Source organism: Drosophila pseudoobscura, chromosome X (genome assembly GCF_009870125.1).
Source record: "Drosophila pseudoobscura strain MV-25-SWS-2005 chromosome X, UCI_Dpse_MV25, whole genome shotgun sequence".
Classification (NCBI taxonomy): domain Eukaryota; kingdom Metazoa; phylum Arthropoda; class Insecta; order Diptera; family Drosophilidae; genus Drosophila; species Drosophila pseudoobscura.
The window spans coordinates 17,793,808-17,894,802 of record NC_046683.1 but is presented as its reverse complement, the minus strand read 5'-3'; the positions used below and the strand labels follow the sequence as shown (position 1 = coordinate 17,894,802).

General features: G+C 45.1%; 13 protein-coding genes across 23 annotated transcripts in view; 6 read left to right on the top strand and 7 right to left on the bottom strand.

Moving 5' to 3' along the window:
• csw (protein tyrosine phosphatase non-receptor type corkscrew) overlaps nt 1-20,885 on the top strand; it is a 25,371-nt gene extending 4,486 nt beyond the window's left edge. For 2 of the 4 annotated variants that reach the window (XM_015185953.2, XM_015185954.2), the window contains exons 4-11: nt 15,315-15,477; nt 16,325-16,504; nt 16,565-16,682; nt 16,749-17,668; nt 17,745-17,835; nt 17,906-18,095; nt 18,169-18,650; nt 18,734-20,885. In XM_015185953.2, coding sequence (XP_015041439.2) covers nt 15,315-15,477; nt 16,325-16,504; nt 16,565-16,682; nt 16,749-17,668; nt 17,745-17,835; nt 17,906-18,095; nt 18,169-18,650; nt 18,734-18,885 — 2,296 coding nt within the window. In that variant the 3' untranslated portion in view covers nt 18,886-20,885. Of the gene's footprint in view, nt 1-7,579; nt 9,231-15,061; nt 15,202-15,314; nt 15,478-16,324; nt 16,505-16,564; nt 16,683-16,748; nt 17,669-17,744; nt 17,836-17,905; nt 18,096-18,168; nt 18,651-18,733 lie in introns of those variants that run through there. The other 2 variants (XM_002133831.3, XM_015185951.2) reach the window with 2 other exon arrangements.
• A 5,340-nt stretch (nt 20,886-26,225) lies between these two features.
• On the top strand, nt 26,226-39,556 carry LOC26534114 (uncharacterized). 3 transcript variants are annotated; one of them, XM_033384408.1, is made up of 4 exons: nt 26,226-27,568; nt 38,726-38,861; nt 39,264-39,323; nt 39,377-39,556. In XM_033384408.1, exon 1 carries the CDS (start codon nt 26,412-26,414, stop codon nt 27,504-27,506), a length of 1,095 nt encoding a protein of 364 aa, XP_033240299.1. In that variant the 5' UTR covers nt 26,226-26,411; the 3' UTR covers nt 27,507-27,568; nt 38,726-38,861; nt 39,264-39,323; nt 39,377-39,556. The 3 variants fall into 3 exon arrangements, with proteins under 3 accessions (XP_033240299.1, XP_033240298.1, XP_033240300.1); XM_033384407.1 differs by having other exon boundaries at nt 39,260-39,323; XM_033384409.1 differs by lacking the exon at nt 38,726-38,861 and having other exon boundaries at nt 39,260-39,323.
• A 511-nt stretch (nt 39,557-40,067) lies between these two features.
• ATbp ((A+T)-stretch binding protein) lies at nt 40,068-41,972 on the bottom strand. The gene is made up of 2 exons (XM_002133835.3): nt 41,695-41,972; nt 40,068-41,627 (listed from the first exon to the last, which is right to left on the bottom strand). Exons 1-2 carry the CDS (start codon nt 41,872-41,874, stop codon nt 40,680-40,682), a joined length of 1,128 nt encoding a protein of 375 aa, XP_002133871.1. The 5' UTR covers nt 41,875-41,972; the 3' UTR covers nt 40,068-40,679.
• Nucleotides 41,973-43,518: 1,546 nt separating this feature from the next.
• On the top strand, nt 43,519-48,332 carry LOC6901171 (uncharacterized). Its single transcript, XM_002133836.3, has 2 exons — nt 43,519-44,966; nt 45,033-48,332. The coding sequence occupies exons 1-2, from the start codon at nt 44,544-44,546 to the stop codon at nt 47,586-47,588; spliced, it is 2,979 nt and encodes a 992-aa protein (XP_002133872.2). The 5' UTR covers nt 43,519-44,543; the 3' UTR covers nt 47,589-48,332.
• Nucleotides 48,333-48,371: 39 nt separating this feature from the next.
• Nucleotides 48,372-51,630, bottom strand: su(f) (cleavage stimulation factor subunit su(f)). Its single transcript, XM_002133837.3, has 9 exons — nt 51,356-51,630; nt 50,974-51,296; nt 50,644-50,919; nt 50,266-50,569; nt 49,783-49,974; nt 49,304-49,717; nt 49,140-49,247; nt 48,778-49,075; nt 48,372-48,712 (listed from the first exon to the last, which is right to left on the bottom strand). Exons 1-9 carry the CDS (start codon nt 51,458-51,460, stop codon nt 48,465-48,467), a joined length of 2,268 nt encoding a protein of 755 aa, XP_002133873.2. The 5' UTR covers nt 51,461-51,630; the 3' UTR covers nt 48,372-48,464.
• A 3,578-nt stretch (nt 51,631-55,208) lies between these two features.
• On the top strand, nt 55,209-57,541 carry LOC6901173 (uncharacterized). Its single transcript, XM_033384660.1, is given in 3 exon segments — nt 55,209-55,522; nt 56,241-57,255; nt 57,257-57,541. Coding segments are annotated over 3 exon segments (1,365 nt in total). The 3' UTR covers nt 57,293-57,541.
• On the top strand, nt 57,468-61,282 carry LOC6901174 (uncharacterized). The gene is made up of 3 exons (XM_033384410.1): nt 57,468-58,052; nt 58,443-58,645; nt 60,519-61,282. Exons 1-3 carry the CDS (start codon nt 57,506-57,508, stop codon nt 60,573-60,575), a joined length of 807 nt encoding a protein of 268 aa, XP_033240301.1. The 5' UTR covers nt 57,468-57,505; the 3' UTR covers nt 60,576-61,282.
• LOC6901175 (uncharacterized) lies at nt 60,058-61,618 on the bottom strand. Its single transcript, XM_002133840.3, has 2 exons — nt 61,337-61,618; nt 60,058-60,823 (listed from the first exon to the last, which is right to left on the bottom strand). The coding sequence occupies exons 1-2, from the start codon at nt 61,574-61,576 to the stop codon at nt 60,695-60,697; spliced, it is 369 nt and encodes a 122-aa protein (XP_002133876.2). The 5' UTR covers nt 61,577-61,618; the 3' UTR covers nt 60,058-60,694.
• Nucleotides 61,619-61,759: 141 nt separating this feature from the next.
• Nucleotides 61,760-63,451, bottom strand: LOC6901176 (smad nuclear-interacting protein 1). Its single transcript, XM_002133841.3, has 2 exons — nt 62,729-63,451; nt 61,760-62,668 (listed from the first exon to the last, which is right to left on the bottom strand). Exons 1-2 carry the CDS (start codon nt 63,322-63,324, stop codon nt 61,963-61,965), a joined length of 1,302 nt encoding a protein of 433 aa, XP_002133877.2. The 5' UTR covers nt 63,325-63,451; the 3' UTR covers nt 61,760-61,962.
• A 66-nt stretch (nt 63,452-63,517) lies between these two features.
• Nucleotides 63,518-65,404, top strand: LOC6901177 (uncharacterized). Its single transcript, XM_002133842.3, has 3 exons — nt 63,518-63,862; nt 63,969-64,055; nt 64,116-65,404. The coding sequence occupies exons 1-3, from the start codon at nt 63,803-63,805 to the stop codon at nt 64,398-64,400; spliced, it is 432 nt and encodes a 143-aa protein (XP_002133878.2). The 5' UTR covers nt 63,518-63,802; the 3' UTR covers nt 64,401-65,404.
• Nucleotides 65,405-65,489: 85 nt separating this feature from the next.
• LOC6901179 (sodium/potassium/calcium exchanger 3) lies at nt 65,490-75,790 on the bottom strand. Of its 3 annotated transcripts, none has more exons than XM_002133844.3 (7): nt 75,386-75,790; nt 68,517-68,654; nt 67,441-67,748; nt 67,125-67,356; nt 66,917-67,063; nt 66,507-66,845; nt 65,490-66,435 (listed from the first exon to the last, which is right to left on the bottom strand). In XM_002133844.3, exons 1-7 carry the CDS (start codon nt 75,462-75,464, stop codon nt 66,116-66,118), a joined length of 1,563 nt encoding a protein of 520 aa, XP_002133880.2. In that variant the 5' UTR covers nt 75,465-75,790; the 3' UTR covers nt 65,490-66,115. The 3 variants fall into 3 exon arrangements, with proteins under 3 accessions (XP_002133880.2, XP_015041443.1, XP_033240297.1); XM_015185957.2 differs by lacking the exon at nt 75,386-75,790 and adding an exon at nt 72,208-72,279 and having other exon boundaries at nt 66,116-66,435; XM_033384406.1 differs by lacking the exon at nt 75,386-75,790 and adding an exon at nt 71,678-71,729 and having other exon boundaries at nt 66,116-66,435.
• Nucleotides 75,791-84,559: 8,769 nt separating this feature from the next.
• Nucleotides 84,560-86,667, bottom strand: LOC6901180 (sodium/potassium/calcium exchanger 3). The gene is made up of 6 exons (XM_002133845.3): nt 86,487-86,667; nt 86,241-86,432; nt 85,853-86,040; nt 85,582-85,768; nt 85,127-85,498; nt 84,560-85,026 (listed from the first exon to the last, which is right to left on the bottom strand). The coding sequence occupies exons 1-6, from the start codon at nt 86,539-86,541 to the stop codon at nt 84,677-84,679; spliced, it is 1,344 nt and encodes a 447-aa protein (XP_002133881.2). The 5' UTR covers nt 86,542-86,667; the 3' UTR covers nt 84,560-84,676.
• A 1,094-nt stretch (nt 86,668-87,761) lies between these two features.
• zyd (sodium/potassium/calcium exchanger zydeco) lies at nt 87,762-99,266 on the bottom strand. 4 transcript variants are annotated; one of them, XM_002133846.3, is made up of 8 exons: nt 98,678-99,265; nt 91,241-91,414; nt 90,974-91,161; nt 90,726-90,912; nt 89,833-89,913; nt 89,236-89,724; nt 88,703-88,804; nt 87,762-88,631 (listed from the first exon to the last, which is right to left on the bottom strand). In XM_002133846.3, exons 1-8 carry the CDS (start codon nt 98,709-98,711, stop codon nt 88,294-88,296), a joined length of 1,593 nt encoding a protein of 530 aa, XP_002133882.2. In that variant the 5' UTR covers nt 98,712-99,265; the 3' UTR covers nt 87,762-88,293. The 4 variants fall into 4 exon arrangements, with proteins under 4 accessions (XP_002133882.2, XP_015041446.1, XP_033238443.1 ...); XM_015185960.2 differs by lacking the exon at nt 98,678-99,265 and adding an exon at nt 91,967-92,179; XM_033382552.1 differs by lacking the exon at nt 89,833-89,913 and having other exon boundaries at nt 98,678-99,266.
• Nucleotides 99,267-100,995: the final 1,729 nt, after the last annotated feature.

Sequence of the window (100,995 nt, the reverse complement as noted above, 5' to 3'; positions counted from 1 at the left end):
CAAAGTCAACGAGCAGGAAACTTCTTTTCAACGTTGCAAAGTCTTCCATCCTATACGCAGCGCCGATACTCAGGATGGGCTCAGGATACGATCGTCAAAGGTTACACCAAGAGAATGGAGTCAGACTTCAGACATGGAGCTCTGCGGGTTATTTCCGCACAGTCTCTACAGGGGCCATCATGATAGCCGCAAACCACCCGTCGAGCTCGCAACGATGGAAGCCAGTGAAAGCCACAAGGAGAGGAAAGTCGCCATCACACAGGCAGACGTTAGAACGGCTAGGGTCAGGGCGAGGAATAAATCTCTAAAAAACCCCTAAGTAGAGATGGGATAGTATGGTATCTGGCCGTTGGACCCACTAACTAATACCCAACATTGAAACATGCCAGCAATCCGGCGGCATGGGAACTTACGTTCGGATTTACGCAGGTTCTTAGCGGACATGAGTGCATCAAGGAGTAGCCACATTACTTTGGCCACGAGGAGGAAGCGCTATGCACCAACTGTGGAATAGCAGAGAACGGCCTGACCACATGCGTCAGATTCGTAGAAGCCCGCGGACGAGCAGAAGGCATCCTAGGTGTGCCCTTCACAGTGGAAGGCCCCGTACTTGCGACGGATATCGCGACGGAATTGTGGTGTCTGGGATGCATTCTTAAAGAGCGGCCGTAACAGGCTAGCCAGCCTCCTGGAAAACGAATAGAACGCTAAGCTGTGGCCCCGTTTTTATCGGCTAAAATAATTTCTACTAGAAAATAATATCACAAGAAAATAAATTGGTTTTCTTCCAAAATATGGGCCATTTGGATCACTGTGCTATGCATTGTTCATTTCCTTATTGCTGTTACCTGTCATTGCTATTGCTATTTTTATATTGGATCTCTATTTATTGTACATATTTTTGCCTGTTGTCCAACTCAATCTCCAGCTCCTTCTCCTTCTAAGTCCATCCATATTTTATACGTGTCTCTTAGTCCCCTCCCTCTCTAAGTGGATATCTTATTTTGACTGTCATCGTTTGTCTCGTTTCGTTTCAAACCCTTTAATTTCATTCAATCTCATTCCATTCCGTTTTTTTCGTGAGCTGCATTTCAAGCATACTAACGGTCAGCCACCTCGTTTGCTGATGTCCACGCCCGTTCACTCTGTACATTGCACATACATATGTACATGCATATGTCTACGGACCGCCTCCTCGGGCAGTCTATATTTGGTTGGGGCTCCTCTCCACCACCCTTCTCAGGCAGAACTCGAATTGCCTTGATCAAACCCGGCCACCGGGGAGTACCCGCTCCAAGCTATATGCATATATTACTATGACCAATTCGTGCATTTGCTAATGCTTTAAAATCTGTGTGGCTGCCGTTGGAGGCTATTTTCCTTCTCATTCAGAGTTATGAAATGCAACATTTAGGAAACGGTAGGAAATGATTTCTTATAGGACCATGCTAAGTTCTGGAAAAGAACACGAGAACAAGTTGAAAAGAATAAATTCTCGATTTTATTGGCTATAATAAAAGTATACATACAAAAGTATACATACATACATATATAGACTATATTTCGACTCGCTTAAAACATTGCGTACAAATGCTAGAGCTTCAGTTGGATCTGGAAATACGTTCGGAATCCCCGCAAGTTCGCAATATTATCATGCCAATTGTTTAGAATGAGATTCTCCATTTTGTATTGTTGGCTTTCTTTAAACCCCATACTTAAAAAGAAAGTGGATGGGTGTAACACCCAAAAGGAAGCGTTTCCGACCTCATAAATTATATACTTTTTAGATCAGCATCAATAGCCGAGCTGATATAGCCATGTCTGTCCGTCCGTCGTGAACTCCCAGATCTCAGAGTCAAGAACTAGAGCAGCCAAATTTTGTATCCAGACTCTTATGTAATATCACACTGTAATATCAAATGTTTCCGCCCCCACAAAGAACGAAAATCTGTGGCATGCAAAAGTTTGAAAATACGGGAAAACTAACAACTCAGAATCATAGCGATCGACCAGATCGGATTATTATTATAGCCACAAGGAACCGATGAAACTGCATTGGCTTCGCAACGCCTTCAAAGCGCTTACTCATTTTCTGTCTCTCTCTCACACACTCTTTATCGTGCAATGTGTGCCCTCTGGCGAAGGCATACTGAGGAGGAGGCTTAATAGCACAGATAGGGACTTCAGGAAAGAACTTTCAAAGATCTCCAGGATGAAACTTGGGATGCACCAAATAAAAACCTGTAAAGCTCTCAAACCACTTACTTTCCGCACAAAGTAAGTCAAGTCAATGAACGTGATAAATCTAGGTGTTTTTGAGGATACGACAAGTATAGATAAAACTCTACAAAAGTGATAGTGAAGGAGTTTCGTATCATTTCATTCCTTGAATTTCATTCTGTGCCCTCCCAAATACAAGACCCACAAACAGGTACTCATTTTTGCTCCCCGTCATGTACTGTTCATGACGTTAACAGTTCCATCAGCCAGCGCCCCACAAGCCCCTTTGTGACGTTTTCTGGGTCGGCCCGTCTGGCTTAGTTATTTTTAAGGCGCTGCGACCTGAGCTCGTTTATTTATAGCTGCAGAAGGTTTTGTCCAGTAATACTTAAGTCCGGAAATATATAATTTTGATTTGCTCTCTTAAAACGTCGATTGACGTCAAGGGAGGGAGGGTATTGGATGACATCGAATGAAATTCGATTGGGATGTTATTGCGAACATAATTGGTAGCCAACGTGGGTCGGAAGAACCACAACTAAAACTTGATAGTAAATTCTATGTAGTACATACATACATGTGGACATATTTACGGGTAGCATTCTTTATAAGGTGTAAGCGGGATCGGTATTTTGTTCGCACGATTATGTTTGAAGATAATCAATACAATATAATTGCCTTTTGATAAATAAATCAGTTGTAACCATGCTGGACGAACAAAAAATTAGAATGGCTTGCCTTGGACCGTTCTGAATGAAAGTGGATCCCCGACATGAGCCACTTTCTCGATGTGCGACCTTCTCTCTTTCAATTTCGCTGGGGCAATCCACAATCCACAATCCACAATCCAATCCAATCCCCATTCGCATTCATTCGCATTTAGGTGCCCCCAACAGGCATTGATCTTGACCTTTGGTCGAATTAGAATTCCGATTGGAAAGCGAATGGAAAATCATTCGATGAGATGCAGCTTCTAGCAGCTGCTGCTGCAGCTACTACAATTTCTGTTTATTTACTTGCTCATTTAATTGTGGCAATTAAAGATGATAATTGCTCGTTTGCTTTAGTTTCGCCGGCTTTCTTCGACTGCTTTGCCGACCCGAGCAGTTGCTCGGTCTGAGCTTCCTCGGAAAAACAAATCTGACGATCATCAATTATATTCTCAAGCTGTATTCTGGCGTTTTGAATAGTGCCTCACCTACTCCATCACTGCAACCCACAGCCCCCATTACCGCATCGCATCGCACCGCACCGCATCGCAGTTCCCATCTATCTATCCGATTTTGAAGTGCCTGAAATGTTAAATGATTTCAATTTTCACCATTAAGACAAGCCTACAAATGGCCGACAAATTATGCCGTGCACGTTGAGCTGTGGCTCTTAGACGTGTATCTCGATCTCAGCTCAACTTCCCCCTCGTTTTTTTTTTTTTGTATCTATGTATATTTATATCTAAGGCAGCAGCACGCCGAGAAGCAGCTACAGCTAAAATAAATACTCTATAGAAATATACATAAATAAAATTTATTGTGAAAATATATGTACATATATGTATACACTCCCACACACTGTCCGCTCTCGATTGGACAGACCCCTGAGGAATTCCATCAGCTACATACCTCCAACATAAGACGGAGAGGTCTCGTCTCCACGACATATCCCCGTGAGCTATGATCCGTCCGATCAAGCTGTCACCCTACGACTAGACACTGATTATACAGACGCCACTTGGGTAATTACTCAACCCGACTCGACTTAATGAAAACTGTACTTCGCCGTGCTTCCCCCGTACCAGAATCCCACTCCCAATCAAACTGAAGTGTTTTCGAAACGAAACTAAACTAAAACTATACTTATAAAACATACAATTCGCTGAGTGTGGATCGTGACGGGTAGTTACGCTGCGAAAATACAACGGGTATATTTTGTTGTACAATTTTAGTCCCATTGATTCGTTGACTTTGAATGACTTTAAAGTTTTTAATTGAACTACACTTAGAGAACAATTATTCCTGAAATGTTTAGTCTAATCCAACTGAAAAAATACACAAAAGGTATACATACGTATATGTATATCGTAGTCCCTTCCTATAAAAATAAACATTTAAAGGAATTTTTGCCATTTCGAAGAGAGTAAACCGAGTCTAGTGGATAAACTGAGCGAGTCTCTATTACATTAAAGGGATCGGGTGAACAGAAATCAGTGACACTTGAGTTGGGATTGGTATTTCGTAGTCTCGAATCGCTCACTGATCTTTGAGCTTTCATGGGTCTAGTCTGACATTTCTCCAATTATCTACAATCTTTCCTGAGGAATTTCTGCAGTTTTTATTCCTTCTTTTTTCGACTCGAACTGAACTTTGGACATACTGAATCTTCATAGTATGCACTCGTACGCATCCATAGGTCTGTACGTGTCATACGTATGTACATATGTATGCACATATGTACGTATGTACGTGGGTCTTAATGTTCAATCGTTATATTTAGTATCCTTAACTGCCCAGAGCATGACAATTTAAAGCTCGCATCACGAACGTCTGCGACTGGGCGGCAACCGCAAATGCGACTTTCAGGCAATTATTTATTCAGGTAAATCCCTCGCTTAAATAACCGTCAAAGAATAAGAAGCACAAAAAAGCCCCAAATGAGGGATCAGAGAAATGAAATACGGAATAACACAGGAAAGGCCGACAGTATTTTGCTGGGCAATAGCGAAATATAGAAATATTTTGGGAGGACTAGAAAATATGCAATAATAAACATTGAATTTTCTCCAGCAAGTATGGAATTATCCAATATATGCGGCTCTTTCTAGGTTCATCGTCCTCCTCCAGGGTCACACAATCCCACAGTAAATACATTTCCCTCTTACTTTCATAACTAGTTGGAATTTGTAACAGATCTAATTTGACTACAGATCTGATCTACTTGGCTTAAAGGCTAAAATAATAAAAATAGCCGTGAATCCCCGGCCGATTTATGGGCTGATCTGGTTTGGAAAGTGCTACGTGCAAGACACACGTATGCCCCAACAGATCACTGAGTATATGTGTATTTAAATACATATGTTACAGTTATCGTAAATCCCGAGGGATATGTGGTTAAACAGAATGTGAACAATTCGCGATGATGAATGGGCGTGTGAGACTGTATCGTAAATTTCGGAGTGCAAATATCGATAAAGTATCTAAATACCTGTTAAAGGTCGCCCCAGTTCATAGTCTGACGAATATATGTACAACTCGGTGCCACGAGAGAGCGATCGCGAACGCTATTCATGTTCTAATGATAATTCCTGCACTCCGATCGCTCCCCATTCCACCCAATCACCAATATTCTAGCTATTTCCGTCCGTTGAATATCTTTCTCTCTCCCTATCATGTATATTCTGAGTAGGAAACCCTTCTACCCTCTACACGAACTCGATTTACCCCTATTCTCTTCGAGTATCGGGTACTAGGTATGGTGTTAGGTACTCAAAATGATATTTTTCTAGATAGGTATGCCAGATAAATTTGATATTTTCATATCGGAAAACGATAACAAAAATGTGTTTATGAAATGTGTGATGATGAAGATGATCTTTGCTAGTTTGAAATAGGATGATGAACGTCGGAATATGACGATGAGCGAACGAGACTCTCTCGTCAGAAGAAAAACCCCCCGGAAGGGATCAATTAACGAATATTCGAGTGGCATAGTCAGAACAAAGCAAAAAATGGTTAAGAGCCACGTTAACTGCTTTACGCTAGATAAGAAATCAGTTCTAGTCAATGCTTAGAAGATAATTTACGAAGGCGCGGTCGCTTTGTTGACTGCATGAAAAATAGGGTGCAATAAAGCATAGATAAATATATAGGCATAGACATGAAGACATAGTATAAGTGGAATCCATCAGGAGGACACAGTGCAATGCATGGTTTTTTCATAGGGACTTGACACAACTTAAAGTGTAGTGCAATGCGAGCTGTTTTTCACTTAAATTTTAATTTCGTGCTAAGAAGGAAAGGAATGATTAAACACGTTTAAATCAACTATTTCCAATCAGATAATAATCAAGTATATATGGAAAGTAAACGTAACTGTGCGAATGTATAATAACCGTATTCCTTAGCCAAAAGTAGTATCGTTTCAGGGATTAAAAGTGACCGGATTCTCATAGCTGGTCCAATATCGATAAAAGATTTTTAAAAAAAGTGTCGATAGTCCCAATATTTTATTGGTAATGGAATCCATCATTTCGATGATCGAGTCCTTCTCTCATCGCGAGTAGTGCGAAGAGAGGGGGCAGCTGAGGAGCACGTGCTCGGCGTCTTCAAATTACCTCAGGTCTACCTTAAATTCTCCAGGTTTCATAATTTTCGTGTGTATTTCTGTTTCTGTTTCACTTCCAGCGAAAAACCGATGACGAAACGATGCAAAATGGTAAACAAAAAAATAGTTAAACTTCGTCATAAAAGCTCATTCCACCCGCAGGTAGATTGTGGGCAGAGGGGGGTTAGACGTGTGGAGGTGTATCTAAGATCGCACTTCGGATCGATGGGGCAGTCGCACGTCGTCCAATTTTGATGGTGAAAAAAATGCGTGGCACGTCCGCTCCTCTGACGTCTGTGCTGTAAGAGAGCTAGGCCAGCACTAGTGCCATCTCTTTCGCTCGCCACCTCAGCCCCTCCCCTGCTCCTTTCTTGCCTAAATGGCCGTCAGAATTGTGTTGTTCGGTTTCAATTTCATTTCCGCTGGCAGGCAATGTACTGTGCTTAAAGCTTCGTCTTACAAGCCAACACACATCAAGAAATTACCATTTTTAGATTCGAATTAATTCTCTGCTTGCCTTTCGAAGCATATATGTACATATACATACATACATATGTATGTATGTACATATATTCAGAATCTGATTCGGATTCTGATTGCGGGGAGGGTGATTCATCGGGAGTGTGTAACAAGACAGTTACAGTCATCACTCATAAGCATCGAGCACAAGGTGGCTGGACAGTTAAAGTGCAGGCCGTGCACTCACACTTTCTAGACAACTTTCCACAAGCAAGCAGTTTAGTTAGCCTTTCAAATAGCCTGACAAATGCTGCAGTGCACGCAAGCAGTGCGATAAGCAGGAACAAGCAGGTCTCCACACCCACACCCGCACTCACACCCACACCACAGCCAAACACTTTGACTTTTGGAACGTATTTTGTTTTGCACATTGAAAAAAAAAACCCAATAAACAACAACCCCTAACAACGACAGGGCAACGATCAGCGGCATGGGGCGGAGGAAGTGTGGATGAGGAAGGGTTAGCCCGCGCTGCGGTGATTTAAAACAAAAGCGCTGGACACAGCCAGGGAAGATTCATTCATACCCAAGCCCGAGTGCGAGTGCGAGCGGTTAGAACACTCACCAACTCAATTCAAGCGATCTCCAACAGCAGAGTGTGCGAGGAGAGACAAGAGCCAGATACAAAGAGCGACGCAGCGACGCAGCGACGCAGCGACGGAGAGCGAGGTGTCAGAGCAACGCAGCAGAGACAACGTCAAGAACGAGGCAAAAAGCTTTAGACCCAGCAGCTGGAGCTTCATTCTCGAGTTGCGGTTCAACGGTTTAGCACACGCACAACAAGCAAGAAGCCGACAGCATCGGCAGCAAGCGTAAAGTACTGTACAAATCGTGTTCGTTGTGTAAAGATCGGTCAAGCAGTCCAAGCAGTTTAGTGGAGCGGCTAAGTTTTGCAATCCCAGTAAAGTGTATTTCCTGCCGCGAATTATGCCTTCGGCCACATTTGTCCTCGAACATTTGATGGCGGCACAAACTCGTCTGGACGAGGCCCACAGAGCAACACCAGCGGCTCCCACATCCGCATCCACCTCCACAGCACTGGCCACTCAAGCAACGAGCAAAGTCGATTCGTATCAGAAGAAATTGTTATTGGCTTTGAAGAAAATTGTGCAATAAACAAAAGCAAACTCCATTCGAGTACATACATGCATTTTTCCCCTTTATCAAACTGACTAATATAAATAGTAAAAAAGCTAAACAAACCGAAAACAAATAAAAAACAAACATGAACAAGAACAAGAATTCTAGTTTTACATCGGTGTGCAACTAGTTACATAAAAAAAAGAAATAAAAATAGTCATTTAAAAAACCCCCAACAACAGCAGAAACAACAACAGTCGACGCGTTATTCCACAGTGGAAATTTTCAGTGCCTGTTCGAATATTACAATATCGTTTTTTTCCTGTGTACATTTTTTTAGTTTGTGTAGGGAAAGTGCTCAGGCGCCAAAGACACGGCAAGATGCTGTTCAACAAATGCCTGGAAAAGCTGTCCAGCTCACTGGGAAATGTTGTCAACCAAAAATTACAAGAGAAACAAGTCTACAGCCATAATAATAATAATAATAATAATAATAATAATAATAGTTTTAATAATAACTATATTAATAACAAAAACAACAACGTATACAATAAAAAACGAAACTTTGAGTACGAGCGGGCCATTCAGGCGCATTACGGAAGTGCCGGAGGATGCGGAGACGGAGATAGGCACAGGGAGAGGGTCAGAGACAGACCCAAGTCCAAATCGGGCAAATGCCGAATGTCTAAGGCAACCACACCACCTGCACCTGCACCTGCAACAGCAACAGCAACAGCAACAGCCACAGCACCAGCCACAACAGCAACAACCACAGCAAGCACTACAATGGGGAGTCGCGAGTGCATGAGCCACGATGAGCTGGCTCTGATCATCAGGGGCAATACCAACAACCACCACCAGCTAAACAGACGGCGTCCGGTCTCGGCCCAGGCGTCATCGGCGCCCTCCGCTTCCACATCCACCGAGTCCCTGCACCGACTGACCCCACCAAATTTGGTGGCCTCCTATCCCGCCACACCCACCTCCTGGTCGAGCGCACCTCCCCAGTTTCCAGCGGTCCTCGGCAGCGGCACCTGCTCCACCAGCACCTTAGTGCTGCTGGCCCACATGCGCGTCCAGCTTTATGGATACACGTAAGTGCGGAGAAATGGCCTGTGAAACGCGATTAACTTATTTGAGGCGCGTGCGAAAGTGAATTTTAATGATTCCCAAAGTGGGGGTGGGACGGAGCTGGGTGATACGAATTTTCAGATACCACTTACCACTTATGTGCTTATGTGGGTTAGTTTTGATATTAAGATACGCTCTTTGTCTATTCAAAGCAGTTCAAGCAGGTTCAAGGAATGAATGAGTGTAAGCCTAAGCAGTTCGCTGAGGGTCGAAATGTGTAAAAGCATTCGCAATGGTAATTGAGTTCAAGTAAAGGAGCAAAGCAGATAAAGGATACTAGGCGTTTAGGTCATTTACTGATAGAATCGAATGAAATGGAATTGTAGTAAAAGAGAGGTATAGCAGCTCATGAGAGAGTTGGGATAGAACCAGAGACGGCCGTCAAGATAATTTACACGAATAAGGCAAAGGAATGAATGAGTATGGCAGGCAAAGTTGGAGTATATTTAACTAAAGCATTAACGATCAAGAAAACAGAAACAGAAAAGCAAACGCGACATTCCCCCATCCCAATCATCTGTGGATGTGTGAGCGGAGTACCAAACGAGTCGAGACTCTTTGGGCAACCTCCCCTCATTAGCATTAGCCCTAATAAGGTGGCCTATCACATACAGTTGAAGCCACGCCAAAAAAACGAAAAACAACAACAAAAACCACATAAACATCACAACGCAAATTGTCATGTGCTGTGCTCAAAATTGCCACGCAAATTGAGTAAATATTTACGCACAGAATTCAACAACAAAAACAACATGGATCGTGGAGAGGAAAAAAGTCGTCAATTTGCAATTTAATAATTATGAACGAGTGCTCCCCGTGGAGAGGGAAGGGGAATAAGTGACAGAGTCAGAGATAGAGATAGAGATAGAGATAGAGACAGAGACAGAGCCATGTCTCTTCTTACATATATTGAATGTGACCACTTTTTGTGCTATCTGGACTCCCGCACTCACGTATTAAATTCCAAGTTATTTTATTTAGAGTTTCGCATTGGATTGTTTGGATAAATTGGGTCCAAAATGGAACCAGAGAGATTAGGGCTAATAGTATGGGGTACTGCCCTATTTCAGAGCGATCGAGGGTGCTCTGTTGGAGAGATTCTTCTCTTATCTGCAGCCGTCCAAATGTTTGGCCTGTGTCAGTCATCCGTCCCAGATTCCATTCCGCTTCTTAACTTTACTTTAGTCCCGGGCTCTGTCTCGGTCTCTGTTTTTGTGCGGGTTATCTAAGATTGGTAAAATCGCAAATTTCCCGGGAATTTACCCATATATGTCTGTGCAAATTTATATATACATATGCACCTTGTGTACCCGTAAATTCTCCTATTTTTCGGAGCTGAGTTTGGGTTTGGTTTATGACCAAATGAATTCAACTTTCTATATCGGCATACGATATTGATTGGGTTCTTAACTTGTTTTGTTTTTCCGGGGTTCTCTGGCAAACGATAATTATGCACAGTGTACCTTATTCCGAACTCCTTTCCCATCTCATCAAACTCTATCGTTACCCAGTTTCTATCCTATTATTCTATCTTGGCTTATATTGCTGTATTCTTCTGCCATCCATCATTTAATCGATAGCTATTCTTGATCCTCGTTCCGATAGTCGTAGTTAAGTTCATTCCCTTCGTATCACGTCTCCAACTCTCCATCATCCCATTCTCATCCTAACTCTTTCCGACTACGTATCGACTGGTTTGCTTTTGTCCTTTGTTTTCACGTTATTTCTCTGCTTTGCCTTCGAGATGATTTGTGAGGCATCTTGCCTTTTTCCATTGCACAATATATGCAGTTTAATTGTGCAAATTAATTCGAAGAGCTCGGTCAAAGAGCTTGGCTGACATGGAAATGGCCTGGACGAAGAGGGTTTACCGAGGTAAAAGCCCCAACTTCTCCGAGAAGCAGCTAAGCGAGAACAAGAAGTTCGCTGACTGCAACAGCAGCTATGTACAGCTATGTTTCCACTCCATGAACTGCTTGCGAGTTAGCGGTTGGGTTGGCTAGAGTGCAGGGGTAGTCATGGGCAAACATGGGCTAACTTCCAGCCTAAAGGCGCGCGCACACTAGTACGCTCGGAGCATTTAGAACAGTTTTCTATACAGTGTGCGCGCGCCCCTTTGAGTCAGTGTCACAGTCAGAGCTGATTAAATGAAGGCGAGCCGGCTTCGGCCCGACTTCACTCTTTTGTTCCCCTCCCAGCAACCCGTTTCTCTGACGCCTTTCGAGGTGCGTTGGCACACAAAAAAGAAACAAACCTGTGACAAAAGTCATGAAATTATATAATAAGCACAATATTCATACTAAGATTCACAATGTATGCATACATATGTTTTGCATATGTATTTATTTATTTATATGTATATATAAATACATGAAATCTGTTTGTTGACCTTAGGCGGCGCTTTCATGAATGGGCCGCAGCTTCCTTCGTTTGTAAATACTGTGGTCGTTACTTCTGTCACTGTAAGTGTAACTGTAAGTGAACCAAAAAGTTGTGAAATTCACTGACGTACTTGAAGATGCTCGTATATGCACATCATATGCATCTGGATATTTTTGTCGGCTGTCATTTACTCACTCGCCAATCAGTCGGTCCGATTTAAATCGAGTTGAGGGCCGTAAATATTTTTTGTGTGTGTTATCGTCACAATGCTAAAAGTAAAGATCTACAGAAATATGGGCGGAACGGATCAGATCAAATAAGAGCCCGCCGGGCCATTGATCGGAGGCGAGTCCTTTTCGAAAAGCTCCGACAAAAAACAAACACACGTCACGGGTGACAGCTTGGCCGAGAACTCTGAAAGCTTTTTTTGTCGGCAGAAATTTTATGGCGAAAAATGATTTGCAAAGTCATCAAAGAAAACTCTGCATCATTTCCTTGCGACAGCTTTTAAGCTCAGAGAAGAGACGGACATGGAGCTAACAGATCATTTCTCAACTCAGCTGGCAGTGTGCGCGCCCAGCCCAAAAAGCTGAGATCGAAAACTGAAAGCTTCCCTAGCTCAAGCGCGCTTTCGGCCCAAGAAATGTGCTAATCTAGAAGAATGCGCAGTTCATAAACAATCGCGATATGCGTTTGGCAAGAACGAAAATTTAAATACATTACCTTTGGCCCCATGGATGCTGTCCAATGAACTACTTTATAATCTTGAAGCAGGACATCATCTTGACCATTGACCAAGCAGACTGGCTTCTCTGATAGAAGCTTTCATAGGTAGTATTACCAAACAGCACTCGGTCGGATCAGTAGCGGTGCATGTTTCGACCATGCCAGAGTCGATTTTGCAAGCAGTGCATGGAAACTTCCGTTTTGCTAAAAATAAACGACTTTTCATTTGTATCATTCAAACTCGGCTCTCAAGATCCGACCGGATCGGAGCGGACCAGACCGGGCGTGTGTTTGCTGTTGGAGGCCACCTTGAATCTGTAACAGGCTGACAATACAGGGCGAGATGGGGAGGCGAGATAGAAAAGCAGCATTGAAATGCACGGCAGTGTATGATACGCTCTAATGTAATGTTAATTGTTTCTACATGAATTTCTATTAATAGTACAGAGAACAACACACACACTCACAGACACAAACTAACACTCACAGACACACACGGAAGATGAATTGATTTAGCAAGCAAAAGCATTTAATATAACTAGTGGGCTGGGGGAGGTACATATGTATGTATGTACATACTTATCGGCATATGTATGTATATCGGCAAAGCTGAGCCGAGCACTTCTATGCTGCCGCATACATAATACATGAGCAGTTGTCTCCCTTGCTCACTCGATGACATATTTTATTGTATCTCTGACCCCGAATCGGAACCGGCTTAAGGACAGTCGATGGATGTCTGTACATCCGTTAATATCTGTAGCTATCCGCCTCCCCCTCTGGTTGTTTGTTTGTTTTTTTGCACGACTGTGGCTTAGAGGCGACGAACTCGAGAGCCCAGCTAAGACAGCTAAGAGCGTAAGCATAGCACATGGTCGATTATGAAATTCAAAGCAAGTTTTTTGAGCCAGTGCTATTTATGTAAAGTGCTAAAAGGCAAAGCCAAAACAAAACCGCAACAATCAACTGGAGCAGCGGTGGGCACGTCCTTGCTGCCATCGCTCCTATTGCTCGGAGATTTATTCTTCGAAAACGCACAATGTAGTGATGCCCGAATGCATACAACGAGCGGGAACGTTTGTGAGCCGCGGCAAGGGCCGCAGCTCTCCTTTTATACACGGTACTCGTCAGTATATATGTATGTAACTTATACAGTAAGCTCCAGAATTGCTGTCGGAGCCGCATACTCTCTCTCTCTCTCCCTCTCTCTCTGTCTCTTGATATCGCTGCTGATATGAGACGAATTGCGTTATTCGTTAAGGCTGATCTCATCGCACTTGTCATGGGAGATGGGAAAAACATAGAGAGAATCATAAGTAAAGCATGTAGTTAACTCTCTGAAACAATATCCGAAATGAACGGGAAATCAATACAACAAACCATGCTACATCCCTGTTTCATTCATTAATAATCCTATAAATATTCTAATCTTCCCTCAAGCTTGGCCTCCCAATAGGGTACCATTGGTACCATTATTTCCAATAAACTGCGTCCACTGCTTGAACATGTAAAGCAGTTCAACGAACAGTTCTTTAGGCCCTCGACTTACACTGGGCAAAACAATAATTTTGAAACATAAAAACCTTTAATTACTTTTATTGCATCTAAAACATTATTAAGGCTATCGATAATTTTTTAAAAATATTTGTTCCATTCTCCGTCAGCTGTGAGCTTTTAAAGGTCGTATCGTATTTGTTGTAGTAAAATATCGGGGTGTAATCTTGTCATCTCAGTCAAGCAACTCCTGTTAGACTTTCGTGGACTGTAACTTTTAGAATTTACCTGGATTCAATTCAAATTCAAAAATATATCTTTAGTACATCAGACGTTATGGCTTTAATTCCGTTAGATTGGCTGTTTTGCTCAGTGGCAACTGTGGCATCATTCAGCTTTTGTTTTCTGTGTTACGTTCACAGCGAGAGCTCAATCACAAATTCACCCCATGCCATCGGACCCCCTCTGTCCATACCCATGTGGCTTTCTACGTCCATGTCTGTCTATAAGCACAAGCCAGACCAGGCCAGAGCGGGTCGACTTATATGTAAGTCCAAGACCCAACTAGAAACGATTCAACTTGCACTTTTCCAAATAGTGTATCCGTGTTACTGCCACTTTTAATGTGGTTATAATACCCTTGCAAAGGGTAGAATGTTTCTTTCTGCACGGATGCGTTCACCTCAAAGATGGAACCAAATGCCAAGAAAAACATACCCATTCTTGAGCATTCGAATCAATTTGCTTTAAAATAGACTTATCGGCCTGAAACCTTGGTCAGAACTGCAGACATTAGAAGTGTGGAACCGCAAAGATGGGATCGATCGCTAAGAATAGCCAGGGGATTGATCGATTTGGAAGGGTATCCACCACTTCAGTGCCCGAAGATTGCCTTTCTGGTATTGCTGCCTTGCATTTGACTGTTTTCTTCGGGCTGCTGCTGGCTTGTGCCAGTCGGTTTCGGTCAGTGTATGTTTGTGTCGGCATACGAGTAGACGTACCAATGTATCTATGTACATATAGGTATTGTATGTATTTGCTTATATTCGATTTGTATTTGCGCTGCCTGGTTCCTACTACGTACATAGCAATAGTTTCTGCTGTTATTGGAGGTGCTAGTATTTTCCGCTTTTGCACGCTTCTTATAAAGGCGAGAGTGTATAGTTTGTAAGTGCTATTCGAGCGCGCACGTAGTCGCTTGTCAGGCACTCAGGCACTCAGTCACGCAGTCAAGCAGTCAAGCAGTCAAACAGTCAGTCGCTCAGTCGTTTAGTCGCTCAGTCAGTTAGTGGTTCAATCGAGTCGGTGCAGCGGCGGATACGACATTACTAGGTAGAGCACGCGCATCTAACCCTGCAGCTCCTGTTCCACAAATGATACTGATTCTGATACTGATACCGATACCGATTATAATCCTTGAATTTGTTGCTTGTTTGTCGTTTCAGATGGTTTCATGGCAATCTTTCTGGCAAGGAAGCGGAAAAATTGATATTGGAGCGGGGCAAGAATGGTTCTTTTCTTGTCCGTGAATCTCAAAGCAAACCTGGTGATTTCGTTCTCTCCGTTCGAACGGACGACAAAGTAACGCATGTCATGATTCGATGGCAGGTATGTACATACATACATACATATGTATATTAAATATATTTCATATATCCTCAAGAAGAGTCCAACAATGTCGAATGCAAATCGATGGAAACACAAAACAAGCCAGAACGAGAGGTCATAAAGTTCCCCAACGACCTTGCGATTTGCATACGGCTGCATGTGGCCGTATGCACGAGGCTTATGACGTCATACACGAAAACACATTCCGCATCTCCAGATATACGGAGAGCGCTCTTTGCTGTTCTAGTTTCTAGCTGTCCATGGCTATGTTCTATGTCCATCGAGGGGCTGTCCGCCCAGAGATATTCCACTGTATACGTATGTGTGTCTGTCGGTGGGTTTCGCTCTGAGTATCGGCTGGTGTCAACCGATATCTATGGCCAAACATCGGTGTGTCATTTGTGGCCACCACAAAAGCTCTCAGCTTGTTCTACGCTGCAGCTTTTCTCGAACTTTTCAATGCTCGGGATTGCGGTTTGTGCGGTAGATGCGGTATATGGGGTATATGCGGTATATGCGGTATATGCGTGACCTGTCACCCAGTGCTGCAAAACTAAAGCCGAGGAAGCCGCAGTGGCTCCAACAGCACCTCGTGGCCGTGCGCAAGCAGTTCAAGCTGCCGTGTAAATCACCTAAACCCCAATTGCGGCTATTGTCTCGGTCTCTGTTTCGGTCTCTGTCTCTGTTGCAATTATGCCATTTACATGACAAACTGGCCGTTTCATATGTTCAGCAGTTTTTGCCATTCCTTCTATTCGACATTGCAGTCACGTTTGGGTTCATATTAGTTGTTAGTTAATAGTGTCATGACATTCCACTACATTCGCTGCTTCATACCCTTTTCCAGGACAAGAAGTACGACGTGGGCGGAGGGGAATCTTTTGCCACACTCTCGGAACTGATCGATCACTACAAGCGTAATCCAATGGTGGAGACGTGCGGAACAGTGGTGCACCTGCGGCAGCCCTTTAACGCCACCCGCATCACGGCAGCCGGGATCAATGCCCGCGTGGAGCAGCTGGTCAAGGTGAGTCCTGGTTTGCAGCTGAGGATAAGAGGTGAAATATAAATGTATCTCCACACGCAGGGCGGCTTCTGGGAGGAGTTTGAGTCGCTGCAGCAGGACAGTCGGGACACTTTCTCCCGGAACGAGGGCTACAAAACGGAGAACCGTCTGAAGAACCGCTACCGCAACATATTGCCATGTAAGTGGAGCATGCCCAAAGCCCCTCTGGGGAATAATTAAAAGCCCCTTTCTGCCCATCCCACAGATGATCACACGCGGGTGAAGCTACTGGACGTCGAGCACAGCGTGGCTGGGGCGGAGTACATCAATGCCAACTACATCCGACTACCCACTGACGGGGACCTGTACAACATGAGCAGCTCGTCGGAGAGCCTCAACAGCTCGGTCCCTTCGTGCCCGGCCTGCACTGCGGCGCAGACGCAGCGCAGCTGCCCCAACTGCCAGCTGCTGAACAAGACCTGCGTCCAGTGCGCGGTCAAGTCCGCCACGCTGCCGTACAGCAATTGCGCCACGTGCACCCGCAAGTCGGACTCCCTCAGCAAGCACAAGCGCAACGAGTCCTCGCCCCTCTCCGCCAACGGAATCGGGGGGAGCTGCGGCATGAACGGCAGTCCGGTTCCGGGGACCCCCACCAGCGTGACTGGTGCCAATGCCGGGTGCCTGGTTGGGTTGCTGAAACAGAAGCACGTCGGGGATACGACCTACGGGTCCATGACGATCGCGGAGCGGGAAAGGGAGAGGGAGCGCGAGCGGGAGATGTTCAAGACGTACATCGCCACACAGGGGTGCCTGCTGACGCAGCAGGTGAACACGGTGACGGACTTCTGGAACATGGTGTGGCAGGAGAACACGCGCGTCATTGTAATGACCACCAAGGAGTACGAGCGCGGCAAGGAAAAGTGCGCCCGCTATTGGCCGGACGAGGGCAAGTGCGAGCAGTTCGGCTCCGCGCGCATTCAGTGCGTCTCGGAGAACTCCACCAGCGACTACACGCTGCGCGAGTTCCTCGTCTCCTGGCGGGAGCAGCCACAGCGGCGCATCTACCACTACCACTTCCAGGTCTGGCCCGACCACGGTGTGCCCGCGGATCCCGGCTGTGTTCTCAACTTTCTGCAGGACGTCAATACGAAGCAGAGCAATCTGGCTCAGGCCGGAGAAAAGCCGGTAAGTCTAAGATACAACTATCTGGGAAGAGTCACTACCATATCTCTCTCTCTCTCTCTCTCTGTCCCTTCGGCAGGGTCCCATCTGTGTGCACTGCTCGGCGGGCATCGGACGCACGGGCACCTTCATCGTGATCGACATGATCCTGGACCAGATCGTGCGTAATGGTGAGCCATAGACATAGACTCCCCTTCAGCCGGCGTATAACTAATTCCGTTCCCATCCGTCTATGCACAGGACTGGACACAGAAATAGACATCCAGCGCACCATTCAAATGGTGCGGTCGCAGCGTTCGGGCCTGGTCCAGACGGAGGCCCAGTACAAGTTCGTCTACTACGCGGTCCAGCACTACATCCAGACGCTGATCGCACGCAAGCGGGCCGAGGAGCAGAGCCTGCAGGTCGGCCGAGAGTACACCAACATCAAGTGAGTGTCCATTGAAGGAGCCCAGGAGTCCAGGGACATTTACTAAAGCGAATCTTGCGGCTCGTTTATCCAGGTACACGGGCGAGATTGGCAACGATTCACAAAGATCTCCATTACCACCAGCAATTTCTACAATAAGCTTAGTGCCAAGCAAAGCACCAACGACGCCTGGAGTTGGAGGAGGAGCTGTTTTGATGGCGACAGGGGAGCCACTGGGCATGGCGATGGGGATGGGCGCGGCAATGGCCGGGAACAAACATGGCTCCAAGCAGCAGCCCCCGCTGCCGGGATCGGTCACCCACCACAACAACAACAACAACAGCAGCAGTGGCAGTGGCAGTGGCAGCGGCAGCGGCAGCAGTGGGAGCAGTGGGAACAGCAGCATCTGCAGCAGCGGCAACAGCAGCAATGGCAACTTGAACGGGCTGCTAAGTGGCATCGGCATGGGCCTGGGACTGGGGCACGGCAACATGCGTAAGTCGCACTTTTACAGCGACTCGCTGAAGCAGCAGCAACACCAGCGCGACGAGCAATCGGTGGCTCCAGCGGGATCAGGTAAGCAGTCGCAGCCGGTCCGACCCCGGCCCCGGCCCCGCCCCGGTATACTCAAGTTGCTCACCAGTCCCATCATCTTTCAGCAAAATACAAAAACATTCCCAAAGACATGATCGGCCTACGCCAGCCGAACCATGCGTCATCCTATACCGCTGCGTCTCAGTCTCATTCAGCGCCAGCGTCCGCGTCGCTGACCGGGCCGGCGCCACCGACGCCCCCGCCGCGAAAAACATGACAAATGAATTTCTGAATCCTCGTGCCCGGGACATCGTTAATTCTATCGCAATAGACAGCCGAGAACGTCGCCAATCGAAGACCCCTGATCGCGTCCGCGTCCGCGCTCCTCCCCCCGCACCAGTCCCCCAAGATGCGCACAGAAAGTCGCCCTGCCACCCCGGCCCCCGCCCCCTTCCCTTTTAATCGTGTTACTATTGTATGTGTGTGTGTGTGTGTTGATTTTTTTTTGTAATAGTTGTAGCTTTATAAATATATTTTTTAATTTGTGTGTAATTCTTAGTTGTATATGTATGTATGTACTTTTATTTAATTGTCTCGCTTTACATTTAAAATGGACTCCCCTCCCCCCACTCTAATTCAAAAGATTCCTTTCCTGCACACAACTGCAAAAAACTCCCCGCCCTGCGCAGGCATCTTTATGTACATATATGTAGTAGCTGTTTAAGAGGAACAAGAAGAGAAGTAACATGAGCGTAGCTGCAGCAGTTCCGATGTACGAAGAGAGGATCGCGAAGTATACCAACAAAGGAGAAGAGTAAGGAGACAGGGAATCAAGTTTTGGACTTGCAAGTAAATCAAAAGGAAACGAAAGAGATTAAGGATAGTTATATAGGAAAGCAGGAGAAACGAAAAGAAAACCGTTGATTGGGACTTCAGTAATGGCGAGGACAGACATCAACAGATGACTACAAATAAGAGAGCATGTTCGTCCCTACGTTTACTTTGCATAGCCTTTGCACAGCTTGATATCTCGATGTGCATATGTATGTACTTTATCCGCCCTATAATCGCCTTACAACCACATCTGTACACCCACCAGCTGCTGTCCTCCTGGCATATTCTACAATTGTTTCGCATAGATGCAGCTGGGCAGCACCTTAATGTGTAGGATGTACATATGCACACAAATATGTATGTACGTGCCGAAGATGTGTTTCAAACCGAATAACCAACCTTAGAGCGTATTCGAAATCAAAAGATGCCTCTTTAACGCATTTTACAGTTGATATCAGTTACCGATTATATGCAAAAGTGCAAAACATATATTATATAATAATATACTTTGCATAGAAACTTCCTAGAAGAAAATTTTGAATTCACTAACGTTTTAGCAAAAACCGGTACTGAGATCGTTTTTCAACCTCTTCAAAAATGCAGAACGAGAAGTAAACAGCAGCTTTTAGATACCAATTGTTTGACAATTTCGAAATTGCAGTCAGCCATGCATGCCCACAATGTTTTGTTAATGTTTTGCGTAAAGCGCTTGTTGAGTGTATGTATGTGTGAGCTGTAGGCCACTGCATATTTTTCTACGATATCTCTATATGTGTTGTATACGTATTCGATAATAATTTATAACGTTTAAGAATGGTGTTACATTTTAAATGGATCAATCGTGTTTGCCGACACTTCTGCAATTCAACTCTAGTTGTGTATTTGTCGCTGTCTCTCTACCTTTCCCCCCTATCTCTCTCTCTATCTCTCTCAAAAGCACTCTTTTTTTTGTCTCTCTATACATATCTCTCTCTCTGTTTCTGTTTTTTTTTTCTGCGTTCAAGTACTCAGTTCTATATGTAGGTCTTATTTCAAGAGAAAGTATAGAAGGTTGAAACAGAATCAAACTCAATATATGTACAACGTGTGTACCTTGAGAGCTGCCCCGTTTCTGAAACAGAAATCGAAGATCAAGAGAGATCAGAAACTGAAAATCAACGAGAATATAAAAGCCCCTATATATAGGAAAGATGAGCCCACACCCTTGAAAGCAGCCACAAATCGATTAGATATGGATAGTTGAGTAGGAACCTCAATATAAGTAAAATACAATAATTAACATATGTATGTATATTCTTTAGTTTACCTTATTTTACCTTATCTTATGCTTTTGTAAGTGCTTTAAATTGTTATTCATCTTGATCTTGCAAACAATACAACAACAAAAATAAATAAAAAATACAACAAACGAAACAAAACAGAAAAAAACGCAAAAAAAAAAACAACTAAAAAGAAACCAAAATTATATTTGTATTTATGCATACATACATAAAATAAAACATTTTATATGCGATAAACGAATATTATTTATTTATCTATCATTTCTGAAATTTGTACTTTTCAGTTCTTGATGCGCATGGTTAATTTTGCTTAATGTTTCCTATATAAGGAATGCCTATACCTCCACTCCACCCAATTTTTGTTTGCCCCCCTGTACCCTGGCCTGTGGCCGCAGTTCATGAAACTTTAGCAGTTCTGGACTATAAGTACACACCACGGAAGCCTTAAAATGAACATAACACCAATAAAACTCGTCAAACGTATCAAAAAAGAGGAACCACTCGAATCCAAACGAAACGTACCGAAGCAATAGACCAGCACTGTACATACGTACATACGTACGAGTATGTATGCACATTGGATCTCCCAAGCTTGCCTCACCCACGTGTCTAGACTAAGCCGTTAACGAGGAGCCAAAGCAATATTACAGGAGGAATCAGCCAGCACAGAAAGATCAAATACGATCTAACAATAAGCATTAACGTGTTCAGCCACCCAATGTTAACCTTATAATCTTAACTTTTCTAACCCCGGAACTGCCCCAGACCTTCACATCAGCCTAGGCCTACCTCCGTCACCCACTCACCGTCTTTTCTAGAGTACTAGAGTATAGTCTGGGAGCACGCCCAGGTCCAGCGGGTGCATGCGCACACTTGGGTGTGTGAGTGTGATCATTACATTGTATGTAGATACATATACTTAGTTAGCCTATACTACGATTATTCGAATTGGAGGAGTCGAAGCTTGGCTTCGGCTCTCGCGGCGACTTAGTGGCCCGTAAGAAGTTGGATCTGAATGCGAGTCATGGTTCAGGTATGATTTGATTCGACCCTGAGTTACCCAATTACCGAAACCCTACAGAAGCAACGCTTCAACCTCTGCCCAGCGAAACTTTTTCCGTTAAATTTGTACGCCGTAGTGATAGACAAGAATATGGAAATGGAGCCGGATCCGGATCCGGATCCAGTTCCGGCTGGTTGGACGGGAAGGGAAATGCCAAAGCACAAACAGAAGCACCAAAAGCCAATCAACATAAGCAACACCAAGATGCAACAAGAATAACAACGATATTTTACGATCGATAAGAGAAAACCAAAATCAAAATCAACAACAAGGAAGTGGTGGAGGAGCAATAAAACCAAGAGTTAAGAAACGCTTTAAAGTTAATCTACATTTAAATATATGTAGTTATGTATTTATAATATGTGTATGTATACAGTTATAATGTATTGCCCAAAAGCCGATGTTGAATGTCAATAATCAACATCGAAGCAAAACAAGACATCAAACTTTACTACCAATAGCAATCCAAGACACCAAAACTTGTAGTCGGTGACGAAGACGAATCGCTGTAGTGACTTATTAACTATACATACTTAAATATTAATTGTAACCAATATGGTGGGGTTGGACCCCCGACTTCCGACTTCCGCCACAGCCACAGCCCCCTCCTCTCTTCTTACGAAACAATGCATGCAAGAGGAACCCCACTTCGTGGCCTCAGAGGGCAGGGGAGCCCCATATACGGGGAATACCAAATCACAAATCACTGCACAAAGAAAAAGTTGAGGTTACGTTTTTGTTACAAATTTGCATAATACAAATGTTATAAGCTACCATATACAGAATGTAATATTAACATAAATATATAGTATATATGCCTGTGCCTATATATGTATGTATTTAGTATATGGCGGAATACTGCACAATTCCCTGTGAGACTCCATTGGATTGGAGGAACGAATAACCAAAAGAAATATTTATATGTAGCATGCATATATAGAAATTACTTTTCATAGCTCCATTGCATGCGAATATTAACCTATAAATACATATATACATACATATATATGTACATATGTATATATGTATATATTTTTGATGGTTGGACGAGGAAGAAAGCCCCGAATGAGAGGTAAGCAAGCCCACAAAAGACGTGAAGAAACCACAAGTTTATGTAGCTTTAAATCGTAAGAAGACAAAAGTTAAAACATCAAATAGAAACAGTAAAGGAAACCAAAACAAGAAAAAGAAGCATAGTTCAAAAAAATGAATTAAATATATGTAATTATGATTACAAATTCGTTGTAAACGTTGAAGCAAAATATATATAGTACATACATTAAAAAAAATATGCTTTAAAACGAAATCAAACACCAGACACCAAAGTAGCCCAGGAAACAATGTTGGACAATTTTAACTCATAAGAAGATCAAAGTAAAACATCAAAATATTACCACAAGGAAAAAGAAAACTATAAATAGGTCAAATGAACATATTGGAAAGTAAAGAGACAGAAATCAACACCAAACTACGAGTATGTAAGTATACAAAATATGAATAAAAATTCGTTGTAAACGTTGAAGCAAACACATATACAGCATATACTATATACATATGGGCATATTTAACCGAAACCCAAGCACAAAAATCTCAAAAGGAAGTCCTCACCAAGGAGTCCTTGCCATGCTTTGCTCTTCAAAGCAAAATACCGATAATAATCAGATTGGGATATATTCAACATTTTAATGTGTCTGCATATTTAAAAATAAACAAAATATTACTAAATAAACCATATTAAAAATAATCTTTAATGAAATACGCGTTTTATTTATTAGTCCTACAGTTATATTCCTGCCATTCATATGGCTATTCCATTACCGGCCCCGACTGGATGCTCTGGGATATTTCCGACATATGTACATATAAAGATATATTAATTAAATAAATATTATTGGAAGGACAAAACTTCAAAGTTGTTTTTCGTTCGATAAGGCAGTTTTAATGGTAAATTAAATAATATAGAGGTTAGGTTAGGCATTTTATAATATATACAAAAAAAATTGGTAGCCCTCAATCAATTAAAATAACGAATTACCAACGATCCAGCAATTTACGATTTCTAAGGCGTGGTTTAATGAAACAAGGCAGAGTAAAATTGAAACAAAAAACCTTTGGCAATATACTGGGCTACAAAGTATTGCATAGTACCTGTAAGTTGACAAATTCCAACGAAATTGGCCACTGAGCGGAGCGACTTTCTACAAGTCTGTTGAGTAGGCAGATTCGCTGACCGTCGCGGCACCTCGGTGCCAGCCTGCATTGCATCGGACACCAGACACGAGGCGCAATGTCAGCGTTTATGAGGAGCAGCGACGGGCCTGGCGAACGACCGGGGAGGGCTCGCGGTCGGGAAGTTTGAGTTTCATAAATTAGTTTTATATTGATCCGCCGAGTGGCAGCAACATATTCTCGTACTTGCCCTGCACTCTCTATAAGGTCATAAGAACAAATAAAGTGTTATTAATATTAATATATATTAATTATTAATTAATATTATTATTTATTATTAATACAAATTAAAGCAATTAATTCGTAAAGTAATTCGTAGTAAAATTCGGAGAAAAAAAAAGAATTTAAAAACAAATTTAAAAAGTATTGAGTGCAACGCCCTCTCAAGTAAAGCAAAAAAAAACAATTCGGTCAAGAAACAAATAAAAAAAAGGAATTGAGAGTCTTATAAACCCAAAGAACAAATATAAAAAAAAGTTCGGCAAACCAAACGAAAGTGAAGGCGAAAGTGATTGAGAGCATTAACGCCAATCACAAAGTGACTAAATAAATTGGGCCTCGCAGCAGATGCACAAATAGATCGGTGGGTCCATACCTCTAAAGACTCCACAAAATACAGTGGGAAGTGCGTGCAAAAGTTGCTCCAAAAAAATCGTAAGGCAGAAAGTAAAATACAAAATCAGTTTCACCAACGGAGAACAAAAATATGGGACGGCCAACTGGAGGAAAATCATTAGAAAATACGAAGATTAAATTGGGGAAATACCAAGTGGAGGAGGCCATTAAAAAAGAAGAACATGTAAGTGGAAATTTTGTTCAAACATCACCTACAAAGAATACGCAGATACAAAATATAAAAAATACGGAAAAAAGGAACTAGGGAAACGAATATAAAATTGTTACGTCCACGAAACTTTGTGATAAACGCAACTAAGAAACATCATACCCTGCTATACAATAACAAATCACAACATCACAAATATGTGCTTGGGGGAATTTGAATTTGACGCCAACGGCTACAAGCGGCTGCCACGGCTGGCCAGAAAAAAAATATCTACGACAAAGACAAAAGTATATAAAGGGGCGATCGGAAATAAGAATCCGCATATGACGATTTAGTAGAATTTTTCGATGAGCTTGGTTTAGATATTGAACGTGGCTCGGGAGAAAAAGTCGAATCAATGGACGCTGCACAGTTGAAAATTCCGGCAACCGAGACAAAGGCCTACGTGCCGGTCACCATGGATGAGGCGTCCGTGAGTGGTGTAGCTCTGGATGCGGTAAAACCACTACCAGATTTCCACGAGGTCTCCTGGGCTTCCCATGCGCTATACGAAAGGTACAATCAGAGATAGGATTAGGGGCCCTGCCGACTCGCTTTTAGCATCGTTTAACACAGTCTCGAACATTGAGGAAATTATCAACCGCCTCAACTTCACATATTCGGACTAATGTCCATTGCACTTACAAAACCCCAATGACTTACACACAGGGCGGACAGAATGGATCCGACCATTCTAAAAGACAGGGAGAAGCCCGTTTTATACGAACGATCAGGGCAATCACCGAGTCCAGGATAGGGTTGTAAAGATGAAAGACGGGCCTGGCGAACGACCAGGGAGGGAAGCTTGAGTATCATAAGTCAGTTTTATAATTATCCGCCGAGTGGCAAAAGGTTTATCTTATTACTTAATATAGATTAGGTAAATGTAACAAATAAACTAATTATTACTTTTATAGGGCAGGAAGTACTTAATAAAACCTAACCATAAAACGGCCGGCGAAAATCCTCTAGCTGAACCCTCCACGAGGGTGCCGGCTGGGCAATGGACACTCCATTATCCCGGACGAGGGTAATGCACTGCCGCTTGCTCTGTCCGAGGCAATGAAGTGTTTAGCTAAGGCAATGGTCCAGTGTTTTCCCAATCCAAAGTTGGGGGAACTGAACCAGAGCCATGGCTAGAGGTGCCTGGCGGGCAGGCATAAAACGCTAGGGGGTGGTCCCCCCGAAAAATATCAACCTGAATGGACCTTTGGGCCAATAATGGAGCAGACGGACGAGAAAACTCGGGTTGGGATGTCAACCCAAACGTCGGTGGGAAGCGTGACTGCTACCACCGGCGGGCACGGGGAAGAGCAATCCTCTCTGCGTGTCGCCAGCGGTCACACCTCGGACTTGGCGGGAGCAGGCCAGGTCAGTTGTAAAGCTACTGCCACAACAACAACAAAAACTCACTCCGCCTGCAAAGTGAGCCGCACAGATGCCGTAGTCGACACAGACACGGATCTAGAGAGCGTGCTCTCATTAAGCAGGACGGAGGAGAGAGCCTTCTCCGCTCGCCGGAACCAGGCACCAGCTCCCTGCGTAGGGAAGGGCCGAAGCGTTCCAAAGAGGGGATGAAGGCCAAAGCGCAATACAAAGCGGCCCTCAACATCAAAAGCCGGCTGCAGGGAAAGGCTGACATCTCTCAGGAGGAGAAAGTCAAGCTAGCCTGGGCCGAGCAGCGAGTAGAGGAGGGCCGGCTACACTACGCCCAAATGCCACAGATGAGGGCGTCGAACGGCGAATTTCCCAATATGGTGGAGGAGATGATGGCCACCAAGAGGCAACGCTCGACTGAGAGTGCCATCAAGGACACTCCAGCGAGCAAGCGTCAACGCGGCACCAAGAGTGCAGCCCCTCCGCCGAAAGCGGCCAAGAAGCCAACACCACAGCTCAAAGCGAAGGTCAGTGACGTGACCAAACGACATTTGATCGTGGCACTCATTGACCGCAGCGATGAGAACGGCAGGATGACAGCGGCACAGTGGAAACTGGTGCATGCGCGTCTTGTCAACGCACTGTTTGCGCGGATGGAGGAAGACCCCGCGGACCCAATGCCCACTTTCGATGGTGCTGGGTGGCTCAATGGGGTAAAAATACTGAAGTGCAAGGACGTCCCAACCCTAAGGTGGCTGACGCGCACGGTCTGCCAACTGGATGCGATGTGGGAGGGGGCCAAGCTGGAGGTCGTGGACAGGGAGCTAGTCCCGTCCAAACCGAAGGCGAAGGTACTCTTCCCAATCAAAATCCAAGGGGACCGTGCGCTGAAGCTCCTTCAGTGTCAAAACGCAGACGTGCCAACGGCGGACTGGAGGATCCTCTACATTTGTAGCCCACTACCCAGCGAGGGGGGCCAATGTGTGATCCTTCAGATCAACAAGGAGGCAGAGGATCTGCTGTACCCCAGGTTCGGGAAGATGGCGTGGGGTATGGGCAGTGTATACCTGCGCCTCAAAAAGCGCCACCCCAAAAATGCGCACTCCCTACTGGCAGGCGAGGTGGAGAAGGACCTGGGCCTCGAGTCCATCGTGGTGGCCACCCAGGGTCTTGGGCTCGAAGACTCCGAGGAAGAGGAGGAGGACGGTGACCTGACGCTCGATGTCAACCCGTCATGTGCAACTGAGCCAGCCACCTATGATGCTGAGTGTGCTGCAGCTCAACTTGCATAAAAGCAAGCAAGACGCCAATGCTGACCACAATGTGCGGGAAAGCCCCAACATAAATGCCAGTGGTAAGTTACTCTTAGACTTTATACTATCGACGTATTTAGGAATAGCAAACGTTGGGGAGGAGCACACTAGCGTACTTTGTAGGTCCCACCTCATCCAACGTGCTAGACCTAACACTTGCAACGGGAAATAGTACTCGGGTATCTGGCTGGAGATTCCTTAAAATACCATCCTTCTCAGATCATAAGAACATTCAGTTTAAGTGCGAATTCAATCACTCTTGGAAGACAACAGTCTATAGAAACCCCCGGAATACATACTGGGAAAAGTTTAAAAAGACAGTTACTTCGAAGCTCGCGAATTCGGGCTCAGTGAAATCCGCGGAGGATATAGAGAAGTCCCTAGAGACCCTATCCAATGCGTTATTGGACGCCTAGCATAAATAGTGCAAACCCTCGAGAACAAAGAAGAGGTCCAAGCCACTCTGGTGGAACCGGAATCTTTCTCTCCAAAGGAATGACCTCAAGGAATTTTTTAAGATCTGAGGGAATACATATTCATACTTAAGTCACTGATGCCAACTGGGGACTGATGTCAACTGTGATGGACCTATTTCGGTCTGAGGTAAGCTCAGTCACGTCCAGTGGTCAATCCACAAGAAATTTGTAGAAATTGATGGAACTTCGAGGGAGACGTCGGGGGTGGCTTATCGTAGAGTAGATGGATCGGGGCTTGGGCGGGCGTTGCTAGCGTTGTGTATCGAATGGTGTATGTGGACGTGGAGTGGGGTGGAGTCGGTGCCTCGGCTACGTTGAAATGACTTACGCGGTGGATATTATTGGGATAATTGGATACTTTATTATAAATACTTTTGGCACTTTCTTAAACTCTTAGATGAATACAACGTCGATGTTCTGGGCCGGGTTCTGCGTAAGTTTTCTTTTTGGTTTCGGTTGGCGTCTATTTATACGCCAATTCTGCTGTGTCAGCGGGTTCAAAAGTGCACTTCCGCGTCGGGGTGCACTTCGCCGTTTTGGCGATCGTGGGTTGACCTGGTTCTGTCTCTTCGCGTTTTTGGCGAGCTGGCGGGTTTGCCGTTGGGTGCTTGTCGTAGGCTTCCGCGGTGTCATCTTTTTGTAGTCGATGAACCCGGAAGACTGCGCCTGGCCGGTTGCTTGGTCTGGAGTGGGGGAAGTCCGCGTGACCTGGTGTGTTTGGTCAGCGTTATGAAGACGGCGCGTGTCAATCGGTGGTTATGTGTGGAGGGGGGTGTTCGTGTAGTAAATAATGCATGCCTTCAATTTACGTTGGGCGAGGTGCTGCAATTTATTAGCATGTTTTATGTTGTATTGTGCGTTGGGAGAGGCGTTGTAGCGAACCCTTTTGGGTTCGTTACACTCTTCTCCGCCGTCCGTGCTGTTTCCGGACGACGTTTCGCTCTCCGTGTCCGTGTAGACGTCGGACCTCTCCGAGTCGGTGTCCCCCGTGAGGGCGACGATTTCGTTCGTCCCGATGTGGTCTTCAGGTGCGGCGTTCATTGCGGTGGCTAGTTTTTTTTTCGTGGCCTTAGGATCGGAGGTGGCGCTATTTAACGAGGATTTAAGCTGATGGTGCGGAGATGGCTTTTGTCGCGTCGGCGGAGTTTTTAGTGGTGTATTTTGGGTGGGGATCTTCGTCAGCGGTTTCGTGGCGTAATTGGATCCTCGGGGCGTTTCGACGGCGCTCCCGGGTCCGTTTGCTGATGGGTGCGTTTTCTTTTCTTCTCTCTCTTCTTCGCCTCGGTTGGGTTCGTGTTTCGTGGTTTCATTGCTGGGGTCGTCTTCTGGGGGTTGGCGCCGGACAGTCTCTTAGACCTCGTTGATCGTTGTTCGCGGTCCGGCGGCGGTGTTCGCTGGTTGCTTCGCCGGAGGGGGGGATTGATATAGTCTGGCCCCTGGCTTGGCCGGCGTCGTCGTGTTGTCTGCGGGCGGCGTCATCGTGATTGGTTCCTCTTGGAATCGCCCAAGTGGGTGATGTACCAGCTGCCGTTCAGTGCGACTCGGCTGGAGTACGAGATGAGGTATGTCCCCTCGATGTCGTGGGTGGCCCCCGCGTCGTCGATGACGGTCACGATGGCGTCGTTTATGATGATCGTGCCGTGGTCGACTATTGTTATCGGGTCCAGATGTCCGGGTAGCGTGGCGCAGTGTGCAGTGGATCCCGCTACTAGTTGTTGCGCGCAGGTAGTTATTCGTCGCTCCTTGCAAAACGTTGCGGCGACGCTGGGTTCGCAGCTCCCGACGTTGAGTACTCGATTCTCGCATTCGGCCACCACTTCTCCGTCGCTGAAGTCCAAGATTTTGTTTTCTCGTTGGACCGGGAATATGAGCAATTTCTTGCAGATGAGTTTGGGCTGGGGGAACCTTATTAGGAACCGTAGTAGGTCGGCGTTCTGGAAGACGTTGACGTTGACGCCAATCTGCTTGCTGCGATCCCGATGGCCGATGACACCTGACGCTATTGGAGCTGTTGAGCTTCGTCGACCCAACGCTAGGAATCTCTTTGTTGCGGTTTCCAACGACTCCCCCAGGGCTGAAGGGTGTTCGGAAAATGGGAGCTTAACAATAAAACGGCCGTCTGAAGCTGTCTCAAGATTTTCTATATGAATGAATGAGCTTCGCACCGTGCTTCCACTGGAGTGCGTGGGTCCCAGTTCCCGCCACAATCCATCCCAGTTTTGTATTTTGTAGCAACGGGCCTCCTATCCTTAGCTGCTGTTGAACTGGGAGCAGCAACGAATAGTAATGCTCGGCTCCGATTAGCATGTCGATTTTCCCTGGCTTATGGAAGTTGGGATCTGCCAGTGAGAGCTGGCTTGGTACGTTTAAGCTCTCTGAATCGAGTGCCTGAGCTGGTTGATCAGCTATTGTCTGTGGTAATACGAAAGCTTCAATTCTTAGCGTAAAACCATTGTGAAGCGATTTCATGAGCACATTTACTCGTGCCCTGCTGGTCTTTGATTGACCTCCAATTCCTTCGATCCGTAATGTTGTGTCTTTTAGTTTGAGTGACAACATTGATGCCATTCGTTCAGAGATCAAGTTTATCTGTGATCCCGAATCTAGCAGTACTCTGAAATTAGCAACCTGCCCGTTGTTGGCTTCTACTGCCACCTTTGCTGTGGCCAGAAGATTGTAGCTATTGTTACTTGCTGCACCAACCGTCGGAGCTGCGCCTAATGCTGTTTCCAAATGTAGCATCGTGTTGTGCTTCTTGTCACACTTGAAGCAGTTTCGACCAGGGCATGCGTTTGTTTTGTGATTTGTTCTAAAACAATTAACGCACATTTTTTTTGTTTGTACCCAATTTAGTCGTTCTGATGGAGATTTGGAGCGAAATTCTTTGCATCCGTAGAGCCAATGGCTTGCTTTCTCTCCCTGTGTTTGCTGATGCACATGTCGTGCCTTTTGGCTCTCTCCTTGATGCTGGTGGCTTCTTACTGGTTCCTAGAACCCGAATTCTTTGCTCCAAGAACTGAAGCATCGTATCCAGCGCCTGAATGTCCTTTGAGCTTCCCAATGATTGCTCATACAAGGCCTTATTTGTTACATCCAGTTTGTTTCTGATAATGGCAATCAATATCGGATCCCATGTAGATATATTGATGCCCAATCCCTTTAGTGATGCAAGGGATTCTATGGTTGTTATATACAACTCTTTTAATGACTTGGGATCGTCATTAATTGTTTGGTGATTGAGGAAGCGGTTCAGTACCGTGTTTGAAACATCTCTGGGATTGTTGTATGCGTCAACTAGTATTTCCCAAGCGGCTTCATAATTTTCTTCCTTTAGATCGATAAGTCGAATCAATCTTTCTGCCTCGCCGGTAACGGTGGTTTTAAGATACCACATCTTTTTCACCGTAGGCATGTTGGTCTCATGCGCCATGCATGAGAACAGATCGAAGAACTGGGTCCATTTTAATAGATCCCCATCAAACTTTGGGATGCTGATGCGTGGAAGCTTCACGTTATCCGTGTTTGGTGTGGTTGATTTTGCCAATGCTCTTTGGACCTTACTTTCCAGTGTTAGGTAGGATTGTGTGTCATGCATGTCATATCCTCCTTCCACTGGGTCCTCGTATTCCTCATGAATTGTGAAGTGGACTTCCTGCGCTTGAGTCCATAGTGATTTTATCAAATCACTTGATGTGCGTCCTTCCGCCTCTGAAAGTTGTTTCAGATTGCGTTTTACGGACTCTACTATGGCCTTTTTTAGGCGACATAGTGAAAGCAATTTGCTGTAATCCTTCGAGGACTGCTGGATCAGATCGCTTTCTTTGGGACCTACCGGAGGATTCTCATGCCTTTCTTTAAAGACGATTTGACGTTCCCCACGAGCACTAGACGTCTGTGGTAGCTTATCCATGCATCGTAAAAATCGTAATGTATTGCTTACATGTTGTAAGTAAGTCTTCGCGGAATTTTACGTATTCATCCGTATTGTCTGTATCGCGAAGTTTGGAGTCGTTTTTGTTGAAGCGATTCCACGCCTTTTCGAGTGACGATATTTTGGCTTGAAAGAGGCCTTTTGCTTTCGTTCTTGGGAATCTTTTTTAAAGTTCCGAATGCACCTCGATATTTCCTCACCAATCTCTTGCTGCACATCCATTTCCATTGTAGCGGCAGCTTCTGCCTCCATTTGTGTATCCATTCTATCTGTTTGTACTTATTACTTTTGATCCGTTGGGAGTGTTTTATTTGCTTTTCAGCTGGATACGCTCCGAATCGCAAAAGTTGTCGGTCAGAAAAGTGATATATTGGATGGAGGGATTTGTGCTGTTTCCAATCTATGGAACGCACGAACAACCAAAATTGATTACCTTGGTGGTAATCGAATTCTGTAGCTGTATATTTGTTGGCGGATTTGCCAAAGTGATACTTATTGGTAGGCGATGCTACCGTAAGTGTATGGCCTGATGCCAAATTTTTACTGAAGATGTCTTGTTGACTGCTTCAATCTGATGTCCAGATCGAATCCTTTCACTGTAGCTTGTCTGACAGTTTGAAAGGATGACCAAGGTCGTGGTCACCAAATGTTAATGTGTGTGTGTGTGTGTGTGTGTGTGTGCAGGAAGCTGGGTTGCATACGGTACAACTTGGTACATCTACAGTTTGGTCGTCGCAACTAGAACTTGAACCAGTTGGACTGCGGAGTGGGTATCCTACGTCTCCGACAGCCTCTGATGATTACGATGGAAGATGAGTGACAGGCAGTTGTGGTACTGTTTCTGATTCTGACATTATTGATCAAATTAATTCTTATTTATGGGTAACAAAAGGTACGAAAGTGCCGAGTCTGTAAAAATAGATGTTGGTGTTGTGATGGACCTATTTCAGGCTGAGGTAAGCTCAGTCCCGTCCAGGGGTCAATCCACAAGAAATTTGTAGAAATTGGATGGAACCGTAAGGGCGGCGTCGGGGGGTGGCCTATCGTAGAGGGGCGGATCGGGCTTAAATGGGCGTCGAACCACCAGCTGTCGAATGGGGTCCGACCCCGCGGCTCTAGTCGCCGCAGTATTTTTTGGACCAACGGTGTTGGTAGGGTCCGGTTGGCGGTGTTTGTTACCCAATCTAGTGGGGCCACCGTCCAACGCGTGACGTCCTCGGCAGTGAATAGCTCGGGCACTTCTGGCGTCGGGGTGTGCCGTAGTGTCGTCTCTGCGCCGTCGTCGGTTTCCATTGGTTCGTCGGCGCCAGGCTCTTCGTTAGGAGTGGCGGTTCTGGGGCGGCTGGTGTCCTCGTCGGAACTGTCCCCTTCGTCGGTGGTGATGCCCCCGTGGAAATCGGGGATGGCGTCGCTGGGCCTAGAATAGTCGTCGAATCTACAGCCCATGCGGGAGTACGAGAGGGCCGGGGTCCACGGGGCGCGTGGTAGGGTGCCTCTTTGTGACTGTTGATACGAGGGCAGCTCTGACGGCCCTCCTTGCAGAGGGATGCTGCCCGGCGGGCATTGGCGGGAGTATGGCGGCGGTGGGTCGTACCTCCGAGTTTCGGGTGTCTCCCCGTCTTCTGAGTCTGTGGCGGACTCGTATCCGCTGTCCGTGCTGCTGTCATAAGACGTCTCGCTCTCCGTGTCTGTATAGATGTCGGACCTCTCCGAGTCGGTGTCCCCTGTGAGGTCGACGATTTCACTCGTCTCGATGTAGTCTTCAGGTGCGGCGTTCATTGCGGTGGCTAGTTTTCTTTTGGTGGCCTTAGGATCGGAGGTGGCGCTATTTATCGAGGATTTAAGCTGATGGTGCGGAGATGGCTTTTGTCGCGTCGGCGGAGTTTTTAGTGGTGTATTTTGGGTGGGGATCTTCGTCAGCGGTTTCGTGGCGTAATTGGATCCTCGGGGCGTTTCGACGGCGCTCCCGGGTCCGTTTGCTGATGGGTGCGTTTTCTTTTCTTCTCTCTCTTCTTCGCCTCGGTTGGGTTCGTGTTCCGTGGTTTCATTGCTGGGGTCGTCTTCTGGGGGTTGGCGACGGGTTAGACCTCGTTGATCGTTGTTCGCGGTCCGGCGGCGGTGTTCGCTGGTTGCTTCGCCGGAGGGGGGGATTGATATAGTCTGGCCCCTGGCTTGGCCGGTGTCGTCGTGTTGTCTGCGGGCGGCGTCATCGTGATTGGTGGAGCGCGGGGCGGTGCGATTGTTGGTTGTTGGCCGTTCTCTTTACCTTTTGCTGTACCGGCGCCTTTGCGTTGAGGCGGCGGGATAATATTCCGTTGACGACGCAGAGGGGAATGACGGTGACAAGTGTGAGTATGTAGGATGACATACTCTTCACTGCAGGTGAAGTCGATGTGGTTGAGATTCTTCAGGCTTAGTTCACGTAGGAACGGTAAGCTGAGCCTCTCGTGGTGGTCCGTCACGTTGACTCGGGCCATAGCTGATACTACTGCTTTCCTTTTGGACTCGCCCAAGTGGTTGATGTACCAGGTGCCGTTCAGTGCGACTCGGCTGGAGTACGAGATGAGGTATGTCCCCGCGATGTCGTGGGTGGCTCCTGCGTCGTCGATGACGGTCACGTTGGCGTCGTTTACGATGATCGTGCCGTGGTCGACTGTTGTTACTGGGTCCAGGTGTCCGGGTAGCGTGGCGCAGTGTGCAGTGGATCCCGCTACTAGTTGTTGCGCACAGGTAGTTACTCGTCGCTCCTTGCAAAACGTTGCGGCGACGCTGGGTTCGCAGCTGCCGATGTTGAGCACCCGGGTCCCGCACTCGGCCACTGCTCCTTCGTCGCTGAAATCCAAGATTTTGTTCCCGTGTTGGACCGGGAATATGAGACACTTCTTGCAGATGAGTTTGGGCTGGGGGAACCTTATCAGAAACCGTAGTAGGTCGGCGTTCTGGAAGGCGGTGACGTTGGAGACTTCCAGGAGTTCCACCAGGCTTATGTTAGCGAAGTGCTGCTCGTTCAGCTCTCGGATGTCGGTGCCGGCGAGGAGGGTCGGGCTCACCATCTTGATTTTGGCTAGTGTCAGCCCCAGGATGAGGTTCTCTAAGTCGGTGATCACGATTCGGTTTCGGGCTACCATGCTCTCCGCCAGCAGGCTGTCCTCTCCGTCGTCCGATTTCACAATATGATTCATCAGTCGGGTCATCTCGTTTAGGCGGGCCTGAATCTTCGTGTTAATCTCGATCTGCCCGTTGCTGGCGTCTACCAGTTGGGTCTGCTTGAATTTCATCTGCTCCCAGTCGTCGAAGTCGGGGGTCCCGGAGATACGACCCCCCGCCGCCATACTCCCGCCACTGCCCGCCAGGCAGCATCACCTTGCAAGGAAGGCCGTCAGAGCTGCCCTCGTATCAACAAGCACGGAGAGGCACCCCACCACGCGGCACTCGGATCTCGACCCCTTCGTTTTCCCCCATGGGCGATAGATTCAACGACTACGCTAGGCCCCGCGACGCGACCCCCGATCTCCGCGGACCCCTCAACACAGACGAAGAGGACAGTCTCGACGAGGACACCAGCCGCCATGGGGCCACGACCCCTAACGAGGACCCTAACGCCGACGAACGCATGGAAATCGACGACAACGCGGAGACGTCAAGACAAAGCAATACTTTTCGATTTTTACCGAATGCATTGATAAGCTATCACAGACGTCTAGTACTCGTGGGAAACGTCAAATCGTTCCTAAAGAAAAAAGGCCATAGTAGAGTCCGTTAAACGCAATCTGAAACAACTTTCAGAGGCGGAAGGACGCACATCAAGTGATTTGATAAAATCACTATGGACTCAAGCGCAGGAAGTCCACTTCACAATTCATGAGGAATACGAGGAACCAGTGGAAGGAGGATATGACATGGAATCCTACCTAACACTGGAAAGTAAGGTCCAAAGAGCATTGGCAAAATCAGCCACACCAAACACGGATAACGTGCAGCTTCCACGCATCAGCATCCCAAAGTTTGATGGGGATCTATAAAAATGGACCCAGTTCTTCAATCTTTCTCATGCATGGTGCATGAGACCAACATGCCTACGGTGAAAAAGATGTGGTATCTTAAAACCACCGTTACCGGCGAGGCAGAAAGATTGATTCGACTTATCGATCTAAAGGAAGAAAATTATGAAGCCGCTTGGGAAATACTAGTTGACGCATACAACAATCCCAGAGATGTTTCAAACACGGTACTGAACCGCTTCCTCAATCACTAAACAATTAATGACGATCCCAAGTCATTAAAAGAGTTGTATATAACAACCATAGAATCCCTTGCATCACTAAAGGGATTGGGCATCAATATATCTACATGGGATCCGATATTGATTGCCATTATCAGAAACAAACTGGATGTAACAAATAAGGCCTTGTATGAGCAATCATTGGGAAGCTCAAAGGACATTCAGGCGCTGGATACGATGCTTCAGTTCTTGGAGCAAAGAATTCGGGTTCTAGGAACCAGTAAGAAGCCACCAGCATCAAGGAGAGAGCCAAAAGGCACGACATGTGCATCAGCAAACACAGGGAGAGAAAGCAAGCCATTGGCTCTACGGATGCGAAGAATTTCGCTCCAAATCTCCATCAGAACGACTAAATTGGGTACAAAAAAAAAAAATGTGCGTTAATTGTTTTAGAACAAATCACAAAACAAACGCATGCCCCGGTCGAAACTGCTTCAAGTGTGACAAGAAGCACAACACGATGCTACATTTGGAAACAGCATTAGGCGCAGCTCCGACGGTTGGTGCAGCAAGTAACAATAGCTACAATCTTCTGGCCACAGCAAGGTGGCAGTAGAAGCCAACAACGGGCAGGTTGCTAATTTCAGAGCACTGCTAGATTCGGGATCACAGATAAACTTGATCTCTGAACGAATGGCATCAATGTTGTCACTCAAACTAAAAGACACAACATTACGGATCGAAGGAATTGGAGGTCAATCAAAGACCAGCAGGGCACGAGTAAATGTGCTCATGAAATCGCTTCACAATGGTTTTACGCTAAGAATTGAAGCTTTCGTATTACCACAGACAATAGCTGATCAACCAGCTCAGGCACTCGATTCAGAGAGCTTAAACGTACCAAGCCAGCTCTCACTGGCAGATCCCAACTTCCATAAGCCAGGGAAAATCGACATGCTAATCGGAGCCGAGCATTACTATTCGTTGCTGCTCCCAGTTCAACAGGAGCTAAGGATAGGAGGCCCGGTGCTACAAAATACAAAACTGGGATGGATTGTGGCGGGAACTGGGACCCACGCACTCCAGTGGAAGCACGGTGCGAAGCTCATTCATTCATATAGAAAATCTTGAGACAGCTTCAGACGGCCGTTTTATTGTTAAGCTCCCATTTTCCGAACACCCTTCAGCCCTGGGGGAGTCGTTGGAAACCGCAACAAAGAGATTCCTAGCGTTGGATCGACGAAGCTCAACAGAAACTTGGAAGAGTTATGTGGACTTCATGGAAGAGTATGAAGCACTAGGACATATGAAGATTGTGCCAGCATTATTGTGTTGTAACGAACCTAAAAGGTTTCGATACAATCCGTCCCCCGACTTATAATGAGAGCATCGCACCACACCCCGCAACCAACGCCCCCCTCCGCAATCAACCACCGATCAACACGCGCCAACTCCAGAACGGGTACCAAAGACATCAGGTCACGCGAACTTCCGCCACTCCAAGCCAAGCCATCGGCCGAGTGCGGTCTTCCGGGTTCATCGACGGAGGAAAGTCGACGCCGCGAAAATCTGCGACGATCACCAAGAACGGAAAAGTGCGCCCCGACGCGCAAGTGCATTTGTCAAACCCGCCGACCCAGCAATACGGGCCTATAAAAAGACGGCGACGAGAACCAAAGAGCAACTCACGCAGAGACCCGGTCCGGAGTATAGACGCAGTACCTGGAACTCACGAGAAGACATCGGCGACGAAGTAAAATAAGTTCATTTAAACTACTAATAAGTACAATAAAGTGTCAAATTATCAAAGTAAAACACCCTATTGCGTTAGTTCACTCCAATCAGTCGAGGCACCGACGCCACCCCGCCCCGAGTCCACGCAGCCGTTTCGTATGCACGACGAGCGACGCCCATTCTAGCCCGATCCGCCCCTCTATGATAGGCCGCCCCCCGGCTAGTCTTTTTTCGTGAAGTGTGTCCTGATCAGGAAAATATAAAGTAATCTATAACAGAAAAAATCACCATCAATCAATCAGAGGGGTTTTAGACATGCTAAAAACCAGAATCATATCTGTAGACTTAGGAGAACAATGACCTCTGTTTTAGCCAGAAGAGGATGCCTACAAGGACATGTACTAAGTCCTCTTCTCTGGACTTTGCACATTGATGAGTTTTCTCGAGTCTAAACCGCCGCGGCCGGCAGCACGGCCCTATCTCATGTGCAGCGGAAAGTGATCTGCTGCTGCACTGCCGCTCACGTACACCTGTTCACCCCGGTTTAAATGGGAAAACCATCTTTCAGGACTTTTAGATGTTTCGAATCTTTTGAATAAACGTAAACCATTCGAAGTCAGCTAGCTTTATGACAGCAGAATTTAATAACTAGCTTGCAAACTTGAAGAATTGCAAAGTGAAAATATAGGCTTTTCAGAAAATTTGTAGCCATTTCTGTTCGACCTTCGACCTTTTGTTGTCTCAGTCCACATGGACTGGTCGAACGCGCAGAGCATCTCATGCCAGTTAGAGTTGTCGTCGATCGCATTATCGTTTCGCATTGCCTTATTTACAGTTGACACCCTACTCCGAGCTCACGACCCCTCCCTTCAACTTCGTGCATAAAAACATCGAACAATAAAACTATGAATTAAAAACTAACAACGGAGAAAATCTTGTTCGTAAATGTGGAGTCAGAGTCGCCGAAAAAGGTGAGCAGCTTTCAACAGCTTATGTACTATAGCCTTATTAGGACACAAATCGTCATGTCACATACCGTGAGATTGAGGCATCCTTGGCCATTAGAATGACAACCATCAATAAGCATTTCCATGATCACCTCGTGTTCCTCGTGTTCGCGTTGGATCCCACCACTAACCATACAGTATAGTGATCCCACACATTTAAAAATCGATGAAAATTATAAAAATATACGATCGTTGTGATTCAAATTATGGATAGTCCGAAAAAAAGTAATCGAGCGTATGGATATTTTAAAGCGAGCTAAATGCCACAAAAGTTTTCGCAACGAAATTTCAAATCATTCATCATCTTGGATAAAATGTATTTTTAAAACCATTTTTAAGCACCAAAGTTCGTTTTCTCATAGAAAGACGATAAACTTCAATACCTGGCATTGCACCACATCCATCGAAATCTAGTCCAACACACTTGTAAGAATCAATATTCATTTATATTAAATATTTTTTAATATTTGCGGCTATAGTTTCAGCATTCAAGACTTGCCAGTCTATAAGGACAACAAACTCTTCAATAATTTGCACCAAGGCACTGGTAAAAAACGGATTAATTCGAAATCTCATCACATGAATACAAACAAAAAGAAACTTAAAAAAATTCAATATAAACTCAATTGAACGAGCAGATCAATTCCAAAATCCACGGATGACAAATGTACGTTTCGGATTTTCTAGGGTCGCAGCTGCTTTAAGCCATTGAACGATGCTTCTAATCTTGTAGCGACTATTCACTATTTTTTAATATTGGGATACAATTGTAGTTTCTTTTTTTTTTTGGTTCTATCTTAGAACTTCTAAGTTCAATGATTTGGCAAAAATTTCAGTCACTTTAACATTAAATTTGTGACATTTCCATTGACATTCACCATTCAACGGTGAACCATACAGAGGAAAATATAGAAAATTCATTCATGGATCTGATACAATTATTTGTCCTTTAAACAGCGCGGAAAGCTCTTAAAACAGCAGTAAACTCAAAAACGACCAATCTCCAAGTTAGCGAATGTCCCCGCTATAAAAATGCATGGGCGGAGATATTTCTATATGCCATATACATATATGTATCTCTGTATAGGACCTCTGCAAGGTCCTACAAAGGTTCGGCAATAAAAGAAGCGCGTTCATATTGCCGTTCTCCCCAGATGTTATACAGCATCGTTTTAAACAGATTTGAAAGTGTTTTATGTATTTTTTTCTTTTGATTTCGTTGGTATTGCATTTCGCTTATATGTTATTGCTGACTAGTTGACTGGACGCACATACACCGCATTTGCTGAGTATCCGTCTATTATGACGTCATATTAGCCACAGCAACACTTGAAACAACTGACTAACGGCCTCGAAACGAAATTGCTGTTTTGTGGCATTATCTATTTGTAACTTGGGGCTTAGATACTAACCTGTAACTGTAACTGCAATATCTTAGCCACTATATAAAAGACTGCATATATGTATGTATAGTATCTAGGTATCTAGATCGTAATTAACCGCTAATGCACACTGCCGAATCATCGGGGGGTTAACATAACCTCGCAGAACATTAACACTACATGTACATTGGCTAAACGGTGACCAGGGACCTAAGCCTTAATTAAATATATGTATATATATTATGGTTTTTAAGTGTAGTTTAGCATACAAACTTAGACTAATAAGGGGGAGGGAGAAACTAGCATCTAGTCAGATTGATCCTGCAAGGACTTGCAGGGCTTTAAACAAGTGTGTGCAGGGAGAGAGGTAGCCTATGGAGTGGAAAAGCATGTATGACGTCTAGAACCGCTGCGGAAGGATCTCGCTCTTGATACCCCGGAGCGCGTGCTTTTTCTTTCGGTGCGTGGACAAGTTGCATGATTGCTTAAAGGAGGCACTGCATAGCTCGCAATTGAAGCGCCGCTCTTTGCTATGCACTACACGGTGCAGCTCCATGCGCGACTTGTACTTAAACTTCAGGCCGCACGTCTCGTAGTCGCAGATGTACCAACGCTCCCCGTCGTCCGAGGAGACAGCGCTCCCGGCGCTGGCCGTGGTACTGTTTGAGTCCTTGGGCAGCTCTTGGGTGGAAAGCAGCGCCGCTGCCATAGCTGTTGAGGGGCCCACTGACATGCTGAGCGTGGAGAGACCACTTCCCGTCAGTACCCCCGCCTGCTGCTGCATGACCGAATGACTGCCAGTCACATTTGGCGGGGTGGTGCTGACTGTAGTAGATGTGCTAACGTTGGCGCTGACGAAGCCCGTCGTAGGCGGGGGCGGTGGTACCGCCGCTGGCCCCAGCTGTGGCAAGTGGTAGATGGTGGCATTGGAAGCGGCCGCTGCTGCTTGCATCTCCGGTGGCAGGGTAAGGCATGGAGGCTCAATCTTAATGTCTATGCCGCTGCTGCTCCGAGTACTGCTTTCATTGGCAGCGGCAGCGGCAGCAGAAGCCACCGCTACAGCATTCGCATGCAACTCGGCCAGCTCCTTAGCGACATCGCGCTGCTGCTGTTGTTGAAGTTGTTGTTGCTGCTGGTGTTGCTGTTGCTGTTGGTGTTGCTGTTGCTGGGCTTCGTGAATGTCCATTTCGCGTTGGTCATCCTCTGAGTACTTGGTAGAGCAGTGGTAGAGGGCCAAGGGAACTGTCACTGAAGTTACACTACCTGCGCCCTGGGACGTCGTCGCGCCAGAAGTGGCTGCTGCCGCCTCCACATCCGTCAAGCAGTAGCTGGATGTTCGACTGTGTTCCTAAAGTGGGTCGAGATTTATTAAATCAGTAAGAGACGCCTGAAGGGTGTTCAACCATCAGGCTTACCTTGGCAACGCCATGGAGAAAATTATGTTCATCCTGTATGTGCTTCCAGAACTGATCCTGTGTCTGTAGTTCCTCCTGGCATGTGTGGCAGACTATCCAGAAGCTATCGCCAGAGAGACAGAACTCCCCCAGTTTGGTGTAGATCTTGTTATTCTTGCTGAGAATGCGCGGAAAACCCATTGCGTTGTTGTTTGTTTATATGCTCCAGGTTGAGCTGTAGCCCTGCTCATTACTGTCACAGGTTTCCAATAGGGATGGACGATATTAACAGATACGTTAACTTATCGCAGATATTTTTAAATCACCTTTTCCGGCTGCTACAATTCACAAGCCGAATTCATGTATTGTCACAGTTTTTCGATATGGTATTCGGAGTAAATATATTTTCATAAGCCAGTATTAAGACAATAGCATAGTAATCAGATCCAAAAATAGTCTTAGCGAGCAAAACTAGGATGATTGGCATTTTTTTTCTGTGCGCTGTTTGCCGAGAACTATTAAGATCAGAAAAATAAAATACCGATTAATACTAGAAAAACAGCCGATGAGCATTAACCACACAGTGTATAGATGTAAAAGTTAGTGCGGAGAGTTTAGAATATTTCAGGCTAGATATGAAATTTTTAAAAGTGGAATAGCTTATCAAATTTTCTATTACCTTATGTACGCTGTTTCGCATATTTTGAAAATAAATTTGGCTTGTTTTAGCTTTAAATGTATCTTGCATCTCTTCTGGATGTTTCGTTGTATACAAAATATCGGAACTAGTTTTGTTCGGCATTTCGTCCATAGACGATTTCCAAGAAATAACCGATAATATTGTGGAAATAATCCTATTTTTGTACATTTACAATCCAATCCCAAAATATAAAAATAGTAATGTATTATTGTAATAAAAATGGGGTTGATTTACTAAAAAAATGCATCCCCATGGAATTCTTTGGAAAATTTTAAAGACTGGTACCACTAACCATACAGTATATAGATGTACCAGTTACAGAACGAACATATCGCAAACGAACTTTCTGCGTACGCTCCCAGGTTCTTCGGGTATCATGATTTTTGTTAGTTAGATAGTTAGATTAGTGTCAATATTTTTTAGTAAAATTTTCAAAAGACCACAACTCCAACAACAAATCGAAAAAATTAATTTTATGTGTGTATATTTGACTTTTTTTTTACAGGTTAAATTGTATAAAATTGAAAAAATTATGTTACTATTTTGTTAAGCATTATTTAATCGTTAATTTGTAAACCCGATACTTTAAAAATATAGGTATACATTTATTTTGGGTAACACCCAGAAAGAAGTGTTTCCGACCCCTAAAGTCGATATAGCCATGTCTGTCTGTCTGGCCGTCCTGATAAGAGCCTAGATCTCAGAGACAATTGTATTTTAAAATTTCGCCCGCCCCTTCCGCTCCCACAAAGAACGAAAATCTGTGGCATCCACAATCATTCATAGAGAATGATCATGTCATCAATTAATTTGCATTTGCGATACCACTTCCACGCGCTTACTCAATATATTTCTCTCTCTCTCTCTCAAACATTCTTCTTCGTGCAGTGTGCGCCTTCTGACGGAAGGGCGAGAGATATAACGGCTGGTGTTGTTTTGAGAAGGGCGAGAGCGGGAAGAGAGAAACATATAAAATTCGAATCAAATAGGCCATTACGTGGAAGCGCAAAATTTATCATTAAAACACAGCTAGTGCTTCGGGGTCTGAGTTGACAGTCCTACCAGAGTCTAAATATATGGTATAGGTTACATAAATCATATGACATATGTAGGTTTATGTATGAATCCTCTGACTCTTTTATCGAGATCTGATGGGAAAAAAGTTGATTTGGCAACACTGGCTAAGCTTTAAGCAAAGCTGAGTACGTTATAGCTGTTTCGAAAAGCAAAGAAGTACGTGATAGCGCCAACATTTAATCGGTGAAGGCAGCTGTGGCTAGCACGATCAGTGCTGTAGTCCTAGCTCTTTTTGGCCGGTTTTAAATATTAAAAACATAAGGCTGGTGGAGGCTGAGTATGGAAATAGTAACCAATGTTTTTAAGTATCTAGAATTTCCACGGCTTATCAGCAATTTTGAAACACGGCACCGAAATGTGATTTTAAAAGCGAATTAAATGGATTTACTGAATACGCCGATGGCAGTACACATTAAAATCTACTTCGATTGATAGCTCGATGTACGCTTCATGATTAAGTGCGATTCAGATCGCGGTTTAAGTACATTTCTTTATAGGTTTTCATCACAATGAATAAGCAGAAACCCAGGTCCCACAAAAGTCGTCATTACATTTTACGGCATCGTGAGTTGAGTCGAAAGCATTGAGAGCTCTACCTGTTACGCGCCCACATGCACACGCGCGCACACAGACTCACACCCATTCAATACAGTGGTGGACAGGGGACAGGGCACAGGGGACACGATAAAGCAACGAAGCAGCAGTATAAGCAGGGGATAGCAAAGACCAAAGATGAAGCAGCTGGCCGACAAAGAACGGCTTGAACGAGATTCCGAGGCTGGAACCGGTGTTGGTGTGGCCGTAAGTATGTGTGTGTCCGTGCGTGTTTATGTGCCATGTTTAAGCCAGCCAAGAGCGAGTTTGTTGGCCCGAATGTGGCTTTACAATTTTCACAACGTGAGAGAGCCGAGAAAGACGCTGCGCAGTCGCTGTCCCAGTCAGAGTCGAAGACATTTAGGGATTACACTTACCGTTACTGTTTCGGATGCTCGCGGAGGCCCGCGGAACAGAGAGGTTCCACGACACAGATTAAAAAGTGAAACCTACGCAGAGGTCAAGTTAAAAAAGAGAAGACGGATCTGAGCGCTGGAGAATGCGTCAGAAATGTGGCACTGTCTACACCTGGAACTGTGCTGGGGAGCTGTATGCCATCGAGTGCGCCCTCTGCGAGGAGCGGCCGCTTTGCACGCTTAGCGAGTTCACCGCACATATGGAGGTTTGGCACTCCGACTGGGAGGCCGAGGCGGCAGACGCTTCCGCCGATGACGAGGCTTCTTCATATGCAGATTCAGCTGCACCTGCAGCAGCCGTAGATGAGCTGATGCAGGAGGTGCTGGCAGAACAGCGCACCAGCGAAGCGGACAATGAGTTAAAGCATCAGCTGGTCCAGCAGCTGAACGCCATGGATCAGCCAGTGGCAGAGGCAGAGACAGAGGTAGAGGTTGGGGCAGAGGTAGAGGCAGAGGCAGCACCAGAACCGACCGTTGTCAGTGAGCAAGTAAAGTTCGCCCTTGAGGTGAGTAGAGTTTGCATGATGCGACCATAATACAATCTGATACGAGTATTACCTTCACATACACAGAACCCCGCGCCTGTGCCGGAGGGCCAGCGGCTGACCACACAGCACGTCAACCAGCTTATCGAACTGTACCGCGCGGAGCCACGTCTCTGGAACCAGTCGCACGCGCAATTCCACGATACGGAACTGTGCCGTAAGTCCTGGCGCCGTATCACGGACACCTGGAGCGTGCACTGCGGCCGCCGCTTCACTGTCACCGACGTCCGCATACGAGTCTCCACGCTATGCCAGCGCTTCATCAAACAGCGCGAGCGCCTCGAGGCTGACGGTGAGCTCGACGACTCCGTCAAGTTCGTCCACTACGACCAGTTGGGCTTCCTCTGCGAGCAGCAGGCGCTGCTGAAACGCCAGCAGCACTTCGTTCGCGAGAACCGCAAGTTGATCGAGCTGTATGAGCATTACCCGATCTTCTGGCACAATGCCCACAAGCGACAGCGATGCGCGGACACTGTGAGGGGGCGCCACGAGGCGCTCCGCGACCTTCAACTGGCTTTGCGCCTGTCTGGCATTAATCTGTCGTCGCTGGTCATTAAGCGGCGGTTGCAGTCTCTGCGGAAACGATATCGTATGGAGAAGATACGCTATCTGCACTGCGTGGTGGAGGGCAAGCAGGCGGATTTCGTCGCCGGCTTCGAGCACTACGAGGAGATGGAGTTCCTCCATAAACACATTGATCCATATGTGTGCGCTGTCTGCGGCAAGATCTTTGAGAATTTAGCGAGTCATCAGGCGCACGTGCAAAGCAACTGCAATATACAGATGGAAATGGATGTTGGCCCAGAGAAAGAAGCTGAAGATGGGGAGGATGCGGCGGGGGCCCTGCGGGGGGAGCAGTCGGAACCTGTGCAGAAGGAGGAACAGGAAGTAGACTTTCTTCAGGACGTCGAGTACCCACATCAGCAGGAACAGAACTTTCGGCAGGTGGAGAATCTCCCTGTAGAGGACCTTCACCCGAGTGCAATCCTCCAGCAGGCTCCAGGTACTCCTCAAGTGGAGACGAATGAAGATCTCCAAAAGCTGGAAAATATCCCGCAGGTGACGGAACTTCTGGCGAATGTCCAGGAGGCGGATGAGCCTACACTAGAGCAACCCATCGTGGAGGGTACAGCAGCTTCTGCCCCCGGCCGCGATCAGGACACCTCTCTGACCACTTTGTCCGAAGCCTGTTCCACCACGGAACTGGAAGCTTCGTCCGTGGTGCCATCAGAGTTGGAACCAAGAGAGAGCTCGCCCGTCCGCCTCAGCCGGCAGCAGACACTAAAGCTGATCAAGCTGTACCGAGCGAACGTGTGCCTGTGGGATCCCAACCATCTGGACTACCATATCCGCAAACATCGCCGCCTGGCTTGGCAGAGAGTCACGGACGAGCTAAACACGAGCGAGTGCACAGGCAAGGGCCAGAAATTCAGCTGGCAGATGTTGCACCGAAAGATCACGGACTACACGAAGTATTACCGCCGGGAGCGACAGAGGGATCAGAAGGAGACCACTAGCTGGAGCTTCTACGAAGAATTCCGCTTTCTGGACGACGTGCTTCCCATCAGCTGTGAAATACAGAAAACGCTTAACCAGCGGGACAGCACCCTCAAGATCATCACCGTATACCAGAGCTATGCCCAGCTCTGGTGCACCGACCACCCGGACTACACGAAGCGGCGGCAGCGTCAGCGGCAGCTGGAATCTCTCTGCACACGCCTGCAGGAGGAGTGCAACCTGCAGATTACCGTGGAGCGACTCAAGGGCCGGCTGATCGAATTCCGCTGCCAGTATCGGCAGTGCAAGGAAGCGCGGATAGCGGCCATCAAGAAGTCCGAACCCTGGACTCCCGAATACGAGTACTACGAGCAACTTCGCTTCCTCGAGCTCCACGTATCACCTTTCGTTTGCCCCCGCTGCACGGCCACATTCAAGCGGCGCACAGACTTCTTGCAGCACGAGCGCAACGTTCACCTGGATCAGGAGAAGGTCCTGAACGGCGAATATGGATTCGTGAGGCGACGCAGATGTCGAAAGGACAAGGACAGCCCCAATGACCTAGCCAACATCTGCCATATTTGCGGCCTAAAGTTCTCGCTGCGCAACAGTCTACTGGCGCACCTGAGGCGGCATCTCGGCCAGCGCACTCACATCTGCTCGGAGTGTCCCAAGAAGTTCTTCAACTCGACGGCCCTACGCGTTCACCAGCGCACACACAGCAAGGAGCTGCCCTACGTGTGCGAGCACTGCGCCCGGGGCTTCGTCAACGCCAGCAAGCTCAATCAGCACGTGAAGCGGCACCGCAACCAACGCGACTTCCCCTGCAACCGCTGCGACAAGGCGTTCTACACTGCCCACGAGCGCGACCGGCACATTCGCGCCCACCTAAACATACGCGACAAGGTCTGCCCCCACTGTTCGCGGGCCTTTGTCGTAGGCAGCGCTTACTACTCCCACCTCAACCTCCACCGCAGCGAGAAGCGCTATTCCTGCGCCAACTGCGGTCGCCGCTTTGCGCAGTACGCCGGCCTGTACAAGCACCGCCGACGCTGTGTTCCCACTGATGTGCAGGCCGAGGCTTAATTAGGGACCAGGATCCCTCCTACGCCGCCGACTTGGCCGTCCATTCTTCCAGATTATTGTCATCCATGCTTAGTTAATGAAATTTCGATTTTTACCACATCACTGATGACTAGAATCCTGTTGGTTTATTAGACCTTTCCTGTGTCTAGTTTAGTTCGATTTCTCATGCACAAAATTATAAATTAATTCGTACTCGCTTATCGTTAATTAAGTAAATTGATTGTCCAAATATCCATATTCATTTTGTATATATACTAATACATTATTTGTATATACATTTGTAAGTAAAAGGGTCTTTCTGCTACGTGGAACTAAGGGTAGAAAGGGAGATTCTCATGACTTTGGCAAGCCGAAGCTTCTGTTTCCCCAAAATCTTAAAATTAGAGTGTGTCTTGTTCACTTTTTGTAACATTTTAAAATCAAATCGATATTCAGAAAATAAATTAAAAGAAAAAATAAAGATTGCGTTCCGTTTAGACATGCTCTGAACCGATTTCGAATAAATTTAGAAACAGGCTGCGCCTCTTGTTGGGTGTTTTTCACATATTAGGAGCGTGACGAACTTTCCAGTTGGTTGATAAGAGAATCATTCAAGCCTAAAAGAGGGTAGGTACTAATTGTCTATTTGTCAATCCACGCTACTTTCCTTCCATTTCAACAGTTCAATCTTCCCGCTGCGACGCCTCTTATGCAGAAATTCGTTCACTTTCTACAATAAAATGGTGTAATAATCATTTTCCAAGGAACAATAAATGATGCATAAGTTTCCAATATTAATATAAATATTTTTCTTGATTTGCTTTTGTATTTGTTGTAAATGCTGTAGTTAAAAAAATGGTTGGAACTGTGTAGGACCAGCAGCATGGGCTTCAGTTCTTAGTTGGATTTGGCGAAACGCTTCAATTGGCGTAGGCGGTAAATGTCGTGTGCGGGAGGGGCAGAAGGGTGTAAGTCATCGTCGCTGTCATCGCCACCTGGCAACAGGCGACGGCGACGTGGTGGTATCGCCGTCACGCTGTGCTGCACCCCCGTGTACGTGCTGGTGTCCACAATCCAGTGCACCGATTTTGCCAAATCGAAGATTTTGGGCGACAGTTCATTGTCGCCATTGGGTAATGGAGCCGCTGGGAAGATGCAAACGGTAACCCCTTAGTTCTTAGCCAAATTGATAAGGACAAATAACACTTACAGTCGGGCAGATTGAGGCGCATGAATATATCGAAGAGAAGCTCGACGCTGACGAAGGGGCCGCGGAAGGAATTGGGCGGCGGCAGGCCTGCACAGAGTGAGGCCAAAGCCGGCGGTTGGGGAAACACACCGCCTGCTAGCGGATGGGAACCAGGATGGGCGCACGGACGGGGCTTGTAGGGTATCATCTGCCTGAAATCGGGACGCGGCAGCGGGGCGGTCGCCTCGCTATCCCCCTCGGCGTCGCCATTATTCTGGTTCTGAACTCCACCAACCTTATTAAGGATGATCCCTCCAATCTGTTGTTGTTGAAAAACAGCGAAAATATAAAAGTATAATATAAAAGACTTAAAAGTAACTCACCTCAGCATATCCTATGGACTTTAGCTCGGTGGGGGTGCAGGGGAACAGGTCGAGGAACTTATATCGGTCCACCAGCTGGGCGGTTTCCTTTCCCTCGTATTCTTTAAGCTGCACAAGAAAGGATTCTTTCGAGATCAGTTGGAAAAAATGTTGCGGAAACGTACATTCTCAAAGACTGCGCTGCGACGACGTTCCACCTTGACGATGCTGGACAGATCTCCGATGTTCGCCTCGAACTCGAGGAAACGGTTCCAAACCTCCACACTCTTGTGTGGCGACAGACCGCCCGAGCTGAGCACGCGCTCGAAGAGGACACGGGTGTTGTTGTCCTCGTTGAGATGCGAGAGGTAGTCGATGTAGCACATGACGTAGTCGGGACTGCCCCCGAAGCGTTTCAGACCCAGCTCGAATATTCGGAATGCAATCTCCTTGTCCTTTGAGCAGTAGTACTCCATAAGCGCAGCGGCAACGAAAATGTGATAGCGACAGCGGACATCCTCGCGCGCCTTCTTGAAGATGCCTCGCGCAGATTTAATGCCCTCAGCGCGACGGGCGAACTGCATGTACTGCACATATACCTGGAACGATAAAAATAGAGGTCATCTATTTGCTCAGATCTTGCTTTGAATCCTAGTTCTCCTACCAGAGTGGGGTCGATGTCTGGGTGCATGATCAGCTTGTTGTACATGGAGTGAACTTTCTCGTACTTGAGACGTCCCTCCTCGAAATCAGCGTAGGCAAAGTAAAGCAGCGCGTTACGATTAAGGACGCCGTTGATCGATCGCTCAAGGATGTTGGCGCATTCGTCAGCGAATATCTTTGCTGCCTGTACATCCTGCAAGAGAATATACAATGGATTAGTATATGTACTTGGTACTTGTAAATGAGTAGGCAAGTAAAACGCGTGCGACCAGAACCAAGGGCAACGTGGCAAGCGACTGCATTGTACCAGTACCAGCACCAGCACCAGCACCAGTGCGTGCCACATTACCTAAGGGGCGACACTTCAGAGTAACTGCAACAATAGACGTGATTTGCTTTGGATTTTGATTTGGCAAGTAAAGTGCCGAATCGAGTCTATTCTATTTGCTTCACTACAGATCAGGCTGATGAGACTACTACGCACGCCTTTCTCGCTGAGGACGCGTGCGCTGGTGTCCAGGAACTGTGATGCCTGGTGCCACACGGCCGGATGGTGAGTAAGCACCAGCAGACACTGCTCAGTGGCGAACATGACGCGACGGGTGACCAGGGCAGTGTCCTCGGTTCGAAGTGGATTCGATTTCTCGTAGGTGATGAAGCGTTTCCACAGCTCCACTTGTTTGACCTCCTCTTTAGTGAGTGTGGGTGGCACTGCGGGCAAATTTCGGTTAAGACCCTTCGTATGATACTCTAGTTCCTTGGCCACGCGGCGTGCATTCATGTAATCCCTGGTGGGTCGCACGAAAAAGAGAGTAAGGAATGTGAATTGGCTTAAAGAACAAATGGCGCAAATGGGATTTACTTGGAACGCTCCAGGCTCATCTTCTCGGATATGATGGGATTGATGTTTTGCTCGAAGGATATGTAGTCCTTCCACAGATGCTCAATGCCCACGATGGGCGTAACAACCGCCTTCTGATAGACACGGCGCACAGCGGTGATTTTTTGGTTCTCCGCGTAATTGCCCACCGCCTCGACTCCGCGCAGAAAATAAATGTAGTCCTGCCATATACTGAACGAGTGCAAGTCCATGCCAATCTTCTCCAGTGCAAAGTCATAAGCTTGTGCCATCTTCTCTCTATTTTGCATAATTTATGTTATTGATGTTGGTGAATTGGCTCTTCCCACTTACTTGTGTGTGCTGAGACCAGACTTGGTATCTTTCACGTACGTCAGATACAACTTCCAAAGATCAATATTGAGTATTTTGACTAAACACCGCTGGAATAACTTCTCTACCCGCTCGTAGTAGCGACTCCGCATCTCCATCTCAATGTAGAGCTTCCAGTAGCGGGCAGTAGTGGGAAAGACGCTCACCAGTGACTCGTAAAGGCTGCGCACCTCGTGGATGGGCCGGGAATGGGCCTCACGCAACATCACCGACCAGGACTCAATGTTGTACGGACGCAGTTCGACGACCTGCTGGGCCCGCACCAGTCGCTCCATGCCCCATTCCTGTTGGTAAGAGGAACCATTAGCCGAATAAAACAATTTAAATTTAAAATATCACATACTATGTCAATTTTGATGAGGTCCCGTGCAGACGTCATTGTGTTTTGACTTGTTGTTGCCGCTCGACTAGATGCCGGCGGTTGGCCTAAGGCCTTTGATTGCGCCATTTTGCCTATTTTTCGTTCTTAAGGAAGCTGTTGCAAGTCTCTTGACTGCAACAGACAACACGTACACGTACAAAAAACCTACTTTGAAAACTCCAAATTAATAAATAATTTAGCAATGCGGCTTCGATACGCTAACCGAGTTGATATACAAATTGCATCCCTGTTGCTATCGGTTAGGGGTACTTGATACCTTTTGTTGTAAGTTTCGATTTCCATATTCAGTCCGAGATTCGATCTGAGCAATAAAAACATATTCAAAATTGAATACACAAATGTAAATTCAAATAAATTTAATTGTATAAAAAGAATGATGACCATCGATGACCATTCATCGATATTATCGGAACAGGTGGCAGCACTGGCCCTTCCAGAAGCAAAGCAAACATAACGACAGCCGTCAGCCTCAGGCAAAGAACCCAAACGAAACAATCAAGCGTGGCAATCAAACAAAACGAAACGCATTTATCAGCATAAGCATTCAATAAGAACGTTTGGAATTATTATTTTGTATTGAATTTAAGACGAACTGTGCGTGTGTATGGAAACTAGGATCGCCCATAGCGGAAAAATTAAGTGATAAATAGGAAAAGTACGAGCTCCGCTCGCATTTACACACGAACATACTAAGCCACAGCGACTGGCACAACAGGAGTGGGACCGACCAGCTGTTGTGGGTACGACGACTACGAAGCGATAGCGGTACATTCACTTTCTTGGTAAGCAATCAATACGGTTTATTGTGCTCTTTTTTGTTTGATTTGTTACTCGTAACACATTTGAATTATTTGTTCGCTGGCATGGCGCCGTTGCAAGTGCGGCCGCTGACGATGATATGAGGACGATGGTGGTCTTGCAGATGTGGGTGCCCTTTTTGTTGTTTGCTGCCGATGCTTATATTCTGACGGCGTTATCATTTCTGCTTCCTGTCTTTCTATTGACCGACACCATTGGCCAGGCCTACACCACGACAACCATGCGGGATCTCTTCGTTCCTTGCGCTGTTTGTTTATGTTTGACATTGCGCGTATGCATGGGTTGAGTGTGTGTGTGTGTGTGTGTGTGTGTGTGTGATAAGGGAGAATAAGTGTGTCACACAGCAGTGGCTCGCTTTTATGTCAAAGCGGAGCCTTCTGCTGACTACGTGCTCCCGTTACACCCACTTGCATACACATGTACGAGTATGTATACTTGTATTTATTAACGCCGGCAAATGCATGTCACTCATTGGAAAAGGCACATTATCAGACCACACTGCCGACAACTTTTGCTTTTGTTCTTAATTGTGTATATCCTTCTACGCACATATGTACGTTTATATGTGTGTATGTATGTACAAGTGGCCCGAGCCTGGCGGGAGGAGAGGACGGTGCCGTTCCTGCTTTCCCCCTCCTGCCCGCAGGGGCAACGTTGCCTACATTTGGGCGCAGTTGGGTTCATTGGAGCTTGCGCATGTTTCTGTGGAATTACTCGTACGCCAATAATTTGTATTGCGTATTCTCTATGCTCCCACACATATAGAGAAAATTACTGTGAAATATGTGCACATGTATGTACATAAGTGCATACAGTACATAGGTGCAACCTTATAGAACTTAACCCCACCCGCTTGCATACCCTTGCTGAGTGTATTCAATGTGCCCAGATTTTCGCAAAGCTAAGAAAGAGCCTTTGCGATCCTAGATTTAGGTACAAAGCTGTACATAGCTGCGGTAGGAACGATCGCTTGAAGTTTTAGTGCATTTTGCGTCACATAATACAGACATAATCAGGCAATACAGCACCAGGAGCATGCTCTACAAGGAGGGTATCCCAGTTATATTGACTTAAATTCAAGTATTTTATATATGAACATAATGGAACTGTTATGGGATCGAAAACACTTCCTTCTGGCTGTTATATATGTACAAGAATCTAACACGCCCCTTTACTCTTTGAGGACCGGGTATTATTAATCATTAGTTATAAAGTTATGAGGATCTGACCACTACAGCGAGTAGGAAGCGCCCCTGGGCGTGTCTCTTTCAACCACTTTAAGTGCATACTTTTAGGAAGTATACCCAGGTCAGGGTTGTTTTAAGTGCTTGCCCCGTCACCACCTTAAATCGGAAATAATTTGTAAGATACACGGACAGACTCATGAATGCGATAACATTACCTAGTAGACTATCAGGACTATCTCCCAGTACAGTTGGGAGTCCACCAGAATTGGGTCAGACTTACATATAATGCTCGATACGATGTTAAAAAAACGATTAGCCGTCGAGACATCTATAACATCTATAATCTATAACATCCATAAGACAACGTTCCCAAATTTTAAGGGAAAGGATCACAATGATATAACAGCCCTACATCTGGGGGTCGACGAACGACCTAAAATCGTAGTATATCGGATAATTCGGCGTTTTCCCATAATTGCAGACATCTAATAGCCAACAATTTGCTTGACTTCACTTTTAGAAGTTTTCGTCTATTATTTAATTTTCCGAAGTTTCCCTTGTGCGTATTTTATAGGAAAAAGACACGAATCCCTCCTGGCGTTTCATCCGTATCGAATGACTCGCCTGTGCTCGCTTATGGCCAATTTGCACAGCGAAAGAACGGTTCTGACCGGGTGGAATGCCACTATTATTTCAGTTATTATAGTTCCTCGAACCGTATAAGGTTTCACTTGTCCTGGATACGCCATCGATAGAAAACATTAATAATGTTCCCAATGGTATGTACTCGTATGAAAAGGTGAACAATAGTGGGAAGGTAGTCAGTCGCTTTCGATAATTATACTAAGTTATAGATTCTCGTCAACATTTCAGCCTGTACTTTCATTCATAAAAGAACAGTAACAATGTTAACAATGTTAATGTACAAGTGTGTGTGTGTGTTTGTGTGCACATAAGCATGTACATACTCGTGGGTATGTATCAAGATTGAAATTATGGTGTTGCAGGGTCCCTGCTTGCCCCAAGTCCCATTATTATTCTATCGTTTCTTTACATTGTTCTTGACGTATTTTATTGTTACTTATCGTGAGCCGAAATATGCAAATGGGTCGGGTGGAGCCGGGTGGAGCCGGCTAGCGGGAGGCAGGGGCTCCTCCGAAAATGTACCAGTTACAATAGTTAACGACATGAACACTACTCGTACTAATTTTTTTATTGAGAACCACCCTCACCCACACCCATACCCACTTAACTTAAATGATTCTGATTCTGATTCGGTGGGTTCGGGTGAGATAGGGTTGTGTTGGGGCTGGGCTTGGGTTTGAGTGGGTGGCGCTGGGGCATTGGGCATTGGGCATTGGGCTGGAGTCGCGTCCTCGCTCATCATTTTATTCCATTTTACTTCGATGTCAAACAAACGGCAACAAATCGCGACCTGACGTGATAACAAATAACCGCAAACGTTGTTGCTAACAGAATGGTTCTTGTTCAATAAATGTACATAATTTAAAGCACCCAAACCGGGCCGAACCTAACCAACCCCTCCATTCCCTTCATCTCCTCCTTCGCTTCCCGCTCAGTCGCTCCTAATAACAATGGCAGACTCATCAATGTCAATTCCCGTAGTTCGCTTTGTTGGCTCCGGCGGGCCAGTTCGATTTGCGGCACGGGTTAACTTATTCCTTTGTCTCGTTGTCCCTGTCCCTGTCGTTGGGCCCTGTCTGCAGAGCTGTCAATTTCGCGGTATCTCGCAGCCTCGCAGCCTCTCAGCCATGTCCATGGCGACAGCTCAGGGGACATCTTGTGCCATGGCTGTCGTGGGTGTTCCGCTTCGCACCGGCAACAAGTACCCGCCCCGGCTGACCATGCGACGCGTCTTCAATACGAAGTGCTTTCGCACGGAGCGCTACCGTCATGAGATCGCCAACCACTACCGCGACTACCAGATACAGCAGCACCTCAATCTCCATCAGAAGCATCCGCTGGCCCACCGCCACCGCCACCAAAGGAGGCGTCGCCGACTGGGACTGGCAGCGGAGGCATCTAGAATGTCCTCCTCATTAGCACCAACGTTTGCGCAGCTGCGCGATGTGTGGCCCACCCCTGTGCAGTACTTTCCAAGGTACCTCCCGCCGTAATTTGATTGCATCCATGTTTTGTGGGTGCTTTGTGTGCATGTGCATGGGTATGGGTGTGTGTATGTGTATGTGTGTGTGTATGGTAGGGTGGTGTAGGTTGGATATCTGTTTGACAGTTGCGGCCATAAATATAGGTTGGCCTGACAGGGGTACGGAGCGGGGAGCGTAGAGCTTAAGCTTGCGGGCTGAGTATGGCGGATATCTGGTTGATAGCTTTTGTGTTTCATGTGGAATTTCTGCCGCATCGTCACAGCTACAGTTACGCAGCCTTGCCAGGGCTTCCAACAGATGACGTGCAAGTTTTCTAAATTGTACGGGATTTAACTTTATTATATAGGAGAGCAATTGAATGCCTTATATCTGGGGATTCTGTGGACACTGATCGCAATAACTGCCTGCCTGACTACTATTTGGGGGTGAGTTTGGTAAAGAGAGAGAGAGATATCTTGTCTAAGGGGCACACAGGGCTCTCCTGAAGTTCTCAAGACAATGAAGTTGCTGGGGGCATACCCGCACATTCGTCTTTAATTATATTACGCGTCGCGGTTCCGAGCGAGCATGGGCTCGGGACGTGGTTGTTTGCTGGCTTGTTTGTCGTACGTGTTTGCTTTTGCCATTGTAATTAATGCTTTGTTTGGTTGCCCTTTCTACATATCTAAATTTGTTCATCTATTTTTGTTGTGGTGCTTCCACTAATTACAGATTCGACGATACGTATGCAGCCCGTGGACGGCTAACAATTTGCTCAGGTGAGCCGCCCGATGAGACCTACAACGACGCAGTGCGCCGAATAAAGAGTTCCCAAAGCGTCGACCAGCTAAAGAAGCTTGTCCAATGCCAGTTGGCCTGACAGCGCGCCCTATGGATCAGCAGCAGTGGGCAGCGACGTCGGCGCAAGACATCGAACCGCAATGATGACAACGTCAGCGGGGAAGACGACGAAGACAGCCACGGCAACGGCAACGGCAACAGCAAGGGCACTGGCAGAAGCAGAAGCAGCGACCGAGAAGGCAGCCATGTCAATTATAATCTAAATATTTCTAATAACCAGGTGGAAAACCTACAACGACAACCCCACAGAGAGAGAGTCGACTACTACACGTATTTGCAACTGGCCAGCGGATATTACGAGCGAGGGTTGCACGCCAACATCAAGTACTTGGAATCGATTGGCCAGCGTAATGCAATAAGGCGCACGTCGCAGTTGCAAACGCCGTCATCTTTGGACCCAGTAGACCGTTCGGGGGAGCGACAAGCGGCGGATCAGAAGTTGAACGCCAGATTGGTCACGCTACTGAAGGGATTGCGGCGCAAGGCAGCCAGTAGCTCGAAGAAGCGAGGGAAAAGTTGTCCGGCAGATCCCATCAGCGTGCATATAAGGCCCTTAAAACAAGCGGCAGACGAGTCGCAGGCTGGCGAAGCGGGAGCCGGTGATCACAGGTCGGAAATAACAAATGCAGTAGGGCCGGCGTCCAGGATTATGTGTGATTTGTATGTCCAGCAGCATCATTCGAAGATCAACAAGCAGGGGAGTACAGCGGAGCTATCGGCAACGACGTTCGATCAGCTGAAACTATACGAGATCATCGATAACCTGAGCCATCTCAGCTTGAGCGATAGTATCGATACTCCGCACCTGCCGCAAATCACGCTTACCGACTGCACCCATCAGGTGGCGCTGTACAGCGCGAGTTTTGATATTGCCGCAAACCAATCAATTGCAGATACCCAACGAAGCCAGACCACCAACATAGCCAGAGCAAACTAGACACAAATACTCGATTGCATTAAATTGGAAACAAGCTAAACAGATACGATACTTAACTAACAATAGAAAAAAGGTGGGCCGGGCAAACAATCCACACAAACTCATTAAAATCAAACGGAGCGAGGGCGAGGGCGAGACGAGACGATTGTACCACACAAAGCCAAACCGCACAGCGCGTACGTCAGCGGAAATAGTTTATATGCAAACGACAAACAATCAACAACAAGCAGCAAACGGATTTGGGAAGCGTAACTGCGTCTTGGCCGAAGCTCGCGCTCGAACAATGGTTGTTGCTGTTGTTGCCGTCGACGTCTTTGAAAAGAGCAGCAGCGGCAGCAGCGTTGAATCTGCAGAATTAGCGGCACCCAGCTGTAGCGGTACACAAGCATCGGCCTCCAATAACAATAATACTGATAAGACCGCTCCAACGACTGTTCAGGAGGCAGAGGCCAACAACAACACGCCTGTCACCTCTAACACGAGCGACAAAATGACCGATGCTGGCAAGGGAAAGAGCAGCGATTCTGTCGGCGATTCTACCAAAGCGGTAGAGCCGGCTGATCCCGCATTGCCGACAGCTCCCACAAAAAGCGCCGTTAGCCAGCGCAATGTGGACATCAAGATCGAGAAGATAGCTAACACGGAGCCGGCCGGCCAGCAGCTCACCAAGAAGGTGTTAAAGCTTGATCTGGGCGGCAAGAGTCTGGACGAGTACTCGCTTAAGTCGCCCAAGTCACCCATAGCGGGTTAGTATTCATACATAATATACAATATACACACACAAACAATGTACACGTCCCACACCCTGCTTCAAAATTGAGCTTAATGTACATAAATTAGTGTGGGCTAACATTTGGGTTGATATTAGGAGCGTTAGAGAACTTCCATTGAAGATTATTCTTGATCCGAATCGGTTATGCAATGGGAGACATTCTTATAAGGAATTCATCCATCGAGTCGAATGAAACTGGGTCAAGATCCTCTTTTAGTTCTGTTTTATTAATTTGAATATAGTTTTTTTTACTTACGCCAGAGATTACAGTGCCGGAAGATTAATACTCCTATATTGAATGCCCACGTCATCAACGAACTTCCCTTATCATTTATTAGTCGGATTAATTTTTATGTATTCGCAGCACGTGTGCAACATCAAACATCATTGACGTCATCGGTGGACGTGGAGGACCGGAAAACGCTACGTGACGCCTTATATCAGGGTATTTTCCACCGACATCGCCGCACCATCTTCGCCGTGGGCAGCTTCCTGCGCATGTTGCGCAGCCGCAACTCCCAGTACAACACGATCCGCAGCTCCTCAGAGGGCGAGGACATCGACGAGGTTAGATAAGACAGACATCCATGTGTACATACTTGTACCCATGTATGCACGCACATTTCGCACACATCTTATGGGCCATGGACAGAAACATCTACCGAAGTAGCCGCAGAAGTAATAGACCGAACAAGGACGAAAGTCGGAATCGTCCAGGACAGTGCCCAGCCAAGCTAAATGTCGTACCTTGCTGCTTGAGTTGAACTTGAATAGGAAATTGAGCCCCGCGTACTTATTTATTATCCCATGTAACATGCGTATGCAAAAGTTGTGTATTATTAACTGCTTTTTGTACAGTTTTCATTGTCATCGTTATACCGTTATATCGTTATTCTGTTATACCGTTATTCCGTTACTGCGCCATGCCCAAGATCAAAGCAACCACAAGACTAGCCACCTGTTGTGCTAGTTCTGTATGTAGTGCACCTCTGACCTAGTAGCAGAGTTCTTTTCTCGGATCGCGCTCGGACGGAAAAAAACAACAAGAAAGCAACAAAGACATTGCCCTCCGCGGTCTGAGACAAGCACCCAAGTGCTGCATCACCTAATTCACTCTCTGAGAAGACGCCTTATATGTATAAACTGTTGCGGCAGCTCTACGACCCCTTAAGCTAAACTAAATGTGAACCCAAGCTGAACTTGAAATACTATCGCAACATTCTTACATACATATATAATATGCATATACATATGTCTAAAACGTAAACGAAAACGAAAACAAAAACAAAACTTTATTGTATTAAGCTCGCATTGTTTTTTTGTGCCCGCCAGTGCCAGTCGTCATTCAGTGCATTCTTGTGTATTTAGCAAGCTGATCTGACTACATATGTATGTACATGAGTATGTATGTGTGTATGTATGTATGTTCGTTCTGTCCGACCGTCTGTCTGTCTGCTTGTGTCTCCGACTATATGTTTCTGATGTAGGAGATGGAGATGCCAAAGCCTAACATTCATTGTTCGAAACGGACCATCCTTTTTCCAGTTGCCAACAGGAAAGGCAGTACAATATATACGTACATATGATGGCAGTATGATACAGATAGATACATGTGTACATGTGTATGTGGGTCCTTTGTGCATTCCTTGGGAAATTGGCTTGTATTGGCCTCCCCTCCCCACTCGTCATCATTTCAATAGATATTTAAACTAGAAATCTTCTGCTTAGAAGAGTGCACAAATATTCAAATATGTATACCCAAAATAAATGGTCATTCTACTTGACCATGGCATTTTTATAAAAATTCTCTTTTTCGTGTATGAGTCATTGAGATCTAGCTAGAATTTGTTTTTCATTACAAAGGGAACAAAATTTATAAAGAAACATGTCGAGGAAATGTTTTTAAATGATATATTGCGTATAGGAATAATATATATGTGTATGTGTAGCTACTATATGGTATACATACATACATGGTCTAGTTATAGAACACGAAATTCAACACAATAATTGTTTCTCCCCAAGATAAATGTTATATGTAATTAACATTGATTTGCGGTCCCATACCCACACATAAAGACACACTATAGTATATACATATATTTTAGAGCAATTTTTTGTTAACGGTAGCTTGCATATAGAGCTAAACCTGAATGGATAGTAATTACTTAACATAATAAGATTTTTTGTACAGCCAAAACGGTTTTAGACAGAATTGAAAACGTCTTACGGCACACAAAAGACAACGTAGTTTCAAGAACTGTTCGAACTGTAGTAATTTCGTACGACATTCTAATACATCCGATGCTATTCCTTTGATTTGACTCGATTGAAAACCACAATAAAACCATACATAAACCATAACAAATTCCAGTTAGTGCTTGCATTTTGATCAACAACCAATCCTAAACATTGATGATCTCAATCCCAATCCTTTCAGTTTCTCAAGAGGCGCAGCTCGAAGTTGCTCAGGCTTCCGCATATCTTCGATCAATGAGTGCTTGCTTTCTTGCGTGCCGGAAATACTAGGTATACAGTTTTCGATTTCCACGTAGTACTTAACTTTAAATATTGTTATTATCATTCGAGTAGTAAATTAAAGTTCTGTCGAAAGGCCTAGCCCATTGTGGGCCAGAGGCTAAATATGCCCCAAATTGGCAGCGCTAGATTCCATGGCTGGGACAACGGTGTTGGTGCAAATGGCACTGGCATTGGCCATATGCTGCCTACTGGCGTCTGAAGCTCCTGAGGAGGAGAAGAGAGTATGTTAATATATAGACTACAAAGTTCTCCAATCACGGTGCGTTGCTTAACCATGACACTTAATAGTTTTAGTTTCAACGATCGCTCTTTCTTATGCAAATATTCCTAAGAAGTAAGGCTAAATATGTATATCCATCATTCGATTTTGTAACATGTTTTCTCTAGTTATGAGCCATTATATTCTATCTGTACTATTATTCCGATCATCACTATAGCCAATCGCTATACATGCATATGTGGCCTTTTGAATTTGAATTTGGCACCAAACATATGTATGTACCACATGCACACAAAAGCGATTGCTTGCGAACTTACAGCTTTCGACTTCCAGATATTCACAGAAATCGAAAATTGTTAAATTCATTTCCACATAGTACCTAACTTTAAGAGTAACAGGTATAGAAAAGATTGATTAAACACTTGATAATTGTCAATCGGAAAGGTTTCTTCAATAGTTTTTTCCAACTCTAAGTCTTAGCAATGGTCTCTACTTACCGGCGGTGGGCTGGCAGCTACCACATAGGTGTCCTCTGCGACGGCCTTTTGTATTGTTGTGCGTATGGCAGCCGTTTCCCTCAGATTTTGCGGCGTTACTACCACCTTGGAGGCATTCAAGGCGGGCAGAACAAAAGGATCCCTAAGCCAGGTGGGTGCAATTACCTGACGACGCAGACGATAAGCAGCGCCTACCGACAAGCCAGCAGCCAGCAGCAAAATTGAGAGCTGCCACCGCATGCTGTTGCCCGTTTCGGATACAAATACACATTGAAAGCTGACGTTGGAGCGAGTAGATGCTTCGAGTCGTGAAGTTGAGTTTTTGCTGGTGCTGGAATTTCTCTCATTGACCTCCTCTTGTTGGTGTCGCTTCTGATTGGACGATTTCCATTTCGTTATTTTGGGTAGGTAAAGTTAAGAGAATTTTTGTTTGGAATTTTATTTACGAGTATGTTGGCAGTGGGCACGCAAAACCATGTTATGTAAATGTATACTGATCTCAGCCAAGGTGCGGTAAATAAAAATTGTACATAAAGAAAGGGTCAAATGAAACACATGCCGTGTTACTGCCCCGCCCCCCGACGATTGCAAAGGCGAGACAGGAGCCCGGCTGCGCACTGGCTGCTCTAGGCATTTACTTCCTCGGCTGGTACATCCACACGCTCTTCCTTGATATGCACGTCATCATCCTCCTGGTCCTCTTTGCTATTTTCGTGAAGCAGAACGTACTCGCGGGAGCTAAAGCCAAACTTGATGACATCCTTCTCCATCAGTTCGTAGTACTTGCGGCCATCGACTTTCTTGTTGTTCAGGAACGTTCCGTTGGCCGATTCCAGGTCGATGAGGTAGAGACGCACACGCTTTCCCTGGCTGCCGTCCTCGCGCTCAAAGGGCACGAGCCGGTATTGCAGGGCGGCATGCTGCTTGGAGCAGCTTGGATGATCTACCGCCAGGTCGACCACCTTGCGGTCGCGGCCCACGAGGAAACAGCTTTGGCGATGTATGTGTAGAGTAGGCAGTGCTGTTTCGCCCTTGAACGGGTACAGGCGCCAGCGACGCTTCGGCTTGCGAGCCTCGACCGGCTCCGAGTATTTGACAACAACTCCATTAACTTTGTTAGTGTCCTCGGTGAGGGCTCCGCTTAGCCCGAAGTTGGGCTTCTCCTTTTCGACAGGCTCTTCATCCGGCGGCGCCTTGTCATCGCCCTTCCTGCCCCACTCGAAGTGTTCGTCGTCTCCTCTGCTACGATTGTCGCGGCGCTGTTGTTTGCGACGCCCAAAGTCGCGTCCGTCTCTGTTTGGTCGATCGCGGGGACTGCGGCTACGACTGCGCCTGGAAAGAAATGCGAAATTAGTCAAGGGGCGCCTCGGTGGATGTTAAATCTGTACTTGCCGCTCTGGACGCCTTTCGGGGGAACGCCGCGGTCGCTCCTTCCGTTCATTGCTGCGTGCTCGTTGTCGTTGCACAGGTGAACGCTGTCTTTGTTCCCGGCGACTGCGATCGCGGCGTGTAGGATTGTCCCGGTCGCTGTCTCGGTGGCGTTCTTTTTCTGTCTCGCGCTCCCTTTCCCGTTCTCGCGAGTAGCTACGACTGTGTCTGCGTTGTTTTGTGTTTCTATGGGAATTGTGACGTTGGCCACCGTTGCCACGGTCGGGACTGTCCCACTTCGAGCGTTGCTCTTGCACCTTCTGGCTGGTTTCCTCAGACTGCTTTTCTAAATTTCTGGTCCGCTTTTCCTGTATTTCTTCAGCGCCTTCTGTGTTGCGATTCTTTTTTTTACTGCGCTTCTGCTTTTTGCCCGCCGAGGAGTTCGATAAGTCGTTGTTGCTGCTACTCCTGCTGCTGGAAGATGAACTCGAACTGTACCGTGATTCCCTTTGCTTGCTTTTCTTGAGGTTAGGCGCATTCTTTTCGTCCATTTTTTGGTCCTCGTCGCTACTCCCGGAATTTTCTTTTTGGTCGCCGGGCGTACCGCGTCTCTTGCCCATTGCTATTGTTTATTAAAGTCACGAATATTAACAAAAAACACAAACTAAATGGCTTTGAAATAGGTTAGGGATGGCATATCGGCTACTTCAACAGCTGTTTGGCTGATCGATATCCGTTCAAATCGGCTAGAGCGAATGTGAGTTACATCTCTAGGTCTGTCCAGTCAATTTGAAGATGCACGATACGTTTAATCGATACTAATCGATACAGTACAAAAGTACAACATCGCGCCATGTTCATCTCAATGCTTTGGGTAGCAGACTAGAATAACTACGATTTAGAAATTAGGAAAAATAATATCTAATTATGGTGATTATGATCTTAGTTAGTATATAGTCTGAAAGCATGTTGTGTTCTGTCGCGTTACGCCATTTGTAAGTTCAAACAGAATTAGCCGCAGAAGCAGTCGCTGTTACTGTCGGCCGAACGTCGCACCCAAACCCAAACAAAGTGAAAACTGATTTACTCCGCTTCACAATGACACCATTCGATGATTTTGTTTATTTAATTAATCATGTGCTACTAGGCGAAGAGCCGGTAAGTAAGACCTACATTAAAGCATGCACACATTCGTACGGCTGTATGTGTGCATGTGCATATGTACGTGAGACTGAAATCGTACATTGATTTTGTCCATGTGTAGACCATTGAGGACTTCATATTGCTTGTGGGTACATTAGTAGCATTCATAGCTTTCATACTCTGGTGCTGCTTTCCCATTCAGCCAAAGGTAAGTGATTAATCCGAAATAAACCCAAGTCTACCATCTAAAGTTTTCTTACTTCAACAGGAGCCGGGACCTCATCGCCAGTTCACATGTAAAATCATACAGAATCCAATAAAAGCTTTTGATGCGGCCACCAGCACCGACGACAACAATGCTGCCAATGCAGCACCATTCCCTTCACCGTATAGCACTGGAGCCAAAAGCGGCCTCGGTGCAAAAGGCAATACCGGCGCCGATGCCGGCCTGACCAGCAGCATGTACAACGGAAGCAACGGCAGCTATAGCAAGAACGGCACTGTAGCCATGCACAATTATTACGTTAAGAACGGACACCATTGCTGCACCTAGTGGCCAGCCTAAAGTTGGCATTCACGATTTCGCAGACCTGAGGCTGGGAGATGCTGCTTATTAGCTTAGCGTTCTGTTACCTAATCAGTTCTTTGTATGCACAATGATCAGTGCATCACCGTCGTCGTTATAGGAATAATGCCTGTGAATATTGATTGTAATTTGTGCCAATTGGTTCGACAGGTTGTTAGGAAGCAGCTTTAAGCTGCCGGTTCGCATTCGCAAGCACATTTGAATTGTAATTGCTCAGACTGATTTGTTTAAAAAAACAGGACAAGACAAGGAAAGGCAGACGGCATGCAAACCACCTTGCATGCCCTGCCTATGGTAGGGAAGATTGGCAAATGTTACATATGTGGCAAGTTTCTAAAACTTCCTTGATATCTATATATATATATATGTGTATATGTGTATATGTACATGTGTTGCATTTGTGGAAATACCAAATTAATATACATATGTGTGTATATGAAATCCAAGTATCTAGTTCTAAGTATTTGTGTATTATACAACAAACAAGCATATATTGTGACCACGTTCGCTTAGCCCAACCCCAAATCTCCAAGACATTTGCCAACCCAAAGTGGAAAGCAACAAAATTCTTAAAATAAATTACCATTTTGTTTCGCTGAAGGAAGAACATAGAAGCCCCTTCTAGCGGGAAACACCTATATAAATAAATATATAAATATCTTTAAGATGGATTATATGAACACCACACCCGGAAACCTTACAAAATATCTAGCATTAAATATTTCCCCGAAATCGCGTTTATTTCCACTGTATTTCCATGTATATATGTACATGCATTCGAATTCGTATTTGTGTTTATGTACACATAAGTATGGCCTATCTTTGTAAACCGCAAAATATTTGATCTCATTTATATACTTATTTATTTGTGATTTGTGATGTAACTGTTAGAAAATTCCAACGTCCCTCTACCACGAGGGGGGGCTGTAAATCCCTAGATCCCTCTAACAAGAAACGAATACGAAAACCTATCAAAGCTGTTGTTTTATTTCCTTTTTATTCAGCAACAGCAACCCAAACCCCAACCCAATACGCATATTTGAAATGAAAGTCATGTTTTGTAAAATTGTTCTTAGAATTTATTTATAAATTAATAACAGTGCTATCAAGGGCGTTGGGTAACGCTAACAATAGTTACTAGTGTATAAACACACACATCAACGCAATATCAACAGAAGTATGAAAGAGCGGCTCCGGGGAGCAGCCCTGGTCCGAATGGAGAATCGTCGAGCTGCAGACTGGAAATATCGTGGGGCACTTGGTCAAAAGACCATCTAGATTTGTATGTGGCTATAACATTTGGTTTGATTGGTTTCGAGGGTTTCCCTTCACTTCGCTTAATTCCTAGTATCTCGTTTGGGGCTTTGGTAACAGTTGAAACATTTGTGAATCGTCGTCGTTATTTGCCTACAACTATGGGACTACACACAAAAACATATTTACATAAATACATACATATATACACTGGCGAATAAATAGAAAATTGCAGAGCTTATTCCTTTTCATTTCTTTCTGTTGAAGCTCTCCTGCTGCACTCGTTTTTTAACCCTAAAGACAGTCTTAAGCAAAAATTAATGCATGTAACAGAAAACAAGAAATCAACGAACTCGGAACAAAAAAAAAAAATCACTGCTGATGCCAGCACCAGGAGCACGTGCCACAGACGCCCTACCCTACCGCCACTAGCTGCTGCAGTCCCTGGGGAAGAACACATTCATCTCAATCAGAATCTGAAGAACGATAAACACTCCGTAGACGGTGAAGAGAGCGATGCCCACCCGCTTGGTCAAGCGGTAGCCACTGAAGCTGAGTATTATGAAGAGGGCCACCGTTGAAATGATTAGTATCAGGATATTGTACTCGATGCCCTGGGTGCCGACCTGTTGCGGCTCCCCACTTCCATAGTTTAGGCAGTTCTTGATGAACCAGGGCACGCCAAGAGAAAGCAGGATAGCCAGCGAGTTGGCGCCCAGCGAGTTCGAGACTCCGATTCCGCTTTCACCTGTTAACGACAGTGCATAAAGTCAGATCAGTATTCGAACTGGGACCGGAATCAAGGCTCGTTCCGCTTACCGTTCCTCAGGGATATCAGACTGGAGACGGCCTCGGGCATGGTGGAGCCGGCAGCCAGGAAAGTGAGACCCATTACTATTGTTGGCACATGGATGGCCACTCCGAAAGCCGTCAGCATCCAGACAATCAGGTAGGCATTGCCCCCGATGCAGAGGATGCACATGATGAAGGACAGTGGGTAGAGGCGGCGGTGCTTCATCGGATGCGGGATCAGCCATGAGAGGGTGAACTTAATCGGGAAAACGAAGATCCACCAGCTCTTCATGAAGCGCGAGGCGTCGTGAGGATAGGCGTAGATGCTTTTTGGCATATCGTCTTCATCGCTGTCATCGCCGTTCCCTGTGATAAAGTGATAAAGTGATAAAGGGATGATGAGAAACAGTTGGCATGGAGCGGGGGATAGTGCTTACAATGCTTGGAGTGAGTCAGATTGGCGGTGGAGGACATCGACGAGGTGTTCTCTGGCAAGTTTACCACGAATAGGCCATCGCCCGTCAGGGGATCCTTCTTCAGCGGAAGCTGTGCCTTGGCGCTGTTCTCCGGAGGTTCCGTTAGATCTACAAGGCATCCAGGATCAGAATGGGGCAGGTTCAGGAACATAGGACTAAGTGGACTCACCGTAACGCGTGGAGAAGCAGCAGTTCATGCGATCCTCGATGAATACGCGAATGGCTGGCATGAACTTGTTGTTGTTGAAGGTGATCAGATAGTAGAGCACTAGGAAGCCCATCATGATGCAGGACTCGACGAAGCTAATGCTGCCGCCCCAGGCCAGTACCAGCAGGATTATCGTGTTGAATATGTAGATGAAGCAGTCCCTCGCTATTGGCCACCAGTCCAGCTGAACCGGCTGCCAATCAAAAGATTGAATTTCGATTTTGAATTGTGTAGACGTGCAAGTGTTTTCTGTGAAAACATTGAGAGGAGTACATACCTTGTCAATGGACAGCGCCGCCAGGCCCGCCACGCCCAGGGTGTTGAACATGAGCGAGCCAATGATCGTACCCAGACCCATGTCCGACTCCAGGATCAGGGTGCTGATAGTGTTGGTGAAGAACTCGGGCATCGATGTGGCCGTGGCCATAAAGGTGGCCGCCGCCACGTCCTTGGACAGGTGCAGGTCCTCGCAGATGCACTCCACCGTGGGCAGGAAGTAGTCGTTGCATATTATGGCCAGCAGTATAAAGAAGTATACCGCAGCAAAGACATGAAGCACCACCCAGCCCTGTCGAAGCTGTTCCACTGCAAGACCGAAGAAAGTTATAAACGTACATGCATTCATGTATGCGAGGGAATGCCCCACAAGTAGGCAACACTTTCGTTGCTTTCGAGCCATTCGTGGAGAACCGGTTTCCCACAAACAGAACTACATATACCATACCGGAAGAACGGCATCTATCAGTGTCATTTCCAAAAGACATACCTCCGAATAGGTATTAGTAGATATTTACAGGCAGAAACATTAGAAATCTAATCGCTGTTCTTACTAAAATCTAGACACCTTACATTCACCAGAAGAGCTATCTGAATCTAAGTTGTAAGTATTCTGTAGTGCTTGGAACAGTTCAAGCTTGTGCGCGATAAGAGCGCCTACCCAGAGTGTTCCGCACGAATAGACAGAGTCTTATGTGCCCGTCTGGTACGCTTTGAGTGCAACTACTACGTATAGTATACACTCACGTAGAGGGTACGAGTATAAACAGAAGTTCATGGCTTGCCTGATTTGATTCCCATTGAATCGTCCGTTATCGGGGGAGCCTGCTGATAATATGGAGTGTGAAGCAAGAAAGGCCGAAGAGTCTGGACACCGGACGCCCCACACTGACAAGTTCAAGTCTATCCAAAGTAGTTTTAATGCACATTCCGCTCTATGATTTGGATTGGGTGCCCCGAGAGACCGATAATGCCCGAGGGAAATTATAGCTTCGGATAATACTTGATCGTGGTTATCTACAGACTTTGAATTGTGCCGACAGTCCGACAGTGCGACTGTCCACATCGAAAACTTACCTGTAAAGAGGTCAGAAAACTCATCCATCGGTGAGGTCTCATCGTCGCCCGGGCACGAGGCACGTGGCAGTATGTCGTAGAGCAGCTGCTCATCAAAGTATCTCAGGGATGCCTCCAGAAAGTTGCTCTCATTGCCGGCTGCAAAAAAAAGAACAGCCCAAAAACAGAATTAATCGTTTAGTCAGCCACTCTGATATGCACATCGGCCCTGATTCTTCCAAGCTAATGGAAAATACTCAACACGATAAGATTAAGCAAGAAAATAATAGAAAAAAAACCAACTATCCAACGTCTGACTGACAAAAGCGCAATCCAAGTCGTCAGAAAAACCCGAACTTAAACCGACTATCAATATAATGTGACCAAATAAGAGCTCTTTCTTAAGGAGCTAGGGGGCACCCTTCAAAAGAGGTACGTATTTCGCAAACTCCACTCAAAATTAATTGACACTTTCAATTCAAGTTCACTCAGTCAGTACATATTTATGTTTATGTGACGTTCGGTATCGCTGTTCGCAAAAGGGACTAATTAATTTTATGTAAGAATAATGGAACTTGATTTCTTTTGAAGAATCTATGTACTGTGTAACTTAAGGGAGAGACAAATGCAGATTAAGATCTGATTCTACACATGACTGCCATTTTATTCGTAGATCCAGTCCTTGGCAGCTAGAGCCCAGGTGACCAGCTCCTTCTCGTTGAGCCAAAAGGTGATCTCCTTTTCTGCAGACTCGACAGCATCGGATGCAGAAGTCACCGCGAATGGTACCGGGCAAGGAATCGGCCGGTCGAACCGTTTGAGGGACTTGTATGTATAAGACTTTATCCATTTCCATTTTTCTTACAATTTTGTATTCAAATCTGTCTCTTTATATTATCCCACCAACACCAGCCGTTTTATCTCGCTCCGCCAGAGCGCGCACACTGCACGAGGAAGAGTGCGTGGGAGAGAGATTTCTGTAGCTGTTTTTGTGTTTTGCCATGTAGAACAGATGACACATTAAAAGGTAAGTTAAAATGGTCGAGGATGGAACTTGCTCTTTTAAAGAGAGGTTTGTTGATTTCATTGAAAGAAAACAAAACACTGCCGAAGGTTTGGCAGGAGAAATTTTAAACAAATTAGACAAGCAAAGGGGACATCTTTTAAGAAGGTGCTGTAGAGCTAAATGCTATGATAACGGATGTGATGGTATGGTAGTATGATAGTAAATTTTGCAGTAAATCAACCAACCCCATCTTTCTTATTTTGCCACATTAATCCAATACCAAAGTGTCAAATCATGTATTGCTTATGGTAATTTAAAAGGGGGTTGATTTACTAAAAAAATTCCTTCAAAAATGCATTCTTTGGACAATTTTGATGACTTGTACCCTCGTACTTGCGGCATTACTTGAACAATTTTAATGATTAGTAGCTGTTTTTGTTGGGAAATAATACCACTTAAGACTTAAAGTCTTACAATAAGACCATACCATATACAAAATTAAGAAACATAACATTTTAGCAAACTTCAACTTTCGTTCGATATATCTTCAGGTTCAGCCATTGTATCGACACCTCTAAAATTCCTATGAAAGGCCATCAATTGCTTTGAAAGTGCGCAGTCACAAAGTAGCAATTTTTGTCTCGTGCTCAGTGGAATTTTTTTTTAAATTGTATCCTGCTTAAATTACATATAATTTCAAAAAGTAATAAATATCTATTTTATTGAAGCGAAAGGGAGGGTTGGATAGGATTTCGAAGTTTACGATTTTCTTAATTTATTGCCAATTTAAATAGAACCAATAAAACTTTGAGGTGTAAATAAATAAATCTAAGCCTTGTAGCTTATTTATTTTTGGTGTGAAACTAGCTTAGGTGTGTGACTAGCTTGGACCAAAAAACTCTATACAATTATCTGGTCCTTGTAGTATAGTCTTTGCTTATATGGACTGTGAAATTTAGGCAGCATTAACTCAAATAAATTCAATTCGAATGCGTTCTCTTGGACTTATGTTTTGAATGGAGCCATGCAGATCTCTAGTGCATGTATCCCTACACTCTTAGTCTCCTTCTTCTTGGATGATATGGCACTCAATGGAGCTACATTTGTACATAAATACTGGCAGTCATCTTGTACTATTGCTTTCATTCGTCACGCATTTCCAAAGTATAATGCTCTGTACTATTATGGTTTCATTATACATAATTCCTTATTCCCACGAAATAGTATAACCAAAAACCCCAAGAAAAACAGAAATATTCCATTCATACTCGAATTCTTGGTCAGATAACCCTTTATAATAGCGTCTTCCAGCTAAGATACCACCACGCCCGCCCACGCCCCCGCCCCCGCCCCCGCCCCCGTCCGCATCGCTGCCCCCACCAGTCGTCGCCAGGGGCAATATTGGTTGTGATTGGCATTTCGATTGGAGTTTTACAGCATTGTTATTGCCATACGTATTGTGCATTTTGGCGTCGCTTGGCGGGAAGCGGCCGTTGAATCGACGGTCCAAAATAAATGGGACAGTCATGGAGGCGTCTCGGTCGTTTTTCACATGTTTGTTTTGATTTTGCTTCGTGTAAGTACGGCTATACCCTTGAAGAGAGTCGTACGATTTAGGCAAAGCACGAAGCCCACAATCTCCGCCCACATACATGCATGCACACATACATATGTACACATACTCTTGATTAGCACTGACATTGGAATCGATAGAGCCATTGGCCATAGCCATAGCTTGATCCCATAGTTTTTGATCCGATGATAGTCCAGCAATACATTGGCATAGGAAACCATTGAAAACCGCTCTGAAAGGGTATTCTAAGGTTCGGTACCGTGCTGGCCGTGTCTCTTTATAATCTCTTTCATTGGCACGGGGACACGGTGATTATTTTATCTAGTCAGATTTACCAAGAAATTAAGCGACGCTGGTGCACTGCTGGGCGGGGGCTGGAGGGGGTCTGTTTCTGGGACCTTGTCTGAGGTTTCTCTCTGTGTGTGTGGGGGACAGTTAACGGTTATCAGCACTCTCCCGTTTACACCCTCCCATAAAGCAGCCCATTAATTACTATTGGCTTTTACGATTCGTTTCTTTTCGTTTCCATATTGTTAACCAAGTCCCCGGCGGCTGTGGGGCCTGGGCCTGGGCGGTAGGCAACCAGATTGTGACGTCACTAACCTCTTGACCTGATTGCAGAGATTCGAAATTTCTTCATCACGTGCGGATACGCTCGGCGGATTCCCCCCGTTTATGCTTTGTTTGTGTTTATCTGTGGAGAATTGCGTGCCAGAATGCATCAGCACTGCACCTGCACCTGCACCACCAGAGCCACCAGCGACAACAGCAACAGCAACAACAGCGATCTACAACAAGGGCTGCACAATCAGTCATAATTGAATAATTAGATGCACTGAGCACAGAAAAAATAAAGAAGAACACTGCCATCTGGAAATTGAAACGCGGCAAGCAAAAGACAATCGAGGCGAGTAAACATTGGGCTGCAGCGATCGATATCGATGGGTTCGTCCATGTCATCGTTCAAATGTACATGCATATAGGCATATAGGCATATATGGGCGCGTAGTACATAAATGTGTGTGAGCATATGCTTCACACTCGCGCTCACTCGCACACACTCGCACACACACGGCCACAAAAGAAGAAGCAACCATCCCATGGGACTGGTTAGCTCCGCTGCCAGATCTTACTTGGAGTCGCGCTGGCTGTGCAAACGAAATGCATTTGGCTCCACAGGTATGCAGCCCCAACTGAAGCTCAGGCCCGAACCGAACTGAGACGTGTCGCTCCATTCTAAGCCAGGCGAAGCTCAAAAACAGCGACCGAACCGAACCGAATTGAGCTTGACTTGCCGACAAACAAGTTTATTGAACTTGTTGCCAGCTGTCCGGCAGAGTGATTATGAGATGCATTGAAAAACCCAAACACACAAGCTGGGAACACTCCAGCCCCAACCTCAGCCCCAGCCCCAGCACAGGTCGGAGTAGAGCCATTCTTGAGGGCCTTCCCTTCCCCATTCCAGTTGCGGAAATAGTGGAAATTCGATTACTTTTTGGCTGGCTTTGGGCAGCAATTAGGTAAACGCCATCACCACCACCCACCGCCCTTCGGTCCGCCCCTCGACGAATTTTCCAATGCTCCTGCCCCTGGCCTCGCTCCATGCCCCGCTCACTTTGTAATCAATAATTGCTTCGTTTTTTCTTCGTTTCATTTGCGAGGCGAGGGCAGGTCCAAGAGTTTGCGAAGCTCGTTGAAAGCCTCGCAATTGGCATCCAACTGGCTCCAAAGTATCTGGATAATTGTTCACTAAATACTATTCACTGGTTCACGACTGTCGTCGGCTCTCGACTCTCGGCTGGGCATTGGTTCTGGTTATGGCCAGGCCGTACTTGCACTGGCCAACATAATGTTGGGCTAAGGAATGTGCATATGGGAATGTAAACTGTTAATTAATTATTTAATGAACTGACGACAAAATGAGTAAATTTTGTTATTGGCTAGCTCAACTCATTGGAAATGGCAACAATGTAGGCTAGTAAATGAAACGATGGCTAATAAATTAAACACTCTCACATATATACATATGTGATTACGAATGAGCTCCATTGTTTTCCCTATATATGTACAATGTAATAAACTATCTTACGAACTACAATTCAGTTCACTTTCGACAAAAAGTAAATTAACAAAAATCAATAAATCGTTTAAGTTCGTTTTAAAAAAAATTAAAATACAGACAGCTATACTATATAAGCACCTGAGACCGAAATACATCCATATATGCATCATGAATAATTACGAATATTTCGGGGAACGGAGATTAGTTTTGAAAACTAACTAACTAACTAGTTTTGAAAAAACAGATGATAATCGATTAAAGGAATGTTATGTAAGTAATGTTATGTATTTAATGAAATATCGATGCGTTCCGACTTACCAAGAGATGACTTCTGTTATGCACATGGGAAGCGAGGACATGAAAACAGAATGACGAGAGGAATAATGTTTTATAATGAAGTAAGTACATGGATTATAAGACTATAAGCAGATCGAACCCCGAAAATAATGAAAGAATATTGGACAACACTTAACAGAGGAACTGTTGGAACGCTTGGGTTGGGTCTTGAGCTTGTGGAAACCGTGTTGCATGGTGCCGTCGAGTTGGATTTGCTTGCTTGCACCGACCAAACAAGCCCAAACAAGACAATACAAAGCGAAACAAAAATAAATACATGGATAATAATGCTCAAACTCGAAGTGGCAGGCGCCCCCAAGACCAACACCATTGGCAGAGGTAGCATTGGTAGCATTGGTGGCAAGTCGGGTCTGTGGAATGTGGAGGCGAAGCGTCGTGGGGGCAGTGGGAGAATGAATGCAACCACCGCCGAGCGGGGGATCGCTTGGCACTTTGGACTGCAGCAGTTTTGATGATAGACGATAGGCGAAAAGATCCCCCGTGCCGGATGATTGGGAAGAGCCATAGCCCAAAATGTTAATGGATCCGTCAGCGCGAATCGAACAAATTCCTTTTCATTATTCCAGCGAAAATCCCATTTCGGAAATACCGAACGCCAAATGAGCATATTAATCGTATATGGGCAGCGTATTTATAGATCTGGGCTTGGGGTAGAGTGCGGGTCTGCCTCTAGGCATGGTTGAGGGTCTGGGATTTGCGTTTCCAAGGAATCCGGGAATCCCATGCCGCCGCTTTCGTTCACCGACTGCCGAGCGACGGTCAAACATGCCCAAACATGCCCCGTGAATCTCTGAATCGCTTTGTGTTTGACAAAAAATAGGGGAGAGCGTGCGATGATCGGCTAGTGAAAATGCATTCATCATGACTAGACATTTCTGTGGTAGTTAAATTTAAGCTTATAGTGCTTTAAGTATTTTAATGTCTTTAATTGGTATCAGACGTGATAAGACGTGTCCGAGCCGCAAAAATCAATCATATATCGAAGAGGTGGCTTATAACGGGGAGGCATGGACATGTGTTATCAAAACGAGCCGTATCTAGAAGAAGTCTGTACTTGTGTTCGAATCTGCAGATCACGGCATGGATCTGTCCAACTGATAATTGAAATAAATGATTGTGCTACCTCGAGTCGATCCAAATCCACGGGCCGCAATCAAGGGACATGGAGGAATGTCGGCTTTCGGAGATAATGAGCCAAGTGCGATTCAAATATCAGCAGCCAGTAGGTGGCAGGTGGCAGGCGGCAGGTGGCAGGCGGCAGGTGGCAGGCGGCAGGCGAGAGTACATATGTATTAAGATAGTGGATTGCCATGATTTGTTAATGGCATCAGCCATATAAATAGATGAATGTATATTTCCGAATCTAAATCCCATTCTGAGTGTATCGTAAAGCCATCATAAATCGAAAGTTGCGATGGCCCAATAAATTCGCATAAATCATCGCTGCTGGGAGCACGCCTTAGATAAGGGCCACGCCACATGCCGGCCACTGGCACTGGAGTCCTCGACTACGATGAGTCCATTAAAGTTGCAATTGTTGAAAAGCCTCCAGCAGTACGTCCCTATGCTAGTCCCCGCCCCCACCCTAGAGCAGTGGATAAGAGACATTTGATTGATCGATTCGATCGATCCATTGATCTGTCCGATGTCTGTAATCTGTAATCTGCAATCTGTAGTGACAAAACATTTAGATAATGGGCCGGAAAACTATGTCAACCCTGGACACATGTCGACACAAAAGCTAATAAGGAAACAAACATTTGAAACCAGTAGAAACTAGCAAAAAACTATATTTTCCTATAGGACAGCGCGTGGAAACGCTTGGAGGTCGGCATCCTGGATGGATGCCCTGAATGTCCCTGAATTGAGCTGTTTACAGTTTGTCGACTCACCTGTTGCGTGGGTACTCGTTGCGTGGCTGCCAAATAGTAAGACGAACAGGCCCAGCAAAAGGCCGAAGTTTTTCACCATTATTAAAGCTAACAGCAGATCTTGAAGCCAAATTCAAAAAACAAACGAAACGGGAAAAAAAATCGTAGGCGGGAGGCGATCTCGAATTTGTTTGAATTTTGTTTGCATTTATTTGAAGCTTGCTCTCGGATTTGTGCTGACACTCGATTGGCTTGGCATACACGGCGTATGCGCAACGTGCGGACTTCGAATTCCGGCTATTTCGATTCGATTGTACGCTTCCCGGTGGTTCCTCCAGCAAACCGCTTGGCTGGAATTATATCGCACAACTAATTAAGAGCGACCAGCGCGCGCCCGTCTTAATAATAAACTGCGACGTCGACGCCAGCGCCGGCGGACACAGCAGTGGCAGTGGCAGCGTCGACTGGCAACCGGCTAGCGACTGCGCCAACGCCAGCGACAGCGACAGCGCCAGCGCCAGCGTCGCTTCGTATTGACGGTTTTATAAAGATATCTTCTCTAGTAAGTCTAGTCACCTCAAGTCAGTCACTTCACGTTGTCGGTTTTATTATATGTTTTATTTCGCCTCCACACTGCTTCGTGCTTAATTCTGCCCGTTTTCCCTACCCTGATTCATGTGTGCTTTTTTTCTTCTTTTAACTGCGACTCGCGTGCATGTGTAGGGTACAGAAAGAAAGGGTGTTTGGGAAAGGGGATTCTCAAGATTCTTAGATAGATACAGCAGCAGCGCGATTCGGCTAGGGGGATTCCCGCACCATTCTGGGCATCGTCCTTAGCATTGCTCATGCTCTGCCCGAATCGAAGCGTACTGGGCTATACCTGAGCTCTGCCGATCTACACTTTCAGATGCGATCGCTACTATACATTGTACTTCTGAAAATACATACATTCTGAAGATATGCACATACATTAGTATTATTATTATCTATGGCAGTCTGGGAGGAGTTGCGGGTCTTTACTTATACATCTTCCATTCTTGGGCAGTACTTTTGACGGGTATCGGTATCCGACAGTCGAGCTTTTCGGCTCAAGTTTCTGCCCAAATAGGTACCTCCGTGTGTGTGTGTAATGGACGTGTGTGTGTGTGTGGGTACGCCTTCCCTTTCCATCTGTGCGTGGAGTCATTAATTGATAAGGAAGCAAAAAAAAAAAAAACAATTGCCTGACATTTTATCAATCTATTGGCAGTAGTCACTAACCGAGCTACGCAAGTACCCGTACATATGGATGTATTCGATTGATGTCCGTATGATAGTGTTCAATGACATATTGAATATCGGTTTCCTTATATGTATGTACATACACACGCATTCACACACACTTATGTATGTACGCATGTGTTAAAAGTCAGTATGTCAGCTTTCATACAGTGCACGATGGGCCCAAAAACCACTTTTCGTGGCCAAAAGCCATTTTGTAAAAGACCTTAAAGTAGCCGCCATACATATGTCAGAAAAGCATTGATCGCACACAACAAAAAATGCAACAGAGCCCACAGTTAGCTTATCAGCTTATGTTAGCTGTTCAAGTGTTTAGAAAGTATAAGATTAAGGAATTTAAGTGCAATTAAGTGCAGCCCCATCAGAGTGGTCTTTATATTTTGTTTAAAATGAGTCAGACCTAAATGATTCCAGCCACAATATTTAATGCATGTTGTAGATCATTCGATTCTTCTTCAAGTGCACGTCATATTAAATTCCACTGTAGACCGCTCTTTCTGAAATTCAATATTCTGTCCAAAGGGGTTCCTAAAATATATACATAGGTAAAAGCTTTTACAACTTTTTTTCGACAAATTGGAAAGGAATTACTCCCAAGAGTTCTAGAACACAATGAAAACAGCTGCAGATGTCTTACGTCTAATGGCATTCATGGCATTGATCCTTTTGATCCGGGAATCGATCAAATGAATACAAAACACCAATATTGTGCAGGTGGGGAGCACACCAAAAGTAATATGCATACGGTAGCGGATTTCGAAGGATGTGGCCACTGATGGTAACTCAATTCAAGCCGATTGTGCGCTTTCCAAATCTAAAAAGTCAGTCGGAAAACGTTCCTTAACTGTTATGGACAGAAGTTGAAACAAAAGCAGTCAAGTAGCATGATTTTTGGCACTTTTGGCACAAAACTTGGAAAAATTAAGTCTTCTTAAAACAATTTTATAAGAATTTCGAAAAACGCGCTTAAAGGCGAGCACCCGCCTCGGGAACTATGAAAAGGACCATCCCAAAGGAACATCAAAGTAGGATCGTGTTCTTTATCGCTTGATATTACAAGGGAGTTTATTCAGCCGGTAGACAGGTGGATGTTGACAGCAAAACTTTGGGGTGGCGTCTTTAGGAGGGAGGTCTAGCGATCGTCGACCAGCAAAACTCCCCCTTTTGAGACTAAAAATGCTCCAGAATAGGGGCCAATGGTGCAAACTCAACGAAACTTGAACTGTAAATGATTGGAGAAACGTTATGTTTTTAATGGCTCTAAGATAAACGAGGTTGGTGGGGAAACTATGTCGAATGATAGCCGGAAAGTCGGAGAACGCTATAAAAATTAGCGCCTAAAACGAATGGTGTGGCAAGCAGGCAGTGGGATGGTCTGGGATGATTTTCTTGAAAAGCAAACTAATTTAATAGCAGAAGTACCTCGACCAAGGGCTTACCCAGGATTTCCCAAAGGGGCCTGTATCTCTTAAGCTGGGTTGCCACCGATTCGACACCAAAGAAACCATACTAGAGCACTTTATACCTCTATCACTGCATGATTTTTCCAAAAGGAATATATTGCTGGTCTTCCTCTCTTCGCTTGAATTGTAGTGGTACTTAAATGATAAGTACTACTGTATTCAATGAAGAAGATTTTAATTACCGTTCAGGCATGAGTCAGTAGTAGTTCTTGGCCTGAGTAACCATCCCACAGTAGCTGGGATACCTGGCAGAGCTGGCAGAATTTCTAGAGTCTGGTATGGCACCACATCCATCAAAGTCTAGACCAACACAATCAAGATCCATTTCAATTAAATATTCTTTAGTATTTGGGGCAATAGTTTCATCATTCAAAGCATTCAGTACAAGGTCTGCCAAGGTCTTCTTCAACACCCCATTTCTCTTATGCGATTTTTTTGGTTTAGGGTTATTTAAGAGGTTTTTTTAAGAGGAAATGGAAAGGCAAGGGACGGATTATGCTTGTTGATGGCAATGATATTCTGGAGGGCAAATTTTTTCCACAAAAAGTAGTTATTGGTCCCATAGTGCAGTGGGGCTCCCAACAGATGATAATGGTTACCTCGAGTCTCATCTATCAGGTTTTATTATCAAGGAGCACTCAAAGACCACACACTCGTAGATCGTAGTTCTCCTGTTAAAACTCTTTGTTTCTTTGTCGTTTTATAATCAGACACTGCATATGATCTGTTTCCCATTGAAAGGCGCTGTAAGACCTTCGAAGTAATAACAACATTGAAACTGATTTTATTTATTAAACTACGAGGCTTCTCTAAGACAGGACAAGACATTATGTATCGCTGAACCAACGATGAGCCTCTTTTGGTAATTAACTGCAAGGCATACGTAATGGGATATGGGAACTCCTAGTTGTCAGAAGTCACGCCAACATCTCTTAACTAAAACAGGACAAACCACACAAAAACAAAAAAAAGTATGAAAGGATCAAAATATGTGAACAGGGCAGAAAAGCCGGAAAACTTTTTTTTTGTTTATTTATCCTCTTATATTTCTCTCATTTCTCTTCTGGTAGTCTATAAATATGGCACATCTAATGAAACTACAAATTTTCATGTAATGTAATTGTAGGGGAGCATGGATTTACGTGAAGCAAAGAATTGCATTTAAAGCTCGAAATTCTATTTATCTAAATTTGATTGGCCTGAGCACGAATTTAATCAAAGGCTAAAAATGGCTAAAAGCTGACAAATCGAGCCTAAAACAGGATCGATTTCCGGATAGGGGTTAAAAGGACAGATCAATCCGGAAAAGGCATCACTGATTGTCAGATACTATAAGAGCTAGATCAACCAAATTTCAGACTCCTGTGATATCGCACTGAAGCAGGTGTGTTTTGAAATTGTTCCACGCCCCGTACTACTCCCTCAAAAGGCGATAATCTGAGTTTTGAACAATTTTGAAGATACAATAAAACCGAAAACGCAGAGATCTATTATCTACCAGATTGCTGAACTAAGATAAGATCGTATCATTGCTTTAACCAGAATTTTCATGGATGACTGTTCTGCCCTGCTCTCGCCTTAACATCTTCCTCTTTCGGTGTGCGCCCCGCCCCTTGCCACAGTGATGGCGATATATCGAACGGATAGAAAAGTGTCACGACTGGTTAAAGGAGCAGGCTGGTCGGTTGTCGAAGTAGGCTGGATCTGAGCCCTATATCGCAGCAGCTATAGCTGCCATGGGAATGATCGATTAAACAAACGTTTTTATGATAAAACATTTCATACCAACGGTACTCGAAGGGTACAGGGGTATATTCGATTTCTGGTGAAAGTGGATGTGTGTAACATCCAGAAGAAAGCATTCACGATCCCATAAGTTGATATATTCTTGATCAGCATCAATAGCCAAGTCGATAAAGCTATGTCTCTCTGTTCGTTCGTCTGTCCATCTTATTTGACGCCTAGTTCTCAGCGACTATAGGAGCTGGAGCAACCAAATTTTTTTGTTCCACTATTACAAGTGTATTTCAAAATTTCTTCCAGCCCCCACAAAAGACGAAAATCAGTGGCATCCACAATTTCGAAAATACGAGAAAGCCGAGTGCTGGAGCTGGAGCTGGAACAAACAGTGGCTACGCAACGCCTTCGACGCGATTGCCTATTCTCTCTCCCTCTCTCTCACACACTCTTCGTCGTGCAGTGTGTGCCCTCTGGCTGATCATGGTGATGGGCTGATGTTGGTGTGAGAGTAGAAAACAAAGCGACAGACTTTTCGGAGTTGGGTCAATTTTTTATTTCAGTTCGCATTCTTTTCATACCTTTTAAGTATACTTTTCGAGCTTCTAAAAGGAACAGCTAGGAAAGGAACAGATATCCAGGCTCGCAATGATCTCTCATTCTGAAGATGCTTGGGTAGTTTTCAGGCGTAGACAGACTGCGGTGGTTTCTGTGTGCTGGCAAGAGATAGTTGTCGTCTAATGGAGAGTGCGTGACCGACTTCGCTTCACAGTTCCATTAAAGTACACTTCGAAGCAGTTGCTCACCCATAAACCGTTCATTATTAGTGGGTAAGAACGACGATCGACTTTCCAGTGTATTTAGAGATTCACCACTCGAACCTATCAGTGCTTCTACCATAGGAACTATCGGTCAATTTTTTGGGACATAATACGATTTCTTTTAGACATTTTTGAACAAATTGCTGGGAAACATTAAATGTATTGTTGATATAAACATGTAACTATGTCCATATAACGCTAGACAGTCATATAAGATTTCAAGTACGTCACCAAAAAATAATCAACGTCGGATGAAATTGCTCTTTCCTAATGTATACATACAGACTTCATATGATATGATATGTACATATGTACATGCCTCAATCTTAGTTATAATACCACGGCTTATAGAGGACGGTTCCCACAAAGGATTGTAAATAATAGCTTTTAAATTATATTTATAATAACTTGTAAAAAAGATAGTGTTCGCGGGATCGCAGTTATTTCTGTGCGTTTATCATATCGGGGCCACCGATTACCGGCCAATCAAATCAGCAGGCCCCTGAATTTGATTTTGACTGCGATTCCTGTACTTTTTTACTTTGTGATCATGACGCAGTCTGTGGCCCATTCATACGTCATGGGCGGAACAATGGCGTAGTGCTGGCATTAATTCCAAGATTTACTGATATCACTACAGTATATACATACATATGTAGGTGTGTCAATTACTCAGAGATAATTCCCCCGTGGCAGACGGACTGCACCATAAACAAGATACAGGTGCTGCCGGTGGGTTGACAATTTTGACCGCTTAATGCTCACAATGTTTATCATTTGGACTTAATGGCGGGAAGTTATGTTTTTTTATGGCTATAGTTATAGTTATACTTATGCAGCTGGGACTGTTGGCCAAATGACCACCAGGCTTTCAGCTCTGAACTGGATTAGAGTTGAACTGATCAGTGGAGATGGAGCAAATCTCCTCCTACGCACCTCAAGTGCTGCTTTTACATGATGTATGTTCTACATAACGTCTGAGGAAAAGTTGTCATCTGCAGATTCTGCCAAAGAATGCCGCATATCGGCGGATACCCTTTCCCTGTGGCTTCTTCGTCCTTCGTCCGACGTGCTACTCGGCTACTCTGGCTCTGTGGTCATGGTTCCTTGCTTGGTCCTCTTTGTCCCCGTGGCACCGCATCAACCTAGGGTAGCCGCCGCTGGAGCAGCAGCACTCGACACAGGAGTGTTCCACGCAGCCGGTTGGTCGGCACGCGAAGATCCTGGATCACGTTGGTTGCTCCCCTGTAGCTGGTTTCGGAGCAATCTTCTGCTCGTCCTTAGCTTCAGGCCTAAGGTCACCTCGTTCTCCGGGGGCTAACTAAAAAACCATATTCTATACACGTAACACAAAAGCCGATCCCTAAATTTAGGCTTCAAATGGACAAGCTATGGCTCCTCGGGTGTGAGCAGAGTGGAGAAAAACCAGACCCAGAATGCAGACCCAAAGTACTACTTGTGCTACCATATGGTTACCATCATATCACCACCCGCAATAGCTGTGAATCCTCTCCGTGTGACTTACAATATTGATGGAACACCAAATGGAGAGATGGAGATGGAGCACCTTCTAATCGTTCTTAATTAGTTCTTAACATGGGTCTAGTGCAATTGTTGGACCAATCGCCCTATTTCCCTCTGTGCCCTGTAGAAGACGCGCCAGTCAGCTACCCTCTGTTCTGGCCTTCGAGAAGACCTATCGGTCCTTATATCCCTTTCTACAGTTGGGAAGTAACCGATATAGATTTAAGGCATGGGTATCTCCGCCTCTGGGAAAACCTTTGGGTTTGCTCCTTTCCAAATAAGCTTTATGAACTTAAGAACTACTACTTACCTCTGGCCATTTTACCATTGGAACATCTCCGCTGGCTAGAGTTCAACCATCCCGGCCTGAAACTGCAGCCGTAAAACAGGGGCCTAGTAGACCCAGCTTTCTTGGCCACAGTCTCATACCAATCGGACCTCTGTATCGTGGATAGTTGATCCGTTGTCAGCAGAGACCACAGGATGGCCATTTTTGAGTCTATTCGTTGGCGTGCCTTGCTCCTGTTGTCGTGACCTTTCGCGGCTTGCTCTCCGATGGCCTCAGCACGACCCTCTTTATCTGAGTGCCTGCGGGGGTCGTTTTCATCGATTTCAGCTTGGATGGGCATCGAGCTGGGATGGGGATCCTCTTCCTATGTCCGTTTGGGCGACTCCTGTTGCTCTGTTGTTGAAGCTTCCATGGGTGGCAACTTACGTCGATGAAGATTCAGTCCGGAGGCACAGAGCTCAGAGCTGCCCGGAGCAACTAACGAATAACGAATTTCGGTCATTGCATCAGCAACAGAGCCACGAGGAAGGATCATGAAGAACGAGTATCTGTACGAGAGGAAACACACACTAAGCCCCCGATCTCACGTGAACCGAATATTGCCCGTCAGCAAATCAAAAAATATACCGATACCCGCCCAAGTATTGCAAAAATAAATAAATATTATAAATATAAATAAAATAATCATTCCCGCTTATTTGATTTCTCCTTTTTGGCAAAAAATAACAATACTTCAGGCCACATCCATATGCACAGAGATACGAGTAAGTAGCGAGGAAACTCAAGTGCTAAGTGGACACGGCTATCAGGCGATCTAAAACCAACTCAATCCAACTTTGGACATCGTAAGTGAGAGTTTGATCAAGATTTGGGCTCACTTCAGATCCAGTGGTGGCCCCACATCCGTTTCCGATAGTTGCCACTGGTGCTGTACGATCCGATAATGAAACCGATTTGGACGGGAATGCTGGGGATAGGCTGAAGGGTTTCATAAGCCAATACCCCTTAATATTCCTCGAAATTGATTTAATCTAATCTGTGCTCCCGTCAGCGCTTAGTTTAGCTTTGGCTTTGGCTATGGCTTTGGATTTGCTTTGGACGCACCTCCAATTCGGGGACTAAAGATCACGCTCTGAACTCGCAGCCGTCAGAGACCATACAGATGAACAGCCCACTTCTCGAGTGCATTCACATTCGCATAGAAGTAGAGTTCGCTCTCGATTGGTTGCCATATGTACGTGGGCACGAGGAAATATTTCTGAGTCATCAGGCAATGGGAACCCTTGAGTCTGATGTTTGATTGGGGCCGGGTGGGATGGGCAGTGATGGCTCGAGTGAAATATGTCTACGGGTATCAATTGCGGCAGTGATCGTACAGCAATAGTGCATCTCCTGGCTACGTATGCGATGTACGCGTGCCGATCTATGCCACTGATCTTTGGTATCTTGCCTAAGAATTCAGACACGTGTGCCTGCTCGAAGAAAATAAAAAAAAGTCGTGTGAATGGTAACTATAAATTACAGGAACGTATAAGTTATATATATGGAAGTATACAAAGCGTGAATTATCAACCTCAAAGTGAAATTCAAGTATCTTCATTCGATAGTATGGTTCCTTGATGTCATAGCACCGTTGATTGACGTCATCGATGGTGATTGGTGATTGGTTATTGGCGAGCACACGATCAACTGGAACAGATCTAGCTACATACATACTTAGGTGTACATATGTCTCGGCTGCTTTGACACCAATCCCATTCCCCCTCTATCGATACGGCCAAAGTGCGCTCACAGCAACCAAATCAATTAGCTTTTCCCTGCTCTTTGAGGGACATTTCGATCAGTTGCGGGGACAGAAGATAGACGAGCATTCGCCCCGACCAAATTTTGCCTCTAGATCATCTTCCGCCAATAGTCGTGCAGGGAGCGCAGCTGGCTCGAATATAATTACGATGTTTATCTGGTAAATGTTTTGTACTTACGACCAGGCCAGGAGAAGCAAACGGCACGCTGATAAGTGTTTCGAGTGGCGGCTATCGATGATGGACAGACCGGCCTAATATAATACATTATGGCTTTCTGACTTTATTCTAGCATACTGATGATTTTATTTATTGAAAACAAATAGAAGATTGTTCCACCACAGATTTTCAGAATTACTTTGAGAATTTTTTGGTGCGAAACGATCTGAAGGAGATCACAGATTTTGGTGCAGATAATTTGTGTAGGCATTGTCTTCGATGTCGCAGTGGTTCAACTTGTTCTGGGTGATCTCGATGGCAATTGCGCAGACGAGGAACAGGATATACGTGATGAGGCTCATCCAGCCCACAGGCTTGCCCAATGTAAACTTGGTCAACAGGAAGCACGCGTACAGGAGGACAACAGTAGCGACGAGCATGGCCGCTGTGATCGTGAGGCCGGTGGAATTGATCAGAATGGGCTGGCCTTTAATGAGATTTTTGAGCAACCAGGGCAGTCCCAGGCAGATGAATATGTCGAATGTGTTCGAGCCAATCGCATTGCACATGGCCATAGAGCCGTACCCTAGAGTCGTCCAAGGGATGGTGATGGGAGGGATGGGATCGAGGATTAAGGATGGATATTAGAGGGATGCCAGGTGGAAGAGTACAGACTATTCTCTTACCCTTCCTGGTCACGATATAGGAAGACACCACCTCGGGCACACTGGTGCCTACGGCCAGGACGGTCAGGCCCATGATCGAGTCTGGTATGCCAATGTTATAGCCGACCACGGTTAGGAACCAGGAGAGCAGATACGATATCCCGCTGATCCATAGCACGGCAATGAGCATAGTGAAAAAGAATATGGTCCGCACACTAGGCGTGGTAATGGCCAGTATAAAAATGGCCGGGTACTTGATCGCCCACCAGGTAACTTCAATGCAGGGCGATCCCTTCTCTGGCTTGCTGCACAAATGCTCGCGAAATGTCTTGAAAGGGTCCTCCTCCCGCAACATTGGATCCTCGTCCATCAGCTCCCGCTCGCCGTCCAGCGCTGCAAATCAGATAACAAAAAGGGTAGTCATTCAAAGATCAAGGGCTCTCCGCGGCATTGCGGATTCTGATTAATCTACTTACATCGACACAAGCGTTGCAACCTGCGATCGAAGACGAGGGTCGTCAGGTAAATAAAATACAAGATGAGCATGATGGTCGCCTCGTACCACATCACCTTCGAGTCAATGAGCACAATTCCAAGTAGGGTTATGGAGGCCAAGTACCACATTGAATCCCTCGAAATAGGCCACCAGTCCAGCTTGGCCGTCTACAAGCGAAATACAGGGAAGAACAGGGACATGGATGAAGGTCTGCCGAAGCGCACGACCATTCCGAGCTGAGCAATACGTACCACGCCAGTAAAAATTCCGCAGACGGTAGCAATACCCAGCACATTGAACACCGAAGATCCCACAATGGTGCCCACCCCAATGTCGCCCTCCGTGATGAATGTGCCGATGAAGGCGACGAAGAGCTCTGGGGCTGAGGTGGCCGCTGCCAGGAAAGTGGCGCCAGCCACATCGTAGGTCATGCGAAGAGCTATCAATTAAAATATGTGTGAAATTGTGATGAGTCGACGAGTACACGACTGACTATTGAACCAGATTAAAGACTAGGAAGCCAAGCTGTGCGATGGTTCAGGCCACACTCTGCTTTTAGGAATCTGCGGAGGGCATTTTCCCAGTCTCTGCAAGCTGATTCAATAGTCAGAGGACAAGAGAAAACTCTAATGATCTTACTGTAACACAGTCGCTCCATAGATGGCACGAGATAATCATCACACACAATTGCCAGAAGGATGAACAGATACATGCTTATGAGGAAACACGCCAGCGCCACAGCGATGCTCTTCTTTCGCATCATGTTGGGGAAGTCCAGAATGGCGGGAAGAGTGCAATTTAGCTCAGCTTCACCGCGGAGATCGCTGCGGTCTATGGACACAACGAAAATCAGTAAATATCTATCGAGATCGCACCACCGCATACCAAAGCCGCTCTCCCTGAGTAACCGCTGAAAGTCAGCGTCTCCACCGAAAAACATATTGCACACGGAAACCGAAAATTATTATATAAACTATACTTCAAACAGATAAACACGACGAAAAGAATTTTAATACAAAAACCAAATGTACTTCACACAAGCCGGATCACAACTGACTGAGAAAACAACCTACAATCTACCCGAACCAGCCAAATTTTTTCTCAAAGCCTTCTCTGATTAGGAACTTTTGAACCTGGAAGTTCCTTGAGTTTCTTATTCAAATTACATAAAATCACAGCAGCATTTGATATTTCACTCAAATGCCTCCCTCGGAGAGCAAGCTGAATGCTACAGCTATGGCTGCTTTACAGAACACAAAATAGGATATTGTATATCCGTGTAGGTATATATGGTCTGTAGCTCATATAAAAACTCGAAATGTCCTGAGCTTTTCAGTCCCAGAGTGGTTATAGGCTATATACATATATTAAATCGGAAACGCGACAGTGGGAATTTAAGTAAATTCCGATTTAAGTAGGCCCTTCCAGGGCTGTCAAACCCAGAAATCTCCTAATCTTACCGCCTAGGCCGCAGTTCAGTTGGACATCGAAACATTGTGAATCAATCCACTGAAGAAGAACGAGAAACCGAATTTCTTGTTCGTTGTTTGTGAATAGCGAAACATCAGTATCGAATCAACTTATTGCAAATGACTTCATTCGCTGCTACAAAGAAGAAACCGACTACTTCAACCGGGTACAGCTACAGAGAAGGATTGATATCCAATGTGGGAGAACGGGCATCCGAGCCAGTGGGACTAAGCCTCCACAGGCGTAGAGGGAGATGATTATTGTAGAAGTTCGGCAACGGCAACGGAAAAGCAACAAAGTATGGGCAACCAAATGACATTCTATACCCACAAATATTGTAATTTTATTGTAATGTTTTATTCCGTTCCTCATTTCTTATCCGTGCAACCACTATGTCAGCGACACAGCTTCCCACCGCTGAAAGCGCTCCCATGCTTGATGGGAGAGGAAAGAAGACACAAAATAAGACCCGAAGAGAGAGCGCGTAGCGAAAGCGGACCACCTTGTATAATGTCACCATGCACCAGCCTCTGTAACCTCTGTAATTAATAAAAACCAAAACCAGGCAGGAGGACATGCAGACACCGGACTATACAAAATATATGTACAATTTTATGCGCTTGTGCCTTAATGGGTACGTATATGTACATATTTATGGGTATATTCTAGAGAGAAGTCCAAATGTTATAGTTTCTTTGTTAAATCTCATATATTAATCATAAAAATACATTATTGAATTTGTTGGGTTTTTTTGGTTGGGTTTCTTTCATCTCTTGTCTTTTTGTTTTTCATTTGTTTTTCATTGCCTTTTTGCTCACTTGATCCCTGCGACTGCGACTGCGCTGCAACTGGGACTGCGACTGCGACCGAATGTCGTGAAAGAGTCTACTTTAATAATAATAATAATAAAAAAAAAAGTATTATTACAATAACAGCATAACGTATAACGTATAACGTAACTCAACTATCAAGGTAGATAGAATAGAACAGAAAATACATATTAATTAATTAAACGACTGCACTCATAGTTGATTCCAGCCAGCTCCCAGGATCTGAATCGGAATTTGAATCAGAGCTAGATTCTGATAGTTCAGAACCTGAGCCTGAAGCAGGGCCAGAACTACAATCAGCATCAGTATCCGGTAAAGGGTATCCATCCATCCATTCATCCATGCTTCCATTCCATTCCATTCCATCCATCCATTCATCCAGCTGTGCAAGATCATGACCGTCCGCAGGTGGGTAGATTGACGCGGAAGAACACATTTAGTTCGATGAGTGAGGCAAAGACCATAAAGACCAGATACATGACTAGGCACGCGGTGCCCACCTTCTTGTCCAGCTTGAATTTATTCGTGGAGAATGTCAAATAGAGGAGAAATAGTGTGGACAGAAGTGTGATCGCCGAATACTCCAGTCCGGCCGAGTTGATGGCCACATAGTTCTGGCCCGGCTGAATGGGAAAGAAAACCGCCTTGATCAGCCAAGGCACGCCCAGGCACAGAAGAATATCGAATGTGTTCGATCCAATCGAGTTGCAAATACCCATTGATCCATGACCTGTAAGGCAATTCACAACCCTATTAATGATTGTACGTTCTACACCTCAACCCAAACAGTTGAAAACTCACCGCGTTTGGCAACAATCACACTGGACACGGCCTCTGGCACGCTGGTGCCCGCTGCTAGGAACGTAATCCCCATCACCGAATCAGGTATCTTAAGTGTGTCGCCTGTGGAAGCAAATAGAAAAAATATACAAATTTACTCAGATTCTACCAACGAAATTGGCCAATTTTGGATAAAGTAAGGAAGGAAGGAATTCTTCAAATCATTCAAATCTTTAAAGATTACAAAATATAGCATAAAGTTCGGAATAGTATTATTCAACAATCTGTACATCATTAGAAACAAATTTAGTGATGCATACCCGTATTAAAACAAGAGCACACTGTCAGAAAGAGACTAGAAAAATGTTGTTGAACAATTTGGAGAAGGTCTATTAGATGTTGTTTAAAATTGAAAGTATTTGGAAACTGGAAACTGCTTGGATCGAATTTATGAAATCAGTATATGGGTGGATGCTAGGAGTCAAGAAAGGATTGGTTATGTTTGTGAAAGTCGGGCAATATTAGAGGAATTAAAGTGTATTTGCAAAGCTTACCAATAATGGTAATCATCCACGCCACCACGTAGGAAAGGGATCCAATCCATACAATGCACATGATGAAGGTCAATGGGAAGATCTTGTTGTTCTTGGCCTTCTTGCAGTCGGGAATGGCGACTCGGAAGAGCAGATGTATGGGCCAAATGATGAGCCAGGTGAACTGAGCAAAGCAGCTCTTGTCTTTCGGGTACGTCAGCAGGGAGTAGCCCTCCTGCTCGGGGGGAGCAACCACTGGCTGGGCTTCGGCCTCGGCATTATCCAGGGGTGACATGTCGGCTATGACCCCGCCTTGGGAGACACCTCCTCCACCGCTGCCGCTGCTGCCGCCTGTGGTGGCTGCGACTGCAGGTGCTGTTGTGATCGATGTTGTTGTTGTGGTTGTGGTAGTGGCTATGGTTGCCGTTGAGGTCTTGGCCTGGTCATTGTTCAAGCCCCCGTTCAGCTGGATGCTGGCCATATTCTGGCAGATGCGGTTCTCCACGAGGTCTGCGAGAGGTGGAATCAGCTATTAGATGGGGCCATTATCTCAAGCTTAGGGTGGGATGGAAAAGGTGTCGAGAGGGTGCTGGGTAGTGTGGTAGATCTATGGTGTACCTGGTTCCTTCTCATTGCTGTTCTTTGTGTGGATGCTGCAGTTGGAGGACCGGCTGCGCGTGCGCGCCTGCTTTACGCCACCTGTGTGTTAGAGGTTTGTACTTGTTTGTAGGTAGGTATGTCTTTGTTTCTCAATCAGGCATTGCTTCATTGGGTGGAATGGTCTAGGGCTGGGGCTGGGCTGGTCACCGAAGATTCACCTACTCAGTGTCGTCCCCAGTGGTCGCTGTAGTACCGCGGATTTCGGTCTTTCCGATGGAATTTCAAGCCTCGACCAACTAAATGCACTCTTCTAACTAACCCGCCACAATAAATATATTACTATGTCTAGATCCATATTTATATCCTTGTTGAAGTTCAGTAATCACCCACACATAAAACACTAGCACTCGTATGTCACGGGTAAGATCTGCTCAACCATCTACATATCTGTACATACTCGTTCTCTTATGTGTATTGTTGACATAATGCATACATATACATATGCATATAGAAGATATTGAAGTTTTACTGAGTCATGTGGACATCTTCATTATCAGACAAGTCTTTCTACCTTTTGAACGGGTTCGTTACGGCTTACAGCGTTTTTCTTAAAGGTGTACACGACGCATTAAGACCAATTCTTATATGGCCGATCCTTGGTAACTACGACAGACTGAATAATACTCTCAAAGAGCTCCCAAAGAGCGATTCATTGTCCGTGTTCCGTTCCGAACTACGCCAATAACCGAGCCACTCCGGCAGGACCAGTAAACGATCAAATAACTGAGTTCTTCCTCTGTCCCGTCCCATTAAAATCTCCCTAGCTCCCTCTATAATTGTACATATGTATGTATCTTGGAACAGAATAACAGAGTGTATTATGACGGTAAAAGGTAAGTGTGGGTACCCACCTTTGGCACACCTTTGGAACGTTTTGTCGAAATACATGACCGCCAGGTAGACGGCGTAGAGGGACACAAGAATGAGGGCCTCGTACCACTCGACCCGCTCGTCGTGCATCACACAGATGAGGATGGCGACGGTAACGCCGTAGGCGATGCTGTCCCGTGTCAGCGGCCACCAGTCCAGCGGTATGGTCTGTAAACAAAGCGATCACTTGGACTAGACCAATAGGGAATACGTTGTGGGGTATACTTGCCATGCCGGCTCCGATGCCGCAGCAGGCGGCCACGGCTAGGATGTTGAAGACTGCCGATCCCACGATGGTGCCCACTCCGATGTCGCCCTCTGTGATGAAGGTGCCTATCACGTTGACGAACAGCTCCGGGGCGGAAGTGGCCGCGGCCATGAACGTGGCCCCCGCCACATCGTTGGACATGTTGAGGGCTAGATCGAATTCGGTTGTGGATCGGGTCAAGGCCTGAGTGGGAATGGACTGCACTGCGTTCGGCCCGTCGGCACTCACCTGCACATATTTTCTCAACTGCTGGAACAAAGTACTCATCACACACTACTGCTAAGGCTACAAATAAATATAAACTGGCTATAACATGAAGTACAACAGCACCGGACTGTCTTTGCGCCTCCGAGAACAGGTCTCTGGGGAAGTCATCAATGGCGGGCTGAGTGCAATTTATATCTGCAACGATGCGGGAAGCACGCTTGTCCAAATCAATCCATAAACATATGTAAACGTCGAGCATGCGCATGGGTTAGTAATTCGTTAGTTAGTCGTTAGTTAGTCGTTAGCCGCAAGTGTTATTTTGTGTTTGCATTGCCTACTTTTGGGTCTCGAGTGGCAATGAGGCACAAGCTATCAAACTCGTTCATTCTTGTGCCTAGTTAAGCCACTGAAATACTCAAATTTTAATTGAATTATATAAGTATACGGATGTATATGTGTATGCCCATGTGTAGGCCCTCCATTGACGCCCATTTGCTCATATATTATAACTTCTACTGCAGCGTGGGATAGTGGATGATATGCCAGATAGTGACCAACGATCAAAGAAAACTATTCGATAATTCGAATTTGGTTTTTAATTATTTTTAACCGTGCGTTTTCCACTTCGAGCGAGTTCGAGTTTTGAGGGCGAGTTTCGGTTAGTTCGGTTAGTCGGTGACCAAGTAAGACTATGACTATGATCCGTTGTGCAAAATAATCTGAGCAGGTCGTATTTGTGATGCGTACATTTCATGTTGTTGTTGGTCGCCGCGCAGCAGCAACAGTTCACAGAAAAAAAAACAAAAACCACGAGTATAACTTAATAAATTAATAGAGAACAATCAACTGGGGGGAAGATGCTCCGAAATTCCCAAATGCGTCGCTCCCGTTATGCGCTTTTCTTTTTGTGTCAGAGTCAAGCGCCGGTAATGAACTGAACCAGCAGTGCTGCAAGAACGACCACAAGACTGGCCGGGCCAGAGTCCCACTCTCAGAGGCTGGGCCCCAGCCGAGGAGTCGACAAGCAGAAGCAGAAGCAGAAGCTGGAACCGAAATCGAAACCGAAACAGCAACAGTGTGAGATACAGATACAGTAGCTGGAGCTGAAGCTGAAGCAGAAGCCGAAAGCGGAGACGAAACATTTGCCCCGCATACCCCGCATACCCCCCATTGCTCTGCCCATGTCTCGATCTCCGATGTAGCGCAGTGTACTTGATCATCGATCAAATATGCGACCTGCCACCGAATTTGCTGCCCAACGGTCAGCGATCATCGACAGAGTCTACTTTGCAACGGAAGCAACGGAATACGTGCGCCTTTGATGTTATCAAATTGAATTGCAAAACAACAAAACGAAGCCTCAGGCTGGAGCCGAAAGTGCGACCAAGGCCACTGGAAACAGTGCCGAAGCAGCCCTGATCAGCGCCACCTGAGACGATCCCCGGTCCCAGAGCCACTCGGTCTCCAGTACGAGCCCGTGCCGAGAACAAGAAGCAAAGCCGACTTGCTCGGATAAATTAAAACAATAAAAGCTGACCAAAAACAACAGCATAAGCCTGGCACAGCCACAGACACAGAAGAAATAACAACAATCGATGGCGCGGCATATTGTATGTTGATAGAGTCATAGACCTAGAGACGACGGTGGGTCCAGATATGTATACATACATATTCACTAATTAGGAAGCTGGACCCGAGCAATCAGTCAAGCATATGAAATACCATTGTGTGGCTCATCCAATGAAGCGAATTGTTTTCGAATAATCAATTTGGTACGAGTATACGGGTATGATTTACCTCTAACGCAATAGATTACCGATTAATTCACGGTTTAATGAGCTGAGCTGAGCTGAAGCCCCCGGTCAAAGCTAAACATTACTTTTTACTGTCCGCTTTAGGAAGCGATTGGAGATCGTTTAATCGATGACTTTTCGCTCAAACCAATTGAGTCTTTTGATCGTTTTAGGCCTACGAATGTCTCATTGAAATAACACCAAGGTAGGCTCTATGGCATACACGCACACTCGTAAGTATCCATATAGCATATTGTTGTCCGTCAGGGACTTATCTCGGGAGGATGGGAATGTGCAGGGTGGTCGGGACACTTTTCCGTTTGACTGTGCTGTTTTAGGCCCAAATTAGAAATTTTTGTTGCAAACCTAAACGTTTTTTTACATCAAGCACTTCTACAATATGTATGTTCGATGGGATTATTTGAAACCTGCAGAACAATCAATATCATCCCAGTGTATCTGATACTTCTTGAGTATATGATACTTAATTTATAATATAACGAATTTTGTATGTTTCAGAAATATTGAAAGGGATGGATGGATTCATAACCACTTGGGACCTCCATATTTTAATGAATTATAGTTTACCTTTAAATTATAACAAATTTTTCAGAGGGAATATTCTATTTTTCCACATAACCTGAGGTTGCTACGCCTAGTTTCAAAGAACTTCCCAATTCTGAAAAGCTAAAGAATGCAGAATAAAAGGTGCATTTTCCAAAAATAGAATACTTTTCCTTCTTCCTTCTTTTCTTTAATATCAAGAAGCTTGATTTATTATCTTCTACTTGGAGTCAAAATGCTTACGGGTAAATTTCGATAGGCAATTAGCAATAATCTTAGACATGGCTCTATCTATGGTACACCCTCCATGTATTTGAATCATGCCATTTACACAAGCCCCATAAACTTCCATTGGCCCTTCACGCTTCAAAATGCCGGCGAGGGGGGGGCTCGAGTCAGACTCGGATCGAATCGATGAGCACGGTCAGTCGGAGTTGGATAGGAAGATAAAAACACACATACATGGGGCGAGAGGCGAGGGAGAGGGCGGGAGGACACAAGGAGACAAAGACGTAGTTGTAGTCGGAGTCGGAGTCTTGGGTCAATTGAGACAAATGCATTTTGTAACCATCAACCCGCATAATGCAATAATACTTAATAAACATTTACAGCTCTCACAACTAAAATGATTATGGGTTCAGGGGCAGAGAAAGGGAGAGAGAGAGAGAGACAGGGTGTCGGGTGAAGCTGTTAATGATAACACTATGCAACAAAATCGAGTTCTTGTTCCTGGAAATAAACCCACGTTTCTTTGATAGATGGGGGCCTCGAAAATATTATGATGTGACTTATAGGTTTTTCATGGATATGGTTTTTTAATATTTTTTTTAGAGCTACGCTTCCTTTATTCCCCCCATTACGACTAGTTTTAAATATTTATCTTTTTAATGTTGGCTCCAAAAACTTAGGAAATGTCAAAATACCTTATAGCTGCGAAGTTTATATACCCGGTATTTAAAAATAGGTTTAACATAATAAGGTTATGTAAAGAATGTTATAAAGTAAAACAAACCGTAACCGTAAAAAAATACTGTATTTCATTAAACGTTTCTGGATCCCAAAGTCTATCAGGAAAAGTTGATTTGTTGCCAGGGTTTTTTTTTTGGCTGTTGCATAGTGTAATCAATTTATCGTGGATAACAAACAATCAGCAAAACATTCAATCACAGTAAATTAAGTTCACTTTAATTGAATAAGGGACGTATAAATAGTAACAACTGTATCGAATGCATGGAAAGTGAGTTTTTGAACTCTAGAGCTAAGCATTGTGCACTATATATCTACGTATATTCATATTTAATATCGTGTTTGAAGCAGACTTTTAGGAAAGACTATTCCGAAAATACAGGTTTGTATATTTATTTATTTATCCGCCTCTTTCTGTGCAGATTAGGGCGTCAAATTTGAAATTATCTTGCACTCGACATTATTTTCTGTATATTTCTGTACATGCATAAGTCCGATGAGCAAGATCGGAAAACAAGAACAAATGTTAATTAACCCGAAATCTACATGGTGTGATTTACTGAATTTTCGTAAGGCTCAGAAAAAATGTGAAAGACCATCTCACAGCAAGAGAGATAGCGATGGACGGAAGAGCGATAGGGGGGCAGTGCGTTCTGTTTTTCCATACAACTTGAGTAGGATAAATCAAATTTTGAAGAATTTTGCAATTCTGAAAAGATAATAATAATGAACGAGAGCTATTTTGGTGGGCTAAGCTCTGTTCAAACGGCATCGCTCAGCCGTTTATTCACAGATTCTTATAAACGATACCTTAAAAGAAGCTTACTAATTTTGCCTTTGAATAATTAATATTTCTCAGACAAATTGTCCTTGATGGTGTTTCAGATACAAGCTTGAGTATGCCAAAAATATGCATCTAGTTTTAAAGAAATTTTCAGAGCCCAAAACTTCCGCATGCTCGCTCTGTATCTGTATCTCTCTCTAACTTTTAGTTTTTTGGCGGCGCTGTTCTGGGTGGAACGAAATAATTTTTTGGTTGATGCGGAGGGGCTAATCTGTCTCAATTGTGCTCACACTTGTCATGAGAGAGCAGAAAGAGAGGAACCACGAAGTCTAGTTATGTTCTAATGTTAAATCTTGAACTCCGTCAATCATCTTTCCACCTAATGACCTATTTGATCGGAATTTTCCAATATTTTATCTGTTATTCCACTACATCTAAATCTTCCCGCCAGGGGGCGAACACTGCACGAGGAAGAGTGGGTGACTGGGGAGGCGTGAAACGTGTTCGTGAATTTTTCATTCTCATTTTTCATTCTATAATAATGATTCGATCTGAAAGAGTTTTGTCAGTCTGGTAGATATTGTCATTCTTATGGATGCTACGGATTTTCGCTTTTTGTGGGGACGGTCAAAAATGTTAAGCAAACATGATTCAGTATGATATCTAATATCAGTATGAATACAAAATTTGGCTGATCTAGCTCGTATAGTCTCTGAGAACTAGACGTTAAATAAGACGGATAGACGGACGGCTAGGCGGACGGCCGGACGGACATGGCTGTATCGACTGGACTATTGATTCTGTTCAAGACTCTGTTCTCTTAACTCTTGGATATAAAAAGATCGATTTTATTGCAACGATCAGGAATCTGGCAGGGTTTTCTTGTACCTTCCAAATTGCGGATGCTACAAGGTTTCTAGATTTGAGATAACAGAACCGGGCGTAAAAATTGTAATATGTCGCACCAGGATTGTATACGAATTCAGTTTGCAGACATGTTCCCTAAATATATTGATTTATAACATTGAATGTGATATCCATTTATGGGATAAATAAATGTTTTAAGCTGGATCAGTTGTGAAAAGATAAATCAACATTATCGCTTAAAAGAACTATGATAAATGTTAAATTTTGTTCGTAGTTCAATGAGGTCGCTTTCGAAACAGAATGGTGAATTTAACTACAATTATCAGGCATTTTTTGCACAAACGAAACGAACTCCGATTTGGGAATTAGAAATATATGAAGGAAGTAATTCGAGGATCAGTGTGATGACCAAAAATATGCTTTAGCTGATTAACAGAGCTCCATGGGGAGAAACGGTTTAACAGAACCATGTTAGATAGAACTCGACTGCGGCTGCATAAATGTGTATTACGTATACGCCCCGTCGTCAGAATTGTTTTATAGAAAAATATCACCACTTCTCGCTTCCCACACAGAGGGAGTGACCACACAAATTGTGTGCCTTATTTGTGTCGTATGTGAATGCCCATATGTAAGTTCATTTTAGTACATAAGTAAGGAAGAATCAACACGACAATGCCTTTTAATATGACTTTTGTGTACCGTTTAAGGAAACATTCAGTGGGAGCTCGGCACAACTCAACTAAACAGAGCCACACAAGTGTCTGTGTCTGTGTCTGTATCTGTGTGTTCGGTTTTTGTGTGAGTGATTCCCATTTTTAGATATTAAGGCTTACTTGATACCATCCCTGTGACTGGCTGCAGGTTCACCTGCACCCGAGCAGAAAAAGAAGGAGCTAATGATCCAATGCTGCATTGGGAAAAAGGTAAAATATTTAATTTGTTTATTTACGCTTTATCCTGCTTAATTATTTTTGTTTTGACATTCGTTTGTCGCACAAATGTGAGCGTTTTTTGCTCGACAATTTGTTTTGGCTTTACGCTTCAATGCTAGCCCACAAAGACTTATTCGATTGCGGTTGGCCTTTTCGATTACAATTTTTGTTTGGCTTTTTTTTTGTTGTTTTGTGTGCTTTGCTTTGGTATGCAATTTGGTTTCGTCGTGGGACGGCTCTACGGCGACTCTACGGTTTCAGCTACCCCTTAATCAATGTATAGGAATCTTTCTCTACTACCTTCAGACTTTCAGACTGGCTTTCAATGGATAAATTAATAAAAACTGTCACAATGGGTTTCGCATGATTTCTGCCATGATGAACAATAAAAATACTAAGCAAAATTCTAAATTTAAATTAATTTAATTTTACGTTCCGGTTTTCACGAATTTTCCTTGAAATTTGTGAATTTTTTTTGAACTTGTTTCAATTTAGTTGCAGTATATTGAATAATGAAAACTACCTCCTGTTTTTAAGCTTCCGCACTATTTTATTTTGTTTTATGGTACTGTCTACCAGAACAAAGTAACCTTTAGCAATGCCGAGTGCTGCGGACAAAGTGTATATGAAGTCATTTAAAGAAGTGCATAAGTATCCCCCCAGGAGCTCAACAAATAGAGATAAAAACTATTAAAAAACACAACAGCCCAGGCAGGGAAAATTTAGTTTTTTTTTGCTATTGCTGCTGCTGTTGCTGTTGATGTCGCTGTGGCTGTGGCTGTTCATAGTAAATGTCATTAAGATTCACTTAATGAGCCAATTTAGACAATTGATCCATATGCCTTAGTTTACGCGACCAACGACATACAACGACATACACACACAAAGAGATCCCCGCGCGCACACACACATGCACACACACACACACACACACACATACAAACCACCAGGCACACATGTTCAGACGCATGCATGTGTGTGCTGGTGGGATCAAGGCAGAGGTCCGCGCAATGTGCAGAAAAAACCGAAGGTGACGACGACGATAGCTTAGCTATGTAGATCTTTGGCTTCCAGTATATGTTCGTGTATGTACATACATGCACATGTGCACATATGTATTTGCATATGACGTCACTAATTCAGGCACACAAAGAGAGACACAGACACGACGCCACACACTTAATTGCATTGCATTAAAAATTATTCCATTCCGTCTGAACTGAAGTGATTTTTGAAAATGTTCTTTCTTTGCCACTGCTGGTGCCCCAACACAAAAAAACATTAAAACAGAAAGAAAAAATACAAGATCTTCCCATATGCATAATCAGCGGTAAATGATTTTAGGATGACTTTTTTTAGCCACAATAGTTATGGATGTATGCAGTGTAGTAGTAGTTATGTATAAGGCTCAATAAATTTGCTAATTAATTTATGACACTTGCAGGTAATTGTGATATGTAGGTTTTCTTCGGCAGCAGGGCTCTGCCTCTGATTAGAGGCCAGAGGCTTAGTATAGTGAGGCTTAGAGAGCTGGCTAATTAGTATGTACCCGTAGTGCTGCTAAGACCCCAATAGTCTTCCATTGCTGCACGGTGTTGTAGTGGTGATGGACACTCGTAAACTGCGATGCGCCGTTATGTGAAGCGCAATCTCAATCTCAATCTCTGTCACTTCCCACTTCAATGGTGTTGATTTTCTCTATTCGTTTCGTTTCGTTTCGTTTCTTCTCTTCTCTTCTGTTCTCTTTTCTTTGCTTTCCTTTCCGTCACTTCCCTTTCTTTCCTTTGCTTTCCTTTCTATACTTTTGTTTTCTTTACATAGTTGGATTCCGCCTTTTGCCTTTGGCACAGCACACACTCAGCTCGGCCTAGCGACGAGCGACGAACAGTGCGAGCGAGACCTATGTGTGTATGTACGTATCTCAATTGTTGTTGATGATCCAAAAGCACTAATCCACATCACAGTCACGATGGGGAGCGGAGGGCGGCGAAGCAGGAAATTTAAGACCGAAGGCGCGGCTTGGAGCGTACTTTGCCCACTCACGGACGCTGACGGACACAGGCGCAGAAACGCACGCGGACACGTTCACAACTCTGGAAGATTTCTGTCTCGCTTAATGCATTTCGCTTTATCCGATAATCGGACGATCTGTAGGGGGCAATGTCGATAACAATACAAATATGATACGAAATTGCGAGTTGCAAAGCAGCGATGACCACAAGAGCGAGAAAGTCAAGAAAGGCAACGACGAGAGAATTACATTTCTACTTCGGCACGAGGTCCTTGCAAGCGCCCTCGCTTTAACGGGCCCTCTATTTGACAGCTCACGTGTCTATGTATGTACATATTTACATCCGTATGAATATGGCTAATCTTAAATATCTTGTTCAGATGTAATCGAAATTGTAATGGGTGAAGAAAACCTTCTTGAATATCGGTGCCAAGGTCCAAAACTAAAAACAAGGATGGGTTTGCAGTGGCAGGAAAATGTGGGCACATGCTCGATTGATTTTCTTCAATCGTGCATTTCAAATCTCAACTTGCGAGAAAATGTCTGCCAGTGTAGCCCAAAGACAGACGGCAAAAAGATTCACGGTTTTCTCTCTTGCTTACGCTCTGCCCACCACATCGGCTCGCCGTTCGGCTCGTGACTGTGGGCAGACGATCTGCTTCGGCTTGGTCATCGCTGCTTTAAAGGCAAAAGGCACAAAAAAAGGCAATGGAAAGAAAATTTAGAAATAAAGCAGACGCTTGCTTGCCTTCTCTCTTTGATCTTTCTATTTCGCGTGTTATTGCTCTTGACACTCTCACTTGTTAGCGCACAACAACAAAAATACGCAAATGGCGGATCTCCAATCACAGATCCCGTTTCGAAGCTTCTCGTTTCGTTTGGACTCTCTTCGTTCCGTTGCCCGTTTCCGTAATTGGCGCGCACTCGCGTGTTGATACTCGTTAGCATCAATCTCGACTCGTTCTTATGCGCCTTGGGAGTGGGCACTATCCACAAATATCCACTTATTTAGTGTCCAAATTGACTCTGCCTTAGTTTGTTTGTATTCTTTTCCCAGATTTATTGTAGTTTGAATCTGGCTTGGCTTATATTATTGTGTGTATTGTCTTGATGCCGCCGACGTTGACGTTAAACTGATTTTGAATCGGTGTTTGGAGCGCTTTAGTCCAAGCCGAGCGTACATTTTTCGCCAAGCCTGATTATACCTGGTACTCGAAGAGTATAGGGGTATATTCGATTTGTGGTGAAAGTGCATGTGTGTAACACCCAGAAGGATGCATTTCCAATCCAAAAAAACATATACATATATTCTTGATTAGCATAGACGAGTCAATATAGCCATGTCTGTCCGACTGTCCGTCCGTTCATATGACCGTCTAGATCTCAGAGACTATAAGAGCTATCGTAGGAATCGTGGAATCGCAGAATCTTAGAAAATTGCCATATCTAGCCGAATCTGGCTCAGATCGGATCATTATTATAGCAAGAAGGAACCACTACAACCCCCATTCAAGCGATAACTCATCCTCTATCTCCCTCACACACTTTTTTCATCGTGCAGTGTGCGCGCTCTGGCGGAGCGGAGCGAAATCAATCGGCTGGTGTTGGTGTGAGAAAAGAAAAAAAGGACAACGATACCAGACAATTTATAAAATATATACTGACTGAGTGCCAGATATAAAAGTAGAGCCGCGGTCTTTGCGACGGCTCACAGCGTTCCCGGTCGATTTTTTCTATAAAGCAATCGTTGTGTAGTATATATGTACATCTGTGCGTATGTATGTACCTAAATACATACATATGTACGTAAATACATATGTACAGCCCAATGTTTATAGGCATGGGCAACTGTAATA

Bases quoted from the DNA above. Each gene is read 5' to 3' on its own strand.
- LOC26534114 (XM_033384409.1), top strand. From the start codon at position 26,412: ATGAAGGCCAAAGCGCAATACAAAGCGGCCCTCAACATCAAAAGCCGG.
- ATbp (XM_002133835.3), bottom strand. From the start codon at position 41,874: ATGGGTTTTCCGCGCATTCTCAGCAAGAATAACAAGATCTACACCAAA. The intron at 41,628-41,694 runs GTAAGCCTGATG...GACCCACTTTAG, and splicing joins TTCTCCATGGCGTTGCCAAG to GAACACAGTCGAACATCCAG.
- LOC6901171 (XM_002133836.3), top strand. From the start codon at position 44,544: ATGCGTCAGAAATGTGGCACTGTCTACACCTGGAACTGTGCTGGGGAG. The intron at 44,967-45,032 runs GTGAGTAGAGTT...TCACATACACAG, and splicing joins AAGTAAAGTTCGCCCTTGAG to AACCCCGCGCCTGTGCCGGA.
- LOC6901174 (XM_033384410.1), top strand. From the start codon at position 57,506: ATGCAAACGACAAACAATCAACAACAAGCAGCAAACGGATTTGGGAAG. The intron at 58,053-58,442 runs GTTAGTATTCAT...ATGTATTCGCAG, and splicing joins GCCCAAGTCACCCATAGCGG to CACGTGTGCAACATCAAACA. The intron at 58,646-60,518 runs GTTAGATAAGAC...CAATCCTTTCAG, and splicing joins AGGGCGAGGACATCGACGAG to TTTCTCAAGAGGCGCAGCTC.
- LOC6901175 (XM_002133840.3), bottom strand. From the start codon at position 61,576: ATGCGGTGGCAGCTCTCAATTTTGCTGCTGGCTGCTGGCTTGTCGGTA. The intron at 60,824-61,336 runs GTAAGTAGAGAC...TCTCCTCCTCAG, and splicing joins TAGCTGCCAGCCCACCGCCG to GAGCTTCAGACGCCAGTAGG.
- LOC6901176 (XM_002133841.3), bottom strand. From the start codon at position 63,324: ATGGGCAAGAGACGCGGTACGCCCGGCGACCAAAAAGAAAATTCCGGG. The intron at 62,669-62,728 runs GCAAGTACAGAT...ATTTCTTTCCAG, and splicing joins CCCGAAAGGCGTCCAGAGCG to GCGCAGTCGTAGCCGCAGTC.
- LOC6901177 (XM_002133842.3), top strand. From the start codon at position 63,803: ATGACACCATTCGATGATTTTGTTTATTTAATTAATCATGTGCTACTA. The intron at 63,863-63,968 runs GTAAGTAAGACC...GTCCATGTGTAG, and splicing joins TGCTACTAGGCGAAGAGCCG to ACCATTGAGGACTTCATATT. The intron at 64,056-64,115 runs GTAAGTGATTAA...TTACTTCAACAG, and splicing joins GCTTTCCCATTCAGCCAAAG to GAGCCGGGACCTCATCGCCA.
- LOC6901179 (XM_002133844.3), bottom strand. From the start codon at position 75,464: ATGGTGAAAAACTTCGGCCTTTTGCTGGGCCTGTTCGTCTTACTATTT. The intron at 67,357-67,440 runs GTATGTACTCCT...TTTGATTGGCAG, and splicing joins CGGCGCTGTCCATTGACAAG to CCGGTTCAGCTGGACTGGTG. The intron at 66,436-66,506 runs GTAAGCGGAACG...TGTCGTTAACAG, and splicing joins TCTGATATCCCTGAGGAACG to GTGAAAGCGGAATCGGAGTC.
- LOC6901180 (XM_002133845.3), bottom strand. From the start codon at position 86,541: ATGTTTTTCGGTGGAGACGCTGACTTTCAGCGGTTACTCAGGGAGAGC. The intron at 86,041-86,240 runs GTAAGATCATTA...TTTAATTGATAG, and splicing joins TATGGAGCGACTGTGTTACA to CTCTTCGCATGACCTACGAT. The intron at 85,499-85,581 runs GTAAGTAGATTA...TCTGATTTGCAG, and splicing joins GTTGCAACGCTTGTGTCGAT to CGCTGGACGGCGAGCGGGAG.
- zyd (XM_002133846.3), bottom strand. From the start codon at position 98,711: ATGGAAGACTATTGGGGTCTTAGCAGCACTACGG. The intron at 89,914-90,725 runs GTGGGTACCCAC...TCTAACACACAG, and splicing joins GTTCCAAAGGTGTGCCAAAG to GTGGCGTAAAGCAGGCGCGC. The intron at 88,632-88,702 runs GTGAGTTTTCAA...ATTGCCTTACAG, and splicing joins TGTGATTGTTGCCAAACGCG to GTCATGGATCAATGGGTATT.